The sequence below is a fragment of the Myxine glutinosa genome, chromosome 8 (genome assembly GCF_964187855.1).
Source record: "Myxine glutinosa chromosome 8, kmMyxGlut1.1, whole genome shotgun sequence".
Taxonomy (NCBI): Eukaryota; Metazoa; Chordata; class Myxini; order Myxiniformes; family Myxinidae; genus Myxine; species Myxine glutinosa.
The window spans coordinates 162,279,564-162,423,742 of record NC_136268.1 but is presented as its reverse complement, the minus strand read 5'-3'; positions in this window follow the sequence as shown (position 1 = coordinate 162,423,742).

Sequence of the window (144,179 nt, the reverse complement as noted above, 5' to 3'; positions counted from 1 at the left end):
GGTAGCGCGGGGGCTCGGGGTCCAGCTGCACCGAACCACGGCCTACCACCCCCAGGCCAACGGCCTGTGCGAGCGATTCCACCGCTCGTTGAAGGCCGTGCTCCGGGCCACCCTCCGCGACGGCGGCTGGGTCGACAGGCTCCCCTGGGTCCTGCTGGGCCTCCGGACGGCGTCCAAGGAGGACCTGCGCGCATCCGCGGCAGAGTTGGTCTTTGGACAACCGCTGCGGGTGCCGGGCGAGTTCCTCCCCGACCCCACGGCACCTTGGTCCGCGGCGCAGTAGCATTCTGCGCTGCAGGAGACCGCCCGGAGGTTCGCCCCGGTGCCGACGGCGCACCATGGGCACCCTCCTACACACGTCGCCCCGGAGCTTCGCACCGCGGAGTACGTCTTCATCCGGCACGACGCCCACCGGACACCACTGCGGCCCCCCTACGACGGGCCTTTCCGCGTGCTGTAGACCGGGGTGAAACATTTCACCCTGGACATCGGCGGCACGCCTGACCGGTCTCCATAGACCGCCTCAAGCCGGCCCACCTCGACGTGGACCACCCACCGCCGGTGGCTCGGCGTCAGGGCCGCCCCCCTGCGGGCGGACCCCCGGCACCGCCCAGCACCGCAGGCATGCCGCCCCCCGGTCCGATACCCATCGCGGGTACAGCCGGGGGCATCCCGCCTGGCATCCTTGCACCCCGGACGCCGCCGGTCGCCAGAGGGCGCTTCGGCCGGGTCATCCATTTGCCCTGCAAACTGGCCCTCCAGGTGCGCGGGAATTCTGGGGGGGCGCGTGTGGCATACACGAAAGCCCACTGGCGTGGTGACATCATTCCGCGCACCAAGTGGGCGGCGGCCACGCCCGAGGGGTAGGCGTGGCCTCAGGATATACACCGGGTGTGCCTCCCGGAGCGCGCCAGTGCTACAGTGACCTCTTTGGAATAAAGAACTATAAACTTACCGCGTTGTCCGCTTCCTCCTTGGTAGCAAGTCGCGCGCGGAACACCGCGTGCTTCAATACATGCTCAGCCTTTCGGCCGACCGGCCACGCCCGGGGGCAAGGCGTGGCCTCGGGACATATATGCGGGCTCGAAAGTCGAGCCCGCCCAGTGCTTACGTGCGAGCTGTTAATAAAGTGTTTCAGTTTGTACAACGCGTTGTGGCCTACCTTCTTGGCAAACGAATTGTGTGTGCACAGCACCACAACTACTTGTATTACTACCACTACTACTACTACAACTATTACAACCACTACTACGGTTTTAACGACTATTACTATTATAACTACTACTACTAACACTACTATTACTACTACTAATACTACTACCTAGGACTACTACTAATACTACTACTACTACTACTACTACTACTTTAACGGCCCGACATTTTTTCATCTTCATGTGTGTGTTGATACCGGATCATATGCCAGCTTCCTGTTGTTGTAATTGTTGTTGTAATCTTTCCTACTCGCGCGAGATTCAATAAAACGGGAGTGAGACTTGCCACGATCATGGCGTCGGGTCACTGAATACGATCGCAACATGGTGTCAGAAGTTCAGAAGCCACGTACTGTATGAACTCGGCAAAATGAATATGTTTAAACCACCGGAAACTTTCTCCTTTACGTTACGGGAATGTGGTAGAGAATTTGAGGCGCTTTTTCGGACATTTCATGCTGCTGCAGAGCTTGTCCAAAAGTCAAGGAAAACGCAAGTCGCCATTTTTCTTCACTGTGCTGGCGCAGAAGCGGAGGATATTCAAAAGAACTTCATATTTTCGGAAGAGGAAGATCCCGATGATTGGGAAGCGGTTCTCCGGAAGTTTCATACATACTGTGAGCCCCGACGGAACGAGGTATTTGAAAGATACAAGTTCTGGCAACGTGGTCAGTGCGACGGGGAGACTGTTGACAACTGGGTCAAGGATTTGCGAACACAGCTGGACAGCTGTGAGTACGAGGACCAGAGAGAGAAAAATCTCAGAGATAGGATCGTGTTTGGGGTGTCTGATGAACGAGTGAAGGAGAGACTCTTGAGGGAAGAGAACCTTAGCCTACAGAAGACTCTGAATATTTGTCATGCAGTGGAGGCGAGCAAAACTCAGCTTCGAGCTATGTCCTCTAGTCAGCAATCTGCACAGGTACATGCGGTGTATTGGCACAAAGCAAAAAATGGAAGGAATCAGGAAGTAGACAGAACTAGGAGTCAGGGACATAAAAGGTGATAAGTGATAGCCATAAGCAAGGGGGTAACTGTGGAAAATGTGGTATGCAACACCCAGCACAAAACTGCCCAGCTTGTGGCAAACTTTGTCGAATCTGTAACAAGCCAAATCGCTTTCAGGCACAGTGTCGCTCTTAGAGGAGAGTGAAGGAAAAAGGATCTGTCCATGTGGTTGAGCAGGAGTCGTATGACAATGACACAGATCTGTTCATTGGGACAGTAACATCAGCACTAGCTAAGACAGCTGTGTCTCACTCAGAAGGACAAAGTGACTGGATCGTGCCGGTAGTGATAAACGGATGCCAGGTACGCTTCAAGCTTGATACTGGAGCTGACACCACTATTATAAGTAATAGGGACTATCGTAATAGGGACTATAATAGGGACTATCAAGCTTCAAGATTGATACTGGAGCTGACACCACTATTATAAGTAATAGGGACTATCAGCGTCTGCAGCCCAAGCCATGTCTGAGGCGGAGCCCAATGACTCTGAAAGCATACAATGGCAAACCCATACCTAGTCTAGGTATATGCCACGTGCAGCTTGAACGCAAGAGGCAGTCATTCATTACCAACGTGGAAGTTGTTCCTGATGGCCAGCCTGCACTACTAGGGCACCAGGATTGTCTCAGACTGGGTCTTGTGAAAAGGGTGTAGGGCAAAGGGGGGCATTAAGCTCCAGGGGACATTAGGCTCCACTACATTGTAAATGCATTTTATAATAACTTCCTGTACAACAAAACTCATTCTGATTGGTTCTTGAGTCACTTGAGAACATGGCTGGTGTATCATGAATAAAATATAATCCAATTACAATGTAGTGGAGCCTAATGCCCCCTGGAGCTTAATGCCCCCCTTTGCCCTACACAGTAGCCACAGACTCCTTATGCTCACAGTCAAGACCAACTACACTCAGGGAGCAGGTGCAACAGACGCACCCATTACTGTTACTGGAAGAGGATACCTTCCGGGTGTGCACTCGATTCAACTGCGTGAGGATGCAAAACCAGTTGTCCATGCACCAAGGCGTGTGCCTTTTGCCCACCGGAAGAAGCACTGAGCAGAGCTTGACAGACAAGAGCAAGAAGGATTTATCAAGAAGGTTAGTGAGCCTACAGAGTGGGTAAACTCACTTGTCATAAAAGAAAAGGCGAATGGGAAAATAAGATTGTGCATTGATCCCAAAGCCTTGAATAAAGAGATTCAAAGAGAGCACTTCCAGCTGCCACCAAAGAGGAAATCTTGAGCGAGCTTGCGGGAGTTCAGTTCTTCATGAACATGGATGCAGCAGCATCATTCCATCAAATCAAATTAGATGAGCACTCATCCAAATTGACAACCTTCAATACTCCATGTGGGCGATATCGTTATCTTAGCATGCATATGGGTATCTCGTCTGCTCCAGAAGTGTTTCACAAGAAACTTTGCCAGCTACTGGAAGATTTGCCAGGTTGTCGAGTGTTCATAGATGATTTGATTGTGTGGGGACTCACAGCTGAGGAACATGATGCACGGTTGGTGGCATTACTCGATCGCTTGGTGGAGGTGGGACTTCGCCTCAACCTGGATAAGTGTTATTTCAGGCAGACTGAGATTATGTATCTTGGAGATCGAATAACATTGCAGGGAGTGCAACCGGATCCAGCTAAGGTGGAGGCGATCACCAAGATACCTACACCCTCTGACAGAGATGCATTGCGAAGAGCGCTTCGGATGGTGACATACGTCGGTAAGTTCTTGCCTAACCTGTCAGCCCACGCCACCACTCTTAGATCGTTGTTGGAACAAGATACAGATTGGCAGTGGAACCACGAGCATGCCAAGGAGTGGCAGGACATTAAACAGCTATTGACAAAGGAGCCTGTGCTACAGTACTATGATCCACAAAGGCCAATCAAGGTGTCGACGGATGCCAGCAAGAATGGGTTAGGAGCGGTACTTCTGCAGGAGAAAGAGGGACATTGGCTACCTGTTGCCTATACTTCCAGGTCAATGACTGTGGCAGAGACTAATTACGCACAGATTGAAAAAGAAATGCTAGGTGTTGTGTATGGTTGTGAACTATTCCATGCATACATTTGTGGCCAGAAATTCATCACAGAAACAGATCATAAGCCTCTCATTGCAATAGCAGGCAAACCTCTTGGGGGAGCGCCGCCTCGCCTTAAAAGACTTCTCCTACGTCTGCAAAAGTATGAACTGCAGTGACAATATACACCGGGAAAACACTTGGTTGTTGCAGATGCACTGAGTCATGCCTGCTCTCACAGAGGCAGTGAGCAGGAAGAATGAAACAGATGTAGAAGTTCATGTCTGCATTGTCCGAGAGAATCTTCCAGTTTCTGGGGCTAAGTAGGCTGAGCTAGCAGCAGTAACTGCAGAGGATGCCATCTTGCAACAGGTGATCAGCTACATCAAAGACCCGAGTATGCAGTGTCCGAAGCCTTTCATCACATTTCAGGACGAACTGAGTGAAGTTGATGAAGTTCTTCTAAAAGGCAAGCGGATCATTATTCCTTTCGGCATGTACAGTGGTATGCTTGGCAGGATTCACGAGGGTCACCTGGGTAAGGAAAAGTGTAAACGACTGGCACGGTAGGCCATTTATTGGCCAGGCATGAATGGTCAGATTGATAAACTATGTTAGCCGCTGTGATGTGTGTTTGAAACACCGCAATGCTCAGTGTGCAGAACCATAGCAGCCGCATGAAAGGCCGAATATAGCCTGGGTCAAGGTGCGGTGTGACATATTTTACTATGCCAGTAAGCCATATCTGCTGGTGATGGACTATTTCTCTAACTACCCGGAGATAGCCTTGCTGACGTCAGAGACTATCAGGGAGGTCATCATCCACCTTAAGTCTATATTTGGACGTCAAGGGACCCCAAGCCAAGTGGTGAGTGATGGAGGACCACAATTTGCCAGTGCTGAATTCAAGAGAGAGAGAAGGGAGAGAATAGAGAGAGAATAGAGAGATGGTAGAGAGAGGGTAGAGAGAGAATAGAGAGAAGGTAGAAAGAGAGAGAGAGGACAGAGAGAGAGAGGACAGAGAGAGAGAATAGAGAGAGAGAATAGAGAGAGAATAGAGAGAGAGACTAGAGAGAAAGAGAATAGAGAGAAAGAGAATAGAGAGAGAGAACAGATAGAGAGAACAGAGAGAGAGAACAGAGAGAGAGAACACAGAGAGAGAGAACACAGAGAGAGAACAGAGAGAGAGAACAGATAGAGAGAACAGAGAGAGAGAACAGAGAGAGAGAGAACAGAGAGAGAGAACAGAGAGAGAGAACAGAGAGAGAGAACAGAGAGAGAGAACAGAGAGAGAGAGAGAATAGAGAGAGAGAATAGAGAGAGGATAGAGCGATGGTAGAGAGAGAATAGAGAGAGGATAGAGCGATGGTAGAGAGAGGATCGAGAGAGGGTAGAGAGAGGGTAGAGAGAGGATAGAGAGAGGGTAGAGAGAGGATAGAGAGAGGATAGAGAGAGGGCAGAGAGAGGGCAGAGAGAAGGTAGAGAGAAGGTAGAGAGAAGGTAGAGAGAAGGTAGAGAGAAGGTAGAGAGAGAGGGTAGAGAGAAGGTAGAGAGAGGGTAGAGAGATGGTAGAGAGAGGACAGAGAGAGGACAGAGAGAGGACAGAGAGAGGACAGAGAGAGGGTAGAGAGAGGGTAGAACAGTGGTTCCTAACCTTTTTAAAGGCGCCGAACCCTAACGAAACCCACCGAACACTCGCAGAACCCCTCAAATTTGACCAAAAAATTAAGAAGAATTGCATCTTAATGCGTTTTCTGTTCTTCTTTTCGGGAGGCGATCTGGGAAATGCATGCTTTTGTTTTAGCAAGGGCCACCCTCAAATCATTTTCGCATGCAAGCCTGCTCCTTTTCTTTGTTTCAATGTCCACCTGTTTCAAAAACGCATGCTCGCAGAGATACGTGGTAACGAACGGCGTGAGGATCTCAAGGGCAATTTTAGTGATGTGAGGATACCCTTCCATTTGGCGGCACCAAAACGTTGAGAGCGTTGTTGTGCCGAAGAGTTGTTGTTGAGTCAGTCTGGCTCTGCTGAAGTTCTATGAGGTCGTCGAGGTATTGGTCGTTGACATCTGCCATTGCAACGTCGAAAGTAAACGGCTGCCGCACCCATGCTGGGTATTGATCTTGGTTGGGGAAGTAGGCGTCGAATGATTTTCCCAGCTCATCCAAGTGCGTGGCAATCGCTTGCTTTAGCTCCCCTGGTACAGCAGTGCCTCCAACTTCAGACTCATCTTCGATCCCGCTCACGCACTCGTCCAATAGCGAAAAGTTCGTGAAGTTGTCGTTCTCTGTTCGCCGCCTCCACTACGGTAACTTCTTTCAGAAAGCGCTCATCTTTTCTTCAGATTCGATGACATTCATTCCACCAACCCTGCATCTGGCAATTGAGATGATTGAGTACGTCGAAGATGTCAGCCAAGTACGCCAAGGCGAGGATGAACTCTGACTCTTGGAAGTGCGTTGCATGGCAATGCTGGTGTTCTCGCAAAAACAGGGCTAATTCTACACGCAAGGCAAAAAGACGGCTCACTACCTTCCCTCGTGATAACTATCAAACGTTAGAGTGGTAGTGAAGGACTTCGAATTCAGAGCCGATTTCATTGCACAGCTCTTTGAAAATGCGATGATTCAGAGCACGACTTCGCACGTAATTCACAGTTTCAACGACGATTTTCAGAACATTGGCCAGTTTTGTAGGCAGGGTTTTTGATGCCAGCACATGTCTGTGCAGGACGCAGTGCGTGACGATGATGTGTGGTGCATCGGCCTTCACCAGCGCTCCAAAACCGGAGTTGCATCCCAGCATGGCTGGAGCTCCGTCCGAGCAAACTGCAGACACCATGTTCCACGAGAGGCCGTTGCTTCTGAAGAAGTCGTCCACAAGCTTCTTCACGTCAGCTGCCTTCGTCGTTGTTGTGAGAGGCTTGCAGAACAGAAAGTCTTCCTTGATCTCGTCCCCTTTGACATAACGCACAAATAAGATGAGCTGGCTCAAATTAGAAACGTCGGTGGTCTCGTCGAGTTGAAGGCTGAATTTCGTCGGGCTCGCGACTAAATCTGCAACTACCTGGGCAAGGATGTCGTCGCTCATGTCGTCGATTCTGCATCTGATGGTGTCATTTGAGAGTGGAACGAGAGACAACTTGTTTTCGGCAGCTTTTCCCAGCATGATGTTGGCCATCTTCAACGCGGCCGGTTTGATGAGTGTCTCGCCAACGTTGTGTGGTTTGTCCTGATTTGTGATCAGGTATGCAACTTCATACGACGTGGTGAGGATCGGTTTGTCAATTGGAACGAAGCCGATTGTGGGCAAGGTAGCACTTGCGTCAAATCGGACTCTCTTCAATTTGAATTCATCCAGCGTTGGGTCTTTGTACTGCCCCTCGCCGTGCAGTTTTTGAAGTGTTCCCTTAGTTTTGCTGGTGCTAGGCTGGAGTTGCTCAACTTGACATTGCAAAGCATGCATTGAGGACGCTGACTTCCGTCCCGTTCCGTCAAACACGTGAACCCCTGCCGCACGTAATCCTCCGACCACTTCCTTTTTTTGCTCGACATACTGCAAAAAAAAGTAACAAACTGATCTTAATTGAGTTCGGGCAAATAATTATATGACAAAAATTAAAAAAGGAACATGCTTAAATATAATCAGTACCCCTCTGAAAACTGAGAAATTTTAACAAAGAAAACATAACTTATAGTTACGATGACGGGATTCATTATCTACTCAACTCTATGTCACCTCAAATCCCATTATAATATTACATCGACAACTGCAAATTGTTAGTTTTGAATTGCGACCAAAGGAGTTATATCACCTCCACCTAATTTTCTGAGTAATTCAATCATATTTTATAATCACCATCCACTTTTGACTTTAATATAGCTCTGAACCCGCCCTGCATATCCACAAACATTTCCAACTTACTTTTCAATTAATCAGTAACTCCAAAGTAAGGCGCGACCAATGATGCACGGCACACGGCAAGCTAATCGAGGCTATTCACTGGAATTTCCGAACACCTGCAAAGTCCAAAATCCAGGAAGTAAGTAAGCAAGTAAGCACCATCAACAGAATAATTAGCAAGTTATTCATTGATTCAACTTACTGCAGTCAGTGTGAAACAACTTATCTTAAACACAGACCAGAGAAACCATGAATGGGATGGGAATACAATTACAAATAACATTTCCATTCCTTCGTAACATACATAGCAAAATAATAATAATATTAATAATAAGCGTAATTACACATAGATTCAAAATTGATACATACAAAACGAAAAAAACCCCAAAAAAACAAATTGCAATGCGTTTTGGAGGACCTCCGCCGAACCCCTGAGACTGGCTCACTGAACCCCTGGGGTTTGGTAGAACCCAGGTTAAGAACCACGGGGGTAGAGAGAGGGTAGAGAGAGAATAGAGAGAGAATAGAGAGAGAATAGAGAGAGGGTAGAGAGAGAATAGAGAGATGATAGAAAGATGATAGAGAGAGAATAGTGAGAGAGAATAGTGAGAGAGAATAGTGAGAGAGAATAGTGAGAGAGAATAGTGAGAGAGAATAGTGAGAGAGAATAGTGAGAGAGAATAGAGAGAGAATAGAGAGAGAGAATAGAGAGAGAATAGTGAGAGAGAATAGTGAGAGAGAATAGTGAGAGAGAATAGTGAGAGAGAATAGTGAGAGAGAATAGAGAGAGAATAGTGAGAGAGAATAGTGAGAGAGAATAGTGAGAGAGAATAGAGAGAGAATAGAGAGAGAGAATAGTGAGAGAGAATAGTGAGAGAGAATAGAGAGAGAATAGTGAGAGAGAATAGTGAGAGAGAATAGTGAGAGAGAATAGTGAGAGAGAATAGTGAGAGAGAATAGTGAGAGAGAATAGTGAGAGAGAATAGTGAGAGAGAATAGTGAGAGAGAATAGAGAGAGAATAGAGAGAGAGAATAGAGAGAGAGAATAGAGAGAGAGAATAGAGAGAGAGAATAGTGAGAGAGAATAGTGAGAGAGAATAGAGAGAGAGAATAGAGAGAGAGAATAGAGAGAGAGAATAGAGAGAGAGAATAGAGAGAGAGAATAGAGAGAGAATAGTGAGAGAGAATAGAGAGAGAGAATAGAGAGAGAGAATAGAGAGAGAGAATAGAGAGAGAGAATAGAGAGAGAGAATAGAGAGAGAGAATAGAGAGAGAGAATAGAGAGAGAGAATAGAGAGAGAGAATAGAGAGAGAGAATAGAGAGAGAGAATAGAGAGAGAGAATAGAGAGAGAGAATAGAGAGAGAGAATAGTGAGAGAGAATAGTGAGAGAGAATAGTGAGAGAGAATAGAGAGAGAATAGTGAGAGAGAATAGTGAGAGAGAATAGTGAGAGAGAATAGTGAGAGAGAATAGAGAGAGAATAGAGAGAGAGAATAGAGAGAGAGAATAGAGAGAGAGAATAGAGAGAGATGATAGAGAGATAATAGGGAGAGAATCGAGAGAGAGAATAGAGAGAGAGAATAGAGAGAGAATAGTGAGAGAGAATAGTGAGAGAGAATAGAGAGAGAATAGAGAGAGAATAGAGAGAGAGAATAGAGAGAGAATAGTGAGAGAGAATAGTGAGAGAGAATAGAGAGAGAATAGTGAGAGAGAATAGTGAGAGAGAATCGAGAGAGAGAATAGAGAGAGAGAATAGAGAGAGAGAATAGAGAGAGAATAGTGAGAGAGAATAGTGAGAGAGAATAGAGAGAGAATAGAGAGAGAATAGAGAGAGAGAATAGAGAGAGAGAATAGAGAGAGAGAATAGAGAGAGATAATAGGGAGAGAATCGAGAGAGAATAGTGAGAGAGAATAGTGAGAGAGAATAGTGAGAGAGAATAGAGAGAGAGAATAGAGAGAGAGAATAGAGAGAGAATAGAGAGAGAGAATAGAGAGAGAATAGAGAGAGAGAATAGAGAGAGAGAATAGTGAGAGAGAATAGTGAGAGAGAATAGTGAGAGAGAATAGAGAGAGAGAATAGAGAGAGAGAATAGAGAGAGAATAGAGAGAGAGAATAGAGAGAGAATAGAGAGAGAGAATAGAGAGAGAGAATAGAGAGAGAGAATAGAGAGAGAGAATAGAGAGAGAATAGAGAGAGAGAATAGAGAGAGAGAATAGAGAGATAATAGGGAGAGAATCGAGAGAGAATAGTGAGAGAGAATAGTGAGAGAGAATAGTGAGAGAGAATAGTGAGAGAGAATAGAGAGAGAATAGAGAGAGAGAATAGAGAGAGAATAGAGAGAGAGAATAGAGAGAGAATAGAGAGAGAGAATAGAGAGAGAGAATAGAGAGAGAGAATAGAGAGAGAATAGAGAGAGAGAATAGAGAGAGAGAATAGAGAGATAATAGGGAGAGAGAATAGAGAGAGAATAGAGAGAGAATAGAGAGAGAGAATAGAGAGAGAATAGAGAGAGAGAATAGAGAGAGAATAGAGAGAGAGAATAGAGAGAGAATAGAGAGAGAGAATAGAGAGAGAGAATAGAGAGAGAATAGAGAGAGAGAATAGAGAGAGAGAATAGAGAGAGAGAATAGAGAGAGAGAATAGAGAGAGAATAGAGAGAGAGAATAGAGAGAGATGATAGAGAGATAATAGGGAGAGAATAGAGAGAGAGAGAATAGAGAGAGAGAATAGAGAGAGAATAGAGAGAGAGAATAGAGAGAGAATAGAGAGAGATAATAGGGAGAGAATCGAGAGAGAGAATAGAGAGAGAGAATAGTGAGAGAGAATAGAGAGAGAATCGAGAGAGAGAATAGAGAGAGAGAATAGAGAGAGAGAATAGAGAGAGAATAGGGAGATAATAGGGAGAGAATCGAGAGAGAGAATAGAGAGAGAGAATAGAGAGAGAGAATAGAGAGAGAGAATAGAGAGAGAGAATAGAGAGAGAGAATAGAGAGAGAGAATAGAGAGAGAATAGAGAGAGATAATAGGGAGAGAATAGAGAGAGAGAATAGAGAGAGAGAATAGAGAGAGAGAATAGAGAGAGAATAGAGAGAGAGAATAGAGAGAGAGAATAGAGAGAGAGAATAGAGAGAGAATAGAGAGAGAGAATAGAGAGAGAATAGAGAGAGATAATAGGGAGAGAATCGAGAGAGAATAGAGAGAGAGAATAGAGAGAGAGAATAGAGAGAGAATAGAGAGAGAGAATAGAGAGAGAATAGAGAGAGAGAATAGAGAGAGAATAGAGAGAGAGAATAGAGAGAGAGAATAGAGAGAGATAATAGGGAGAGAATCGAGAGAGAATAGAGAGAGAATAGAGAGAGAGAATAGAGAGAGAATAGAGAGAGAGAATAGAGAGAGAGAATAGAGAGAGATAATAGGGAGAGAATAGAGAGAGAATAGAGAGAGAATAGTGAGAGAGAATAGAGAGAGAATAGAGAGAGATAATAGGGAGAGAATCGAGAGAGAATCGAGAGAGAATAGTGAGAGAGAATAGAGAGAGAATAGAGAGAGAATAGAGAGAGATAATAGGGAGAGAATCGAGAGAGAGAATAGAGAGAGATAATAGGGAGAGAGAATAGAGAGAGAATAGAGAGAGAATAGAGAGAGATAATAGGGAGAGAATCGAGAGAGAGAATAGAGAGAGATAATAGGGAGAGAATCGAGAGAGAGAATAGAGAGAGATAATAGGGAGAGAGAATAGAGAGAGAATAGAGAGAGAATAGAGAGAGATAATAGGGAGAGAATCGAGAGAGAGAATAGAGAGAGATAATAGGGAGAGAATCGAGAGAGAATAGTGAGAGAGAATAGTGAGAGAGAATAGAGAGAGAATAGAGAGAGAATAGAGAGAGAGAATAGAGAGAGAGAATAGAGAGAGAGAATAGTGAGAGAGAATAGAGAGAGAGAATAGAGAGAGAGAATAGAGAGAGAATAGAGAGAGAATAGAGAGAGAGAATAGAGAGAGAATAGAGAGAGATAATAGGGAGAGAATCGAGAGAGAGAATAGAGAGAGAGAATAGTGAGAGAGAATAGAGAGAGAATCGAGAGAGAGAATAGAGAGAGAGAATAGAGAGAGAGAATAGAGAGAGAATAGGGAGATAATAGGGAGAGAATCGAGAGAGAGAATAGAGAGAGAGAATAGAGAGAGAGAATAGAGAGAGAGAATAGAGAGAGAGAATAGAGAGAGAGAATAGAGAGAGAGAATAGAGAGAGAATAGAGAGAGATAATAGGGAGAGAATAGAGAGAGAGAATAGAGAGAGAGAATAGAGAGAGAGAATAGAGAGAGAATAGAGAGATAATAGGGAGAGAATCGAGAGAGAGAATAGAGAGAGAGAATAGAGAGAGAGAATAGAGAGAGAGAATAGAGAGAGAGAATAGAGAGAGAGAATAGAGAGAGAGAATAGAGAGAGAGAATAGAGAGAGAGAATAGAGAGAGAATAGAGAGAGAATAGAGAGATAATAAGGAGAGAATCGAGAGAGAGAATAGAGAGAGAGAATAGAGAGAGAGAATAGAGAGAGAGAATAGAGAGAGAGAATAGAGAGAGAATAGAGAGATAATAGGGAGAGAATCGAGAGAGAGAATAGAGAGAGAGAATAGAGAGAGAGAATAGAGAGAGAATAGAGAGAGAGAATAGAGAGAGAGAATCGAGAGAGAGAATAGAGAGAGAGAATAGAGAGAGAATAGAGAGAGAGAATAGAGAGAGAGAATAGTGAGAGAGAATAGTGAGAGAGAATAGTGAGAGAGAATAGAGAGAGAGAATAGAGAGAGAGAATAGAGAGAGAATAGAGAGAGAGAATAGAGAGAGAATAGAGAGAGAGAATAGAGAGAGAGAATAGAGAGAGAGAATAGAGAGAGAGAATAGAGAGAGAATAGAGAGAGAGAATAGAGAGAGAGAATAGAGAGATAATAGGGAGAGAATCGAGAGAGAATAGTGAGAGAGAATAGTGAGAGAGAATAGTGAGAGAGAATAGTGAGAGAGAATAGTGAGAGAGAATAGAGAGAGAATAGAGAGAGAATAGAGAGAGAGAATAGAGAGAGAATAGAGAGAGAATAGAGAGAGAGAATAGAGAGAGAGAATAGAGAGAGAGAATAGAGAGAGAGAATAGAGAGAGAATAGAGAGAGAGAATAGAGAGAGATAATAGGGAGAGAGAATAGAGAGAGAATAGAGAGAGAGAATAGAGAGAGAGAATAGAGAGAGAGAATAGAGAGAGAATAGAGAGAGAGAATAGAGAGAGAATAGAGAGAGAGAATAGAGAGAGAATAGAGAGAGAGAATAGAGAGAGAGAATAGAGAGAGAATAGAGAGAGAGAATAGAGAGAGAGAATAGAGAGAGAGAATAGAGAGAGAGAATAGAGAGAGATGATAGAGAGATAATAGGGAGAGAATAGAGAGAGAGAGAATAGAGAGAGAGAATAGAGAGAGAATAGAGAGAGAGAATAGAGAGAGAATAGAGAGAGATAATAGGGAGAGAATCGAGAGAGAGAATAGAGAGAGAGAATAGTGAGAGAGAATAGAGAGAGAATCGAGAGAGAGAATAGAGAGAGAGAATAGAGAGAGAGAATAGAGAGAGAATAGGGAGATAATAGGGAGAGAATCGAGAGAGAGAATAGAGAGAGAGAATAGAGAGAGAGAATAGAGAGAGAGAATAGAGAGAGAGAATAGAGAGAGAGAATAGAGAGAGAGAATAGAGAGAGAGAATAGAGAGAGAGAATAGAGAGAGATAATAGGGAGAGAATAGAGAGAGAGAATAGAGAGAGAGAATAGAGAGAGAGAATAGAGAGAGAGAATAGAGAGAGAGAATAGAGAGAGAGAATAGAGAGAGAGAATAGAGAGAGAGAATAGAGAGAGAGAATAGAGAGAGATAATAGGGAGAGAATAGAGAGAGAGAATAGAGAGAGATAATAGGGAGAGAATAGAGAGAGAGAATAGAGAGAGAGAATAGAGAGAGAGAATAGAGAGAGAGAATAGAGAGAGATAATAGGGAGAGAATAGAGAGAGAGAATAGAGAGAGAGAATAGAGAGAGAGAATAGAGAGAGAGAATAGAGAGAGAGAATAGAGAGAGATAATAGAGAGAGATAATAGGGAGAGAATAGAGAGAGAGAATAGAGAGAGAGAATAGAGAGAGAGAATAGAGAGAGATAATAGGGAGAGAATAGAGAGAGAGAATCGAGAGAGAGAATAGAGAGAGAGAATAGAGAGAGATAATAGGGAGAGAATAGAGAGAGAGAATAGAGAGAGATAATAGGGAGAGAATAGAGAGAGAGAATAGAGAGAGAGAATAGAGAGAGAATAGAGAGAGAGAATAGAGAGAGAGAATAGAGAGAGAATAGAGAGAGAGAATAGAGAGAGAATAGAGAGAGAGAATAGAGAGAGATAATAGGGAGAGAATCGAGAGAGAATAGAGAGAGAGAATAGAGAGAGAGAATAGAGAGAGAATAGAGAGAGAGAATAGAGAGAGAATAGAGAGAGAGAATAGAGAGAGAATAGAGAGAGAGAATAGAGAGAGAGAATAGAGAGAGATAATAGGGAGAGAATCGAGAGAGAATAGAGAGAGAATAGAGAGAGAGAATAGAGAGAGAATAGAGAGAGAGAATAGAGAGAGAGAATAGAGAGAGATAATAGGGAGAGAATAGAGAGAGAATAGAGAGAGAATAGTGAGAGAGAATAGAGAGAGAATAGAGAGAGATAATAGGGAGAGAATCGAGAGAGAATCGAGAGAGAATAGTGAGAGAGAATAGAGAGAGAATAGAGAGAGAATAGAGAGAGATAATAGGGAGAGAATCGAGAGAGAGAATAGAGAGAGATAATAGGGAGAGAGAATAGAGAGAGAATAGAGAGAGAATAGAGAGAGATAATAGGGAGAGAATCGAGAGAGAGAATAGAGAGAGAGAATCGAGAGAGAGAATAGAGAGAGATAATAGGGAGAGAGAATAGAGAGAGAATAGAGAGAGAATAGAGAGAGATAATAGGGAGAGAATCGAGAGAGAGAATAGAGAGAGATAATAGGGAGAGAGAATAGAGAGAGAATAGAGAGAGAATAGAGAGAGATAATAGGGAGAGAATCGAGAGAGAGAATAGAGAGAGATAATAGGGAGAGAATCGAGAGAGAATAGTGAGAGAGAATAGTGAGAGAGAATAGAGAGAGAATAGAGAGAGAATAGAGAGAGAGAATAGAGAGAGAGAATAGAGAGAGAGAATAGTGAGAGAGAATAGAGAGAGAGAATAGAGAGAGAGAATAGAGAGAGAATAGAGAGAGAATAGAGAGAGAGAATAGAGAGAGAATAGAGAGAGATAATAGGGAGAGAATCGAGAGAGAGAATAGAGAGAGAGAATAGTGAGAGAGAATAGAGAGAGAATCGAGAGAGAGAATAGAGAGAGAGAATAGAGAGAGAGAATAGAGAGAGAATAGGGAGATAATAGGGAGAGAATCGAGAGAGAGAATAGAGAGAGAGAATAGAGAGAGAGAATAGAGAGAGAGAATAGAGAGAGAGAATAGAGAGAGAGAATAGAGAGAGAGAATAGAGAGAGAATAGAGAGAGATAATAGGGAGAGAATAGAGAGAGAGAATAGAGAGAGAGAATAGAGAGAGAGAATAGAGAGAGAGAATAGAGAGAGAATAGAGAGATAATAGGGAGAGAATCGAGAGAGAGAATAGAGAGAGAGAATAGAGAGAGAGAATAGAGAGAGAGAATAGAGAGAGAGAATAGAGAGAGAATAGAGAGAGAGAATAGAGAGAGAGAATAGAGAGAGAGAATAGAGAGAGAGAATAGAGAGAGAATAGAGAGAGAATAGAGAGATAATAGGGAGAGAATCGAGAGAGAGAATAGAGAGAGAGAATAGAGAGAGAGAATAGAGAGAGAGAATAGAGAGAGAGAATAGAGAGAGAATAGAGAGATAATAGGGAGAGAATCGAGAGAGAGAATAGAGAGAGAGAATAGAGAGAGAGAATAGAGAGAGAATAGAGAGAGAGAATAGAGAGAGAGAATCGAGAGAGAGAATAGAGAGAGAGAATAGAGAGAGAGAATAGAGAGAGAGAATAGAGAGAGAATAGAGAGATAATAGGGAGAGAATCGAGAGAGAGAATAGAGAGAGAGAATAGAGAGAGAGAATAGAGAAAGAATAGAGAGAGAATAGAGAGAGAGAATAGAGAGAGAGAATAGAGAGAGAGAATAGAGAGAGAGAATAGAGAGAGAATAGAGAGAGATAATAGGGAGAGAATCGAGAGAGAGAATAGAGAGAGAGAATAGTGAGAGAGAATAGAGAGAGAATAGAGAGAGAATAGAGAGAGATAATAGGGAGAGAATCGAGAGAGAGAATAGAGAGAGATAATAGGGAGAGAATCGAGAGAGAGAATAGAGAGAGAGAATAGTGAGAGAGAATAGAGAGAGAATAGAGAGAGAATAGAGAGAGATAATAGGGAGAGAATCGAGAGAGAGAATAGAGAGAGATAATAGGGAGAGAATCGAGAGAGAGAATAGAGAGAGATAATAGGGAGAGAATAGAGAGAGAGAATAGAGAGAGAATAGAGAGAGATAATAGGGAGAGAATCGAGAGAGAGAATAGAGAGAGATAATAGGGAGAGAATCGAGAGAGAGAATAGAGAGAGAGAATAGAGAGAGAGAATAGGGAGAGATAATAGAGAGAGAGAATAGAGAGAGAGAATAGAGAGAGAGAATAGGGAGAGAATCGAGAGAGAGAATAGAGAGAGAGAATCGAGAGAGAGAATAGAGAGAGATAATAGGGAGAGAATCGAGAGAGAGAATAGAGAGAGAATAGAGAGAGAATAGAGAGAGAATAGAGAGAGAGAATAGTGAGAGAGAATAGAGAGAGAATAGTGAGAGAGAATAGAGAGAGAATAGAGAGAGAATAGAGAGAGAGAATAGTGAGAGAGAATAGAGAGAGAATAGAGAGAGAGAATAGAGAGAGAGAATAGAGAGAGAGAATAGAGAGAGAGAATAGTGAGAGAGAATAGTGAGAGAGAATAGTGAGAGAGAATAGAGAGAGAATAGAGAGAGAGAAAAGAGAGAGAGAATAGAGAGAGAATAGAGAGAGAGAATAGAGAGAGAGAATAGAGAGAGAGAATAGAGAGAGAGAATAGAGAGAGAATAGAGAGAGAGAAAAGAGAGAGAGAATAGAGAGAGAATAGAGAGAGAGAATAGAGAGAGAGAATAGAGAGAGAGAATAGAGAGAGAGAATAGAGAGAGAATAGAGAGAGAATAGAGAGAGAAAAGAGAGAGAGAATAGAGAGAGAATAGAGAGAGAATAGAGAGAGAGAATAGAGAGAGAGAATAGAGAGAGAGAATAGAGAGAGAGAATAGAGAGAGAATAGAGAGAGAGAATAGAGAGAGAGAAAAGAGAGAGAGAATAGAGAGAGAATAGAGAGAGAATAGAGAGAGAGAATAGAGAGAGAGAATAGAGAGAGAATAGAGAGAGAGAATAGAGAGAGAATAGAGAGAGATGATAGAGAGATAATAGGGAGAGAATCGAGAGAGAATAGACAGAGGGTGGAGAGAGGGTAGCGAGAGGGTAGAGAGAGGGTAGAGAGAGGGTAGAGAGAATAGCGAGAGGGTAGTGAGAGGGTAGAGAGAGGGTAGGGAGAGAATAGCAAGAGAATAGCGAGAGGGTAGCGAGAGGGTAGTGAGAGGGTAGGGAGAGGGTAGAGAAAGGGTAGAGAGAGGGTAGAGAGAGGGTAGAGAGAGGGTAGGGAGAGGGTAGGGAGAGGGTAGAGAAAGGGTAGAGAGAGGGTAGAGAGAGGGTAGAGAGAGGGTAGAGAGAGGGTAGAGAGAGGGTAGAGAGAATAGCGAGAGGGTAGTGAGAGGGTAGAGAGAGGGTAGGGAGAGAATAGCAAGAGAATAGCGAGAGGGTAGCGAGAGGGTAGCGAGAGGGTAGCGAGAGGGTAGAGAAAGGGTAGAGAGAGGGTAGAGAGAGGGTAGAGAGAGGGTAGAGAGAGGGTAGAGAGAGGGTAGAGAGAATAGCGAGAGGGTAGTGAGAGGGTAGAGAGAGGGTAGGGAGAGAATAGCAAGAGAATAGCGAGAGGGTAGCGAGAGGGTAGCGAGAGGGTAGCGAGAGGGTAGAGAAAGGGTAGAGAGAGGGTAGAGAGAGGGTAGAGAGAGGGTAGGGAGAGAATAGCAAGAGAATAGCAAGAGAATAGCGAGAGGGTAGCGAGAGGGTAGAGAGAGGGTAGAGAGAGGGTAGAGAGAGGGTAGAGAGAGAATAGCAAGAGAATAGCGAGAGGATAGAGATATCGACAGTAAAATCACGGCGGAGGAGGCTGCAAGAGTGATGTGCTCCTCATGGTGGGTGGGGTGGTGGGATGGGCAGTGATTCACCTTCTTCAGCATTCTGTGCTGGTCGATTCACCTCGAAATTTATGGCTACCTTTTATCAGAGAAAATAGAGATTTCTACAGGTGTACGTTTGGCATCATATCTACTTTTCCCCTTTCCGCACGACATTACACGCGTTCAATCTGCGCTGACACACAATCAGTATCCAGGCAACAACAGATCAAAACAAGAATATTTTCATGGTCCTTTTTTGTTTTCTTACATTTTATATAATTTTCAGGTTTCAAAAGTCATTATAGTCGAACAGCCTTTCTTTATATCCTACTCGTGTTTTATGTGTAATGTTTGAGAGTAAAAAATGTCACCAAACCATAAATGTAGAAAACAATCGATTTCTTTCCTCGACAGGAGATTATGACGTGTCACACACATTTGAACGTTTCCTTCCTCTTTAACACTCTATTTTCTACTGATATAACTTTGTACATTCATGATGTGTTCGACTTGTATCAATTTCAGGGCTTTCAGATTTCGACATTTCTGTAATATTTGCTTATGTAATAAGTAGATGCCCTATTCATTTTCTTGCATATTACAATGTTTTAAACGGATGTCGATTGAAGAGGTTGGTAAAGAGCATCATCTCCCTTTAAACACAATGTCAGTTTGTGTGTTTGTACAGATGTCTGTCCTAGGTTTTAAAGATCGATCTTTTAACACGAATGTGTGTTCACTACGGTCTATTTTTGAAGATGTACAGAAAGGTTTTTTTTTTTTTAAATAACAATAAATACAAGGCGCAGGGAGGAGCACGTGATGTGAAATGCGTGTAGAGTAAACCGAGTGTTCATTTACATCCATAGGATGCCTAATATTTAAAGATATAAGCACACCTGACACAAGGCCGAGGCTTCAGACTTTGGCACGCTCACGAGGCTGCACCGGCGAATAAACTTTTCCAACCGGTCACATTTGACGGGATGTTTTACTAGTTTTAATTTACCTGCTGGTTCCAACCTCCTGACCCCCTCCATCCGGACCAAATTCAGATCCTGGGGGGACAGGGCCTTCTCCATCGCTGCTCCCACCCTCTGGAACTCACTACCTCACACCATCAGAGACTCCTCCTCACTCACCACATTCAAAACATCACTAAAGACCCACCTGTTCAACACTGCATTCAACATTCAACCCACAGCATCTAACCCCTGACTATCTCTTCTCCTTCTCCCTCCTTTTGCTTTAAATATTTCCCTATTGATTCTTGTCTTTTTGCAATTGTTGTTTTCATGTATTGTTATGCATTATGTTTTGCACTCTGTCAAAGCGCCTTTGGGCTTCATGAAAAGCGCTATACAAAATAAATGAATTATTATTATTATTATTATTAATATATTCGTACAATCCAAGAGGTTCTACTGTGGGGTCAGTAATAAGGTATTGATTTGGGTTGTTGGCATTTGACCATCTCTGTCGCTATTGGTCATTCACAATGTATCCCATGTTTATTGAGAGCTTTGGTTGTGCCTCATAAAGGCTTTCATGATTTAAGGCAAGAATTTGGTAAGATTTGTACATCTTCATGGATGAGAACATTTGTATTGGCTAGAAGACAATCATATTCATTGAGAGACCCTCATGCCTCTAGAATTGTGCCAGGTGTTGGTTTAACGGTTAAGGTGGCTGGCTTAAGATCACAAGGTCCTCATTTGAAGCCCCTTTCATATCCGTTTAATTAACACTGGTGGGTTGACTCAGCCTGTCATTCCTTCTTTTTTTTCTTCTTTTTTTTGTATACTGAATCGAGGCTCGTGAAAGAGCTAACATTTACTTCACAAACAAATCAACCAGACAAACAAAACACACAAAAAGAGGGAGCGGAAAACAAGATGGGGAGAGAAGGGGAAGCACACAAACACAACATTTGAGAGCAGGGAGATGTGTGGAAGGGAGAGGGCTTGGGGGGAGGAGGCGTGGGGAGGGGGGGGGGTGGAGAGAGAAGTATAAAACACAAGGACACCAAGGACTTCCAGGACAGAAGTTGGTATTTCAAAAAAGTGGAATTGGGGTGAAATTAGCGGGGGTAGAAAAGATCAAGGTTTTGGATGGGGGAAGATAAGAGATGGTGGTGAACAGCCGTTTTAAAGACGTGGAGGGAGGAGTGGGATTGAAGAGAGTGAGGGAGTTTGTTCCAGAGGCGGGACAAAAGAGGAATGAAGGAGTGAAGGTGAGCAGAGAGTCTTGATTTTGGCAGTTTGACCATAAGAGGGTTGCAGGCAGATCTTGTGCGACCTGTAGGAATATTTGCGGGACAGAGCCCAGAGAGAGCTGGGGGGGCAAGGCCAGAGAGGAGTCGGTAGAAGATGGAAAGACCACCAACCTGCCTGCGGTGAGTGAGTGAGAGGCCCTTGGAGTTAGCTTCATCGCGGGAGATTCCAATGATTCTGAATGCTTTGGTTTCAACAGCGTGAAGACGAGCTAGGTGTGAGGCAGGAGCGGAGCACCAGCCCAGAGGGGAGAGCAGTATTCCATTGAGCTGCGGATGAAAGCCTTGTATGTGGTGAGGAGCTCAGGTGTGCCAAGGAAGGACTTTGCACGACGGAGGATGCCCAGTCGGCGACTGGCTTTGGAGGCCAGATTTGAAATGTGGTTTTCCCAGGAAAGATCATGGCAGATAGTGAGACCCAAAAGCTTGAGTGACCGTTTCTGAGGTTGGAAAAATGTGTACCAGTTTACTGGGATGAATGAGCCATTCGAGTATCCTGCATTGGAGTGGCGACCCGTCCAGGATTGTGCCCAATAGTCAAGAAACTGCTTCGGCACCCCCAATGCATCTGAAGATGCAAAAAGGTGAGGCCATCATCATCATGCCTACATAATTAGGGTGGAGGAATGTTTGGAAGAATGTGTTGCCAAGCAAATTGCAAACTTTCCCTTAATGTCAATGCAATTGGCTTCCGCTTCTTCTGTCACACGCAGCACAAGGCTGTGGGCTCGCATCATTGGCTCAGGGTCTGGCTGCACCTCGTTGGTAAATGACCTCTGCGAGTTATAGCAGGAATTTGTAATTTGTTCGGGGTGCCGGCGATAGCTCGTGTACGCTTCGCAAACGACATCGTGGATCGCTAACGTCCACCAACTATTACTGGCAGACGGGACAACCATTTTAACATCCATCTGAATGACGACACACACTGATGAACCACCCTGCTTAATGTGTCACCAACGACACCTCACAGCAAGTGGAGACTATGGCTGGACAGCTTGATGATGTTGACTCCTGCAGAAAGTCAGGGAAGATTCTGCATGATGCATACGGATTGTTGTCCATTTGCATCAGTCCACATGATAACCATGTCAGGGTTGTATTTTCTGTTCCATATTGGCAGAACTATTCCTCAACATCTAGAAAAAACAAAGGTCATGGCCACAGCAAATGTACAATAGTTCCAGGTTGATGGAGAGGGCATCGATTCATGAGAAAACTTCATTTTCCTCGGGTCAAAGATCACTGCAGCTGGAGACTGCTCTGCAGAAGGTTAGCACTTTGAAGAACAACAATGGATACCTTTCAGAAAGCATGGAATGACAGGGATATCTTTGTTGGAACAAAGATCTGACTTGTTTGCGCATTCATCTTCCCTGTCATGATCTATTCCACTGAAACATGGACCACCACAAAAAGAGACGATGAGAATGCAGGCTTTTGACATGCGGAGTTGGCCATGGATGCTTTGGATTCCCTGGATTTCAAGGATATCGAACAATTCTATCTGCCAGACCCTCGAGCGTCCAATTCCATTTGATTATATCATCCTCCGCCAGAATCTGGTCTTCTTTGGTCACATTACGAGGTCCGACACCAACTCCAGAAATCGCTGATAACAGCAATGGTCAGTGGAACTCAAGCAGAGGGAGACCTAGCTCAAGATGGCTGGATCAAGTGAAGTCAGCAATGGCGATGCCAATCAATGACCTGAAGGAGGCAGCGAAGGACAGGCGTAGCTGGGCAGGCGCTGCCCTGGAGGGTTGTGAGGAGTCGGCCACAACTCGGCGACACAAGGTGGTGGTGATAGTGGAATGAAAATGAACATCATATTTTGTGGCTTAAATTCATTAATTTGTTAAAGATTGTCCATGAAGCGTCTTCAATGTGGAATTGTTTGAGTGCATGAACATCGACGTTGTGTTCAAGAAAAATCCTCAAAGAGTTTGCGAAACACACTCGATATCAATTTGAGAATTGCGGAAGCTCAGATCTATTGCTTTAAGGTGAAATTCACAGAATTCTATGAAATTCGTTTGTGGAAACTATTTGTTCCACTTAAAGACGGACTGCATGAAGGATGTCAACACCGACCCTCTCCATGGCGAGTAATATTAAATACTTTTAGCCATTTCCAAAAGAGACAATATGTTGGTATTCTGAGTTCTATTTTGTCTAAGAAAGAACAGTCTGCACTTTGAGCCTCTCATCATATTTTGTGTTTAAACAGCTTCACGAGACAATTTTCTGATTTGTTACCTTGAAACTGTTTTGTTATATGATTATTTTATTGGGTACTAGCAGAAGTACCCGGCATTGCCGGGCGGGGGAGGGGAGGGAAGGGGGAAGGGGAGGGGAGGGGAACAGGGGGGAGGGGAGGAGAGGGGGGGAGGGGAGAGGGAGGGGGGGAGTGGGGAGGGGGGGAGAGGAGGGAGGGGAGGGGGAGGGATGTGAGGGGGAGAGGAGTGGCAGGGTGGGGGGAGGGAGGAGGGGGAGGTGGAGGGGGAGGGGGGAGGGAGAGGGAGAGGGGGAGGGAGAGGGGGAGGGGAGGTAGAGGGGAGGGGGAGGGGGTGGGGGGGAGGGGAGGTAGAGGGGAGGGGGAGGGGGTGGGGGGAGGGAGGTAGAGGGAGGGGGAGGGGGTGGGGGGGAGGGGAGGGGAGGGGGAGGGGGGTGGGGGGGGAGGGGAAGGGGTAGGACAGAAAGGAAGGGGTAGGAGGGAAAGGGAGGAGCATGGGGAAAGGGAGGGGGATGGGGAAGGGGTAGGGCAGAAAGGAAGGGGTAGGGGGGAAAGGGAGGGGCATGGGGGAAAGGGAGGGGGAGGGAAGGGGGAAAGGGGAGGGGGGAAGGGGAGAGGGTAGGGTGGAAGGGGAAGGGTAGTGGGAGGGGGAGGGGGGAAAGGGAAGGGAAGGGGAGGGATATAGATGGTTACTGGCAATTGATCACATCCAGAAATGATGTAATCCACACAATTTATGTACTTCACATAACGTTAATAGGAATACATGGCCGTGTAGATGGGAAATACAGTTTGTTTGAAATAAATCACAAATATCAGATGAAAGTGACCAAAAACCTATGTGGTGTGAAATGGCAATGTTCCTCGCTGAAATGTGGAAAAACTGAATTACGTGCGAACGCATAACTGTGAGATTATGGCGGCAAAGTTGGAACATCACGTGATCCTAGCAGAAGTACCCGGCATTGCCGGGTGTGGGAGGGAAGACCCGTACATTCCCAACCCGTATATTCGCCCTCTCGACTCAAGCTCGTATTTGATTCGTATTCGAAATCGAAAGGGGAAATCCTTCGTATTCGAATTCGTAAACACGAAATATGAATTACAATTTAATTCATATCGCACAAAATCGACACAAAACACGGTCGCATAAAGGTGAAAACCCGTAATCGCTTTTCGCCCTGAATTACGTGCAAACGTGTGACGTGTGACGGGATGGAACATCACGTGATCGCTCTGAGCGAATCAGCGAGCTCTGGCGCCGGCTGAGATTAGCGGGTACTTCGCTGAAATGCGCTGACGTAAATATGAATAAAAAATATGGATCTCGTCAAATATGGTCTCAGCCATGTTCGTCCCAGGCTCAATGGCCATGTCTATGCCAAATATCAAGCACGTGAGCCTCTCCGTTTCGGAGTCTATCGGTAACATTACACACACACACACACACACACACACACACACACACAAACTGTGTTTTATATATATAGATTATTTGGTAACGAGTAAAAAATCCCCTCAAATAGGACGGGTTTGAACAGTTTACTCGACGGTGCAGCCTCGTGATCGTGCCAAAGTCTGAAGCCTCGGCCTAGTCACGTGTGCTTATATCTTCTTTATTTATTAGACATCCTATAGACGTAAATGAACACTCGTTTTACTTGTATGTGTTACACATCATGTGCATATAATTTCTCCTCCCTGCGTCTTGTATTTATTGTTATTAAAAAAAAAAAAAAACCTTCTGTACACCGCCCTTGAGGCTCGGTTTGCAAACCACCGTCTACAATTCCAATAGAAGAGACATAATTTCTCTTTTATGGAAAATGTTTTTCGAGTTTGTTTAATCTTCAAAAATAGTTTGTAGTGAACACACATTCGTGTTAAAAGTTTGGTCTTTAAAACCTGCACTTATGAAGAGGGACAGACATCTGTACAAACACACAAAGTGATATTGTGTTATATATGGTAGATTGTTGTTCCCAAGGAAAGGATGATTTTGTCATCAGGGCCCAGTAAGAGCAATGTCGCTTCTCTGGAAACAATCAATGATACTTGCCATTCATGGAACGTGACATGACAAATTATTGTGCTGTGTGTGAGGGATGTTTGATATTGAATGGTGGGAAACATGTAAAGGCCACCATTGGATCTGTTGTGAAGATTCCATTAGAAATAGTTGCTTTGAAATACAACGCCGGTGTTGTGGAGAGTCGAGATGGAGATGGTTCTCATAATACTGTAAGTGGAACCAAGATTCTAGATGCAAGACGGTTAGTTAAGAACATATGCCCAAAGTGTGAGTTGGTCACACAAGAAGCCATGGAGGCTTTTCCTGAAGAGGTTGCTCATGAGGAAGGCATGTGAATGTGGAAGGTGGGCGGGATCCTGCGGGAAAGACTCAAAGATCCAGTGGAGAATTTGTGTTGGGGTCTGGTCACTAAATATTGCAGTGAGTCTTGTGGTGCTTTAGACACAGAAAGCGGTAACAAAAATGCTGTAATGGATACAACAGAGTAAGAGAAAGAGAGAGACACCCTGAGGAACTCCTCCAGCCATCCAGCAGAGCAGCCCTCAGGATATGGCCAGGCAGTTACACGTATGAAGTAGTCATGTTGTCATGTTGTTGTAGTTTATATTTTATTTCTGCACTGCACTTCCCCAAATGGGGGCCAAAAACTTGTTTGGTGTCAGGCCCACAAGAGGTTAATCCGAGCATGTTGGAAGAGTTTTCTCTGATGAGATATTGTCTTGTAGTAATATATAAAGGGAACTGATCTTTCAGCTTTTATTAAATCATAATTTCTCAAGCAATATTTCATTTTAATAACTGTTGCCCTGAGCCATTAGCATGTAAACCCTTTCAGTGTGTTTGCAATTTAGTGGTTCATATACTCGTAATTTCTCTATCACATTGATATGAATTTCTTTATTTCACTTGCATGAACCTTTTGGGACATATATATATATATATACAGGGTGAGTCAAAAGTAGTGCCCGATTTCTGTTTTTTCGGCTGTCAGATTCTTTCTGGGATGTCATGTTGTTAATAATAATTATGAAATTGAATTGAATGAAAGGTAATTCATGGTTCAATTTGGTGCAAATTCAGTAACTTTCCAAACTCTCAGCAATAACCTGCAAAAAAAAAAAAAAAATTAAGAAAATTAATAATCTGCAAGACAATTATTGTCTTGCAGATTATTAATTTTTTTTTTCTTTTTTTGCAGGTTATTGCTGAGAGTTTGTAAAGTTACTGAATTTGCACCAAATTGAACCATGAATTACCTTTCAAAGAATCGACGCATTGCGGCCGTGAAACATTTCTACAAATGTAATGAACAACCAACGATGGCGGCACGCCCTTTGGCACAGGAATTCGATATTAACCCACCCCGGGGAAGAAACATACGATTGATTGTCGAGAAATTTGAAGCAACAGGGCCGGTAGCCACTGCAAAGAAGTCCGGTCGTCCGAAAACGGCAACGAATGTAGCTGAGGGTTTCCCCCGTAATAATTTTCCGTAATAATTTTCCCCCGAATAAATGGTTAGATAAACATGTCATTCATTTATTTCTACCTTCTTGTACACTGTAATACAAATGGCAAACAAACAATCAACTGACAGAAATATATATATTGTTACAGACGTGGCTTGGATGTTATTTCCCGAGCGGTTTTATGGTATGACCACGTCTGCACAAGTTACCCGATTGTGCCCGAACGTTGACTAATAGCGCTATGCTAGACCAATGAAGGAAAAAGAAGACACACGGCTGGAATTAATACGACACGACACCAGGGATACGGTTCTCAAAGGTTGTTATTACAATAATGCGGAAGGTTTAGATTACAGGGACAAGAGGGAAACATAGGAAGGTGGGCACTTAAACACGCTTATATTAACCCCAACAGACGACAAATAAACGGGACAAGGCTCACTCACACGGGGGTTTGATTGCAACGAAAGCGGGTAGCGATCGCTCCAGGTGCACCTAGGCTCAGGGCAGGATCACGTACGGTCCAGTTCGGTCCAAAGATGCGGGGAGGTATCGTCGCGCTGGGGGTGGCGGTGGCTTCTCTCTCCAAGCTGAGGCGCATCTGACGTCACGTCCGGCAAGCGGCTGCGTATATCCGGCGGGGAGTGACACGCCCTCGGCTCGTTAGCTCCGCCTCGTGGAATCGACACGTTGCTTCTCATTGGGTGCGTGCGGGGGGGGGTTACTGGCTCCGCCCCTGACGAGGAGCTGACAGCCAGCCCCTTCGGGGTAACCCCGTGGAGCGCATGGTCTGGAGCTAATCGAGCCGGTGTGAGGACGCATCCTCCCCCGCTCCGCCGCCATCTCCTCTGTTGTTGTTGTAATTGTTGTTGTAGTTGTTGTTATTGTTGTTGTTTGGGGAAGAAGATGGGAGGAGGTATGGGAAGGTCCTAAACTCACTACTGGTGCCATATAATCACATTCTGGTGCAACGAAGAGTCATAATTAATGGAAACGAGGCCTTAACTGACATAGATTAAGAATAACTAGGAAGATGTCCGAAAGTTGTCTACGTGTGGTGCGGTGGACCTGGGCACGACATTTAATGGGGGAATAAGGGGAAGGTCGGCTCTACTGATTGTTATTTACATGCAATGGGACTAGGGAATGGGGGACTGGGGAAAGTTGGGGAGTATTGGAAAAAATAGGGGAATATTTACAAGCGGATATGGAGGCCAAATTCCATATTCGCAACATTGCACCCTTCTCTACCCTCGGGGCGTCCCGACCCGATAAATTTTTACCTACTTTAGTGTGGCACGCAATGTAGTTCCCTCTACTATTAACTCTACCCTGAGTGCGACAGTTTTACAGATATTCACAAATGAGTAAATATGTCCCCCTGCGACGTTGCACCCTTCTCCTCTCAGAAACACACCCACAGGATAACCGAATCCGGAAAGAATTCGCAAACTACACATACAGCCGGTAGGGAGCATTATTTACAAGACTACGCTGCTATTTACACTACGATCCAGGACCTGTTTTTGGAGGAACACATGCAGATGTTATGCATAGAGAGAGCGCGCTTGCCAACATCGATACACCAACCCACGAGTGCTCTGTGGCCGACGGCCTTTAATAACGTGCAGAGCACCCTTCCCGAGCATCAAAAGCACCACCCCACCACCAATCGGTGCAGTCACCATTGTTCATTGGAATAAAAATAAATTCGACAACCCCTAACCCTGCAGGTGTCTCTTGCTCTTCTTGTGGTGCACTTGGTGTTAATTAACAGTGGTTCACCTGTATGGCATAGGTGCCACGTTGACCCATAGGTCCATCCCCGGGTGGTGCTTGGCCGCAAACGAACTGCGGTCCATTGTGGGTGGCCACAAACATTGCGGTCCATATGGTGTATCGATCCAGGCAGCGAACAGCGAAAGTGCAGGCCCACAACTGCGTAGCCAGCACCTCTCTCTCCTCTCTCTCTACCCCAAAGCCAGATCCTCGGAGGTGGGAGACAAAAGAAGAAACAAGTGAGTAAGGTGGTAAGGGCGCAAAAGTGCACGCAATATAAGGTAATGCACACTGGGGGCACATGGGAACCAGGTGAGACAGGTACGTTCCTATCGTACGCCCCCCCCCCACCAGGTAACCTACATGGCCCCTCCCTTACCCCTTACTGTATCCACAAAACACAACACTACCCATAAACATCTACTTTACAAATCAACAAACATCCCTACTGTCTTCCCCGTTCCTCCCATAAACCAAATTCGTCTTCTCTCCCTCCTAACCAATCAAATTTGCCATTTTCAACTCTCATCAAAATTTGCCATCTCCAACTGCACATCAAAATTTGCCATCACCAATTCATCATCAGTCCCTCCTAAGGAGGGAGAGATGGAATCACCCCAATGTCTCATCCACGTCGTGATGCGTCTCACAAATCCACAGCAATCTCATTTCCTGCACACAGAACAAAGAAAACACAGGTGTGGAGTCATCATCATCACCACAGGTAAGTGGCTGCGTATGGTGCGACAGGTTCTTCAATCCTAACTATTTCCTAAATGACTTTAACAACTTTACACCACCCGGGGTCTTCCTCCGGCCAAACCATTGGCCCTCTTACACTATGGGTTCTAAAAACCAATTCCCATTGGCCAAACTGTGGTGCTCTTCAATTTGGGGTCTCACTCCCCCGATTCATCTCCCGGTGCCCTCGTACAATTTCTGGGCTGTGGCGTGTACCTCTCCCAGTGGGTCTACCCACCTGCACCCCTCCACCACTGCAGTTGCCTCCGAGCTTACCTGCTCCTTACCCTAACCTATCTACCTGGGGAAGGCCCTCTGGCGCTCTCCCCACTCCGTGCCCTCTCTGGCACTGGGCTGCCCGATCCACACCCGGGATCCTCAGGCACCCACTCACAACTACCGGCTCCCAGAGCCCACCTGCGGCCTCACCTGGCCGACATCCTCACAGTGGTGGAGTGCCCAACCAACTACACACACTAACAGGCTACACGCCCAGCCATTTCCACAACACTAATGCACCCATCCACAACACCATTCTGCCACCGCACCACAAATGCCAATATCCAACCACAATTTACCTGCACCCTCTACCTAACACTTACACTACCCGCCCCGGGTACTCGTGAAAGGGGTCCACTCTTCCCCCATCCACACCTTCGCACCACGCACACCACTCCATACCACTTACTCCAACTCTCTCCACACACCTGTACTTGCACACCTGTGCTCTCACACCTGGTGCCACCTGCACCCTTCTCTCCCCAAGCGCATTCGCGCTGATCCACACACTCACTACTCATACACTGCTCCACACACCTGTCCAGTTGCACACCTGTGCAATCACACCTGTTCAATTCTCACACACACAGCATCATCTCAGCTAACTACTCCCTTCTGAAACTTGCGCTTCCCAGTCGTCCCTTTAAACTATTGCGCTCCCACGTCATTATCATCCATACTAATCTACCTGCGTCCCCACTACAGGTATCAGTCACTAACTAAACTTAACGTCACCTAATGTCAATCTTCGCTAGATCCCTACACACCATATCCTAACCCACCCGGGCTAGTTTTCACTGCCATACACCCCATAATCTAGTGCTCCTTTGCCCCCCCTGTGAGGGATGGTGGATTTGCCATCCCACCACATCGGGGGTCTCTCACTATCAATTTTGCACGTCAAATTTCAACAAATCAAAAATTCGCCAATCACTACCCATCATCTGCCAATCACTACTGCCAATCCCTTGCCAATCATCAAATTTTGTTTTTCTCTGATTTTGGGTCCAAAACACTAACCTCATCACCCAGTCGACTCACTAATACCTCTCGGTGCGCCAATCCCTGTCCAAAGCCCGGCTTCGTAAAGCCAAGCAATGGATGCTGGTTGTTTTGTGCCAGCGGCTGGATACATCCGGCACTCGGTGCAGGGAAGGAGGTTTACCCGGCCCGAGATCCCACACACCACCTCGGCGTGGAACCATCCAATGCCCCGATCTAGACCTGCCGGCACGTCTCACCAAAAAGTGGTCGCCATGACGACCCTTTCTATCGGGCTGCCAGCTCCGCCTAGTGGAGCACGGACGCGGCCGTTCAAAGCGAGGCCCAGCACGCACCGAGGGCCCGATTCGGCTATAAGTCGTTCTAAACTCTATCCCGTCTAACGTCGATGCTTCACCTGCATGCTTACACCCCGCAGCCCGTTCCTTGCTCACACATCCAGCTGTGCCCATGCTCCTCGTACCCTTCCTTACACACCCAGGTACACCCATTCCACTCACAGCCTTGGACACACACCTGACCACCGAACACTTTGGCACACATTCGTTGCTCGCACACCTCACCAATACACCTCTTCGCGCCCCCTCCTCGGTCACCTCCTCTGTGACAATCACAGGTGTGCTCTCATTCGCACACCCAACCACGTGCCTCACCACCAACTCCAGCGTGCATTCCCACTCACGCTCTACCATTCCAGGTGTGCATCCTTCCATCCCAGGTGTACATCCTCGCTCACCTGTCACAACTAACTCACGCTCCATGTCACTCTCACTACTTTCACCTCCATTCCTGACAGAGCACTCACCCTTACTCTTGACAGTGCACTCTTTCCTCATGCACCTGTCCGTCACACACCTTTCTCGCGCACACTCTCCCGTTACACCCTCTGTAACACTCACCACAGGTGGACACTCTTCCTTACTTCTGACAGCGCACTCTTTCCTCATGCACCTGTCCGTCACACACCTTTCTCGCGCACACTCCTGCGCACACTCTCCCGTCACACCCTCTGTAACACTCACCACACCACGCTTCCATGTGCTCCCTCGCACACGCGCTACGACCGACTCACTCTCGCCAGCACACTCACTCCTTGGCACGCACTTTTTCCTCACACACCCCAGAGTCGGACTTTCTCGCACACCTCCTCTTTCGCACACCAGACCTGTCGCACACTTCACCAACGGCCTCTCACGAACACCCGGGTCTATCTCGACCCCCAAGCCTCTTAAATCACCTGGCGCATCATACGCACGACCATATTGGTCACCACTTACACCGGGTCCTCTTCCTCTTCGCTTCTCCTCCATCACCTGCGAATCCCTCATCCGGTTAATGAGCACATCATCACGATCCAAACACAGACTTTGGACCAATTCTTTTATCTCCTCTTTTATCTCTTTCTTATCCCCTCTCCGTCTCTTCTTAATTTCGCTCACCCCTTCTTCCACTTCTTCTAATTTGTGCCTCACCTCTTTTATTCCCCGGTACGTCTCCTCAAGCTCGTCCTCCAAGGCTACCTTGACCGTTTCCATGTGCGTCCTCACCTGCCGGTCCTTCGTCTCCATTACCTCTATCACCTCGTCCAACGTCGTTGTCAGTCCCTCACGTACCATCTGACATTCCCTCTTTGTCGCTATCAAGTCGTTTTTTAGTTCTTTCTGTGTCACTTTTAACCCTCCTAATACCGCAGTGTTCCTTTGAACCTGCTCCACTAGTTCTTTTTGTCCCTCCGTCAGCTGTTCCACCTCCTGCGTCAGGTCCTCTATGCCCCCTTGTAACTTTACAGTCCCCTTTCTCACCTCCTTTTCCATGTGCTCCTCACAGTGCCTCACCTCCTCGCGCACTCCTCCGACCTCCTCACTCACTCCTCTTCTGATCTCTTCTCCCATCACTTGCATCTCCTGCCCAGATGCCACCCTCATCTGCTCCATTTCCTCCCTGTGAGCATCCAGTTTGGTTTCTACCCCCATTCTGACCCCCTCTATCTGCTGCCCCATTTGGTTAACTTCCCTTTCCGCTTGGTCCCTCATGTCCCTCAATTTGCCTTCCATACTGTTTTCTAACCCCTCTAACCCTTTTTGCATCCCTTCCATTTGATTCTCTTGAGCGGCCATTCTGTTTTCTACCCCCGTTAACCCATTCTTTACTTCTTTTATCCCGTTGTCTAACTCCTCAAAATTATTGTCTAACTTCCCAATTTTCTTGTCTAACTCCTCAAAATTATTGTCTAACTTCTCACTGGTACCCCTCGCTTCGTCCCTCATTACCCCCATTTGGTTTCCCATTACCCCCATTTGGTTTTCCAATCGCTCACTATTCTTTTCCATAAGGGCCGTCATTTGTATAAAAAAAAGTTCCAATCTTCCCAGCGGCGCTACTTCGGTCGCGGGCACGGTGACCAGCGAGGCGCCATTTTGCGCGCCCGCTTCTTCGTGCGTGACGGCGCTATTTTGCGAACCTGCCGCCCTCACTGCTTCGCTCTCCTCCTGTCCCTCATTTTGGTCCTGGATCGACCCTACCTCACTCTCCTTTACCGGACCCCAGCTGTCTTGATCCGCCATAGCGCGACTTTCAAAATTCGGTTTTTATTTTTTTATTTTCGTAAAACAAATTGAAATTTCGCCGTTATAATTTCGCGCGGGAAACGCGCTCCGAATCGATTTTCCCTCCCAAAATTTGGGCCTAACTAATTTAGTCCCGGGTTCGAATTCCACTCCTCGACACCAATTGTTACAGACGTGGCTTGGATGTTATTTCCCGAGCGGTTTTATGGTATGACCACGTCTGCACAAGTTACCCGATTGTGCCCGAACGTTGACTAATAGCGCTATGCTAGACCAATGAAGGAAAAAGAAGACACACGGCTGGAATTAATACGACACGACACCAGGGATACGGTTCTCAAAGGTTGTTATTACAATAATGCGGAAGGTTTAGATTACAGGGACAAGAGGGAAACATAGGAAGGTGGGCACTTAAACACGCTTATATTAACCCCAACAGACGACAAATAAACGGGACAAGGCTCACTCACACGGGGGTTTGATTGCAACGAAAGCGGGTAGCGATCGCTCCAGGTGCACCTAGGCTCAGGGCAGGATCACGTACGGTCCAGTTCGGTCCAAAGATGCGGGGAGGTATCGTCGCGCTGGGGGTGGCGGTGGCTTCTCTCTCCAAGCTGAGGCGCATCTGACTGACGTCACGTCCGGCAAGCGGCTGCGTATATCCGGCGGGGAGTGACACGCCCTCGGCTCGTTAGCTCCGCCTCGTGGAATCGGCACGTTGCTTCTCATTGGGTGCGTGCGGGGGGGGGTTACTGGCTCCGCCCCTGACGAGGAGCTGACAGCCAGCCCCTTCGGGGTAACCCCGTGGAGCGCATGGTCTGGAGCTAATCGAGCCGGTGTGAGGACGCATCCTCCCCCGCTCCGCCGCCATCTCCTCTGTTGTTGTTGTAATTGTTGTTGTAGTTGTTGTTATTGTTGTTGTTTGGGGAAGAAGATGGGAGGAGGTATGGGAAGGTCCTAAACTCACTACTGGTGCCATATAATCACATTCTGGTGCAACGAAGAGTCATAATTAATGGAAACGAGGCCTTAACTGACATAGATTAAGAATAACTAGGAAGATGTCCGAAAGTTGTCTACGTGTGGTGCGGTGGACCTGGGCACGACATTTAATGGGGGAATAAGGGGAAGGTCGGCTCTACTGATTGTTATTTACATGCAATGGGACTAGGGAATGGGGGACTGGGGAAAGTTGGGGAGTATTGGAAAAAATAGGGGAATATTTACAAGCGGATATGGAGGCCAAATTCCATATTCGCAACAATATATATATATAAACAGAAATCGGGCGCTACTTTTATATCTTACTATAATTCACCAAATGTCTGTCTGTCCGTCTGTTCCCAGGTATCGCAAAAACGGCTGAACCAATCGCAACGAAATTTTGGGTGAGTAATCCTGGGACCCCCTAGAGTAAAATGGGAAATTGGAGTAAATTGTTTTTCCAATTTTTCAAATTTTCCAACTTTCCAGTTTTTCCAAACACGATGAAATAATAATTACCAATATGAACAGTGATGTGGCTTTTAATGAAATTCTACAAATACTGTTTAGATTTTTATGATTTGCATGTGATATGATTTAACGGATGTTTATATAAATCGTTTAAAATATTTTTTAAAAGCCTTCAATTTCTGATATTTTGCCTTTCCATTTGGGCCTCCGAATTGAAGCCCCGCCCATAGGGTTGCTAGTTCCTATAATTCGTGTAATTTGTCCAATAATGAATCATGTTTTTATCATTCTTAGTTGTTCTTGGTGTTTATATGTTTTGCTGTTTTTTGTGATAATCGTTAATTAAAGCTATAATTATTTAATGCATGCAATTTCACAATTTGGGGGAAAGCATTCATCAATATTTTTGGAAGAATAAAAAATGTGAATCTTTTGTTCGTTTTGCTCCTTCAAAATAGAAAATCAAGATAATCCTGTGACTGTAATTTAACAAGATTTCTTATTTTATACTAACAAATGAAAGATGTTTATATGAAGAACCATACTGATTGAGTCTCTTAATGGGCTCAACACAATTATATATTATTCGTCATTCTTTGAGAATGTAAGTTCGGAAATTCTTGATATTGAACAGGTATGAGTATTGTAGTTAGAATAATGTACACACATAGTTTCCTTGGTCCGGGTTTCTAATCAGAGTTTGATTTCCGCCACGGACATGAAGTCTGCCAGATGTGTAACAGTAGTCGAGTATTCTTAAGCTATCGATAGTAGATCCAGAGTGTGTGCAAGGATTTTTTTGTAAATAAGAAATGATATCGAATTTGAAATGCGGCCAAAGACTGCAGTGTGGGAAGAAGTACCCGATGTTTGCTCAAATGGAGGACATAATTTTTCCATAAATTCGAGAGTCCTTGTCGTGTCTAGCTTGGCAATTATGATTGGATGACAAACAATGCTAAAAGCTTGGGAAAACATCCAAATGGAGCTCTTTACCAAACTTACTTATTGCGTATTGGCCAAGATCCGCCTTAAGGCTTTTTTCGCTTTCAGCACATTCCACTAATGTAGACTTCCACCAGAAGGAATCTGTTCAAAATAAGTCTCGTCTGGGATCGTAGAATGCAGGTTTAGAATTTGGGGGCTTTTCTGAGTGTCATAAATGTATTGTGTGACCACGTGGTGTTTTAGTATATGGTGGTCGCATGTAGGTGATCGTGTTGTTTATACAAGATCTAAGCTCGATGGAGGGTGGGCTGATGGAGGGGCAGTGAGGACATAATTAAACAAGACAAGCAAATGAATGAATGGAGAGACGCAGACGTGACAGACGCGACGAGATGTGGAGAGGCAACCAGTGGAGAGAGGTGGAGGGGCACAGTAACCTACAAGTTTGGAGGTTACGTTAAATAGGGTTAATGGGGCTAGAAAAGATAGTGAGTAGGGATGGTAATTCTCTAATTTAGTAAAATGTTTAAAATTGTGAAAATTTCATGAACATTGCTTGTTCTTTACCTCCACCAACAAAGGTGGATGGAGGTTATGTTTTCACCCTTGTCTGTCTGTTTGTCCGTCGGTCCTTTTGTGAACAAAATATCTCAAAAAGTTGTGGACGGATTTGGACGAGACTCGGTGGACCGGTTTGGTGTGTGACAAGGACGATTCGATTTTGATGAAGATCTGAATATGGATTCGGATATGAGAATTATTTAATTCTCCAAGTGATTCTTCACCATTGGGAGACGGGGCTAAAAACGAGACACAGCGGGATATCTCAGAAAGTTATGGACGGATTTGAACGAAACTTGCTGGACAGGTTGGGTGTTTGAAAAGGAAGAATCGATTCAACTTCGGTGAAGGACTGGATCCGGATCCAGCCAGTAGAATTTTTTTTAGTGGTTCTTCACCATTTAGTGATATGACCAACCAGGTGGGGGTATGCTCTCTACTGAGTGCCGTTCTAGTTCGTGTATGTTTTGCTTATTCAACAGTGAGAATGATAAGGGAGAGTGAGATTGTGTATCACTGTGAAGTTGAATTTTACAAATTTTTTGCCCTCTTTTCTTCTTTTCTCTAAAAAGGAACAATGAACATTTCTAAACCTCTTACACCTGAAAATTAGTGTCAGAAAGTCCAATTGGAATTCGTGCTATTGGAAAAGGTTACGTTGAAGTTCAGTTTTTCCATTGTAGCAATACTTGCACAGACACATAAATAGACACACATGCAAACAGATGTACAGTCACGTGAAAAAGTAAGTACACCCCATGTAAAGTTTTGACTTTTTCAACATATTTCAACATACAGCTATTTGATCTTCATTTCAACAATATTGATAGATAAAGGTGATATAATATAACAAATATCATGAAACATTTACATTTTGTAGTCCATTGTATAATTTAAATAAACATAAATGCAAATTTCGCATGTGGAAAAAGTAAGTACACCCTTGGCTCTAATAGGTGGTATTGCCCCCTTTGGCAGAAACAACCTCAAGTAGGCGTTTCTTATAACTATCCACCAGTCTCTGACATCGACTGGGAGAAATTTTTGCCCACTCCTCCATGCAGAATTCTTTCAGCTGTGCGGTGTTTGAGGGGTTTCTTGCACGCACAGCTCGTTTCAAATGCCCCCCACAACATCTCGATGGATTTAGATCCGGGCTTTGACTTGGCCATTCCAGAACCCTCCATTTCTTTCTTTTCAGCCATTCCTTGGTGGATTTACTGGTATGTTTAGGGTCATTGTCATGTTTCAAGGTCCACCTTCAGTTGAGCTTCAACTTTCCGACAGATGGCCTCACATTATCCTCAAGCACCCTCTGGTACAAAGAAGAATTCATCGTGGATTCTATGATGGTGAGCTGCCCAGGCCCTGATGCAGCAAAGCTGCCCCAGACCATAATATTTCCACCACCATGCTTTACAGTTGGTATCGGGTTCTTGTGGTCAAATGCTGTCTTTGGTTTTCACCAAACATGTCTTCTGGTACTGTGGCCAAATAGCTCTACCTTTGACTCATCTGTCCAGAGCACATTGTTCCAGAAGTGCTGGTCTTTGCCTCAGTGTTCATTGGCAAACTTTAGTGGTTGCCCTGATGTTCTTTCTGGACAGCAAAGGTTTCCTCCTGGCACACCTCCCATGTAGATCAAATTTGTGCAGCCTCTTTCTAATGGTGGACTCGTGCACTTTGACATCAACAGTGGCAAGAGCTACCTGTAGCTCCCGTGATGACATTCTGGGGTTCTTGGAGTCTTCTTTCAGCATCTTGACGTCTGCTCTCGGGTTGAATTTGCTGGGGCGGCCTGGCCTGAACAAGTTGGCAGTTGTTTGGAATCTTCTCCACTTGTAGATGATCTTCCGGACAGTCGAATGATTGATTTCAAATTGTTTGGAGATCTTTTAAAATCCCTTCCCAGACTCGTAGGCATCTATAACCTTCTTTCTGAAGGCCTCAGAGAGCTCTTTTGATCTAGGCATGGTGACGCCACACACTTCAACAACAAAGAGCAAACCAAACTGAATGTCTGAGGTTTAAATAAGACAGGTTCCTCCAAGATCCTCTCAAACGATGTTCTAAGCATTTGCACCTGAGCTGGTGCACCTGATTCTAATTTTAGGTGTTTGAAGTAGCGATAAATGTAGGGGTGTACTTACTTTTTCCACATGCGAAATTTGCATTTATGTTTGTTTAAAATATACAATGGACTACAAAATGTAAATGTTTCATGATATTTGTTATATTATATCACCTTTATCTATCAATATTGTTGAAATGAAGATCAAATAGCTGTTTGTTGAAATATGTTGAAAAAGTCAAAAATGTACATGGGGTGTACTTACTTTTTCACGTAACTGTACATACATATTGTGGTGGATTAAACCGGCCCATGGGGGAACGAACATCCATGACCTGTGGAGCCCCATAGTCAATTATATCGTTAATATTTGTGCCCAAATAGGCCCCCACCGGTTGTCAAAAGGGAAACAGGGCAGACGTGTTGTTGGGGAATTACATTGGTCTTCTTCCTCCTCTTCAATCGTCCTCCTGTTCTGACTCTATTCTCCTTTCAAATCCTCTTTTAGTCATCATTTAACATTCATAGAGTCCAGATTGGGTATAAACTCGTTATTCATAACGACTTCCCTTCCTACTTTAAGAACTCTCATACAGCACCACACACAACCACATTATAAGACACAGCACCACACACAACCACATTTCAGAAGACAGTGGTGACAACAACGTCCCTACTTTTCAAAAGCGCTGGGCGAGAAAGACTTCTGAGCAGAAAAACCCGTTGAGGCCGAAGTATAGTCGACTCGGAGGAAGACTCAGACTCTCAGATGACTTTTTTTTTGCATGCAAAGTCGAGGCCCGTGTAAAAGCTAACACATAAAACACAAAAACATAAACAGAGACACATTAAAAACATATAAAAAAAGGAGCGGGAGACAAGAGAGTGAGAAAGAGGGAAGCACACAAGCAACAGTAGAGAACAGGGACATCGGTAGATCTGTGGAAGGGAGAGGGCTCGGGGAGGGTGGTGGGAGTTGTACACGGTATAAAACAAATAGACACGACTCAAAATTTCAGGAAAGCAGTCGGAATTTGAAAAAGGTGCATTTGGGTGAATTAACGGGGGTAGAAGAGATCAAGGTTTTGTATGGGGGAAGACAAGAGATGGTGGTGAACAGCTGTTTTGAAGACCTGGAGAGAGGAGAGGGATTGAAGAGAGTGAGGGAGTTTGTTCCAGAGGCGGGAGAAAAGAGGAATGAAAGAGTGAAGGTGAGCAGAGAGTCTTGATTTTGGCAGTTTCACCAGAAGAGGGTTGCAGGCAGATCTTGTGCAACCTGTAGCAATATTTGGGGGACAAAGCACAGACAGAGCAGGGGGAGCAAGGCCGGAGAGGAGTCTGTAGAAGACAGAAAGACCACCAACCTGCCTGCGGTGAGCGAGTGAAAAGCCCTCAGAATCAGCTCCTTTGCGGGAAATACCAATGATTCTGAACGCTTTGGTTTCAACAGCGTGAAGCCGAGCTAGGTGTGAAGCAGGAGGATCAGCCCAGAGGGGAGAGCATCAAGAAAATTCCATCAAGTTGTGGATGAAAGCCTTTTATGTGGCGAGGAGCTCAGGTGTGCCAAGAAAGGACTTCGCATGATGGAGGATGCTCAGTCGGCGGCTGACTTTGGACGCCAGCTTGGAAATGTGGTTTTCCCATGAAAGATCATGGCAGATAGTGATTGACTGTAAAGGAGGCATTGGTTGGTGCGCACACCAATGAAGACGTGTGGTGGTGTGCCAAACCGCTCCTGGGAACTCCACCTCCTACAAACTTTGATCCCCCGAGTCCCCCGCCATACTCAAGCAGCTTAAAAGGCAGAATGACAGACCATTCTACACTGAGGAAACGTGCTGAGGACCTTGAGACAACCTGCAAGCCTGTTTGTGCCAAGAGAGTAATGACCGTCGTTGCCATCTGTGCTAAAGCCATGACGAGTTACGCTGGAGCCAAGACGAGCTGCACCAGATAGGGCCAAGCACAAGGCAGAGGCGCTAGAGCGAACACGTCAAAAGGTCCCTAGCGCGCTGGGAAATAGCTCCACTACTGACCTACATTTCTATCTCTTCCTTTCCCCATCATAATTCTTAATTTGTCTACATAGCCTCAGAAAGAGCATCACGATTACAAATAACTTTTGATGGTTTGCCTCTTGACAGTTCTGGTTGAGGTTTTACGTTCTCACTTCACATGTTTCCTCTAACACCAACATAGCCCATGTTGTCTCATTCACACTCACACCCTTCTGCTTTCCTTATCCCTCCTTCTTCCTCATTTGCTTCCCATTTCGGGATTGGCACATGTCCGACGACATATGTCAGGTTTAGTCAAAGGCCAACCAAACCCCTTGTTCTATTTCTTTATCGTCTTCCCTTCCTATATTTACAGGTTTCCTCAGTATGTTTCTACTGGCGCCATGTTCTGTGTTTAGTTACTTAAGTAAGACGGCAGAAGGGAAATAAGTGCTGAGGGTTAGAATCTTCTCTGCTGTGCCTTTCTTGATTGTTTGCTGTGCTTTGTAAATACGTCTTTGATTTCATTTGGTAAACGGTTTTCCATCCTGCCAATTTCATCTCATTTTATCTATTCACTTGATTTAGTGTGTAAAATTCGATAGAAGGGAAATTCTCCCCCACTGATTGGCTCCGTAATTATCCAGTGCGTTCTCAACGGCTCCGCTCGGCCGTACATACCAAATAGACGGGTGCACACTGAGGGTACATACCTCATTTGACATCGCCAACCCACCGGAAAGGTAATGCGTTTTCAAAAGTGTGAGGATCCTGCCAGGTTTTGAAATATCAATCACGGGCGTCTGTAGTTGATTGACAAACCCAACGGGCCGCGGACTTATCAGTGGTGCAGCAGCCTGGAGGACCGGCGTAGGTGAAGATTCTGAGAAGTCCCTCTCGTGGTGAAATCCGAACCCCAGTTCCATAATAATATATATTGTACATACAGTGCCTCTGTGCTTCGACACAATCCTGTCTCTGAGCTTTGCAGGTAGTTCCTTCGACCTCATGGCTTGGTTTTTGCTCTGATATGCATTGTCAGCTGTGAAACCTTATATAGACAGGTGTGTGCCTTTCCAAATCATGTCCAATCAATTGAATTTACCACAGGTGGACTCCAATCAAGGTGTAGAAACATCTCAAAGATGATCAAGAGAAATGGGAGGCACCTGAGCTAAATTTCAAGTGTCATAACAAAGGGTCTGAATACTTATGTCAATGTGATATTTCAGTTTTTAAAAAAAAAAAAATTTGCAAAACTTTCTAAAATCCTGTTTTCTCTTTGTCATTTTGGGGTATTGAGTGTAGATTGATGAGGGAAAAAATGAATTTAAACGATTTCAGCATAAGGCTGCAACATAACAAAATGTGAAAAAAGTGAAGGGGTCTGAATACTTTCTGAATGCACTGTACAAAGCACTTGGAGATTTTGCTATTGAACGAGATTAACTACATCCTGAGATTGAGATTAATTTTTGGGATGGGTTAAGGATATGATGGACTTTACGGTGCAAAAGAGATGACAATGAGATCTCAGTGAGCCTATAACACCCAATGATTAAATACTATTATTGTGGGATTCTGTCAGTGGTACTATCTGGGTCTGCAAGGAAAAAACCTTTATTTGGGAAGACTTCAAAGGCCCTGCTGAAGTGGTACGGATTTCTCACATAGAGGAAAAATCTTCAAGAGAATTTGATGGTGGACAGAATATTCTCTCCGCTTGGCCTCAGAGGTCCAACTTGGTGTCCTTAAGGAATGTGCCGCAGCCACCATGGTCAAAGACCTTCTCCCTGTGATCCAATCACAAGGATTAGTCAAGCACAAGTCCTTGCAATGTGACCATAAATGTAGTCTATGAAAGCTGGACCACTCACCATGGATACATACATTAAAAAGAATGGAGCTAGTATATTTATATAAAAAAAACCAATTATTTAATTACTCCACAAACATTTACAACGATTCCCATTCTCCATCCAAAGTTATATCTCATTAAAGTGACCTTTTGACACCCAGCATGAATACTATGGTGACACAGGCTAGCACAGATTATAAAGTCTTAATCACAGTAATGTAGGCCGAACTAATCCCAAAGAGAATGTAAGTCCTTCATTCCAATAAATAATTCATCATGAAGAGAACTTAGCATTACTTGATGTCTCTGCACAGAGGAGTCTGAATATAAATACACAGGTCGACGACACACAAGGTATAGCAGTGGGAGCCCCTGTCAGCAATCAATTCTTTCTAACCTGGCTGTCTGTGAGATTTTGTAGCAGCACATTAGTCCTGGGCTAATGTAAGGAAAGCGTGAGAAATGGCTCACAGATTCTCTGGTGAAACAAAATGGAGATTTAATTGCAAGTCACACAAGTTGGCTTTTCACCCGCTGTGCTCCAGGAGCTGCATTAACAATCTCCCAGGTTTTTGTCCATGTACATCCTGGGTACAGCTCCCTCTGGGTGGTAAACCACAGCCCCTGTCCAAATGTAACCACATGTGGCCTTGGCTCTGCTCCACAAACCGACATCCTCCAAGCTAAGCTCTCCCCGAGTCTTCTGCTGTACACTTCTACTCTTCAATTAGACATTCATGACCAAACTATCCAGTCACAGGAGGGTGTGGTCCCCAAGCTCTCCCCCAATCACCGTGCAGACCATTTGACCCCTTCCCCCCTGGGAATGGGCCTGTGGTGGGGGCATGAGATATTCATCCAACTGCATTGAAACAATCATTAACTCCTAGGCGTTGGACATGATGATCAACACTTGATAATTTTCATTCAACACAACAAACAAACACCTGAATTACCAACGACAACATAATTTTATTCCCCCATATTTTAAATAGAACTAAGTTTTATGGCCTGGCTGCATAAACCACTCTTAACTCTAAGATGCAGGCGTCAAAAATCCTACATAAACGCAGCCAATGGGCCCCGGAGGCCCAATGGATGTATTCGTGTAATGTTTTATTTTATTAATTTTTTTATTGATTTTTTTCTTTCATATCATTTTTCAATCCAAGTCGGTGCTCATGGATGTGTGTTTGCTCAGAAAATGTGAATTATTGATCCTATTAGTTGGAAGAATCCCATACAAGTAATAAATCTTTATATTTATTTTTGGCAAAAAAAATTTGGTTCTTGGTTTTTCAACTTTTTTTCTCTAAAAGGTTGAGGCTCATGGAGAAGTATTTGCTCAAAAAATATGATTTACTAATCCTTTTATTTAGAATGTATATATCCACAACTGTCAAAAATCCTACATAAACGCAGCCATTGGGCCTCGGAGGCCCCACGAATGTATTCGTGTAAAGTTTTTTAATTTTCATATTTTTGTCACTGAATTATTTGTAACCAAGTTATAGGGGCATATAATGAGGCTCATATCAAGAAAATAATGATATAACATAGTAGTACAACAACATTTATGCTGGGCCTCGAAGGCCCCAGGCCTGCATTTGTGTCGGATTTTCGGGTTATAAGTGAAGAATGAAGATTTTCCCACGAGCCTGAATGAATTTTTTTTTTATGTCACTGAATTTTGTGTAACAACATTAAAGTCGGTGAAAATGAGGCTCATTCAAAAAAACAAAACTGTACAGCATAGTTTTTGCAACAAAAAAAACCTTGTGGGCCTCTGAGGCCCAATCACTATATCCAAGGGTTAAGGAAATATTTCCTTAACTATTCCCTTATCTGTAGCCCATAAAGTGCTGGATTACTTGTTAGTAGGCCAGAAAGGCTTTTTTTGTCATCGGCTTTTCTCCACCAATTACAATCAACCTTTCATACTTTACCGGGGCATTACACACTATAAGAAAGGTCATGATTGGTTGTTTGGGTTAACGTCAGTTTAAACTCATTTGCACACATGTATTGACCATGATCGTGGCCCAAAGCGCGCTTTATGGGTTAAGGAAATATTTACCTTAAAGTACATGTTTTTTCCTTAGCTAAGGATTTCTATAAGGTTAAAGAAATCCTTAGGAACCATTGCTATGCCAGGTCACCAATCAGATTAGTGATAGAAAGAGACGTCCAGAAGCAGGAACTCGTAATGAACACGTGATTCTAAATGATACTTGTTATTTGCTGCATGGGGAACACGTGCTCGCGGATGAAGGAGGAATGATTTGATTCTTGTGTAAAATTCATTCGATTCTCATTCACAATTTTATGGTAAATGTGTGAAAGTGTGCGGTAAGTGTTTGGAAATTTCTGAGTGGTGAAAGTGTGGGATTATAAAAGTGAAATACGAGTGCGAAACAACAAGCAAAATATTCTATATTTCATGGAAAAGTATTCTGTATTTCATAGACTTGGTTATGACAAACTTCCCTGCAAATGTCTGCTGCTCTTCTTCTGCTCCAATCGGTTCTTATGATCATGTGCTTGCTAGAGTGGACATCTCTCTGGCCATTCTCAGAGAGCCTCCTCAGCGCCGACGAGTCTGGCATCAGATACAACTGACGAGCTGACGAGTCTCAGGCCAACTGGCACGGTCTGCAAACAGCCATCAATCAACTGGACTGGTCTCCCATCTCCACTGCCTCTGACATCAATTCTTCCTGGGAATTCTTCCAAAGCAAACTGCTCTCTCTCATGCACAGATTTATCCCATCTCGTCTTCAGTTGTCTTACCCTTCCTCCCGTCCATGGTACACTGAATCTTGTGGTGAAGCAGTTTCCCTGAAACAACTTGCGTTTGCGTCTTGGAAGGCAAATCCAACTGAAGGCAATCTTAGTTCCTTCCACCAAGCTCGGAACAAGTGTGTGTCTACCCTCAGGAGTGCCAGGAAGCACTCTCCACACTCAAGAAAGACTCTCTCAAACCTCTCTCTCCTGGTGACTCTCTCTCCACACTCTCAAACCTGTCTCCTTCCTCCAAATCCTGGTGGCGTTTGGTCAAATCCGTTTCTGGTGTTTGTCCCTCCTCCATCCCCTTCCTCACCTCAAATGGCTACACAGTTGACACCGCATGTGACAAAGCCGAATGCCTCAACTCTGTGTTTGCCTCAAAATCTTGTGTCCCAAACCCATCTCTCTCTGTTCCCACCTTACCCAGCTGAACCCAACAGCTCCTGGACTCTGTGTCCTTCTCTACTGACAAGGTGGAGAAGTTTTTGTCAAACCTCGACACTGATTCTGCAACTGGACCAGATGGCATCAGCCCACGGGTCCTAAAATCCTACTCTGCCCCTCTATCTCACCCTCTCTCTGTCCTTTTCACCCTCTCTTTTGCTCAAGGTCATCTTCCAGCATCTTGTAAATCAGCAAACATTACCGCTTTACACAAAAAAGGTGCAAAAACAAATCCTTGCATCTACAGACCAATCAGCCTGCTCCCAATTATCAGCAAAGTCATGGAATCCATCATTGCTTCGGATATCAAATCCTTCCTCTTCTCCAATGGCTTGATCTCTGATCATCAATTTGGATTCAGACCAGGTCATTCTACTCTGGACATGTTGCTTCTGCTGTCTCAACAATGGATGGAGGTCCTAAATACCAAACAGGAAATCAGAGCTGTCTCCCTTGACATATCACGTGGATTCGATACGGTCTGGCACCCAGCTCTGCTCACCAAGCTCTCCTCCTATGGTATCCATGGAAATCTCCACTCATGGCTTGCGGATTTCCTCTCTGGTCATAGTCAACGTGTGGCCCTGAATGGATTTCTCTCATCGCCCCTTCCTTTTCTGGCTGGAGTTCCCCAAGGTAGTGTTCTGGGCCCTGTGCTTTTTCTGGTCTTCATCAATGATCTCTCCGACTCTCTGGAAAATCCTCTCTATCTCTTTTCTGATGACTCCACTCTCTGCCGCTCCATTCCTCATCCATCAGATCGGCAGTCTGCAGCCTCCGCACTCTCTGCAGACCTGGACAAAATCACAGACTGGTCAAACAAGTGGAACATGTCTTTCAATCCTGACAAATCTCACACTCTTACTATGTCTCTCAGAAAAGACTGATTGGAAAACCCTCCCATCCACTTTGTCAACAATCCTCTCCAAGAAGTTCTGTCGCTCAAGCTTTTGGGTCTCACTATCTGCCATGATCTTTCTTGGGAAAACCACATTTCCAAGCTGGCCTCCAAAGCCAGTCACCGACTGGGCATCCCCCGTCGTGTGAAGTCCTTCCTTGGCACACCTGAGCTCCTCACCACATACAAGGCTTTCATCTGCAGCTCAATGGAATACTGTTCCCCCCTCTGGGCCGGTGCTCCTGCCTCACACCTAGCTCGATTTCACGCTGTTGAAACCAAAGCTTTCAGAGTCATTGGAATCTCCTGCGATGAAGCTAATTCCGAGCGCCTTTCACTCACTCACTGCAGGCAGGTTGGTGGTCTTTCTGTCTTCTACCGACTCCTCTCTGGCCTTGCTCCCCCAGCTCTCTCTGTGCTCTGTCCCCCAAATATTCCTACAGGTCGCACAAGATCTGCCAGCAACCCTCTTACGGTTAAACTGCCAAAATCTAGGCTCTCTGCTCACCTTCACGCTTTTATTCCCCTTTTTTCCTGCCTCTGGAACAAACTACCCCACTCCCTTCAATCCCACTCCTCCCTCCAGGTCTTTAAAACAGCTGTTCACCACCATCTCTCTTTTCTACCCCCGCTAATTCACCCCAGATACACTTTTTCGAAATTCCAACTTCTTTCCTGGAAGTCCTTGCAGAGTCCATATGTTTTATACCTCTCCCACCTCCCCCCAAGCCCTCTACCTCCCACAGTTCTCTCGGTGTCCCTGCTCTCAAATGTTGTGTTTGTGTCCTTCCCCCTCTCTCCCCATCTTGTCTACCGATCCCCTTATTTTGTGTTTTATGTGCTGGTTTGACTTGTTGTGTGATTAATATTAGCTCTTTCACGAGCCTCGATCTTGTATACAAAAAAAAGAAAAAAAAGAAAAGAAAAAAAAGTGAAAATTGCAGAGGTTTTGTAATATCAGTCTCTGACGTCACCCTGCGATATTCGTCCTCTTTGTGACAAATTTCCATGAAGATCACCATGTGGAAACTCAGAAGTTCGTGTTTATGGATGGGAGGGTTGGAGGGAGGAGGCTCCCTTAACTCTAAAGAAGGTTTTAAGGAAAAACTTAAGAACCACCTTTGGAGGCCATTTTTCCCCGCAGAGCAGAGGTTGGTCCTTTTTTGGGCATCGTGGTCCCCTTTTTGAAGCAATGCTTTACGGCCGGATGGTCTTCCTGCTGCCAACCCTGTTGGTCACCTCTTGCAACACACAGGGAATTGCCAGTGAGCTGGTACCCAAGCACCCATTTGCCGACCTCGGAAGGATGACAGGCTGAGTCAACCCCCCTGGCATTAATTCAACGATCGACCAGGATTCGAACGCAGGACCCACGGATCCCAAGCCGGCACCCTAACCGCTAAGCCAACACCAGGTTAAGGACACCCCAGGTTTTCTTTAAGGAAAAACTTAAGGATTAATTATATATGCAACCATCCTTAACTTAAGGATGTCTTCAGGAAATACGGTGTCTCAAAATAGATGGAACCCATTGACATGATAATAATTTATTACTCAGACAAGAAACTCCAAAAAAGATTACATTTGCTGGAAGCTGATATGATAACAATAAAAAAACTGAAGATTTGAGGTCTCCAGCTCATAGGATACATTTATTAGAGCACATGTTCCAAATGACCGCCATTGCGCCTTAGACACACTTGAAGCCGACGAGCGAAGTTGTCATTCACCCTGACACACTCTTCCTTCCTGATGGCACGAATCTTCTGGGTGATGGCCACTTTCAGTTCAGAAATGGATTGAGGACGATTCTCATACACGTGGTCCTTCAAGAACCCCCAGAGATAAAAATCTGGGGGGTTCAGATCGGGTGAATGCGGAGACCACTCGGTTTCGCGGCGCCTGCTGATCAGACGATCAGGGAATCGGTGGTCCAGCCACTCCATCGTGATGCTGGCTGTATGTGGAGTTGCCCCATCTTGTTGGAACCATTGCACATCTCGATTCACGCCATGACGTCTCCCAAGTCCCCTCCAGAACTTGTTGAGCACCACAATGTAACGCTCCTTTGTGACAGTGACTGCCTCCTCATCTGCGTCTTCAAACCAAAACGGTCCGATTATGCCATGTTTGAGATGGCCACCCAGGCCGTGCATTTCACAGAGTGCAAGGGCCTCTGAAGCACCTCGTCTGGGGCTTGTGTGCCCCAGAACACATTGTTCTTGCTATTGACATGCCCATTGCCCACAGAGCAAGAAGTGTGCTTCGTCGCTGAACCAAACATCATCAAGAATGTCAGGATCCTCTTCGATCTTGTTCTCGAACCACCGGCACATCACAACACGTTTTGCCATGTCAGCTGGTGTGAGTTTATGCTTGATCTGGATCTTGTATGGGTACAGCTGAAGATCCTTGATCAAGATTCTTTGCACTGACGCACGTGAAAGACCCAGCTCTTGGCTACGTCTTCGGATGGACTTTTTCGGGCTCCTTCCGACAGAATGTCTCACCGCATTCACATTGTCAGGAGATCTTGCAGTCAGCTTCCTGCCAGAACTGGGTGTTTCTGCCTTCTTGTTGAGGTTGTTTACTGATCCAGTGGCTTGAAATTTGTGTGCCCAACGATAAATTTGGTTTTTCTGGGGATAGTTGTTGAAGTTGAACTTCCTGCGAAATTTTGCTCGCACCGTTTTGAATGATTTCGTCTCCAAATAAGTAGTGACGCAAAATATTTTTTCCTCCTTTGTCCAAGGCATTTTGATTGATAATTATTAGTTGTTATGGTCTCCTCTCTTCAAATCTGAAAGAAAAAGAACAAGAACATTAATATTGGCAGAATTATTAGCAGTGACATGGGTTCCATGTATTTTGAGACACCCTTATTTAAGGAAATCGTCAAGTTTTTCCTTAAGGATGTTTTATGCAACCGGGCCATAACATCCGCCCGCCTTCAGTGGTGGAAATAATAAAATAAACAAAGAGAATGAAATGAAATTTACTCAAGAATCACTTTATTCCTCCTTCATCCGGAAACACGTATTCCCCATGCAACATATAACAAGTGTCAGTTAAAATCACGTGTTAATTACGTGTTCTTGCTTTTGGACGCCTCTTACTATCCCTAATATGATTGGTTGCCTGGCATAGCAACGGCTCCGAAGGGTTTCCTCAACTTTAAGGAAGCCCTTCCCTGAGGATTTTCTAATGGTTGATGCAACAGTCCTTAAGGAAATCCTTAGGTAAGGAATTACAGCGTATGTTTAGGGAAATCTTTCCTTAAGGGGAGTTTTATGTAACTGGGCAAATTATCCAGATCTAAGCCCCCCCCCCCCCCCCCTACCTTCTGCCCCGAGGTAATACCAACAGGTATCCCTCGTGACATGATGGATGTAATTGCTATTTGAGCTCATGAGGTACATTCATTCAACCGAAGTTACAATCTGATATCCGTGGGCATTGAGTTTGGACTTTGGAGTGAGTTTCCCTCATCAATAATTACACTTTTTTGTCCATTCTTGATACTATTTGAGAATATTTTATGGGATAAGTAACAACAGCATCAATAACATGTATGTTGTCCAGGTTGCAGGAGCAGACAGCAGCGTATCTATCTGTCTTTCTCAGTGAGTTGCTCTAAAATGATGAAAGATAACGGGGGTAACTCGGTGGTTCATGTTGGGGTTATAAATATTCAAGATTGGAAATTCATGTGCTCAGTCATCTTTAATCTCAGGGAAACATGTCAAGGAAGTTGAGTTGTGACTCCATTCCGAGTCGAATTGAGTTACAGATGGACTCAAGTCCAGCAACATTCATTGTATTTTAGACATATGGACCATTGTACATATTGATAAACATTCACTTTGTATAACAACTGAATCTCTAATTGGATTATTTATTTTTCTGCAGACTGTGCCTGGACTCGGTGGCCTCTAAACGGTGGTTTAGACTGTGCCTGGACCATGGAGATGAGCTTTCTTTTGAGAGCAATAGATAGTTGTTTTTCCGTCTGATTTACTCTCATTTCTATGGAGCAATGTTTTTATTTTGAAATGCAGCTATTTTTATAAAGTGCTGTTTTTGGATTAAACGTTTTATTTGTGTCGCACTGTGACCATGATAATTATAATGGAGGGGATGGGTATTCTAGGAGGATGCGCTGCGATGTTACGGATCGAGATGGATGCCTTCCGGTGTTTCCATCTATTGTTAAGGAATTCCATTAAACATTTATATCAAATGGCGCACAGATGATCTCACATTAACTTCCTTCACATTGGCTCTATAGTTTCATCCAAATCAGGGCACAGGAGTTTCTACATTTAGGGCAGCCAACATTTAAACCCTTTTTCCTTCTCATAGGAAATCAAATCTAATGCAACCCAGTAGTTTTATAGTTTCCCTTTTAAACCGACTACAGAGTACCCGACACCACAGTTATTCTCCGAACATCCTTCTCCAGCGAGAACGCCCGCAACATCCCACTATTGGCAAACGTTGCGATGGTCTCGAGAGGATTTCCAACGTTGAACCAACGGCATCCACACGGCTTGTCACTTGTAAAATACATGATGGGACACAGACACGCCAAGTTTGGTCACATTCGGTCGATAAATGGCCGAGATCTGAGGGGGGGGGGGCAAATTAGTCCCCCTCCCCGGGCTATGCAGTTTCAAAATGATATTTCTGAATATTAATTAATGAATTTTTAGATGAATACTGATGTAAATTAAATATTTCTGTTTTACTTTTTAATCGTTTTATAAAGTTGCTAAAAAAAAGAATTCCACTTTGACATAATAAGTTGTTATGTGTCGATCAGTGACAAAAAAAAAATTCAAACCATGAGAAATTCAAGCTGGAACACAACAAAATACAAAACAAAGTTCAAGGGGTGTGAATACTTTCAGAACGCACTGTGTATGTATGATGATGACCATTCGTTTTTGCACTGTGACGATGCATAGGGCTGCCAAGGCAGCTTACTTGGCTATTAGGCACAATCCTGGACGGGTCGCCACTCTGACGCAGGATACCCGAATGGCTCATTCATGCCAGCAAGCCGGTACTCAATTTGCCGACCTTGGAAGGAAGACAGGCTAAGTCAACCCTCTGGCATTCATTCAATGACCAAACGGGATTTGAACTCAGGATCCTAAGATCCCAAACCAGGACCCTAACCGTTAAGCCAACACCAGGCGTGTGTGTGTGTGTGTGTGTGTGTGTGTGTGTGTGTGTGTGTGTGTGTGTGTGTGTGTGTGTGTGTGTGTGTGTGTGTGTGTGTGCGTATGTTGTATGAAATTAGCAGTAAAATTAGCATTCGATTTATTTTGAAAGTATTTCTATTTTATTATATTTCTATTATATTTCTATTATATATATTTATTTTGAAAGTATTTCTATTTTATTATATTTCTATTATATTTCTATTATATTTCTATTATATTTTTATTATATGTATTTATTTTGAAAGTATTTCTATTTTATTATATTTCTATTATATTTCTATTATATTTCTATTATATATATTTATTTTGAAAGTATTTCTATTTCATTATATTTCTATTATATTTCTATTATATTTCTATTATATTTTTATTATATGTATTTATTTTGAAAGTATTTCTATTGTATTATATTTCTATTATATTTCTATTATATTTCTATTATACATATTTATTTCGAAAGTATTTCTATTATATTATATTTCTGTGTGTGTGTGTGTGTGTGTGTGTGTGTGTGTGTGTGTGTGTGTGTGTTGTGTGTGTGGCTTTGTGCACCAGGCTATATATATATATATATATATATATATATATATATATATATATATATATATATCTCACGTGAAAAAGTAAGTACACCCCACGTAAAGTTTTGACTTTTTCAACATACAGCTATTTGATCTTCATTTCAACAATATTGATACATGAAGGTGATATAATATAACAAGTATCATGAAACATTTACATTTTGAAGTCCATTGTATAAATTAAACAAAAATAAATGCAAATTTCGCATGTGGAAAAAGTAAGTACACCCCTACATTTATCACTACTTCAAATACCTAAAATTAGAATCAGGTGCACCAGCTCAGGTGCAAATTATTAGAAAATCGTTAGAGAGGATCTTGGAGGAACCTGTCTTATTTAAACCTCAGACATTTAGTTTGGTTTGCTCTTTGCTGTTGAAGTGTGCGGCGTCACCATGCCTAGATCAAAAGAGCTCTGTGAGGCCTTCAGAAAGAAAGTTATAGATGCCTTCGAGTCTGGGAAGGGATTTAAAAAGATCTCCAAACAATTTGAAATCAATCATTCGATTGTCCGGAAGATCATCTACAAGTGGAGAAAATCCAAACAACTGCCAACTTGTTCAGGCCAGGCCGCCCCAGCAAGTTCAGCCCGAGAGCAGACCGCAAGATGCTGAAAGAAGTCTCTAAGAACCCCAGAATGTCATCACGGGACCTACAGGTAGCTCTTGCCACTGTTGATGTCAAAGTGCATGAGTCTACCATTAGAAAGAGGCTGCACAAATTTGATCTACATGGGAGGTGTGCCAGGAGGAAACCTTTGCTGTCCAGAAAGAACATCAGGGCAAGACTAAAGTTTGTCAATGAATACCAAGGCAAAGACCAGCACTTCTGGAGCAATGTGCTCTGGACAGATGAGTCAACGGTAGAGCTATTTGGCCACAGTACCAGAAGACATGTTTGGCGAAAACCAAAGACAGCATTTGACCACGAGAACCTGATACCAACTGTAAAGCATGGTGGTGGAAACATTATGGTTTGGGGCAGCTTTGCTGCATCAGGGCCTGGGCAGCTCACCATCATAGAATCCACTATGAATTCTTCATTGTACCAGAGGGTGCTTGAGGATAATGTGAGGCCATCTGTCGGAAAGTTGAAGCTCAACCGAAGGTGGACCTTGCAACATGACAATGACCCTAAACATACCAGTAAATCCACCAAGGAATGGCTGAAAAGAAAGAAATGGAGGGTTCTGGAATGGCCAAGTCAAAGCCCGGATCTAAATCCCATCGAGATGTTGTGGGGGGATTTGAAACGAGCTGTGCATGCAAGAAACCCCTCAAACATCGCATATCTGAAAGAATTCTTCATGGAGGAGTGGGCAAAAATTTCTTCCAGTAGATGTCAGAGACTGGTTGACAGTTATAAGAAATGCCTACTTGAGGTTGTTTCTGCCAAAGGGGGAAATAGCACCTATTAGCCAAGGGTGTACTTACTTTTTCCACATGCGAAATTTGCATTTATGTTTATTTAAATTATACAATGGACTACAAAATGTAAAAGTTTCATGATATTTGTTATATTATATCATCTTTATCTGTCAATATTGTTGAAACGAAGATCAAATAGCTGCATGTTGAAATATGTTATAAAAGTCAAAACTTTACATGGGGTGTATTTACTTTTTCACGTGACTATGTATATATATATATATATATATATATATATATATATATATATATATATATATATATATATATATATATATATATATATATATATATATATGTATATTGTAACGGATTTGGGAAACCGTGCACTTTGTGTAATTGATTGTAACTACTACTGTGTTCAAAAAGTATCCGACCTTTGTTTTTCGTGCGTAAAAGAAAAAAGAAGCTAGGGAGGCGTTGATTGGTGCACGTATGTAGGCGATCCTAATGCACACGCGTGAATTTTTTCCCACCTGCAGAAGCTGTCATTCGACGGCAGACCGCCGATGAGTGAGGACATGTAAGTGAGCGCCGTCGGATTTTCGTTTTTGACAAAATGACGGAAAAACCTGAACAATGCTACTGCATCAAATTTTGTGTAAAGCTTGGCGATTCCCAAGTGGAAACGATCCGCAAGATTCAACACCATTCATTCCATTATGAAGGAGTATTTGGGCTTCAGGAGAATCTCAGCGAAGTTCGTACCAAAGCTGCTAACGATTGAGCAGAAGCAACTCCGTTTGGAGATCGCACAGGACATGCTGGAGACTGTGAACAGCGATCCCAGCTTCCTCAACACAGTGATCACTGGCGATGAGTCCTGGGTTTATGGGTACGACCCAGAAACCAAGTTGCAGTCATCACAATGGAAGCATCCAACATCCCCGAGGCCTAAAAACACAAAATTTGATGCAGTAGCGTTGTTCAAGTTTTTCCGTCATTTTGTCAAAAACGAAAATCCGACGGCGCTCACTTACATGTCCTCACTCATCGGCGGTCTGCCGTCGAATGACAGCTTCTGCAGGTGGGAAAAAATTCACGCGTGTGCATTAGGATCGCCTACATACGTGCACCAATCAACGCCTCCCTAGCTTCTTTTTTTTTACGCACGAAAAATAACGGTCGGATACTTTTTGAACACACTACGTATACCCCCTTGTAAATAATGTAATGATTCTTTGTAAATACCTCCATTTGTGTAAAGGTCAAAGGTCGTCCTTTAGTTAGTCCATCGCACACACATAGAAAACCATAGAACCTCTCTATAGTTATTTCTTTATTTTGTGTATCAGTTAAGTCTGTGTCTCCACTAGTTGACCTTGCGCTGCACCAAATGAAATAAGATAGAGCCCCTTTTCCATAGCGTTTGCCTCCATTACCAACTGCATTCGCCTACATTACCAACTGCATTCGCCCTCCATTAAGCACGTGGTCAGCTCGGAGAAAAAGGGCGTCGCCCGCCCCTCGTCATCGTGGGCGGAGCCAGGGAGAGCCCGTGCCCACCAATCGGCACTGCGGAGAGCGACCCGGTAGGCGTGCCCTCTTAGCCCGCGGCTTGATCTCGGGAAAAGCAATAAAAGGGTGGCGGAGGGACTGCTTATGCAGATGAGTGATGGGGCCAGATGAGCGAGGGGGCCAGATGAGCGAGGCGGCCAGATGAGCGAGGGGGCCAGATGAGCGAGGGGCCGGATGAGCGAGCGACCGCAGATGAGTGAGGGAGCCCGAATCGAGAGTTCTGTGGAGGGAGGCGCATGAGCAAGGGACACAAGTGGGGAGGATTGTTCATTGATTTGTTTGGCGTGAACGTCCTGCAGCGAAAGAGAATCGGCACGCCCTGCTCGCGATACCAACCGGCACTGACAGAAACTGCCGGAACCAACCTCCAAAGGAACAAGTGCATGCACGCGAACCCCGACGTCGTGCCGCTATCCTCGGACCTCCCTGGCACCCGTTCTGTGGACCACCTGAACCTTCTCATCCCTCCATTCATTCTTGCCTGCAATTCCCTATTCATGTGAGTCTGTTTGTGTTGTCCTGTGGGAATAGGTTAAGCCTGTATAAGTTAAGCTTGCACTGTGTCCTTCTGTAAATGACCTTCGTTTCTGCTCTTCCTTTGGGTTTTGTACATAAATAATATTAAATATCTGTTCCTCCTTACCTTTGGCTTCTTCTTTCTCATCCGATCGCTTTAGTGATTTCTCCATTGAGTTCCTGTGGTGCGATTTCGGCCAACGCTTATGAATCGGGTTAGTCTTTGTTAACGGCTCGAACTCCGGGTTGCTAAAACCGCTCGGCAACTAGTCCATCTAAAACCGTGGTTCGAGCAGAAGTTATTCCCTTGTTGCCGGCTGGTGGTAGTAATTAGGTACGTAGTGAACCCCTAGGCCTAACAAACCCTACCTACCATCGGTCCGGGAAGGACGTTGTAGCTTCGTGGACTCATGTTGGTCAGTGACAGACAAGGGGATCAACCACCCTTGGTAAGGGGAAAATGAGATCCGTAACAATTGGTGTCGGGGAGTGAGATTTGAGACCCGAACCAAATTTTTAACATCAAAAAAAATTGGTCAAAATTTACGAGCGGCCGAAATTTTGTTATTAACATCCAAAATAAAGTCGCGCCATGGATAATCAAGGCGATTGGGTGCCGGTAGGGGAGTTAGAAGAAGGGTTAGAGTCAACCCAGGATCCCGGGGAGGAATTGGAGGAGGAAAGCGATGAGAATGCGGTAGGGGGTTTTCAGGCACACGAAATGGCGGCCTCCCCGTACGTGACGGCGATAGCTGGACCCGCAGTGCCAATGGACTTTGGCCTTTTTATGATGCATTTCATTGCATCTATGAAGGGGGACAGTAAGGGATTGGATGCAATGATGGCTACCCAGGGGATAGACATGGAAAAAAGGAGGAACGAAGCAAGGGCCAACCCGGAGCGATATCGGGAGCAAATAAACGCCAACATAAAAAAAATAGGGGAGACCATAGACCGTATGGTGGACGGGAGAGGCACATCAGTGCACGACGAGGTAACGCGAGTTGAGAAGCGCGGGTTGAGCGAGTGTGAGCAAAGCACAGCCGGGTGGATCGGGATAGAAATCGCGACCAGGGGGGTGGGGCAGCCGGCGACCGCTGAAGAAGAGAAAATTTTAATAAAGCCAGCCGTCATCAAGGAGAAAGAAATTAACGAATTAATCATAGGGGAAATCGAAATTGGGAAGACGACGGAGGTATCCCAGGAATCGGAGAAAGTGATGGATAATGTGCAAAGTCCGTGCTCACATCATGATGTCGTGCTGCATAATCCTTATAAAGATTTGCAGGTGCGTGTGGAGCGAGGAAGAAGAACCCCGAAGGTGAGACGGGCTGTGTCTGGTGCGAAAAGGTTTTTCGGATAAGTGTTTGGCGCGAAAAGAATTTTCGCGCGCTTGGGATCCCAGCGTACCGCGGGTGTTTGTGGGAGGTCCGTTGGGCGCTGTGTGAGAGGAAATGGCGCGCATGTAAGAAAAGAGTGCATCGGAGAGTGAGTGTGTTACAAAGTGTGGGAGTGATGCCGAGTGTGAGAGCGAATGCACGTCGGAGGGTCTGTGTGAAACAGAGTGTACGGAGTGTGACACGGAGAGTGAGTTGGTGGTGGAGCGGGTGCGAGAATGCACGCTTGGAATGGTTGAGAGTGTGCGAGAACGCACACCTGAGTTGGATGTGGCGCGTGTGCGAGAATGCACATTGGAGCGTGTGAGTGGGTGGATGCAAGAGTGCACCCCCATGAGTGGTACGGAGTACGTACCGAGGGAGAGTGTGCAAGACGGTGCGTCGGAGGTGTGTTAAGGAAGTGTGCGAATGACGAGTGTGCACAAGAAGGTGCACGAGAGGTGTGGTGTGTAACCGGGAGTGCGGTGGTGGAATGGACGGAGTGTGTGGAATGCATGGGAGGCGCCGAGATGCCGGGTTTCGCGAGTGTGAAAGGGGTCGCGTATGCGTGTGAGCCTGCAAGTGAAGCATCGACGTTAGACGGGATAGCGGTTAGACCAAAGGTTAGCCGACGCGAGCCCCCGGTCCGTGCCGGGCTGTGGGTATTGCGGGACCCGGCGGGGATCGGTGCTGCGTTGCTTCTCTTCGGAGCATCGTGCACGATCCGGGCCTAGCCCCGCCCCGCACGGTCGAGTCCAGGCCTTTCCGGGCAAGGCGACCGGTCCGGTGCGAGGGAAGGTCGGAAGGGTCGGGACGGCGCCCCCTTGTGGTTGCGGCATTCCCGCCGGGCGAGATTGAGCCTTCGGGCCGGAGACCGCAACGTTCCGCGCCGAGATGGTGCGTGGAATCTCGGCACAAGCAAACCGTCTCTCTTGAAACGAATGCCGGACGGACTCAACCCACGGTAGACGAACCACCCGCATTCGTTGCTCGGCTTTGCAAAGCCGAGTTTTAATGATGTCATGACGTACCGAGAGGCTCAGATATAGCGGACTGTGATGATGATAGTGTTTTGATTCGAAATTGGGAATAGGGAATATGATTGGCAAAATATGATTGGCAAATTTGATGGGCAAGAATTATTGGCATTGATTGGAAGAAAAATTGGATGGGCAAAATTAATAGTGGGAGATGCCCGATGTGCAAGGATGGTAAATCCACCATCCCTCACATCCCCCGGGCACATGAGCACTAGTTATGGGGTTTTGGCAGTGTAAGCTCGCCGAGGGAGGGTTTGAATAATGTACAGGGATCTAGAAAAATGACAATAGGTAACGGTAGAGGTAAGTAGCGAGATTGTACACTGTACAGGTAGTCGGGGACGTAGAGAGGTTAGAATGGTTGTTAATGACGTGGTATGTGCTTAGTTTAAAGGGAAGACGGGGAGCACCAAGTTAGAAGGAAACCAGGTAGATCAGATGATGCAGTGTGTTTGTGATTTTTATTGAATGAGGCATTGCGTGTGCGAAGCTTTGTGTTGAGAGGCAATGCTCATGAATGGTGCCGTGTGTGTGCAGAAGGTGTATGGAGCAGTGCATGAGTGAGTAATGGTGATTGGGCATAGTATTGAGCAAATGGTCCCGGAGGAAGGAGGGTGCAGGTGGCACCAGGTGTGATTGCACAGGTGTGCCAATACAGGTGTATGGAGAATGGTTGTGTGAAATAGCTAGTGTGGAATGGAGTATGGAATGGATGGTGTGGAGTGAGTATGGTGGAAACTGTGGAGTGGAGTGGTTGGTGCGAAGGGAGTGTATGGGGAGGATGGACCCCTATCACGAATACCCGGGGAGGGTAGTTTAAGAGTTAGGTAGAGGGTATAGGTAAATTGTGGTTGGATATTGGCAACTGTGGTGCGTGTGGATGAATGGTGTTTGGATGGGTGCATTAGTGACGTCGAAATGGCTGGGCGTGTGGCCTGTTAGTGTGTGTCGTTGAATGGGCACTCCGCCACTTTGAGGATGTCGGCCAGGTGAGGCCGCAGGTGGGCTCTGGGAGCCGGTAGAGTTGTTGTGGATGGGGCCCTGAGGATCCGGAGGACGGACCCGGGTAGCCCAGTGCCAGAGAGGGCACCGAGGGGGTAAGTGCCAGGGAGGGCCTTCCCCAGTTAGATAGGTTAGGTAAAGGAGCAGGTAAGTTCGGAGGCAACTGCAGTGGCGGAGGTGTGCAGGTGAGTCGACCTGTTGGGAGAGCCACACGACTCAGTCCCGAAATTGTGCAAAGGCACAGGGAGTTGAATCGGGCGAGTGAGACCCCATATTGATGAGCACCACAGTTTGTTCAATGGGAGTTTGGCTCTTAAAACCGCATAGAGTGTAAGATGGCCAATGGTTTGGCAGGGAAAGACCCCGGGTAGTGTAAAGTGTGTTAAAGTCATTTAGAAGGAAGATAGGATTGAAATCTCCTCGCACCATCTGCATCCACTCGCCTGAGGTGACGACGGTGCTCCACACCATGCCATGGTTGTTATTGTTTTTTTTTGTGCAAATGTTTTGGATTGTGAGACGCATCATGACGTGGGTGAGACATTGTGCTTGATGTTCCATCTCTTCCTCCTTAAGAGGGATTGATGATGAATTGGTGATGGCAAATTTAGACATTGGGATTGCAACGAATTTGGTATTAGGGGAGATATGGGGGAGACGTGACGGTAGTGACGAATTTGTAAATTGTTGTGTAAATACGGGGTAAGGGCCAAGGGTAGTGTAGGTAACAGGGGGGCGGGGGGGGGGGGCGAACGTTAGGGACGAACTTTCTCAGCTCGCTCCCATGCTCACCTCACCTTGCGTTACCTTTATTGATGTGTACCCTTGTGACCTTACCCCTCGCTAACGCTGCCACTTTGTCTTCCTTCCCCACCCATGGACCGTGCTCTCTGGGCACTGAGGGGGAGCGTGCGGGAGCTTGCATCTGTGTGCCCGAATCCCCGCAACCAGCTGCCTGCATCGATACACCACTTTATGGACCACGTTGTTGTGGCCGAGCACCACTTATGGACCACACGTTGTGTGGCATGGCCCCTCTGCTGGGACCGGCCAGGTTGGCCAGAGAAAGATCTTGCTTGCAGACCTCGGTGAGGTGTCACCAAGCCATACAGGTGGACCACCATAGTCGGCCCCTGTTGGCCATAAATAAAAAACAATGGACACGGTTGTGTTTTTTTATTGTGATTACTGCCACCAAATAGGCCGCAAGCCGAGAAGACCAAGAGTTGACAACATCAAGAACGACATCGGCCAGCAGAGGGAGCAGAAGACCAAGACCATCAGTGTGTTTCTTTTGTTTATTATGTGATGAGTGTGCACTGGATGGTGCTGACTGCTCTTTGATTGGTGCTCTTTATTGGTGTTTATTGGTGCTGGTGCGTCGATGCAGTGCATGCTGTCTCCTCCCTCCCACAGGGTTTTCTCTTTTTGTTTCCCTCAAAAGAAAAATAACAGGTCCTGGGTTGCGTTTTGTAAATAGTCAAAATAATGTCACCTGTAAATAATGCTCCCCACCGTCAATGTTTAGTTTGAAAATAAATTCCGCAATTCGGTTATTCTGTGGGTGTGAATCTGTTAGGTAGGGTGCAACGCAACAGGGGGACATATTTATTGTGTTTTAAAATTGTCGCACTCAGGGTCAGATTAATAGTAGAGGGTTACCACACCTGAGTGCCACATTAAGTTAAAGTTTTATCGGCCCGGGACGTGCCTGGAGGAGGAAGGGGGCAGCTTAACGGATTTGGGAAACCGTGCACTTTGTGTGAATCGTGCACTTTGATTGTAAATATACCCCCTTGTAAATAATGTAATGATTCTTTGTAAATACCTCCATTTGTGTAAAGGTCAAAGGTCGTCCTTTAGTTAGTCCATCGCACACACGTAGAAAACCATAGAACCTCTCTATAGTTATTTCTTTATTATGTGTATCAGTTAAGGCTGTGTCTCCACTAGTTGACCTTGCGCAGCACGAAATGAAATAAGATAGAACCCCTTTTCCATAGCGTTTGCCTCCATTACCAACTGCATTCGCCTACATTACCAACTGCATTCGCCCTCCATTAAGCTAAGCACGTGGTCAGCTCGGAGAAGAATGGCGTCGCCCGCCCCTCGTCATCGTGGGCGGAGCCAGGGAGAGCCCATGCCCACCAATCGGCAATGCTGAGAGCGACCCGGTAGGCGTGCCCTCTTAGCCCGCGGCTTGATCTCAGGAAAAGCAATAAAAGGGTGGCGGAGGGACTGCTTATGCAGATGAGCGAGGGGGCCAGATGAGCGAGGAGCCGGATGAGCGAGGGACCGCAGATGAGTGAGGGACCGCAGATGAGTGAGGGAGCCCGAATCGAGAGTTCTGTGGAGAGAGGCATATGAGCAAGGGACACAAGTGGGGAGGATTGTTCATTGATTTGTTTGGCGCGAACGTCCTGCGGCGAAAGAGAATCGGCACGCCCTGCTCGCGATACCAACCGGCACTGACGGCAACTGCCGGAACCAACCTCCAAAGGAACAAGTGCGTGCACACGAACCCTGACGTCGTGCCGCTATCCTCGGACCTTCCTGGCGCCCGTTCTGTGGACCACCTGAACCTTCTCATCCCTCCATTCATTCCTGCCTGCAATTCCCTATTCGTGTGAGTCTGTTTGTGTTGTCCTGTGGGAATAAGTTAAGCTTGCACTGTGTCCTTCTGTAAATGACCTTCGTTTCTGCTCTTCCTTTGGGTTTTGTACATAATTAATATTAAATATCTGTTCCTCCTTACCTTTGGCTTCTTCTTTCTCATCCGATCGCTTTAGTGATTTCTCCATTGAGTTCCTGTGGTGCGATTTCGGCCAACGCTTATGAATCGGGTTAGTATTTGTTAACGGCTCGAACTCCGGGTTGCTAAAACCGCTCGGCAACTATTCCATCTAAAACCGTGGTTCGAGCAGAAATTATTACCTCGTTCCCGGCTGGCGGTAGTAATTAGGTACGTAGCGAACCCCTAGGCCTAACAAACCCTACCTACCGTCGGTCTGGGAAGGACGTTGTAGCTTCGAGGACTCACATCGGTCAGTGACAGACAAGGGGATCAACCCCCCTTGGTAAGGGGAAAAGGCTGACGTTGAGATCCGTAACAATATATATATATATATATATATATATATATATATATATATATATATATATATATGTATGTATGTATATATGTATATATATATATATATATATACACATACGGTTTATAATATATATATATATATATATATATATATATATATATATATATATATATATGTAAATATATATATATATATGTGTATATATATATATACACGACATGACCAAAAGTATGTGGACACCCAACCATTACACATCTTATTCCAAAATCATGGGCGTTAATATGGAGTTGGTCCCCGCTTTGCTGCGACAACAGCCTCAACTCTTCTGGAAAGGCTTTCCACTAGATGTTGGAACATTGCTGTGGAGATTTTTAATTTTTTAATTTTTTATTTTTGATTACAGAATCGAGGCTCGTGAAAGATCTAACATTTATCACACAAACAAATCAAACAGACAAACAAAATATATAAAAAGAGGGAGCGGTAGACAAGATGGGGAGAGAAGGGGAAGCACACAAACACAACATTTGAGAGCAGGGAGATGTGTGGAAGGGAGAGGGCTTGGGGGGAGGAGGCGTGGGAAGGGATGGGGGTGGGAGAAGTGTAAAACACAAGGACACCAAGGACTTCCAGGAAAGCAGTTGGTATTTCAAAAAAGTGGATTTGGGGTGAAATTAGCAGGGGTAGAAAAGATGAAGGTTTTGGATGGGGGAAGATTAAAGATGGTGGTGAACGGCTGTTTTAAAGACCTGGAGGGAGGAGTGGGATTGAAGAGAGTGAGGGAGTTTGTTCCAGAGGCCGGAGAAAAGAGGAATGAAGGAGTGAAGGTGAGCAGAGAGTCTTGATTTTGGCAGTTTAACCATAAGAGGGTTGCAGACAAATCTTGTGCGACCTGTAGGAATATTTGGGGGACAGAGCCCAGAGAGAGCTGGGGGGGGCAAGGCCGGAGAGGAGTCGGCAGAAGACGGAAAGACCACCAACCTGCCTGCGGTGAGTGAGTGAAAGGCCCTCGGAGTTAGCTTCATCGCGGGAGATTCCAATGATTCTGAACGATTTGGTTTCAACAGAGTGAAGACGAGCTAGGGGAGAGCAGTATTCCATTTAGCTGCGGATGAAAGCCTTGTATGTGGTGCGGAGCTCAGGTGTGCCAAGGAATGACTTCGCACGATGGAGGATGCCCAGTCGGCGACTGGATTTGGAGGCCATATTTGAAATGTGGTTTTCCCAGGAAAGATCATGGCAGATAGTGAGACCCAAAAGCTTGAGTGACAGAACTTCTTGGAGAGGAGATGCAGATTCAGAAAGTGGATGGGAGGGTTATCCAGTCGGTCTTTTCGGAGAGACATCGTAAGAGTGTGAGATTTGTCAGGATTGAAAGACATGTTCCACTTGTTTGCCCAGTCTTTGATTTTGTCCAGGTCTGCAGAGAGTGAGGAGGCTGCAGACTGCCGATCTGAGGGATGAGGAATGGAGCGGCAGAGAGTAGAGTCATCAGCAAAGAGATAGAGAGGATTTTCAAGAGATTCAGAGAGATCATTGATGAAGACCAGAAAAAGCACAGGGCCCAGAACACTGCCTTGGGGAACTCCAGCCTGAACAGGAAGAGGAGCTGAGAGAAACCCATTCAGGGCCACTCGTTGACTGCGACTCGAGAGGAAGTCCGCCAGCCATACGTCGAGATTTCCATGGATACCAAAGGAGAAGGGTTTGGTGAGCAGAGCGGGGTGCCAGACCGTATCGAAGGTACGTGATATGTCAAGGGAGGCAGCTCTAATTTACTGTTTGGCATTGAGGACCTCCATCCATTGTTGAGAAAGCAGAAGCAGCATGTCCAGAGAATAGTGACCTGGTCTGAAACCAAATTGATGATCAGAGATCAAGCCATTGGAGAAGAGGAAAGATTTCATATCTGAAGCAATGATGGATTCCATGACTTTGCTGATAATTGGGAGAAGGCTGATTGGTCTGTAGTTGCTGGGATCTGTTTTTGCACCTTTTTGTGCAAAGCGTTGATGTTGGCTGATTTCCAAGCAGATGGCAGATGACCTTGAGCAAAAGAGAGGGTGAAGAGAACAGAGAGAGGGAGTGAAAGAGCGGAAGGGCAGGATTTTGGGACCTGTGGGCTGATGCCGTCAGGTCCAGTTGCAGAATCAGAGTCGAGGGTTGACAGAAACTTTTCCACCTTGTCAGGAGGAAAGGACACAGAGTCCAGGAGCAGCTGGGTACGACTGGGTACGGTGGGTACAGAGAGGGATGGGTTTGGGACACAAGATTTAGAGGCAAACACAGAGTTGAGGCATTCAGCTTTTACACGTGCGGAGTCAGCTGTGTAGCCGTTTGAGGTGAGGGAGGGGATGGAGGGGGAACAAACACCAGAAACAGATTTGACCAGACGCCACCAGGATTTGGAAGATGGAGACAGATAAGAGAGTTCGGTCTTGAGAATGGAGAGATATTGTTTCCTGGCTCTCCTGAGGGTGGACGCACACTTGTTTCGGGCTTTGTGAAAGGAACTGAGATTTCCTTCCGTTGGATTTGGTTTCCAGGAGATGAAGGCAAGTTGTTTCTGGGCAACAGCCTCACCACAAGATTCTGTGTACCATGGATGGGAGGAAGGGTATGACAACTGAAGGCGTGATGGGATAAATCTGTGCATGTGAGAGAGCAATTTACTTTGGAAGAATTCCCATGAAGAGTTGATGTCAGAGGCAGTAGAGATGGGTGACCATTCCAGATGATTGATGGCTGCTTGAAGACCGTGCCAGTTGGCCTGAGTGAAATGCCAGACTCGTCGACGCTGAGGAGGCTCTCTGAGAATGGTCAGAGAGATGTCCACTTTAACAAACACATGATCAGATGAGCCGATTGGAGCAGAAGAAGAGCAGCAGACATTTTCAGGGAAGTTAGTCATAACCAAGTCCAGAAGAGAAGATGCTCCATTGACTGAAATCCGGTCGGGAAATTGACAGATTGTGTCAGTCCCAGTGAGTCACAGAAGTCCTTTGCTGAGGAGCCATGGCTGGTGAGAGAGGTACCCACACCCAGCCAACTGGCATGGTGACAATTGAAATCACCACATATGAGGAAGAGAGAGTTGGGATGGGTAGATAGAAGTTGGTCCATATTATCAGACAGCGAGATGTGGATGGAGTCATCACTGTTTGGTGGATCGTACAACACACATATGAACAAAAGGTGGGAGCGAAGGGGAAGCCGTAGCCAGAGGTATTCCTGTGGGTGAGGTGGAGAGAGGGCAGTGCAGGGCGAGTGAGGAAGAGAGTTTTTGATAAAGATAACAACCCCAACTCCAGGACGAGGCTCAGGTCTATCATACATACCGGAGGAGGGAGTAACCTGGGAGAGATACCAAGGAATCAGAGACATCATGAAGGAGGAAAGTTTCCGTTGAGCAGATCACGTTTGCTTTGTCAGAAGCAACCTGTATGGAGAGATCAGTCAAGTTTGAGCGAAGGCCCCAGATGTTTGAGGTCCATACCGTTAATGAAGAGAAAGGGGGAGCATCGGGTCCAGAACAGGGGGGGGGGGAGGGGTAGGGTAAGATGTGGAAGAGGAGGAAGAGGTAGGGAGAGCTGGTAAAGTGTGTCAGAGATTTCAGAATAGCTTGGAAAAAGGGAAGGATGGGGCGGACAAAAGGTTTGATGGTGATTGGGTGAGGCACAGTGAGGTTTTATTTGAGGAGGGGGAAGAGCGAGGCAGAAGGTTGGGGGAGATGAAGGTGAGAGTTGGAAGGGGGAAGAAGTGCTCTTTCACGAGGAAGCTCGTGAAATGAGGAAGCTTTTCGAGGAAGCTTTTCGCTCTTTCACGAGCCTCGATCTTGTATACAAAAAAAAAAAAAAAAAGTGGGGTGGACGCTTTGAGGAGGAGGGGTGAGAGGGGAGTCTGGGAGGGGCGAGGGAGAGTCTATGAGGGGAGGGTGTGGGGGGATTTTAGGAGGGAAGGAGAAAGGGGGAAGACTTGAAAGGGATGGGTGATGGGAAGGATTTGGACGGGAGGGGCAAGGGGGAAGATTTGAAAGATATGGGTGATGGGGAAGATTTGGAGGGGAGGGGTGAGATTGGATTTTTGAAAGTGTACGATTCATGGAAAACGAACATTTATTGCAAAATGAGTTTCTTGTGACCTTCGAGTCAAAAATACGATTGAGGACGCTGGAGGAGGGGTGGATTGCAGGAGAGATTCGGGAATGTATGAAAGAGGAACTGTAAGAGATGGAATTTTTTTTTGGAATGAATAGATTTGGTGAGCAAGTCGAAAGCATCCTTTTAAAGAAGAAGAAGAAAAAGGTGTTATAATATACGACAGAATACAGCACTTCAGGGGAAAGTTTAAACATTTTAAAATTGAGCAGTGAAAACTATCTGGGGATTAGAAATGGAAAATGGAAATGGGGGTGAAACATGTGATCGAAGAACGAACGAACAAACGAATAAGAACAACGAATAAGAACAGAGAAGGGGAAAAAACTTTTTTTTTTTTTTTTTTTTTTTTTGAGTTGAGATTTTAAACAAGGAAGTATGGGGTGAAAGACTGCGACAAAGACAGAGAACGAAAGTAATTGTAGCACAATCGATGGACTGCTAGGAGAAAAACAAAGCCTCAAGGTAGGACACGGTAGCATACAAGGCCTCAAAAGACGCAACATGAATTAACCGACGATTTTGTATACAGGTATGAAAAATTAACACCGAGAATCTTCCTAAGGACACACTATAGGTACACACACCGAAAGATAAATACAGTTTCGACAAAAACACAATTTTGAACAATTACTTAACTTCGAAAGCGTGAGCGCATGGACAGCTTCGAAAAGACGTGATCTTGCTGACGAAGCTCTTCATAGACTTCCAATTCCATTTTGCTTCCATTCTGCCACAAAAGCATTCGTGAGGTCTGGCACTGATGTTGGGCGATTAGGCCTGGCCAAAACTACGCCGATTTACAGCGTTTCAATCCATTCCAAAGGTGTTCAATGGGGTTGCGGTCAGGGCTCTGGGCAGGCCAATTAAGTTCTTCCACACCGATCTCGACAATCCATTTCAATATGGACTTTGCTTTGTGCAGGGGGACATTGTCATGCTGAAACAGGAAAGGGCCTTTCCCAAACTGCCACAAAGTTGGAAGGACAAAATCGTCTAGAATGTAATTGTATGCTGTGGCATTAAAATTCCCCTTCAATGGAACTAAGGGGCAAGCCTGAACCATGAAAAACAGCCCCAGACCATTATTCCTCCTCCACCAAACTTTTCAGTTGGCACTATGCATTCAGGCAGGTAGCATTCTCCTGGCATCTGCCAAACCCAGATTCGTCCATTGGACTGCCAGATGGTGAAGCGTGATTTATCACTCCAGAGAACGCATTTCCACTTCTCCACTGTCCAATGGTGGCGAGCCTTACACCACTCCAGCCGACGCTTGGCATTGAACATGGTGATCTTCGGCATGTGTGCGGCTGCTCAGCCATGGAAACCCATTTCATGAAGCTTCCGATGAACATTTGTTGTGCTGACGTTGCTTCCAGAGGCAATTTGGAACTCGGAAGTAAGTGTTTCTACCGAGGACAGACTATTTTTACAAGCTTCAGCACTCGGTGGTTCCTTTTGTGAGCTTGTGTGGCCAACCACTTCGTGGTTGAGCTGTCGTTGCTCCTAGATGTTTCCACTTCACAATAATAGCACTTACAGTTGACCGGGGCAGATTTAGCAGGGCAGAAATTTGAGGACCGACTTATTGGAAAGGTGGCATCCTCTGACGATGCCACATTGAAAGTCACTGAGCTCTTCAGTACAGCCCATTCTACTGCCAATGTTTGTCTATGGAGATTGCATGGCTGTGTGCTTGATTATATATACCTGTCAGCAATGGGTGTGGCTGAAATAGCCGAATCCACCAATTCGAAGGGGTGTCCGCATACTTTTGGTCATGTCGTGCATATATATATATATATATATATATATATATATATATATATATAGTTACGGGACCGCGGATAAGATGTTGTTTGCCGAGCGGAGGCCCCGCGGCCCTAACAGTTACCCCGACTAACCCGATTCCTGGACGTTGGCCGAAATCGCGCCACAGATATTCAATTTGGAAACCTCTAAAGCGACCGAAAGTAAAGAGGAAGAAGAAGAAGACGTACGGAGGAATAACAGGATTTATTAATTATTTTCACAAGCCAAAGCAAAGAGAGCAGTTGGTTATATACAGAAAATGGAATGAGCAGAAACACAGTGAAATCATTAGCTTACCTATACAAGCTTAATTAATAAACCCCAGGACAACGTGAAAGACAGACGGACGATCACACTTACACGGGGAAATGCAGGCCGGAAGGAATGGCTTGGAGATGGGTGGCTTTTAGAGGCAAGGAAGATTCAGCGGGTACTGGGCACGGTCGGGCCAGAAGGCACTGCCGTCAAGAAGCCGAGCTTTGGTCCCAAACTGCGCGGGCGAAGTTCCTTTCTCCGTACTGCTGCCTCGTGCGCTCCTTGCGTTGCCCCGGTCCGCTTTTCCTGCTGCGCGGCACGTCTCACGGCGGCTCGGTCACACCTGCTCGTCTCCAGCGCATCTCCTGGACCCATCTCTGTAAAAGCTCATCTCCTGGACTCATCTCCTTGGGGAGCGTCCCGCGGCGGGTTATATAGGCCCCGCCCTTCACCCTTTGTGAACCTCCCCCAAGCGTTCTCTCTCCGCCCTCTCAAGCCAAACCCCTCGTTCTGGGTTGGATGAGCGGGGCCGACTTACTCCTCCCCTCTATGACAAGGTGGAGACCCGCCTTTCTTCTTCGTCGTTACCTCGTGCGTAATGGAGTCAAATGCTGCAAAGTGGACGGCAGATGAAAATGCAGCAAAGTGCCTAAAGCGTCAATTGCAACAAAGTGGCAAACCTGGCACTTGGAAGCTGCCATGGGGCGTCGGAGGGCCTACTCTTATTTAATTCGGTGCAATGAAGAGTCAAACTAGTGGGAAACACATCCTTAGCCTACAGAGAATAAGGGACTAACTATTTAAAAGGATATATCGTGTCCTGTGTGTAGGTTTATGAAATTAACTAAGAGGATGAGCTTCGACCATTCTTTACATTACGAGGGTCAGTTACACACAACAAAACCATACTTTTCACATTCGTTACACTTTCTCAAAATTGTTACACTTCTCAAATTCGTTACACTTCTCAAATCCGTTACAATATATATATATATTGTTACGGTCCGCGGATTAGGATGTTATTTTTACCGAGCGGAGGTATAACCGCGGCCGAACTGTTCTTCCCCGATTCACCGGATTTACCCAAACGTTGGCCGTATCGCGCCACCGCTATTCAATCGGGAAAAGACTAAGACGACACGGATGTGAAGAAAAGGAAGACGAAGGCAAAGAAAAAGGTTTGAAATACAATTACTATTTATTACTATTTACAGGCTCAAAGTAACCAAGGAGAAGGAAAGATAATAAAAAAATATACAGAAGCTTTTAGAGACACAGGGAAAATACTAGCTTATCTAACAGGCTTACTTACTACCCAGGACAGAACAAACGTAGACACAGACTCACGCGGGGAATTGCAGAGTGGATTGGCTGGAAGGAGGTGTGTGGCTGGAGGGGGGAGGACGGCACGGAGCTGGCTGGAGCTTGATCCCGCACGGGACATCGGGCTGGACCTCGACGGCCGCTGATGCCACCGAGCCTGTCGTGTGCGCGGGATCACGGGTCGGAGCTGCTTGGTGGAGCCGACGCGCTGGTGGGGGGTCTGGCGTGACGGGTTCTCTCCTCTCTCTTTCTTGGTCCAACCACTCTTTCTCCACCGACAACTCAACGCAACCACTCAACGCAACCACTGACCACCCCTGACGACCAACTCAGCTCTTGTCATGGACCTCTCTACGCCGCTCAGCTCTGACGACCCAGCTCTTTCCTTCCACTCATCTCTTGGACTCATCTCTCGGACTCCTCTCTTGGGGGCATCTCTCATGGGTTATATATAGCCCCACCCTTGAACCTTTGCGAACCTCCCCGATCGCTCTTCCTCCGCCCTCTCAAACCAAACCCCTCGTGCTTGGTTGGTTGTTCGGGGTCGGGCCACTCCTCCCCTCTCTGACGAGGTGGGGACCCGCCTTTCTCCCCCAACCCTGCCTTGTGGCCAATGGTGGTTGAAGAAAACCGCCCAAAATGCAGTTGGCCATTGAAATGAAATGAAAGGGGATCTACTCTTATTTCACTTGGTGCAATGGAGTATTTAAATTAATGGGAGACACAGCCTTACCCTAAGACACATAATAAGATATAAGCTACTGAACAAGGGTTTTATCGTGTCCTGCAATGTGGTGTTTATGGAATAAATACCGAGACGCCCTTTGACCTTCACACTACGGAGGTATTTACAAGGAATCATTACATTTTACAGAGGGTGATATTTACAACAATTTACTATACAATACAACACAATAAAAAAAACACAATCCTCATATCCGCAACAATATATATATATACATATATAATAAATATATATATATATATATATATATATATATATATAAATAATAAGGAAGTGCCTAAAGTTGTTCATGTTGTGAATACTAGATCCTTCAGTATTCAGGCAAAGAACAATGCGATGCTGCCACCCCTTCGTCCAGCTCAATGGTTCGGCCAATACTCCATTGAGCTTTCACCAAAGCTTTATAAGCTGTAAATAGTTCTGCTTTATGAAGGAATTACCTGAAATGACAGAATCCAGTCGGCTATGGAGGCCAGCTTTGCTATGCTATTAACTCAGTAGAAATGATGGCTGATTGGGGAGGCTAAGCATTCAAAGGTATTGAACTCCTACCAGTGGCTGACCATGAAGGTGGATAGATGGGTTCATTTGACAATCCTTCCCGTGTGACAGTGGTGGACTGAGATTTTCCAACATAGAAAGACATGTTCAATTTATCGGATCAGTATCAATTCAATTACAGATCGGTAAAGAGTTATGTAGCTGCTGCCTGCTTGTTTTGGGGAGCAGGATGGAGTACTGTATGAAATGAAATGCCTGTATGGGGGAGCAGGACGAAAGAATGTGGAGTCATCTGCAACAAGGAAGAAAAGGTAAACAGGGCATCAAGGTGATCATTGATGGAGATAAGGAACTAGACTGGGCCAAAAGAAAATGTATTGTGTCATTCCAGCCTCCCGTGGGAGGGAAGAGAAGAGGGCTCCATTGATAGCAGTGCTTTTACTGTGCAAGTGGAGGAAGTCAGAAATCCAGGTAGGAAAGTGTCTTGTTTGCCACAAGTAACAAATTTGGCAAGCAGAGCAGGTTTCCACCTTGTTGAATACCTGACATAAATCCATATAGGCTTTACTAGTCCCTTGTTTGAGATTTAGTTCCTCCAACTATTGTTGAGACAGGAAGCATGAGTGACCCGGATGGACTCCAACACAAGATGGCTAAATTAAATTACAAAATCCAAAACGACAAACCAGGACAAATTTATAAACACATGGGGTAGCATATGATTAGCTCAACATAGATTAGACACCATAGATTATTTTACTGTGGTTGTAGACTTTTTTCTTACTATCATAAGGTCATGGAGAAGGATTTCCACACAATATAATACAAGGAATTTACATCAAATAACATCAGAGTACTGTTACACAATCTATAAATTAACATATTGGGTTTGAAATGTGACTTTTAGCCAGGGTCAAACAAAAGGGGACAAAGACAAAATAAAAATCGACCTTTTTTTTAAGACATAAAGTATCTTTTACAATTATTTTCAAGGCGACTTATTCACTGATAGAGAAGGTGAAACAACAACCAAATATAGGTTTCGCCGTCAGTACTATAAAGTATTGCAAATGGTTCAATTAAATATTTTAAAGGATCAATACAATTCTATTCACTTTCAAAGGTGCTTTTACAAATGCTGCTGAGCTTGCATGAACTCTAATGGAATTGCAGAGGAAATACAGCAATAAACGTTTGGCTTGTATTGCCTTATATCACATAACAAACACCCCAAGATTCTCATATATATATATATATACACACAGTAGTGGCCAAAAATATTGGCACCCTTGCACTTCTTTCAAATGCACCATTTCTTCCAGAAAATTGTTTAAATATTTAAAATCTTAAATGGTATCCACATATGTATTTCTTTGGTTTGCAGTGGAACAAAATAAAAAAGCTGAAAAAATTACTAAATCTGAGCTTATTCCATAAATAAATCCTAAAATGGCCCAGACAATATTATTGGCACCTTTTCGAAGTTGTTTGAAATAATTAGATTTCAAGCAGGTGCTTCTCCTTTACTTTGTAATTAAACTCACCGGTGGAGAGTTGCAGGTGCCTGCAATATAAAAATCAGTCATTCAACCAGTTTGAAAAGAGAAAAGGAGTCATTCTGCTGTTTTGTGTCACTGTGTGTACCGCAATGAGCATGGAGAAAAGAAAGAAAACCAGAGAATTGTCTGAGGTCAGAGACACGATTGTCGCCAAGAATGGACAATCTCAAGGCTACAAGTCCATCTCCAGAGACGTTGATGTTCCTGTGTCCACCATACACAATGTTATCAGGAGGTTTAAGGCCTATGGCACTGTATCCAACCTCCCTGGACATGGTAGCAAGACAAAACTTGCTCGAAGATTTGCAGCGAAGGATTGTTCGAATGGTGGAGAAAGCACCTTGATCACCTGCCAAACAGATTCAATCTGACCTTCAGAAACAAGGTAGGACAGGTTCAACTTGCACCATCCATTGCCAACTCAATAAAAGGGGGTTCTATCGTAGGAGACCCAGGATGGACCCCACTGCTGAGAAAGCCCGACTGGAGTATGCTAAAATACATCTCAACAAGCTAAAATCCTTCTGGGAGAATGTCCTGTGGACAGATGAGACCAAATTAGAGCTTTTTGGTGAAGAACATCATCTCTATGTTTACAGAAAACAAAATGAAGCTTTGAAAGAAAAGAACACCAACCCCTGCAGTCAAACATGGAGGAGGTTCAGTGATGTTTTGGGGTTGCTGTGCTGCCTCTGGCACTGAGTACCTTGAATGTGTGCATGGCATCAGGAGATTTCCAAGGCATTTTGGAGCGCAATGTTCAACCCAGTTTCAGAAAGTTGGGTCTCTGTTGAAGGTCATGGGTCTTGCAGCAGGACAATGACCCAAACACACTTCAAAAAGCACCCAGGAATGTTTCAAGAGAAACGCTGGACTGTTCTGAAGTGTCCAGCAATGAGTCCAGATCTAAATCCCATTGAACACCTGTGGGGAGATCTGAAAACAGCAGTTGGGAGAAGGCATTCATGGCGATAGGAAGCGCTTGACTGCAGTTATTTTATCCAAAGGCCGTGCTACCAAATATGAAGTCAAGGGAGTCAATAGTTTTGTCAATGCCATTTATTTTTATTTTCTAATTTAAAAGGACATATTAAGTTCTGAATCAAAAACAAAGGTTCTGTACTATTAACAGTGAAACAAATAGTTGTGGAGACAAAATACTTTTGTCAATTTCAACTTATTGTTAGAGAAAATTGTGAGTTATTTGGAAAAAGTGCAATGGTGCCAATATGTTTTGCCACGACTGTATATATATTATTGCGGATCCCCCGAAGCCTGTTCCCGTTACAAAGGGGGGTTTAAACCCCTTTTTTCCCCCTGGGTCTTCGGGTCCGCGAGACTGAATCGCCACTTCCGGGCAAACGTGAAAAAGGGTTTCGGGACAAATTTGCACGTACCTTTGGTACCCACGCTGCCACGAAAGCGGGGATCAAGCCTCGCACGAGCCATGCTGAAACGAGTACGCCCGAGCGGAATGCGTATCACGTGACTCGTGCTGTTACTTTTATTGGAACCCGATTCGAGCGGTTTTATTCGTACCATGCGAAGCCAATGGTGTGAAATGACGTGCACGGTCAAATGGAAGGAAGAACACAGGTTTATTTACAATTATACAGTGATCAGGGTAAAGGAAAGGGACACAGAGCAGAACTTAATCAGTCTTACTTATCCTCAGACAAATGGGCTCACTCACATACACGGGGAGATGGAGGAAAAGAAGTTCACGCGCCAAGCGCGCTTCGCCGTCAGTCGCCCCGCTCGCCCGGCGTGGCTCTCCGATGTTCATGGCACGTATCCAAGCGAAGGCAGGCAGGAGGAAAATCGCACGTCTGTGGCCCGGCACGGGTCGTCCTCTCGAGCGCGCGATTAATACAGCGCAGAGCACGGGGAACGGGGGAAAGTTCGTGTACAATAGGCAGTTCAATTCCTCATTCTGCAGCTCCACTCGCATTCTCGTCTGCCTTCTGCTTAATGCGTTCTGACTCACGCGCGTCCTGCTGCTGTTCTCATGCCTTCTCGTGCGCTCCCCTCCTGATCCTCATCTAGTTAATGGGCTCGGGGCGACGGGGCATGACCTTATATGGCACCTCCCTGATCTTACCCGAATGTTCCAAGCCCCGCCTCCTGCCGCAGTGGTAAGCCACTCCCCCTGCAGCTCGTCCCTTCGGCCTCGGTAGACTTTCCCAGGCCTGCCGCGTGGCATCCCAGCGCCAAACCAAAAACACCAAAGCAAAACACCAAAAGGACACCTAATCTCACTGGCCTACTCAACACAAAACTAAACACAGGAAAGGACTACGCTTACATTTACTAAGAAATAACTGAACTATCGCGAGGCTTCATGTTGTGGTGTAACTAACTAAGAGGGGGAATTAACCTTTATTTCAAAACTGCAACAATATATATATATATATGTATATATATATATATATATATATATATATATATATATACATATATATATATATACTTACTACTTACTGCGTCGAGCTTGCTCGGCATATATATATATATATATATATGTATGTATATATATATATATATATATATATATATATATATATATATATATACAGTATATATATATATATATATATATATATATATATATATATATATATATATATATATATATGTACATATATATACAGTCACGTGAAAAAGTAAGTACACCCCATGTAGGGTTTTGACTTTTTCAACCTATTTCAACATACAGCTATTTGATCTTCATTTCAACAATATTGATAGATAAAGGTGATATAGTATAACAAATATCATGAAACATTTATATTTTGTAGTCCATTGTACAATTTAAATAAACATAAATGCAAGTTTTACATGTGGAAAAAGTAAGCACACCCCTACATTTATCACTACTTCAAATACCTAAAATTTGAATCAGGTGCACCAGCTCAGGTGCAAAAGATTAGAACATCGTTGGAGAGGATCTTGGAGGAACCTGTCTTATTTAAACCTCAGACATTTAGTTTGGTTTGCTCTCTGTTGTTGAAGTGTGCGGCGTCACTATGCCTAGATCAAAAGAGCTCTGTGAGGCCTTCAGAAAGAAGGTTATAGATGCCTACGAGTCTGGGAAGGGATTTTTAAAAGATCTCCAAACAATTTGAAATCAATCATTCGACTGTCCGGAAGATCATCTACAAGTGGAGAAGATTCCAAACAACTGCCAACTTGTTCAGGCCAGGCCGCCCCAGCAAGTTCAGCCAGAGAGCAGACCGCAAGATGCTGAAAGAAGTCTCTAAGAACCCCAGAATGTCATCACGGGACCGACAGGTAGCTCTTGCCACTGTTGATGTCAAAGTGCATGAGTCTACCATTAGAAAGAGGCTGCACAAATTTGATCGACATGGGAGGTGTGCCAGGAGGAAACCTTTGCTGTCCAGAAAGAACATCAGGGCAAGACTAAAGTTTGCCACCTTGGCAAAGACCAGCACTTCTGGAACAATGTGCTCTGGACAGATGAGTCAAAGGTAGAGCTATTTGGCCACAGTACCAGAAGACATGTTTGGCAAAAACCAAAGACAGCATTTGACCACAAGAACCTGATACCAACTGTAAAGCATGGTGGTGGAAATATTATGGTTTGGGGCAGCTTTGCTGCATCAGGGCCTGGGCAGCTTACCATCATAGAATCCACGATGAATTCTTCATTGTACCAGAGGGTGCTTGAGGATAATGTGAGGCCATCTGTCGGAAAGTTGAAGCTCAACCGAAGGTGGACCTTGAAACATGTCAATGACCCTAAACATACCAGTAAATCCACCAAGGAATGGCTGAAAAGGAAGAAATGGAGGGTTCTGGAATGGCCAAGTCAAAGCCCGGACCTAAATCCCATCGAGATGTTGTGGGGGGATTTGAAACGAGCTGTGCATGCAAGAAACCCCTCAAGCATCGCACAGCTGAAAGAATTCTGCATGGAGGAGTGGGCAAAAATTTCTCCCAGTCGATGTCAGAGACTGGTAGACAGTCGTAACAAACGCCTACTTGAGGTTGTTTCTGCCAAAGGAGGAAATAGCACCTATTAGCCAAGGGTGTACTCAGGGCCGGCGCTACCATTAGGCCAACTAGGCAGCCGCCTAGGGCGCAGACATCAGAGGGGCGCATTACTGAACCTTAAAAGGTCACAGTTTTATACAAATTATTTTATACAGTATCAGTGGCAAGTGGTGAACGTAGTTTCTCAAAGCTCAAAGTTATAAAAACTTACATACGCTCTACAATGTTGTAAAAGAGACCAGTTGGCTTGGCACCTATATCAATTGAACATGCCCAGGCATCAGCACTTGATCTGGTTGAATTTGTGACAAAATTTGCAAAGGAAAAGGCACGCAAAGTGAGATGTTGATGTGTCTGAAATTAAAACTTTTATGAGACATTTTTAACTCTGTTTGTCTGTTTTTTTGTTTGTTTCTCTGTCTGACTAAGCGAAATATTGTGGTAACATGATGGGTTGGTTACGCCAAGTATCCTTAAATGGTATATATACTTAAAGGTGTGTGAAGTAAAAGGTTTGAATGTTGTGTTGCCAATGGCTCAGGTATGCATTGTACCGAGTGCCCTTTAGTTCAAAATGATCTGTGTGCCAAAATATTTTCTTTTGTATTTGCGAAAGATAATCATCGATCGATTATTTAAAATTTTGATTTTGCATGTCTAAAACTTATTGCTCAAACCAAAAACTGTTTTGTTCATCTGTAATTTCCATTCACACACTCAAAGGGATCACTTTCTTTATTTTGCATGGCAAACCACATGTAGTGTCATATTTTTTTAAGTGAAAGCCCATTTTAAGTGAAAAGCCCAACCCTAACAGGGCCACTGCCATATTCATGGTATTGCGCCTTTAATATTGGTGCTGTTGGCATCTTACGGTACTTATTCTTGCAATTTAATTTTTTTTTAACAGTTTCAAGTTTTCTGCTTTTTATTTTTTCTACAAAACATCTGTTTTTAATAATCGAAGTTGGCAAAAAAAAAATTTGCGGGCAGGGGGGGGGGGGGGGGATGCAAGTAGCTGGCCTTGCCTAGGGCGCAAAATAGTCTGGCGCCGGCCCTGGGTGTACTTACTTTTTCCACATGCGAAATTTGCATTTATGTTTATTTAAATTATACAATGGACTACAAAATGTAAATGTTTCATGATATTTGTTATCATGTTATCATAGTCGGATCCCGCTATTTACTGAGGATTTTAACCAGTATGGTGATCTTTTTTAACAGGTAATAACAAAATTCTTTTTTAACAAGTATGGTGATCACTGGTTTGTGTTTGTGTGTGTTTGTTTGTCTGTCCACTCACTTATATTTGCCTACAGGTCACTTTTTCAAACCAAACTACACGAAACTTCACCAAACGATGTAGTTTGTGGTCCAACAAAATCCTTTTTATTTTTAAAGCCAAAAGGTCAAAAGGTCAACCACTTTTTCCACATTTGTAAAATCCTCAATTTTCATCCGATTCACTTGAAATTTGAATACGATTTACATATCTGCTAACTGAATTCATTCACCAAGTATTTTGAGATCAACATTGGCCAAAAGGTCAACATTGGCCAAAAGGTCAACATTGGCGAAAAGGTCAACATAGGCCAAAAGGTCAACAACATTTTCAAATTCTAAAATCCTCAATTTTCATCCGATTGACTTGAAATTTGAAAGTGATTTACATTTCAGCAAACTGAATTCAACCACCAACTAATTTTGAGATCAGCATCGGCCGAAAGGTCAACATAGGCCATAGGTCTACAACCATTTCAAATTTTAAAAATCCTCAATTTTCATCCAACTGACTTGAAATTTGAATAGGATTTTCATATCAGTGAACTGATATCAACCAACAACTATTTCTGAGATCAATGTCGGCCAAAAGGTCACCATAGGCCTAAGGTCAACCACTTTTTCCAAATTAGTAAAATCCTCAATTTTCATCTGATTCACTTGAAATTTGAATACGATTTACATATCAGCTTACTGAATTCATCCACCAAGTATTTTTGAGATCAACATTGGCCAAAAGGTCAACATAGGCCAAAAGGTCAACAACTTTTTCAAATTCCAAAATCCTCAATTTTCATCCGATTGACTTGAAATTTGAAAACGATTTACATTTTAGCTAACTGAATTCAATCACCAACTATTTTTGAGAACAGCATAGGCCAAAACGTCAACATAGGCCATAGGTCTACAACCATTTCAAATTTCTAAAATCCTCAATTTTCATACAACTGACTTGAAATTTGAAAACGATTTTCATTTCAGAGAACTGAATTCAATCCCCGACTATTTTTGAGATCAGCAGAGGCCAAAATGTCAACTTAGGCCTAAAGGTCAACAATCTTTTCAAGTTTCTAAAATCCTCAATTTTCATCCAATTGACTTGAAATTTGAATACGATTATCATATCAGTTAACTGAATTAAACCAACTATGTTTAGGTTAAGATAGGGCACAAGGTCAACATAGGCCAAATGTCAACCACATTTTTCAGATTTCTAAAATCCTCAATTTTCATCCGATTGACTTGAAATTTTAATAGGATTTTCATATCGGCGAATTGAATGCAACCACCAACTATTTTTGAGATCAACATTGGCCAAAAGATCAACATAGACCAAAAGGTCAACAATCTTTTCAAATTTCTAAAATCCTCAATTTTCATTCGATTGACTTGAAATTTGAATATGATTTTCATATCAGTTAACTGAATTCAACCACCAACTAGTTTTTAGATCAACACATGTCACAAGGTCAACATAGGCCAAAGGTCAACAACTTTTCACAAATTTCTAAAATCCTTAATTTTCAACCGATTGACTTGAAATTTGAATAGGATTTTCATATCAGCGAATTGAATTCAACCACGAACTATTTTTGAGATCAACATAGTCCAAAAGGTCAACACAGGCCTAAGGTCAACCACTTTTTTCAAATTTCTAAAATCTTCAAGTTTCATCCGATTCACTTGAAATTTGAAGACGATTTGCATATCAGGTCACATTATTCAACCACCAATTCTTTTTGAGGTTAAAAGGATGCTCTACTGAGTGCCATTATACTTTGTTCTCTTTTGCCAAGTGCCACTCTTTGAGTGATTTTTCATCTCTTTGTTTGTCTGTGAACAGGATATCTCAGAACGTTGTGGACAGATTCAGTCGAAATTTGTGGAGAGGTTGGGTGTGTGACAAGAACGAAATGATTAGATTTTGGTGAAGATCTGGTTATGGATTCAGATACTAGAATATTTAAAGTGATTCTTGACCATTGAGAGATATGGCCAAAACCGATATATAGCAGGATATCTCAAAAAACTATGAATGGATATGGGCTAAACTTGGCGGACAGGTTGGGAGTATGACAAGGACAAATTGATTCAATTTTGGTGAAGATTCGTAAACGAATCCAGATACGAGAGTTTAAAGTTTTTAAAGTAATTCTTCACCATTGCGAGATAGGACCAAAAGCAATAGGCTATATAGCACGATATTTCAAAAAGTTGATAACGAATTATGACAAAACTAGGTGGATGGGTTGGTTATGAGGTTTTGTCGTAACTGTTCCATAACTTCTTGAGATATCGTGTTAGTATATCGTTTTTGGCCCCATCTCTCAAAGGCAAAGAATCACTTAAAATTCTCGTAATGTATCTGGATCCAGACCCGGATCTTCACCAAAATCGAATCATTTCATCCATGTCACATACCCAGCCCATCCACCAGGTTTGGGACGAATCCATGCACAACTTTTTGAGGCATCCTATTCACAATCAAACAGACAGACAAACAGACGGGTGAAAACATACCCTCTGTCCACCTTCGGTGGTGGATGTAAATACTCTGATTGAAAGATCCTCGATACCCTTGTAAAAGTCTCCTTTCTAATGTATAAAATCCTGTATCATTCAGCTGTTCCTCATCACTTCACCTAGCTTGGCCTCAAATCAATCCTAGCCTGATTTAACCAAATACCCTCACTAGTGTGTTTAGTTTGGGTGTTAGTTATCTTCGAGTAAATTTTCACCTTTTAACTTTCAGTGCAAAAAGCAATCACAGCATCTGGATGACCAATCACTGCATCCTTTGGGACAAGGATTTTCGATGTGCATCACAAGTCTGTGTTACCCTATATAATTTTGTGCCTTCAGACAAATAGGCCAAAAAACATTCGTATCCAAAAGGGATGTCAGACCCCAGCATTGAGAAGGTCGTTTCCGTTAACCAGCGCACACCGGAAATCAATGTTTTATTCATTTGAAGTTTGCATATTGCTTCGGTGGCTACCTGCAATCATTACTCTTTCTGAAACAGCAAATCTGTGGCTCAGCAAAGTAAAACTAATTGATCCTTCTCTGTCGGTCGGCTCACCACAAGCAGGTCGCGGTAGGCCAATAAAGTGCGCAAAGAAATTCCAAGTGCCAGGAAAATCCACAAAGTGGTAGAAGAAAGATTAATGATCGTGTGAGTTTTTCTTCATCACTCCCTTTGGAGTCATGGCGTCATTACCTGCGTTCTGTTTGCACTTAACATGCATTACATGTCATCTCACATTCCTTCACATCATTACATGTCATCTCACATTCCTTCACATCAAAAGGGCACTATTCTTCTTGCTTTGCATATTGTCATTTGTTTTTAACCAAAGGACTATCAATGGTAGTATTCATTTGGGTTGGGGTACTTTAACCAAGCAATGCGAGCATTTTCTTGGAGATGCTGAAACCTTGAGATGAGTGGAACATTAACAATTAAGTCATTCGATCCTGTTAACAGGAGGATGCTGCTCTCACACCGCTCCTCACTAATTGCAAAGCGAGACAAATGCACCAACTTCTTTGTCGTTTTGCATTTGTTTAGCGGAATGGAGTAAAATAACGACTTGCTATTTACTGCACGTATTTGAAGGTGCATGTCTAACTGCTACGTTTAGGTGTTGCAAACAATATTATAACAAACAAAACTTGGCGTTTGAAGGGAAATTAAAAATTTCAAAAGTACAAAAAAAAAATCCTGAATTTTTCCAGACCCAGAAAAGTAAATTATTAATGTTTATTTATTTATTATTTATTTGTTTGTTTATCTATTTGTTATTCATAAGCAAGGTGATTATTGTTTCTTATTGTTACACTTCTACCTATGTTTATGATGCCTTAAACGTCATAGTATATTTTCTTATCTGCCATGTTAACATAATGTGCGTTTGTGTGTTTGTACAGATGTCTGTCCCCCTTCATAAGAGTAGGTTTTGAAGACCAAACTTTTAATACGAATGTGTGTTCACTACGAACTATTTTTGAGGGTAAAACAAACTCGAAAAACATTTTCCATAAAGGAGTAATTATGTCTCTTCTATTGGAATTGTAGACGGTGGCTTGCAAACCGAGCCTCAAGGGCGGTGTACAGAAGCGTTTTTTTTAACTAACAATAAATACAAGGTGCAGGGGGTGGGGGGTGAAATTTGCTGCAAGTAATGTGCAACATGCGCAGAGTAAACCGAGTGTTCATTTACGTCCGTAGGATGTCTCATAAATAAAGAGGATATAAGTGTTGTAAAAATCTGAGTTGCAACATTGGCTCAGATCATGAGTTTAATCTCAATCGATCCCTTGTAGCGGTTACCGCTGGATGTACATAATCGCCTTGCACCGGCCAGAACACGGCCAGACGCGCCTCTCCCGGGCATGCCCGGACTCACTGTTCCCGGGCACGCCCGAACCTCCCGGGCATGCCCGGTCTCGTCTTTCCCGGGCATGCCCGCTCTCGCCTTTCCAGGGCTCGCCCAGAGCGTCCAGGCATGCCCGCTATCGCCTTTCCAGGGCTCGCCCAGATCGTCCGGGCATGCCCGCTATCGCCTTTCCAGTGCTCGCCCAGAGCGCCCGGGCACGCCCAGCCTCGACTTGCCAGGCCGCAGCCAAACACGCCCGGGCAGGTCCAGACTCGCCTTTCCAAGGCTCGCCCTTGATACCCGGGCATGCCCGGTATAGCTTTTGCCGGGCAAACTTCCCGACATAAATGTGTATATATATTGCTGCCCGATAAACGGGCTTGTGAGAATACCTGAGCTGTTTTGTTTCAATAAAGCAACTCGGACGAATGCCGTCTTTGGTCGCGTCAATTCTTTCGACTCGCGTTGGAGCGCAGTTCCTTCATTGGTGACCCCGACGTGATACGGCAGTGACGCTTAAACTGCCTACCTTCTGGGAGGCTCACGCGGCTGTTTGGTTCGCCCAGGCGGACTCCCAGTTCGCCCTGCGAGGCATCACCGCGGACGACACCCGCTTCCACCATGTTGTGGCGGCGCTCGGTTCCGCCACCGCAGCCCGCGCCTTGAGCCTCCTCCAGCACCCGCCGGCTGCTGACAAATACGACGCGCTGAAGACGCTCCTCCTCGGCGCTTTCGCCCTCTCACCGGCAGCACACGCACGGCGCCTGCTTGACCTGCCCGAGCTCGGCGACACGCGCCCGTCCGAGCGCATGGACTATATGCTCTCGTTGCTCGGCGAGCACTCTCCGGCATTCCTGTTCCGGGAGCTGTTCCTCCGTCAGCTGCCTAACCCGGTACGCCTCGCCCTGGCTGGCACGTTGATCACGGATTCCCGCGCCCTCGCCAGGGAAGCCGATAAGATCTCCTCGGCGGGCCAGCACATCGGCGCGGTTACCTGGAGCCCGCCGCCGTCCGAGGCGACGCCCACGACGCCCGAGCGCCCTGCGCGGTTGGAGGCCGAACTGCCGGTGCAACTGGCGGCCGCCACGCCGCACCGCCCGTTTCCGACACGACGGCCGGGGCCTCCACCTGACCGGGCGTGGTGTTATTACCACGCCAGGTTCGGACACAAGGCTCGGACGTGCCGGCCCCCGTGCACTTTCGGCAGGTCGGGAAACGGCCGGGCCGGCGTTCATTCCCAGCCATGAGCGCCGGCCACTCGGGCAACTTGCTGTTTATTCGGGACAAAGCGTCTGGACGGCGTTTCCTGTGCGACACCGGCGCCCAACTGAGCGTCATACCTGCCTCCGAGCAGGACAGGCTGGACGCAGTTTGCGGCCCCTCTTTGGTCGCTGCTAATGGCTCGGCCATACGCACTTTCGGCCGCCGTGGGTCCTTTTGGGCCTTCGCACGGCCCCCAAGGAAGACCTCCAGGCGTCCGCCGCCGAGCTCGTCTACGGCCAGCCACTCCGCGTCCTGGGCGAATTCGTGCCTGACGCTACCAGTCCCTGGTCCGCCACTCGCCAGCGCTCGGACCTCCAGGAGGCCGCCCAACGATTTGCCCCCGTGCCGACGTCCCGCCATGGTGGCCCCCAGTCCTACGTCCCCCCGGCGCTTCGCACAGCGGAGTACGTCTTTGTGCGTCATGACGCGCACCGGGGGCCACTCCGGCCGCCGTACGACGGGCCCTTCCGGGTCCTGCGACGGGGCGACAAGTCTTTCATTGTCGACTTCGGCGGCCGGCCGGACCGGATTTCTGTGGACCGCCTCAAACCGGCGCACATGGACGTCGACCGACCACCACGGTTGGCCCTTCCTCCGCGGCGAGGCCGCCCCCCGTCCACAGTTCCCCCCGCTCGACCACCCACCACCACGTCAGACCCCTCCCCATGACCCTCCAGGGGTCGCTTCGGCCGGGTCATCCGGACCCCCCTTAAATTGACCCTGCCGGTGCAGGTCGATTCTGGAGGGGCGTGTGTAGCGGTTACCGCTGGATGTACATAATCGCCTTGCACCGGCCAGAACACGGCCAGACGCGCCTCTCCCGGGCATGCCCGGACTCACTGTTCCCGGGCACGCCCGAACCTCCCGGGCACGCCCGGTCTCGTCTTTCCCGGGCATGCCCGCTCTCGCCTTTCCAGGGCTCGCCCAGAGCATCCGGGCATGCCCGCTATCGCCTTTCCAGGGCTCGCCCAGAGCGTCCGGGCATGCCCGCTATCGCCTTTCCAGGGCTCGCCCAGAGCGTCCGGGCATGCCCGCTATCGCCTTTCCAGTGCTCGCCCAGAGCGCCCGGGCACGCCCAGCCTCGACTTGCCAGGCCGCAGCCAAACACGCCCGGGCAGGTCCAGACTCGCCTTTCCAAGGCTCGCCCTTGATACCCGGGCATGCCCGGTATAGCTTTTGCCGGGCAAACTTCCCGACATAAATGTGTATATATATTGCTGCCCGATAAACGGGCTTGTGAGAATACCTGAGCTGTTTTGTTTCAATAAAGCAACTCGGACGAATTCCGTCTTTGGTCGCGTCAATTCTTTCGACTCGCGTTGGAGCGCAGTTCCTTCACCCTAACAATACCTGTAAAGAGAACCAGCGAACATCATATCAATATTCAGCATACATCTGAACTTGTAATGAGTTTACAGATGAGCACAAGCAAGCCGTAACAAAGTGGCGGTACGTACCATCTATTTATGCACCAGCATAGCATACAGTAAATGTCTCAGTTATGATCATAGCGCTGAATGACCGAGTTCCTATAACGGCCGCGTAGCGGACAAAAGACGCATGACACCTGGGTTCAGACGTTAGACAGAATTTCATGACAATAAGCACACCTGGTACTCGGCCGAGGCTTCAGACTTTGGCACACTCACGAGGCTGCACCGTCAAATAAACTTTCATAATAAACCTATCATATTTGAGGGGATTTTTACTAATTGTTAAATACATCACATTATGTATATACACTACCGGTCAAACTTTTTTAGAACACCTCAATTTTTTCAGTTTTTATTGAAATTTACGCAGTTTCATGTCTCAATAAAATAAATAAAAAAACCACCTTCAGACGCCATTTTCCCCCCGCAAAGCGGGGGTTGGCCTTTTTCGGGGACCGTGGTTGTTGTTGTTTTTTTTGGTCCCCTTTTTGAAGCAATAGTTTTACGGCCGGATGCCCTTCCTGCCGCCAACCCTTTTTGTCGCCTTTTACAACAAACAGGGATTTACCAGTGAACTGGTACTCAATTAGCCGACCTCGGAAGGATGACAGGCTGAATCAACCCCCCTGGCGTTAATTCAGCGATCGACCGGGATTCAAACCCAGGATCCTAGGATCCTAAGCTGGCACCCTGGCGGCTAGCCCAACATGTACTCTGAAATTAAACATAGAACAAATAAACAATTGGAGATAAAAAAAGAAATCATAGAATCATTGTGTTTAACAAAATTTTATTTAAATTTTTGACTCAGCAAAGTAGCCACCTTTTGCAGATATAACCGCCGAACACACTAGTGTAGCGGCTACCGCTGGGTTTACACAATCGCCTTGCACCTACCAAGGACGCGGAGCGATCACCATGCCGGGCTCGTCCAGGACGCCCGGGCAGGCCCGCGCTCAACTTGCCAGGCCTCGGCCGTGACGCCCGGGCATGCCCGGCCACGCCCAGCCACGCCCGCCCTCGACTTGCCAGGCCGCGGCCAGGACGCCCGGCCACGCCCCCTCTCGCCTTTCCTGGGCAAATGCTCCGGGATAATGTGTGTATATATATTGCTGCCCGATAAACGAGCTTTTCAGAGTACCCGAGTTGTTTTGTGACAACAAAGAAACTCGGATGAATTCCAGCTTTTTGTCGCGTCCATTCTTCCGACTACGTGGGAGCACAGCTCCTTCATTGGTGACCTACCGACATGGACACGGCAGTTGCCCTTAAACTGCCTACCTTCTGGGAGGCTCACGCGGCGGTTTGGTTCGCCCAGGCGGACTCCCTGTTCGCCCTGCGAGGCATCACGGCCGACGACACCCGCTTCCACCATGTGGTAGCAGCGCTCGGTTCAGCCACCGCGGCCCGCGCCCTGAGCCTCCTCGAGAGCCCGCCAGCCGCTGACAAATACGGTGCGATTAAAAAGCTCCTCCTCGACGCTTTCGCCCTCCCATCGGCGGAACGCGCACGGCACCTGCTCGACCTGCCCGAGCTCGGCGACACGCGCCCGTCCGAGCGAATGGACTACATGCTTTCGCTGCTCGGCGAGCACTCTCCGGCATTCCTGTTCCTCCGTCAGCTGCCTAGCCCAGTACGCCTCGCCCTGGCGAGCACGACGATCACGGATCCCCGCGCCCTCGCCAGGGAAGCCGACAAGATCTCCGCGGCAGGCCAACGCATTGCAGCAGCGACCTGGGGCCCACCGCCGTCCGACGCAATGCCCATGGCGCCCGAGCACCCGGCACGGTCAACGACCGAACTGCCGACGCAATTGGCGGCCGCAACGCCGAGCCGACCACCTCCAGCACGACGACCGGGGCCTCCACCTGATCAAGCATGGTGTTACTATCATGCCAGGTTCGGACAGAAGGCCCGGACATGCTGACCCCTGTGCACCTTTGGCAGGCCGGGAAACGGCCGGGCCGGCGTTCATTACCAGCCATGAGCGCCGGCCACACGGGCAATTTACTTTTCATCACGGACAAAGCGTCCGGACGGCGCTTCCTGTGCGACACCGGCGCCCAACTGAGCGTCATACCCACCTCCAATCAGGACAGGCAGTCCGCGGTTTGCGGCCCCTCCTTGGTTGCGGCCAACGGATCGGCCATTCGCACCTTCGGCCCGCGCAACGTCACCCTCTGCTTCGGCGGCCAACGCTTTGCTTGGACTTTTGTAACCGCCAGCGTGCCCATGGCTCTGCTAGGCGCCGACTTCCTCTGCGCACACGGACTGCTGGTGGACGTCCAACGGCGTCGCCTCATCAACGCCGAGACCTTCAGCTCCTGGTATGCACATTGAGCAGCTCCGCTCCGACCGAGCTGGCATGCGCCCTCCCGGCGGCGAACGAGTTTGCTCGCCTGCTCACGGAGTTCCCGGCCCTCATGCGGCCGACGTTTTCGGCCGTCGCAGTACGACATGGGATCGAGCACCACATACCAACCACGGGCCCGCCGGTCTACGCCAGAGCCCGCCGCCTCGACCCAGCCAAGCTCGCCGTGGCCAAAGCCGAGTTCGACGCTTTGGAACACCTCGGCATCGTGCGGCGCTCCGATAGCGCGTGGGCTTCGCCACTACACATCGTCCCAAAACCAGGGGGCGGCTGGCGCCCATGTGGCGACTACCGCCGCCTTAACGACGCTACCACCCCCGACAGGTATCCGATCCCGCACATCCAAGACTTCTCCGCCCGTCTGGCAGGACGGGTCATTTTTTCAAAAATCGATCTCATATGGGGATATCACCAGGTACCTGTCAGGGCGGCCGACGTCCCTAAAACGGCCGTCATCACGCCGTTCGGCTTATTCGAATTCCTACGGATGCCGTTTGGCCTCAAGAACGTGGCTCAGGCGTTCCAGCGCTTGATGGACGGCGTGCTGCGTGACCTGCCGTTCCTCTTCGTCTACCTGGACGACATCCTCGTCGCCAGCACGTCCCGGGCCGGGCACCTCCCCCACTTCCGAACACTGTTCCGGTGCCTCAGCGAGCACGGCCTCATCGTCAACCCGGCCAAATGCCACTTCGGCGCGACGGCCGTTGATTTTTTGGGCCACCACATCACCAAGAACGGGGCCGTGCCGCTGCCAACCAAGGTCGAGGCCATCACCACGTTTCCGCGTCCCCGCTCCATAAAGGCCCTGCAGGAATTCCTGGGAATGGTGAATTTCTATCACCGCTTCATGCCCCGCGCTGCTCAACTCATGCGGCCCCTCTACGAAGCCCTCTGGGGCAAGCCGGCCAAGCACGACATCGTCTGGTCCGCAGCAATGGACGCGGCCTTCCAAAGCTCAAAGCGGGCCCTCGCCGACGCAACACTGCTCGCTCACCCGGTGCTCAACGCTCCCATCGCCCTCACCACGGATGCCTCCGACTACGCGGTGGGCGCCGTACATGAGCAATGGGTGAACGGGGTTTGGCAGCCACTCGCTTTTTTCAGCCGGCAGCTCCGGCCAAACGAGCTCAAATATAGCACGTTTGACCGTGAGCTCCTCGGTCTACACCTGGCCGTTCGCCATTTCCGCCACCTCCTGGAGGGCCGACCCTTCACGGCGTTCGTCGACCACAAGCCGTTGGTTTATGCAATGGCCAAGGTCACGGAGCCGTGGTCGGCCCGCCAACAGAGCCACCTCTCCGCCGTGTCGGAGTTTACCACGGACATCCGGCACGTCGCCGGCAAAAACAACGCCGTGGCCGACTGTCGTTCTCGGGCCAGCGCGAACGCGGTCCACCTCGGCGTGGACTTCGCGCTTATGGCGGCGGACCAAACCACCGACACCACGGTGCAAGCCCTCCGGGTGGCGGACACGGGCCTCCGCCTGGCCGACATCCCCTTCGCGGACACTGTCCTGCTCTGCGACGTCTCCCAAGGCCAGCCTCGCCCCATCGTGCCGTTACCTGTCAACGCCGCATCTTCGCCTCCCTCCACGGCCTTTCCCACCCGGGCCGGAAAGCTTCCCAGAAGCTGGTGTCGGCGCGATTCGTCTGGCACGGCCTTCGACGGGACGTCCGCGATTGGACCAGCACCTGCACAGCCTGCCAACAGGCCAAGGTCCACTGACACACCCAGGCCCCGCTGGCACCTTTCACCGTGCCCGAACGACGTTTCGACCACGTCAACGTGGATCTGGTGGGCCACCTCCCCCCATCACGGGGGTTCACACACCTGCTCACCATGGTGGACAGGACCACCAGGTGGCCGGAGGCCGTTCCCCTCGTCTCCACCACCGCCGCCGACGTGGCGCAGGCTTTCATCGCCACCTGGGTCGCCCGCTTCGGCGCACCAGCGGACATCTCGTCGGACCGCGGACCGCAGTTCACCTCCGAGCTGTGGGGCGCAGTCGCCCGCAACCTGGGGGTCAAGCTCCACCGTACTACGGCCTACCACCCCCAAGCCAACGGGTTGTGCGAGCGATTCCACCGCTCCATGAAGGCCGCGCTCATGGCTGGCCTTCAAGACGGCGGTTGGGCCGACCGGCTGCCGTGGGTCCTTTTGGGCCTCCGCACGGCCCCCAAGGAGGACCTCCGGGCATCCACCGCCGAGCTTGTCTACGGCCAGGCGCTACGCGTCCCGGGCGAATTCGTGCCCGACGCTACCAGTCCCTGGTCCGCAGCTCACCAGCGCTCGGACCTCCAGGAGGCCGCCCGACGGTTTGCCCCCGTGCCAACATCCCACCACGGTGACCCCCAGTCCTACGTCCCCCCAGCGCTTCGCACAGCGGAGTACGTTTTTGTGCATCATGACGCACATCGGGGGCCACTCCGGCCGCCGTACGACGGGCCCTTCCGGGTCCTGCGACGGGACGACAAGTCGTTCGTCATCGACATCGGCGGCAGGTCGGACCGGATTGCGGTGGACCGCCTCAAGCCGGCGCACGTGGATATCGACCAACCGCCACGGTTGGCCCTTCCACCGCGTCGAGGCTGCCCCCCATCCACGGTGCCCCCCACTCGACTGCCCACCACCACACCGGACCCCCCCCCCCCCCCATGACCCGCCAGGGGTCGCTTCGGCCGGGTCATCAGGACCCCCCTCAATTTTACCCTGCCGGTGCAAGTCGATTCTGGGGGGACGTGTGTAGCGGCTACCGCTGGGTTTACACAATCGCCTTGCACCTACCAAGGACGCGGAGCGATCACCATGCCGGGCTCGTCCACGACGCCCGGGCAGGCCCGCGCTCAACTTGCCAGGCCGCGTCCGGGACGCCGGGGCATGCCCGGGCATGCCCGCCCTCGACTTGCCAGGCCGCGGCCAGGACGCCCGGCCACGCCCCCTCTCGCCTTTCCTGGGCAAACGCTCCGGGATAATGTGTGTATATATATTGCTGCCCGATAAACGGGCTTTTCAGAGTACCCGAGTTGTTTTGTGACAATAAATAAACTCGGACAAATTCCAGCTTTTTGGCGCGTCCATTCTTCCGACTACGTGGGAGCACAGCTCCTTCACTAGTGGCATTCTTTCTACAATGGAAATCAAATATTGTTCGGGAAGTTCTTCCCAACACTGTTGCAGAAGTTCCCACAAATGTGTTGCACTTGTAGGTTGTTTTGCTTTCACCCTTCTGTGCAGTTCATCCCAAACCAGCTCGATGGGGTTTAAGTCTGGAGACTGTGCTGGCCATTCCATGATTTGAAGCCTACCGTATTGTTCTTTTCCTCGAAGGTAGTTTTGACATAGCCTGGAGGTGTGTTTAGGGTCATTATCTTGCTGTAGGATGAACCCCTGACCAACTAGGCATAAACTAGAGGGTATTGCATGGCGCTGCAAAATGCTGTGGTCGCCCTTTTGGTTCAGGGTACCAGTCACTCTGTGCAAGTCGCCGACTCTGGATCCAGCAAAAGAGCCCCAGACCATCACGCTTCCTCCTCCATGTTTGACAGTTGGTGTCACACACTGAGGAACCATCCTTTTGCCTACTCGACGACGTACAAAAACCCTGCATGATGAAACAAAGATTTTCAAATTTTGATTAATCGGTCCATCAGACCTTCTTCCAGTCTTCAGTAGTCCACTGGCGGTGCTTTACGGCCCAGGCAAGCCTCTTTTTCTTTTTTGCCATCTTAGCAATGGCTTTCTTACTGACACTCGATCTGTCAAACCTGCAGCTCGAAGTCTTCTCTTCACAGTTGAAACTGAGACTTGCTTACTTTGACCAGTGTTAAGCTGTGCTTGAAGCTGTTGTCCTGTGAGCCACCTATCACGCAAGCTGTTGACTCTCAGAAACTTGTCTTCTGATTCTGTTGTGACTTTGGGTCTGCCAGACCTCTTCCTGTCAGAGTTTCCTCCAGTTTCCAATATACTACTTCCTGCAGTGCAATATTGTCCAAATAATGCTTCAGAGGGTGTAATAACAGTCTGTTCCAATACTGCTTTTATACAGACAGGGGGTTTGTAATCACGTAATCAGCAGAGGTTGGGACAATGGGACACCTGTAGGAATTGTTTGCATCAACTTTCAAGGCTTAATTTACTTACATTGCTGCAGAACAGCTGTAAGTTTTTAACCCATTACTTGTTTCCTGAAGAAGGCCTTTTTTTACAATATAAGTGTGCAATTTACATTATTTTCCCGTTTTTGCCAACCTAGACGTTTTTTTTAACCTCGAGCAGTTTACTGCTTACCTTTGTACCATTTCAGGTTATTCACTGGACATTAAACTGCGTAAATTTCAATAAAAACTGGAAAAATTGAGGTGTTCTAAAACTTTTGACCGGTAGTGTACTTTATCATTACATTATGCTGATTGCATTTGTATTATAGTATTAGATTCATGTTATTAATTTAAGAAAAATTCTGAACATAGTATTAAATTATTTTTGTACTGTTTAATTTGATGTGTTTATTTAATTACCATTATCTTTCATTCTAAGTGATTCATCAATGTTTGTGGGGCACTGCATCAGCGCTCTCCCAGCAGTGATGCAACCAGCAGATGTTGGTGAAGAATCTGCCGTGATCAAGGCGAGTGCATTCTCACCGAAACGTCGGCTTTTCGAACTAGTAAGTATGAGTCGAGGTTCTTTCAATTGTAAACTTTTACTGTAACAATCATCAATGTTTGTTCCGAAACTGGGAGTCCCGTCTGCAGACATTAGTCGGTCCAACTTAAAGATCCCAGGTATCTTTCACGAAGAGTTGGCAAGTTATCGCTGGCATCCTGAGAAAAAATTAAAATTTCCACCCTGATTGGCTCCTGAGAAGGCAATGGCAAACACCCAGCATCACCTATGCTAAGAAACTGCTTTGGCAGCACCAACACTTTGAGAGGAGGATGGTACACCTCATCTCATATCATCTAATCTTTTTCATTCTTCCAGAACAGAATTTGGTTCTTTCGATATAAATGTGCATGTCCTTCTCTCCCACCTTTATGGTGTGTGTGTGTGTGTGTGTGTGTGTGTGTGTGTGTGTGTGTGTGTGTGTGTGTGTGTGTGTGTGTGTGTGTGTGTGTGTGGTTTTCTGAACCCACTCATACGTCCAACCCCTCCTCACAGTGGTGACCAGGTGTAACAGAATGTACTTCAGACGAGCTAATGGCATTACGAGACAGGCCAGGTGAGGACCAGGCAGTATATATCAAAGTGTTACAGGTCGTCACCCTGCTTCACCTGACTCATCCATTGCAGGCAGAGAACATACAAGCCTCGCAGATATGATGGAAATTTGCAAACAAAACAAAGTAAAGGTTTCCAGGATGTTTCAAGGTTCATTACATGTAGAGAGAGGTAGTGCTGACAGCTGGCAAATCAACACCTGCACCAGGAGAAAGACAGGACAGACAGTTGCCATATACTCACTCATTCACTCACTCAGCTGCATGCAAGACAGGAGAACAAGGAAAGCCCTCATGTTCACGACTGATCAGGGTTGCACTCAAAAAAGGCAGAACGAGATCGGATCTCCTGCACTTGCTATCTTCCTATGCACCAACATATACAGCGAGCAGAGCAGAGACGGAAAAGTACTTTGATGATTTCCAGCAAGCTTTAGATGATGATGATGATTATTATTATTATTATTATTATTATTATTATTATTATTTTTATACAAGATCGAGGCTCGTGTAAGAGTTAACATTGATCACAAAAAGACAAACTGACACATAAAACATAAAACATGATAAAGGGAGCGAGAGAACAAGATGGAGAGCAGGGACATTGGGAGATGTGTGGGAGGGAGAGGGCTTGGGGGGGAGCAGGCATGGGAAAGGGGGTGGGGGAGTGGGAGAGGTAAAAAAAAACACAGGGACACTGCTAGGACTTCCAGGAAAGAAGTTGGTATTTCAAAAAAGTGTATCTGGGGTGAATTTCCGGGGGTGGAAAAGATCAAGGTTTTGGATGGGGGAAGATAGGAGATGGTGGTGAACAACTGTTTTATAGACCTGGAGGGAGGAGTGGGATTGAAGGGAGTGGGGTCGTTTGTTCCAGAGGCGGGAGAAAAGGGGAATGAAAGAGTGAATGTGAGCAGAGAGCCTAGATTTTGGCAGTTTCACCATAAGAGGGTTGCTGGCAGATCTTGTGCGACCTGTCGGAATTATTCTGGAGATGGAGCACAGAGAGAGCTGGGGGAGCAAGGCCGGAGAGGAGTCGGTAGAAGACAGAAAGACCACCAACCGGCCTGCGGTGAGTAAATGAAAGGCTCTCGGAGTTAGTTTCATCCAATGATGATGCAATGATGAATGAGATTCCATTGATGGTTATGTAACTTGTATGTTGATTACGACCAAATACCCCATATGTGATGCCAGTTGACTTTATTTGCTGTGTTAGATCCACAGAGAATAATAACAATAATAATAATAATAATAATAATAAAGGAGTCTTATATAGCCCCATCTAGCAGAGTAAACGACCCTCATGGCGCTTTACATTATCATGCGAACGCACACACACCGCACACACACACACAAACATACACACACACAGACACACCTTCACTCTAGCCCTATTCCTCTCCCTCCCGAGCGGTGGGGCGAGCTGTGGGACGAGCGATGGGACGAGCGATGGGCTGGGCGATGGGACGAGTGGTGGGACGAGCGGTGGGGTGAGCTGTGGGGCGAGCGATGGGGCGAGCGATGGGACGAAAGGTGGGACGAGCGGTGGGGCGAGCGGCGGGACGAGCGATGGGGCGAGCGGTGGGACGAGCGATGGGGCGATCGATGGGACGAGCGATGGGGCGGGCGATGGGACGAGCGGTGGGATGAGCGACGGGGCGAGCGGTGGGATGAGCGGTGGGGCGAGCGGTGGGGCGAGCGGTGGGGCGAGCGATGGGGCGATCGATGGGACGAGCGATGGGGCGGGCGATGGGACGAGCGGTGGGATGAGCGACGGGGCGAGCGGTGGGATGAGCGGTGGGACGAGCGGTGGGGCGAGCGGTGGGACGATCGATGGGACGAGCGATGGGGCGAGCGGTGGGATGAGCGACGGGGCGAGCGGTGGGATGAGCGGTGGGGCGAGCGGTGGGGCGAGTGGTGGGACGAGCGATGGGACGAGCGGTGGGGCGAGCGGTGGGACGAGCGGTGGGGCGAGCGGTGGGGCGAGCGGTGGGACGAGCGATGGGGCGATCGATGGGACGAGCGATGGGGCGGGCGATGGGACGAGCGGTGGGACGAGCGACGGGGCGAGCGGTGGGACGAGCGGTGGGGTGAGCGGTGGGGCGAGCGGTGGGACGAGCGATGGGACGAGCGGTGGGGCGAGCGGTGGGGCGAGCGATGGGGCGAGCGATGGGACGAAAGGTGGGACGAGCGGTGGGGCGAGCGGTGGGACGAGCGATGGGGCGAGCGGTGGGACGAGCGATGGGGCGATCGGTGGGACGAGCGGTGGGGCGGGCGATGGGGTGGGCGGTGGGACGAGCGGTGGGACGAGCGATGGGGCGATCGGTGGGACGAGTGGTGGGGTGGGCGATGGGACGAGCGGTGGGGCGAGCGGTGGGGCGAGCGGTGGGGCGGGCGATGGGGCGGGCGGTGGGACGAGCGGTGGGACGAGCGATGGGACGAGCGGTGGGACGAGCGGTGGGGCGAGCGGTGGGACGAGCGGTGGGGCGAGCGGTGGGACGAGCGGTGGGGCGAGCGGTGGGGCAGGCGATGGGGCAGGCGATGGGACGAGCGGTGGGACGAGCGGTGGGACGAGCGGTGGGACGAGCGGTGGGACGAGCGGTGGGGCGAGCGGTGGGACGAGCGGTGGGACGAGCGGTGGGACGAGCGGTGGGACGAGCGGTGGGACGAGCGGTGGGACGAGCGGTGGGACGAGCGGTGGGGCGAGCGGTGGGGCGAGCGGTGGGACGAGCGGTGGGACGAGCGGTGGGACGAGCGGTGGGGCGAGCGGTGGGACGAGCGATGGGACGAGCGATGGGACGAGCGGTGGGACGAGCGGTGGGGCGAGCGGTGGGACGAGCGATGGGGAGAGCGATGGGGCGAGACGAGGAAAATAACTGTCTTGTTGAGAGGCGCACACCGGGGCTGCGTGAGGCTCAACGAAAAAAACATGGCGGGTACTTACAGTTCGAAATTTTCAACTTGGTGGCGAGGAAAAACCAAAGTACTGCAAATCTCACGGGCAGACACGCCGCCATAAGCCAGGAAACGAAACAGGGATCCATCACAATCATTTACACAAAGCACAACACGACAGCACACGCTAAATCCAACAGAATCGATCAAATACACAGGACGACCGACTGAGCTCAGCCTGCTAGGCGAATGACCCGGAAGTTAATGAAGAATGAGGATGATCCCCCAAGAGCGTGTTCACAGCCCAGCAAGATGAGGGCATGCCAACGATATTCCTCTCTGAATTAAGAGGCGGCAGCTTCTGGCTCCAGAAGAAAACGTTCAAGAAGCAAACCTGGACATATCCAAAATCAGAGAAGTTGTGCTGCATTGACGTTGGTGTCATCAGGCAAAATATCCATGAGAAGGTCCCTGGGTGCTGCTACAAAGTGAAGAGCCAAGCCTAACACTGACCGACCTCTGCTTCACACTAAAGTGAAGATGAAACCTAGGAGAGATGACCTTTCATAGGCCCAAAGGCAGAAGGTCAGGAAAGTTTGATGGACCAAAGTTATACGACAGAAGTGTACACAACAATAAGCAAACCCCAATCAGGGCAATCTTGCAAGATTCATACATTCTTTCATATATTCTGTTGTGTTAATTTATGTCCTTAGTAAAAGCAAACAAGCATGAATGGGAAATGGTGCAGAAGAGAAGTGAACTGTGATTCGATGTTTTCTCACTGAAAACACAGAACAAAACATTTTCATTTGCATGAAACAAAGCACCGAAATATCCTGACTACTTCAGAACAGCACAGAGACAGTCGAAGGCCTTTTCAAACGGAGCAGTAAGTTAGGGTTAGGGTTAGGGTTAGGGTTAGGGTTAGGGTTAGGGTTAGGGTTGTGCACATCGACCGTGCACGAAGCAGCTTAGAAATGGACGTGGGTCATGTTCATACAAACTGGGTAAATTTGCACAGAACAACAGGAACAAATAGGCGACTCCAGTGAGGACAGTTTGGTGCGTGCGGCCTTCCGCAGACATTGGAAATAAAAGAGGATGCAGAACATCACTTAGGAGCACTTGAGAAGTAGCACGACTAGGCCCACTTTCCGTTGTGCATGCGCCATTTCCTTTTGAGCATTAATCTAGGGAGCTTGCACATGAATCACGAATACATTAGGAGACGTAATCGAATTAGTAGACAATTGACAAATACCGGTACGTATGGGATTCAAACCTGGGTTCAGAGATTCATAACCTATTGGTTGAGATGAGAATGCCATTTCTTGGAGGGAAAGTGACAAAAAGAGAAAGAAAACAGCATTTCGATATCGACCAAACATGTCAGTGAGGTCAATGAGCCGCATTGAGGTGCCCGGTGCTCATCATGTAACAGGTGCTTATTTAGCTGTTCGTCTTTTATTATTAGGCCTCATGCTCATCTAGTTTACATCCTTGTCTCCATCCATATCACTCTGCTCTATATCATCGTCCCTTATTTTAAAGCTGTTTTCATGTCTTGTGCACATCCTTGGTGTTGATTGTTGAGGCCTGCATACATCTCAAGTACATATTCATATATTCTGTTATGTTAATTGTTTGTGTTCCATGTGGCCTGCATCCTTCCTCGCACAATCACAATCGCACAATCGCTTCACACAATCCTCCACCTTACTGATTTCCCACTTCACACAATCCTCCACCTTATTGATTTCCCACTTCACACAATCCTCCCATCTAAATTGAGGTCCATGGTCCACCTCTTTTCCTCCAGCCTTGTTCCTTCAACCTTTCCGCTCTCCTTGCTGTTCTCTCTTCCCCCATCCGCACCAAGTGTCCAGCCCATCTCAGCTGCATTTCACCAATCTCCCCATCAAGCTCATCTGCACACCAATCTCCTCTCTCAGGTCATCCATTCTCCTTCCATCCACTCTCTTCACTCCCACAACCTCCTGACCCAGGTTTTCTCACAAACCTGCAGCCTCTGTTGTTGTCCCTCTGTCATTCAAATTCCATGTGCTTCTCTATGCAAATGCTTGTATAGGTGTGTTTATATGTACATGTGTATGTGCATGCATGTATGTATGTATATGTGTGTTTACATATATATATATATATATATATATATATATATATATATATATATATATATATATATATATATAGTGCGTATCAAAAAAAAGGTAATCCGAATTCAAGGGGTTAATATGCAAAGGTTATTTATTTTGACAATTTACATGTGGTTTACTAATTAAGAGGAGATCCTCAGCTTTCCATTGATACCTTCCATGCATCATTGCTGTCACACATGACCGAGTACATGTTCATTGAAAATGACATGTTCAAATCGCATTTTTACAAGTTTGGCTAATCGATGCAAGTCAGGATAATTGGTGCAAAATGAACGTCAGATGTGAAGTTTTCTCAGGAATGATTGGTGTTTATGCACCCACACCTTCAACATGTCCACTTCCCCTTTCAACACAAAGCTCACAGCAGCGGAGCATTCCCTGAACTGCTCGTCTCACCATAGCCGGGTCATTGCGTAAAGCATCCACTTCATGTCGAATATGGCCCTGCAATTCGTCAAGATCGCAGGGAGGAGTTACGAACAGCTTGTTCTTTTAATGTCCCCAAAGGAAATAATCACATGGTGTGAGGTCAGGTGATCTTGGCGGCCATTCCACTGCATGGTTGAGGGCGATGACTCGGTCTCCAAAGAGTTCTCTCAGTCGATCTCGGACAGCTTCGTAAAGCCGAGCAATGAATGCGGGTTGTTTGGTGCCGGCGGCTGGATGCGTCCGGCACTCGGTGCAGGGAAGGACGCTTACCCGGGCCGAGATCCCACGCACCACCTCGGCACGGAGCCATCCAATGGCCCGATCTCGACTTGCCGGAACGCCTCAACAAAAAGGGGTCGCCATGACGACCCTTCCTATCGGGCTGCCCGCTCCGCCTAGTGGAGCACGGACGCGGCCGTTCCAAGCGCGGCCCAGCGTGGATCACGTACGGTGGTCCTTTCGAACCCGCCGTGGTTCGGATCCCCGCTGGTCCTCGCGGCACGCGAAACCCGGCACGCACCGAGGGCCCGATTCGGCTAAATGTCGTTCTAACCGCTAACCCGGTTACCGTCGATGCCTCACCTGCATGTTTGCACCCCGCAGCCCGTTCCTTGCTCATACATCCAGCTGTTCCCATGCTCCTCGTCATTGCACCTTTTCTTACACACCCAGGTACACTCATTCCACTCACAGACTTGGTCACACACCTGACCACCGAACACCTTTGCACACACTCGTCGTTCGCACACCTCACCAACACACCTCTTCGCGCCCCCTCCTCGGTCACCTCCTCTGTGACAATCACAGGTGTGCTCTCACTCGCACACCCAACCACGTGCCTCACTACCAACTCAAGTGTGCATTCCCACACACGCTCTACCATTCCAGGTGTGCATCCCTCCATTCCAGGTGTACATCCTCGCTCACCTGTCACAACCAACTCACGCTCCGTGTCACTCTCACTACTTTCACCACCACTCTTGACAGCGCACTCACCCTTACTCTTGACAGCGCACTCTTTCCTCATGTACCTGTCCGTTACACACCTTTCTCGCGCACACTCTTCCGTTACACCCTCTGTAACACTCACCACAGGTGTGCATTCTCCCTTACTCTTGACAGCGCACTCTTTCCTCATGCACCCGTCCGTTACACACCTTTCTCGCGCATCCTCTCACGCACACTCTCCCGTTACTTCCTCCGTAACACTCACCACAGCCGTACACTTTCTTGTTACATCCTCTGTAACACTCCTCACTACGCGCTTCCATGTGCTGTGCTCCCTCGCACACGCGCTACGACCGACTCACTCTCGACAGCACACTCACTCCTCGGCGCGCACTTTTTCCTCACACACCCCAGAGTCGGACATTCTCACACACCTCCTCCTTCGCACACCGTACCTGTCGTACACTTCACCAACGTCCTTCGTACGAACACCCGGATCCAAATCAACCCCCAAGCCGACTGAAGCTCCCCTCACATCATGTACATTTCCTCGTATATCGCCACTCACCTTGGCACCTCGTCTACGCACCTCCTTCGCCACCTGCAAACTCTTTATTTGGTTAGTGAGCACACCATTATGAGTTAAGCACCGACCTTGTACATATTCCATCACCTCCTCCTGTATTTCTCTCTTAGTTTCTGTCCGTCTCTTCTTAATTTCACTCACCTCTTCTTCCACTTCCTCTAATTTTTGCTTCACCTCTTTTATTTCCCGGTGCGTCTCCTCAAGTTCGTCCTCTAAGGCTATTTTGACCGTCTCTATGTGCGTCCTCACCTCTCGGTCCTTCGTCTCCATTACTTCTGTCACCTCTTCCAACCTCGTTGTCAGTCCCTCACGTACCATCTGACATTGCCTCTGTGTCGCTATTAAGTCATTTTTAATGTCATTTTGTGTCGCTTTTAACCCTCCTAGTACCGCTGTGTTCCTTTGAACCTGCTCCACTAACTCCGTCTGTCCCACCGTCAGCTGTTCCACCTCCTCCGTCAGGTCCTCTATTCCCCCTTGTAACTTTGCCGTCCCATTTCTCACCTCTTTCTCTATACGCTTTTCGCCTCGCTTTACCTCCTCGCGTACCCCCGGGACCTCCTCACTTACACCTCGTCGTATCTCCTCTTTCAACTCCTCCATCTCTTTTGTAGATGCCACCCTCATCTGTCCCAATTCATCCCTCTGAGCATCCAATTTACTTTCTAACCCGATTTTCACCTCCTCTATCTGGTTCCCCATCTGTTTAATTTCTCGGGCGGATTGCTCCCCTATTTCCCGCAATTTGTCGTCCATTGTGTTTTCTAACCCCCTTAACCCATTTTCCACCCCCTCTATCTGATTCTCCTGGGCAGCCATTCTATTTTCCACCCCCGTTAACCCATGTTTCACCCCTTCTATCCCATTGTCTAACCCCTCAAATTTCTTGTCTAACCCCTCAAATTTCTTGTCTAACCCCTCACCGGTACCCCTCGCTTCGTCCCTCATTGCCCCCAATTGCTCACTCTGAGCCCTCGCTCCGTCCCTCATTTGGCCCTCTAATCGCTCTCCCTGAGCATCCATCCGGTTCCCCATTTGTCCCATTTTGGCTTCTAGCCTGTCCATACTGTCGTTCTTTTTCTGTACTTCTGCCATGAAATGGGCCATGAAGGCTCGCATGTACCCTGGTATCTTTGGCTCGGCTGTCGCGACCACGGGCGCGGCTAAATTTGGTGCCGCAATAACCATGTGCGCGAGGACGCCATTTTGTGCGCCTGATACCTCCTCAACCACATTGCCAATGTTCTCTTCCTCCCTTTCCTCCACATACATTTCCCCGAGGTCCTGGGTCGATTCTACCCCGTCTATCTCTCCCACCGACATCCCGTCGCCTTGACCAGCCATGGCGCGATTTCAAAATTCGGGTTTTGCTTTAAAACAACACAAATTTCCAGCAGCTCCAAATTTTGACCAAATTTTTTTTCCTAGATGTTTAAAAAAAAATTTGGTTCGGGCCTCGAATCGCACTCCCAGACACCAATTGTTACGGTTCGCGGTTAAGGATGTTATATTTGCCGAGCGGAGGCCCCGCGACCTAACAGTTTCCCCGATTCACCCAAACGTTGGCCCGATCGCGCCACAGCTATTCAATGTGGAAAACTCTAAAACGACCGAATGTAAAGACGCGCTGGTGGGGGGTCTGGGTACAGTCCCAAAGTCTGGGGTCTGGGTACAGTCCCAAAGTCAAGGGAAGGCCCCTCCTGGCACTGAGAGTTGGCACTGAGAGTTGGCACTGAGGAGTTGGCAGCTGAGAGTTGGCACTGAGAGTTGGCACTGAGGAGTTGGCAGCTGAGACTTGGCACTGAGGAGTTGGCAGCTGGCACTTGGCACTTGGCAGTTGGCTGCCAGCACTCCTTGTCCATAACCATAACTTGTCCATAACCACTTGTCCGTAACCAACACCATCACTCTCACCCTCCGTTCACGGAGGAATAACAGGGTTTATTATACACACAAGCAAAAAGAAATACACGAAGGCCTATGCCCTCCCCAACCAAGAAGCAGGGGTGGTAGCACAGGCCTTCGTGGAAGGATTTGTATGTCGGCACGGGATTCCACAGGAGCTGCACACCGATCAGGGACGAAATTTTGAGAGCCAATTACTAAAAGATGTGTGCAGACTCCTGTCAATTCGGAAAACAAGAACCACGCCCTTGCGGCCACAATCTGACGGGATGGTGGAACGGTTCAACAGAACATTGATACAACAACTAGCATTGTTCACCACCACCCGTCAGGATGACTGGGACGAACATCTCCCGTACTTGTTGATGGCCTACCGAACTAGCCAGCACGGGGCCACCGCATGCAGTCCAGCGTTGCTTATGTATGGGCGGGAGTTACGGGCTCCCGCCGACTTGCTATGCGGTCCCGTGCCAGATACCACGGATACACCGCCGAGGGAGGGTTACGCACGTCACCTGGAGGAAGGCATGGAGAGGGTCCATGCCTTCGCCCGCCGCCAGCTCCATCTGGCGGGGGCCAAGATGAAGCGCAGGTACGACGACCGGAGCCAGGGGAGTCAATACGCTCCGGGGATGAAGATTTGGTTCTTTAATCCCCGGAGACGGAAGGGCAGGTGCCCAAAACTCACCTCCCCCTGGCAAGGCCCGGGAGTCGTCCTGTCGCAAATCTGTGACGTGGTCATTAAGATCAAAATGGGGCCACGGGCCCTCCCTCGGATCGTCCATGCCGACCGGATAAGACCTTATGCCGGCGAGCAGGCGCCCTCATGGATCGCCTCGGCTCTAGAGGCCGAGGCAGGACCCAGTACCTCTTGCGACGGGGGCTCGTAGCGTCAGAGGACTGGGGGGATAGTAGTAAGGGATGCCCCACGTGATGGGATAGCAACTCTGCCATCCCTCACGGGGGGGGGGGGGCAAAGGAGCACTAGATTATGGGGTTGATGGCAGTGAAAACTAGCCCGGGAGGGTTAGGATATATCGTGTGTAGGGATCTAGCGAAGATGACATTAGGTAACGTTAAGGTTAGTTAGTGACTGATACCTGCAGTGGGGACGCAGGTAGTTTAGTGTGGATGATAATGACGTGGGAGCGCAATAGTTTAAAGGGGTGACTGGGAAGCGCAAGTTTCAGAGGGGGGTAGTTAGATGAGATGATGCCGTGTGTTTGAGGATTGAACAGGTGTGATTGCACAGGTGTGCAACTGAACAGGTGGATGGAGCAGTGTATGAGTGAGTGAAGGTGATGTGTATTGTGATGACCAAATGGTCCAGGAAGGAAGGAGGGTGCAGGTGGCACCAGGTGATTGCACAGGTGTGCAACAACAGGTGTATGTGGCTATGTGGAATAAATGGTAGTGTGGAATATCTGGAGTCTTGGAATGGATGGTCGTGGAGTGAGTATGGTGAAAAATTGTGGAGTGGAGTGGATGGTGCGAAGGTGTGAATGGGGGAAGAGTGGACCCCCATCACGAATACCCGGGGCGGGTAGTGTAAGTGTTAGGTAGAGGGTACAGGTAAATTGTGGTTGGATATTGGCATCTGTGGTGCGGGTGGAAGAATGGTATTTGGATGGGTGCATTAGTGTTGTGGAAATGGCTGGGCGTGTAGCCTGTTAATGTGTGTAGTTGGTTTGGGCACTCCACCACTGTGAGGATGTCGGCCAGGTGAGGCCGCAGGTGGGCTCTGGGAGCCGGTAGTTGTGAATGGGGCCCGAGGATCCGGAGGACGGACCCGGGTAGCCCAGTGCCAGAGGGCACCAAGGGGTGACAGAGCCAGGAGGGGCCTTCCCCAGTTAGTTAGGTTAGGGTGAGGAGCTAGGTAAGCTCGGGTGACAACTGCAGTGGTGGAGGTGTGCAGGTGGGTAGACCTGCTGGGAGAGCTACACGTCACAGCCCAGAAATTGTGCAAGGGCACCGGGAGATGAATCGGGGGAGTGAGACCCCAAATTGAGAAGCAACACAGTTTGGTCAATGGGAATTGGTTTTTAGAACCCATAGAGTAAGTTGGCCAATGGATTGGCAGGGAAAGACCCCGGGTAGTGTAAAGTGTGTTAAAGTCATTTAGAGGATAGTTAGGATTGAAGTCTCCTCGCACCATCTACATCCACTCACCTGAGGTGACAGGTACTCCACACCATGCCATGTTTAATTATTTTTGATGCAAATGTTTTGGATTGTGAGACGCATCATGACGTGGGTGTGACATTGTGCTTGATGTTCCATCTCTTCCTCCTTATGAGGATTGATGATGAATTGGGTGATGGCAAATTTTGAAGTAGAGGGATTGGAGACGAATTTGGTGTAGAAGGGAAAGATGGGGAAGCCAAGACGTAGTGACGAATTTGTAAAGGTGTAAATTGTTGTAAATATGGGGTAAGGGCAAGGGTAGTGTAGGTGACAGGGGGGGTGACGTACGGTAGGGACGAGTTTTTCTCACTTCGCTCTCCGTACGCACTTCACCCTGCATTGCCTTTATTGACGTGTACCCTTGTGACCTTACCCCTCGCTCATTTGTCTTCCCCCCTTTTGTCTCCCACTTGAGGACCTGTGCGCCATTGGGCGCCGAGGGGAGCGTGCGTGAGGTGGCCATTGTGCGCACGAGATTCTCAGAACCAGCATGCATTGCGTTGATGTACCACTTTATGGACCGCTGTTCTGCGGCCAAGTACCACTTGATGGACCCCAGGTTCTGGGGCAGGGCACCTCTGTTGGAGACCGGCCATAGTGGCCAGGGAATCTTGCTTGCGGACCTCGGTAAGGTGGCACCTATGCCAAACAGGTGGACCACCCTTAGTTGGCCCCTGAGGCCCTAAATAAAAATGAACACAAGTTGTGCTTTTTATTATTTCCAAGTAGGCCGCATGAAGCCAGAAGACGTCGGGAAGAACATCAGCCCAGCAGAAAAAGAGAAGACCACCACCAGTTGTTTTGTTGTGTTTATTATGAACAGTGGTGACTGTGCACCGAGTGGTGCTTTTGGTGCTTTGTGGTGCTTTTGGTGCTTTGTGGTGCTTTTGGTGCTTTTGGGTGCTTTGGTGGTATTGGTACTGGTGCATCGATGCAATGCGTGCTGTCTCCTCCCTCCCAACAGGAATTTCTTTTTTCTTGTTCCCTAAAAAGGAAAAAAAACACAGGTCCTGGGTTGCGTTGTAAATAAGAAATAACGTCACTGTAAATAATGCTCCCCACCGTAAATGTATAGTTTGAGAACAATTCCGTAATTCGGTTAGCTGTGGGCTTGAGTCTGTTAGACAGGGTGCAATGCAACAGGGGGACATACTTATTTGTGTTTTAAAAACTGTCGCACTCAGGGTCAGGTTAAAAGTAGAGGGAACTACACCTACGTGTCACACTAAATAAAAAGTTGTAGGCCCGGAACGTGCCTAAGAGGAGGAGGGTGCAGTGTTGCGGATATGAGGACTGTATTTTTTTTGATTGTGTTGTATTGTGGTAAATTGGTGATGAATATTGCTTGAGTCTGCGCCTCCTGCCTCCAGAGCTGTGTAAAGGTCAAAAGGGCGTCCCATAATTAGTCCACAAGCATACACGTCAGCCAATAATAGAATACCCCTGTTCGATAGTTATATCTTATTCTGTGTTTTAGGGTAAGGCTGTGTCTCCCATTAATTGAAATACTCCATTGCACCAGTGAAAGAGATAGATTCCCTTCATTCCCACTCCCAAAACTTCATTCCCACTCCCAAAACTTCCATTCCCATTGCCAATTACCTCCCTTCCAATTGCCAACTGCATTTTGGGCGGTTTTCTCTTCAACCACCATTGACCACGAGGCAGGGTTGGAGAAGAAAGGCGTGTCTCCACCTCGTCATAGAGGGGAGGAGTGAGCCAGCCCCACTCGACCAACCATGAGCCAGGGGTTTGGCTAGAGAGGGCGGAGGAAGAGCGATCGGGGAGGTTCGCAAAGGTTGAGGGGCGGGGCCTATATAACCCACGGCAGGGCGTTTCCCGAGCAGATGAGCTTTTACAGAGTCGAGGAGGGAGGAGATCAGAAGACAGGAAGGCCTTGAGTTGGACTAAGCAAGAGAGGAAGTTGTTGGACTGGGTGGGACTAAGAAAGAGAGAGAAAGAGTCCTGAAGCTTGTGAGGGAAGGAGAGAGAACCCGTCACACCAACCCCCCACCAGCCGCATTGGCTCCACCAAGCGTTCACCTCCACCAAGGCTCCACCAAGCTCCGCGTTGGCTCCACCAAGCGCTCACCTCCACCAAGGCTCCACCAAGCTCCGCGTTGGCTCCACCAAGCGTTCAGCTCCACCAAGCTCCGCGTTGGCTCCACCAAGCGTTCACCTCCACCAAAGCTCCACCAAGCTCCGCGTTGGCTCCACCAAGCGTTCACCTCCAGCCATCCACCTCCTGCCATTCCTGTCATTCCCCGCGTGAGTCTGTCTTTTGTTTGTTCTGTCCTGGGTTAATTAAGACTGTAGGTAAGCTAGTATTTGCACTGTGTCACCTGCGTCTTATGTGTTGTAAATAAACTTTGATCGCTCCTTCTTTTTGCTTGTGTGTATAATAAATCCTGTTATTCCTCCGTACTCTGTCTTTTTCTCTCTTCCTTCTCTTTCGGTCGCTTTAGAGGTTTCCCGATTGAATACCTGTGGCGCGATTGGTCAACGTTGGGGGAGTCGGGCTAATCGGGGATCCTGTAACGGTCGCGGTTGACCATCCGCTCAGCCCAAAGTAACATCTTGTCCGCGACCCGTAACAATATATATATATATATATATATATATATATATATATATATATATATATATATATATATATCTATCTATAATTCCAGTAATCTCTGTGTGTGTGTGTGTGTGTGTGTCTGTCTGTGTGTTTGTTTGTCTGTGACCGCTGTTTCTCGACAACCACGGGTCCGATATACTTTTAACTTGCCAGGTATATTGCTGGGGACCCGAGGATGTGCCTTTTCAAGGTTTCATATTAATCGGACAATTACTTACCGAGCGATGTCCAAAAAACGCTTCAACCAATCAGAGAGCAGCGAACTAGCGCGTGTGCCGAACGTGGCGGACACACTCTGCCTCGGATGGCACATTTGAGAGCGTATTCATTTATTTCACGTTTGCAAACTATGTTGGCGCTATGTTGGCGTTAAACGATGTTTTAAAACTAATAAAAACGAATTTGCGATTCATTCGCTTTCCTGCGCGTTTGTGTACGCGATGGCGATTTCTTTACCAAACTCCGGAAGCCGTTCGCTTTGGACCGAACCATTTCATGTAAATAGAGGGGGGGGTTCTGTGGTCGTTGCGAATGGACCAAACCATTCATGTAAATAGAGGGGGGGGATTGTCACTGTACTCGCAAGCCGTTCGCCGTTCGCTTTGGCGTTGCGAATGGACCAAACCATTTCATGTAAATAGAGGGGGGGGATATAATTTTAGATAGATATATAGTACGGGCATATATATAGTACGGGCATGCCCTAGTATCTACAATTCCAGTAATCTCTGTGTGTATGTTTGTATGTTTGTATGTTTGTATGTTTGTATGTTTGTCTGTGACCGCTGTTTCTCGACAACCACGGGTCCGATATACTTTAAACTTGCCAGGTATATTGCTGGGGACCCGAGGATGTGCCTTTTCAAGGTTTCATATTAATCGGAGAAGTAGTTACCGAGCTATGTCCAAAAAACGATTCAACCAATCAGAGAGCAGCGAGCTATCACGTGTGCCGAACGTGGCGAACAGACTCTGCCTCGGACGGCACATTTGAGAGCGTATTCATTTATTTCCCGTCGGCAAACTATGTTGGCGCTATGTTGGCGTTAAACTATGTTTTAAAACTAATTAAAACTAATTTGCGATTCTTTCGCTTTCCTGCGCGTTTGTGCACGCTATGGCGATTTCTTTACCAAACTCCGCAAGCCGTTCGCTTTGGACCAAACCATTTCATGTAAATAGAGGGGGGGGATTGTCACCGTACTCGCAAGCCGTTCGCTTTGGACCAAACCATTTCATGTAAATAGAGGGGGGGGGGGGGGATTGTCACCGTACTCGCAAGCCGTTCGCTTTGGACCAAACCATTTCATGTAAATAGAGGGGGGGGGGTTGTCACCGTACTCGCAAGCCGTTCGCTTTGGCTTTGCGAATGGACCAAACCATTTCATGTAAATAGAGGGGGGGGGGATATAATTTTAGATATATATATAGTACGGGCATGCCCTAGTATATACAAAACCATAACAATATATATATATATATATTGTTACGGTTTTGAGAACCTTCACTAGTAAATTTTAGTAAATGTTTTCCTTATAAATGTTCCCCTGTAAATATCCCCATCAATTGGCTTGTTAAAGATCGCACCCTCGTTAGTCCATGTACAACACGTAGCGAACCATAGGACCTCTCCGTAGTTATTTCATTATTATGTGTTTCAGTTAAGGATCTGTTCCCAATAGTTGAATCTGCGTTGCATTAATCAAATAAGATAGGCCCCAGTACTTCATTTGCCAGCAGCGTTCGCCGCCGTTGCACTGGGCTGTTTACTGGCACCACGCCGCCATAAGCCATGCGGTCTGAAGCCGAGGAAGAAGGGGGCTGGGCCACCAGAACAAGGTGTGGCACGTCGACGCATCAGCAGAGGTGGAGTCAGCGAGCCCTTTGCCGGCCACCCAGTGTCGCGGTAAGCCAACCGGTAGGCGTGTCATCAGAGCCGGCGGCTTGATTCCAACACGAACAATAAAAAGAGTCGGGTGAGAAGGTACGGTTGAGAGTCGAGTTAGAAGGTTCAGAGAGTCGACTTGGGTTTGGAGACGGCGCTTGGTGGGGTCTGGCTGAGAGAGACGAAGCTGCACGGAGCCCTCTGACGAGCTGCTTCGAAAAGCCCCTACCGCGTGAAAGAATACGTGCAACTGCCGCCGGGTTTTGGCCTCGAGCCCAGAGCGTGGACTGGAGCCAAGCTCGACGCTGCGCACCGGCCCGGACCTTCCTACCCTGTCACCTGCATGGACCCTTCTCCTTCTTCCAGTCATTCCTGCCTGCCATCCCCTTTCATGTAAGTCTGTTTGTCTGTCCTGGGCATTGGTAATATAAGACTGTTTAAGGCTGCCCTGTGTATCTTCTTCTTCTTCGTTCTGTATATTACTTTCGTTTCGTCTTCTTTGGTTTTGGTGTACATAATTAATAAATGTGTTATTTCTTACCTTTGGTTTCTTCTTTCCCCCGATCGCTTTCGTCCTGTCTCCAATTGAGTACCTGTGGCACGATTTGGCCAACCGCAATAGTCGGGTTTAGTCATTTGCTAACGGCTCAAATCGCGGATTGCTAAACAGCTCGGCAAATACCATCTTGTCCGTGGTTCGAGCGGTACTTGTCTCCCTGCTTTGCGAAGGGATTGGTAAAGGTATTCGGGAGAACACCTTGACCAATAACCCTGACCAATTTCACCCCACGAAGGAGCGTCATAAGTACCAGGACTGGTGACGGCCAGCTTAACAGGCCAAGGGGATTAACCCCCCCTTGCTAAGGGGAGTGCCGTCTCTGAGATCCGTAACAACGGATCTCAACGTCGCCCTTCCCCTTACCAAGGGGAGATTAATCCCCTTGTCTTTTACTGGCCGACGTGATCCGGAGCTATTACGTTCCTTCCGGTCAGCGCTGAATAGGGTGGTAGGCCGAATTGTTCCTATTACCTAATTACCAGCACCTCCCAGGAAGCAAGGGAATAACCCCGCACAAACCACGGTGTTAGTGGAAACGCCGAGCGATAGCCAGCTGTGATCCGGGCCGTTAACAGGTACTAAACCCGATCTGAGCGGTTGTAATCGTGCCACGCTTACCCAATGGAAGAAATCACTAATACGGTCGGATTAGGAAGAAACAAGGAAGAACAATTGGTTTATTAACACTTTGTACAATGAAGAAGAAGAATCAGAATACACAGTGCAGCCTTAAGAACAGTCTTAACTTATCCCCTGGACAAACGGGCCCGCACACACAAACACACTCACACGGGATGTAGATGGTCAGGGTTGATGGTCCAGGGATGATGTCCACAGCTCATTCTCCGGGTCCCCGACTCGCCGTGAAGAAGATGGTAGGACAGACGGCAGGCGTTCCCCACGTGTCGTTGGCGCGGACCGGACAATTATCGGGGGAAAGTTACGCTAGGCTGGCGGTTACTTCGCGGCTCAGCCGCGTATGTAATAAACGAACCGGCGCTATATGCGCTCCAACAGTTCAAATGGCGAAGCGCCTCTCCCAATCGTCTTCTTTGGTAAAGCGCATATAAACCTTCTGGTCAGTCCTTTCACACGGGAGTCATCTTTACCTTTTGATACCAGCGCTTTTGCATAAGTCCTCTATCATGCCAATGCTTGGCTTCCCTCACGAGTCCTTTTGCAAAGCACGTATATCCTCCAGTCCTCTGTAATGCGCGAATCGTGCCAGTCCTGTGGAAGGGCTTTGTCTGCACGTTTTTATAGTGCCGCCCAGCGAACCCTCTCGAATTTGCCAGCCGCGCTTTGACCACGCCACTCACGCCATTCCACCCAAGCCCTGGTTGGTCGTTGGCTCTTACCGGCTCCGCCCTTGACGTCTGCTTGACGTGGCCACACCCCGACCTCACGCTCCTCCCCCTTTTCAGGCCTACCTCGTGGCATTTTGCTGGTTTGAGCATCCTAATGTGCGGGGCAATAGCAAAAATGGGACGCAGACTGGATGCTGCCCAACGAGGTAGATTTGGAGGGTGGGCCGCAAAATGAATGGGACCTACTCTTATTTCTTTTACACAACGCAAGTATCACTATTGGGAATGGCCTTATTCTACACATATACTATGACATAACTAATGTTCTAAGGTGGCCTACGTGTTGCATGTGGACTAACTATGGGGGCAAACCTTTAACCTTTATTAATCAATATGTACATTCTCAGAACCGCAACAATATATATATATATATATATATATATATATATATATATATATATATATATATAATATTTATGTGTGTGTATGTGTGTGTGTGTGTGTGTTTTTTTTTTATGTGTGAGTGTGTATATTTGCGTGTGTGTGTGTGTGTGTGTGTGTGTGTGTGTGTGTGTGTGTGTGTGTGTGTGTTTATGTATGTATGGATTGTTAATGTTCGGCTTCCTTCTTTTAACTACATTGCAGTAATTGTTCTTTGTTTTGATTCTCAATGTGCTTTGCTGTGCAACTGTAGACATCATGTGATACTCTGTGTAATTGGTGTGGAGTGATTAATTAGGAATGTTATATATACATTTCCACTTCATATTATTCCCATTCCCAACTACTTCCTCCTTCCATCTGCCACACTTGCACTCATGCTACCTTTGTGCTCCTTCCCATTTTTCTTCTGCCCTTCTTGCAAATACCAAAATGGCCACAAGAATGTGCATCATTTGAAAACACAGCACTTTTGCCGTATGGGCCTTTGATACCCTCTCCATTCTTCCATGGTGGCTGCGATGTTTGTGATGGTAACCTATAGGCTTTGTGACAGCTAGTGTAAATCTGTGTCAGTGGACATGCAGGTAGAACAATGGATGAAATTGACGGAATGTTCATTGAGGTATGCTAACCACCATTGGAAGCAAGGACAAGTTGACGTTTCGGACATTAACCCCTCGTCAGAGCAAAATTGGGTGGTGGTCTGACTATAGGAGCTGATTTTTTGTGACGTGTTTTGTTTTGCAACATCCAATCACTCTGCCCACCAATTGCAACACACCTTGATGTATGTATACACAATCATCATTTTTGCTGTGCTGTCTCATTCACACCTGGTTTTGAGAACGTTTTGGGTCACAAATCAATCAGTGGTCTTGTGCATTTGATCATCATTTACCTGGATATTGGGAATAATATTGTTACGGAAACGGAGTATGGCGCTCCCCCTTAGCAGGGGGGGGGGGGGTTAATCCCCCTTCTATTTTCACTGGCCGTCTCCGCTCCTGAAGCTGCCCCGCTCCCTCTATGAGGCAGGTGAGCAACTTCGCTCGAGACCACGGACAAGATGGTATTTTGCCGAGCGGTTTTTAGCAGCCCGCGGCTCGAGCCATTAACAGTACTAAACCGGATCCTAAACGTTGGCCAAATCGTGCCACAGGTACTCAATGATGGAAATCACAAAGATGAACGGATGTGAAGAAAGGAAGGCAAAGGTAGGAAGAACAGGGATTTATTACTAATTACTATTGTACAAAACCAAAGAAACCAAGGAGGAGGAAAGAAAACGAAAGAAATTTACAGAAGAAGAAGACAGTGCAATTCTACTTATACAAGCTTAATTTATTCCCAGGGACAAGACACACAAAACAAACTCACGTACACAAATGGTTGAATGAGGGCAGGAACGAAAGCCTGGAAGGGGAGGAAGGTTCAGCTGGACGCAGGAGAACGGCCGGGCCGGGAGTGAGCAGCCTCTCCACCCACATCGCCGGGATGTTCGCAGCAGCGCGTTGGAGCTTGACGTGGCAAGGCTGGTTGGAAACAGCGTCTCCCTCACTCATACTCCACAGGTTGCACGTCTCTCTTCACCAACTCAAGCGCCTTCCTGACAGAAACTCCCTTCGTGCTCCCTTGCTCATCTGGCTCCCTCAATCGTCTCTGGTGTGGGCGTCGCGGGTTATATATCATGCCCTACCAAGCCATACCTACTGATTTGTGGTTGGTCGTTTGGGGCTCCACCCTTGGTGACGAGGTGCGGGCCACGCCCATAATGTAGCTCCTCTCCCTTCTTCTCCGAGGCTTTACCACGTCGTAATGGTGGCAAATGCAGTTGGAAAGGGAGGCTTTGGGGGAATTTGCAAAAGGGGATCTATCTTATTCGATTCAGTGCAATGCAGTGTCAATTATTGGGAAACAGAGCCTTATACTGACATAGAATAAAGAAATAACTATGGAGAGGTTCTATGGTGGCCTACGTGCTTGTATATGGACTAGCTACGGTGCACTCATTTCAATTAACAGCCAATTAAAAGGGGAAATGTACACAGGAAATTTAATACTAAATTTACAAAGTGAAGGTTCTAAAAACCGTAACAATATATTGATCCTCCAAATAATGTACGATTACGTGGAGAGGAGGTGGGTGGGGGGGGGGGGGGGGGAGCATTCAAAACTAGACCTTTTGTGACACGAGACGCACGAGACGCACGAGACGCTGTTGCAGCTTTGTGCAATGATCTTTGGTTGTTTTCAGTTTGATTTGCATTCCAGGAAGAGAAGGCAAGCTGTTTGAAAGTAACTACCTCACCACAAGATTCAACAATAAGTAACTACCTTTCACCAAGTCACCACAAGATTCAACAAGAAGTAACTACCTTTCACCAAGTCACCACAAGATTCAACAAGTAACTACCTTTCACCAAGTCACCACAAGATTCAACAAGAAGTAACTACCTTTCACCAAGTCACCACAAGATTCAACAAGAAATAAATACCTTTCATCAAGTCACCACAAGATTCAACAAGAAGAAACCACCTTTCACCAAGTCACCACAAGATTCAACAACAAGTAACTACCTTTCATCAAGTCACCACAAGATTCAACAAGAAGTAACTACCTTTCATCAAGTCACCACAAGATTCAACAAGAAGTAACTACCTTTCACCAAGTCACCACAAGATTCAACAAGAAGTAACTCCCTTTCACCAAGTCACCACAAGATTCACCAAGTAACTCCCTTTCACCAAGTCACCACAAGATTCAACAAGAAATAAATACCTTTCATCAAGTCACCACAAGATTCAACAAGAAATAAATACCTTTCATCAAGTCACCACAAGATTCAACAAGAAGTAAATACCTTTCATCAAGTCACCACAAGATTCAACAAGAAGTAAATACCTTTCATCAAGTCACCACAAGATTCAACAAGTAACTACCTTTCACCAAGTCACCACAAGATTCAACAAGAAGTAAATACCTTTCACCAAGTCACCACAAGATTCAACAAGAAGTAAATACCTTTCATCAAGTCACCACAAGATTCAACAAGTAACTACCTTTCACCAAGTCACCACAAGATTCAACAAGAAGTAACTACCTTTCACCAAGTCACCACAAGATTCAACAAGTAACTACCTTTCACCAAGTCACCACAAGATTCAACAAGAAGTAACTACCTTTCACCAAGTCACCACAAGATTCAACAAGTAACTACCTTTCACCAAGTCACCACAAGATTCAACAAGAAGTAACTACCTTTCACCAAGTCACCACAAGATTCAACAAGAAGTAAATACCTTTCATCAAGTCACCACAAGATTCAACAAGTAACTACCTTTCACCAAGTCACCACAAGATTCAACAAGAAGTAAATACCTTTCATCAAGTCACCACAAGATTCAACAAGTAACTACCTTTCACCAAGTCACCACAAGATTCAACAAGAAGTAACTACCTTTCACCAAGTCACCACAAGATTCAACAAGAAGTAACTACCTTTCACCAAGTCACCACAAGATTCAACAAGAAGTAAATACCTTTCATCAAGTCACCACAAGATTCAACAAGTAACTACCTTTCACCAAGTCACCACAAGATTCAACAAGAAGTAACTACCTTTCACCAAGTCACCACAAGATTCAACAAGAAGTAAATACCTTTCATCAAGTCACCACAAGATTCAACAAGAAGAAACCACCTTTCACCAAGTCACCACAAGATTCAACAAGAAGTAACTACCTTTCATCAAGTCACCACAAGATTCAACAAGAAGTAACTACCTTTCACCAAGTCACCACAAGATTCAACAAGAAGTAACTCCCTTTCACCAAGTCACCACAAGATTCACCAAGTAACTCCCTTTCACCAAGTCACCACAAGATTCAACAAGAAGTAACTACCTTTCATCAAGTCACCACAAGATTCAACAACAAGTAACTCCCTTTCACCAAGTCACCACAAGATTCACCAAGTAACTACCTTTCACCAAGTCACCACAAGATTCAACAAGAAATAAATACCTTTCATCAAGTCACCACAAGATTCAACAACAAGTAACTACCTTTCACCAAGTCACCACAAGATTCAACAAGTAACTACCTTTCACCAAGTCACCACAAGATTCACCAAGTAACTCCCTTTCACCAAGTCACCACAAGATTCAACAAGAAATAAATACCTTTCATCAAGTCACCACAAGATTCAACAAGTAACTACCTTTCACCAAGTCACCACAAGATTCAACAAGAAGTAACTACCTTTCATCAAGTCACCACAAGATTCAACAAGTAACTACCTTTCACCAAGTCACCACAAGATTCAACAAGAAGTAACTACCTTTCACCAAGTCACCACAAGATTCAACAAGAAGTAACTACCTTTCACCAAGTCACCACAAGATTCAACAAGAAGTAACTACCTTTCACCAAGTCACCACAAGATTCAACAAGAAGTAACTACCTTTCACCAAGTCACCACAAGATTCAACAAGAAGTAAATACCTTTCATCAAGTCACCACAAGATTCAACAAGTAACTACCTTTCACCAAGTCACCACAAGATTCAACAAGAAGTAACTACCTTTCACCAAGTCACCACAAGATTCAACAAGAAGTAAATACCTTTCATCAAGTCACCACAAGATTCAACAAGAAGAAACCACCTTTCACCAAGTCACCACAAGATTCAACAAGAAGTAACTACCTTTCATCAAGTCACCACAAGATTCAACAAGAAGTAACTACCTTTCACCAAGTCACCACAAGATTCAACAAGAAGTAACTCCCTTTCACCAAGTCACCACAAGATTCAACAAGAAGTAACTACCTTTCACCAAGTCACCACAAGATTCAACAAGAAGTAACTACCTTTCATCAAGTCACCACAAGATTCAACAACAAGTAACTCCCTTTCACCAAGTCACCACAAGATTCACCAAGTAACTACCTTTCACCAAGTCACCACAAGATTCAACAAGAAATAAATACCTTTCATCAAGTCACCACAAGATTCAACAACAAGTAACTACCTTTCACCAAGTCACCACAAGATTCAACAAGAAGTAACTACCTTTCACCAAGTCACCACAAGATTCAACAAGAAGTAACTCCCTTTCACCAAGTCACCACAAGATTCACCAAGTAACTCCCTTTCACCAAGTCACCACAAGATTCAACAAGAAGTAACTCCCTTTCACCAAGTCACCACAAGATTCACCAAGTAACTCCCTTTCACCAAGTCACCACAAGATTCAACAAGAAATAAATACCTTTCATCAAGTCACCACAAGATTCAACAACAAGTAACTACCTTTCACCAAGTCACCACAAGATTCAACAAGAAGTAACTACCTTTCACCAAGTCACCACAAGATTCAACAAGAAGTAACTCCCTTTCACCAAGTCACCACAAGATTCACCAAGTAACTCCCTTTCACCAAGTCACCACAAGATTCAACAAGAAGTAACTACCTTTCATCAAGTCACCACAAGATTCAACAACAAGTAACTCCCTTTCACCAAGTCACCACAAGATTCACCAAGTAACTACCTTTCACCAAGTCACCACAAGATTCAACAAGAAATAAATACCTTTCATCAAGTCACCACAAGATTCAACAACAAGTAACTACCTTTCACCAAGTCACCACAAGATTCAACAAGTAACTACCTTTCACCAAGTCACCACAAGATTCACCAAGTAACTCCCTTTCACCAAGTCACCACAAGATTCAACAAGAAATAAATACCTTTCATCAAGTCACCACAAGATTCAACAAGTAACTACCTTTCACCAAGTCACCACAAGATTCAACAAGAAGTAACTACCTTTCATCAAGTCACCACAAGATTCAACAAGTAACTACCTTTCACCAAGTCACCACAAGATTCAACAAGAAGTAACTACCTTTCACCAAGTCACCACAAGATTCAACAAGAAGTAACTACCTTTCACCAAGTCACCACAAGATTCAACAAGAAGTAACTACCTTTCACCAAGTCACCACAAGATTCAACAACAAGTAACTACCTTTCACCAAGTCACCACAAGATTCAACAACAAGTAACTACCTTTCACCAAGTCACCACAAGATTCACCAAGTAACTCCCTTTCACCAAGTCACCACAAGATTCAACAAGAAATAAATACCTTTCATCAAGTCACCACAAGATTCAACAAGAAATAAATACCTTTCATCAAGTCACCACAAGATTCAACAAGAAGTAACTCCCTTTCACCAAGTCACCACAAGATTCAACAACAAGTAACTACCTTTCACCAAGTCACCACAAGATTCAACAACAAGTAACTACCTTTCACCAAGTCACCACAAGATTCAACAACAAGTAACTACCTTTCACCAAGTCACCACAAGATTCAACAACAAGTAACTACCTTTCACCAAGTCACCACAAGATTCAACAAGAAGTAACTCCCTTTCACCAAGTCACCACAAGATTCAACAAGAAGTAACTACCTTTCACCAAGTCACCACAAGATTCAACAACAAGTAACTACCTTTCACCAAGTCACCACAAGATTCAACAAGAAGTAACTACCTTTCACCAAGTCACCACAAGATTCAACAAGAAGTAACTACCTTTCACCAAGTCACCACAAGATTCAACAAGTAACTACCTTTCACCAAGTCACCACAAGATTCAACAAGAAGTAACTACCTTTCACCAAGTCACCACAAGATTCAACAACAAGTAACTACCTTTCACCAAGTCACCACAAGATTCAACAAGAAGTAACTCCCTTTCACCAAGTCACCACAAGATTCAACAACAAGTAACTACCTTTCACCAAGTCACCACAAGATTCAACAACAAGTAACTACCTTTCACCAAGTCACCACAAGATTCAACAAGAAGTAACTCCCTTTCACCAAGTCACCACAAGATTCAACAAGAAATAAATACCTTTCATCAAGTCACCACAAGATTCAACAACAAGTAACTCCCTTTCACCAAGTCACCACAAGATTCAACAAGTAACTACCTTTCACCAAGTCACCACAAGATTCAACAAGAAGTAACTACCTTTCACCAAGTCACCACAAGATTCAACAAGAAGTAACTACCTTTCACCAAGTCACCACAAGATTCAACAAGAAGTAACTCCCTTTCACCAAGTCACCACAAGATTCACCAAGTAACTCCCTTTCACCAAGTCACCACAAGATTCAACAAGAAGTAACTACCTTTCACCAAGTCACCACAAGATTCAACAAGTAACTCCCTTTCACCAAGTCACCACAAGATTCAACAAGAAGTAACTACCTTTCACCAAGTCACCACAAGATTCAACAAGTAACTACCTTTCACCAAGTCACCACAAGATTCAACAAGAAGTAACTCCCTTTCACCAAGTCACCACAAGATTCAACAAGTAACTACCTTTCACCAAGTCACCACAAGATTCAACAAGTAACTACCTTTCACCAAGTCACCACAAGATTCAACAAGTAACTACCTTTCATCAAGTCACCACAAGATTCAACAAGTAACTACCTTTCACCAAGTCACCACAAGATTCAACAACTAACTACCTTTCATCAAGTCACCACAAGATTCAACAAGTAACTACCTTTCACCAAGTCACCACAAGATTCAACAAGAAGTAACTACCTTTCACCAAGTCACCACAAGATTCAACAACAAGTAACTACCTTTCACCAAGTCACCACAAGATTCAACAAGAAGTAACTACCTTTCACCAAGTCACCACAAGATTCAACAAGAAGTAACTACCTTTCACCAAGTCACCACAAGATTCAACAAGTAACTACCTTTCACCAAGTCACCACAAGATTCAACAAGTAACTACCTTTCATCAAGTCACCACAAGATTCAACAAGAAGTAACTCCCTTTCACCAAGTCACCACAAGATTCAACAACAAGTAACTACCTTTCACCAAGTCACCACAAGATTCAACAACAAGTAACTACCTTTCACCAAGTCACCACAAGATTCAACAAGAAGTAACTCCCTTTCACCAAGTCACCACAAGATTCAACAAGAAGTAACTACCTTTCACCAAGTCACCACAAGATTCAACAACAAGTAACTACCTTTCACCAAGTCACCACAAGATTCAACAAGAAGTAACTCCCTTTCACCAAGTCACCACAAGATTCAACAAGAAGTAACTACCTTTCACCAAGTCACCACAAGATTCAACAAGTAACTACCTTTCACCAAGTCACCACAAGATTCAACAAGTAACTACCTTTCATCAAGTCACCACAAGATTCAACAAGAAGTAACTCCCTTTCACCAAGTCACCACAAGATTCAACAACAAGTAACTACCTTTCACCAAGTCACCACAAGATTCAACAACAAGTAACTACCTTTCACCAAGTCACCACAAGATTCAACAAGAAGTAACTCCCTTTCACCAAGTCACCACAAGATTCAACAAGAAGTAACTACCTTTCACCAAGTCACCACAAGATTCAACAAGAAGTAACTACCTTTCACCAAGTCACCACAAGATTCAACAAGTAACTACCTTTCACCAAGTCACCACAAGATTCAACAAGAAGTAACTACCTTTCACCAAGTCACCACAAGATTCAACAAGTAACTCCATTTCATCAAGTCAGCACAAGATTCAACAAGTAACTACCTTTCATCAAGTCAGCACAAGATTCAACAAGTAACTACCTTTCATCAAGTCACCACAAGATTCAACAAGAAGTAACTCCCTTTCACCAAGTCACCACAAGATTCAACAACAAGTAACTACCTTTCACCAAGTCACCACAAGATTCAACAACAAGTAACTACCTTTCACCAAGTCACCACAAGATTCAACAAGAAGTAACTCCCTTTCACCAAGTCACCACAAGATTCAACAAGAAGTAACTACCTTTCACCAAGTCACCACAAGATTCAACAACAAGTAACTACCTTTCACCAAGTCACCACAAGATTCAACAAGAAGTAACTCCCTTTCACCAAGTCACCACAAGATTCAACAAGAAGTAACTACCTTTCACCAAGTCACCACAAGATTCAACAAGTAACTACCTTTCACCAAGTCACCACAAGATTCAACAAGTAACTACCTTTCATCAAGTCACCACAAGATTCAACAAGAAGTAACTCCCTTTCACCAAGTCACCACAAGATTCAACAACAAGTAACTACCTTTCACCAAGTCACCACAAGATTCAACAACAAGTAACTACCTTTCACCAAGTCACCACAAGATTCAACAAGAAGTAACTCCCTTTCACCAAGTCACCACAAGATTCAACAAGAAGTAACTACCTTTCACCAAGTCACCACAAGATTCAACAAGAAGTAACTACCTTTCACCAAGTCACCACAAGATTCAACAAGTAACTACCTTTCACCAAGTCACCACAAGATTCAACAAGAAGTAACTACCTTTCACCAAGTCACCACAAGATTCAACAAGTAACTCCATTTCATCAAGTCAGCACAAGATTCAACAAGTAACTACCTTTCATCAAGTCACCTGAAGATTCAACAAGAAGTAACTCCCTTTCACCAAGTCACCACAAGATTCAACAAGTAACTACCTTTCACCAAGTCACCACAAGATTCAACAAGTAACTCCCTTTCATCAAGTCACCACAAGATTCAACAAGTAACTACCTTTCATCAAGTCACCTCAAGATTCAACAAGAAGTAACTCCCTTTCACCAAGTCACCACAAGATTCAACAAGTAACTACCTTTAATCAAGTCACCTCAAGATTCAACAAGAAGTAACTCCCTTTCACCAAGTCACCACAAGATTCAACAAGTAACGACCTTTCATCAAGTCACCTCAAGATTCAACAAGAAGTAACTCCCTTTCACCAAGTCACCACAAGATTCAACAAGTAACTCCCTTTCATCAAGTCACCACAAGATTCAACAAGTAACTACCTTTCATCAAGTCACCTCAAGATTCAACAAGAAGTAACTCCCTTTCACCAAGTCACCACAAGATTCAACAAGAAGTAACTACCTTTCACCAAGTCACCACAAGATTCAACAAGTAACTACCTTTCACCAAGTCACCACAAGATTCAACAAGAAGTAACTACCTTTCACCAAGTCACCACAAGATTCAACAAGTAACTACCTTTCATCAAGTCACCTCAAGATTCAACAAGAAGTAACTCCCTTTCACCAAGTCACCACAAGATTCAACAACAAGTAACTACCTTTCACCAAGTCACCACAAGATTCAACAAGTAACTACCTTTCATCAAGTCACCACAAGATTCAACAAGTAACTAACTACCTTTCACCAAGTCACCACAAGATTCAACAAGAAGTAACTCCCTTTCACCAAGTCACCACAAGATTCAACAAGAAGTAACTCCCTTTCACCAAGTCACCACAAGATTCAACAAGTAACTACCTTTCACCAAGTCACCACAAGATTCAACAAGTAACTAACTACCTTTCACCAAGTCACCACAAGATTCAACAAGTAACTAACTACCTTTCACCAAGTCACCACAAGATTCAACAAGAAGTAACCACCTTTTGTGTGGAAGAATTCCCAGCAGCATTAACATCAGTGTTGGTAGAGATAGAATACCAACCTGAAGTGAGACCACTTGCAGTCCTTGACAGTCAGCTTGGGTGAACTTGTAAATGTGGATGAATTGGATAAATTGGTTTATATCCCCCAGACTCTTCAGGGCTGAGGCGGGTTTCTTACAATAGCCAGAGAGATTGAGGTTAGAAAGGTCTCAGTTTGAGTCAGGCCAATGGAGACATACAAGTCCTTTCCCTCAGTGCTGTGGGTGGATTAGACCCTGCCAGGTATATTGTTGCTACATGGGAATGGCTGGCACATACTGTAGTTGATGAAAAATTGAATTATAAGAAAAACTTCATAGACCTTTTTTTTTTTTTTTTTTTTTTTTTTTTAATACAAGATCGAGGCTCGTGAAAGAGCGAACATTAATCACACAGAAAGACAAACCGACACATAAAACATATAACATAGGGAGCGGTAGACAAGATGGGGAGAGAGGGGGAAGGACACAAACACAACATTTGAGAGCAGGGACCGAGAGACATGGAGACATCGAGAGATCTGAGAGAGGGCGAGGGCTTTGGGGGGGGGGGGGGCGTGGGAAGGGGGCAGTGGGAGAGGTATAAAACATATGGACACTGCCAGGACTTCCAGGAAAGAAGTTGGAATTTCAAACAAGGTGGATCTGGGGTGAATTAGCGGGGGTAGAAAAGATCAAGGTTTTGGATGGGGGAAGATAAGAGATGGTGGTGAACAGCTGTTTTAAAGACCTGGAGGGAGGAGTGGGATTGAAGGGAGTGAGGGAGTTTGTTCCAGAGGCGGGAGAAAAGAGGAATGAAAGAGTGAAGGTGAGCGGAGAGCCGAGATTTCGGCAGTTTAACCATCAGAGGGTTGCTGGCAGATCTTGTGCGACCTGTAGGAATATTTGGGGGACAGAGCACAGAGAGAGCTGGGGGTGCAAGGCCGGAGAGGAGTCGGTAGAAGACAGAAAGACCACCTACCTGCCTGCGGTGAGTGAGTGAAAGGCCCTCAGAGATAGCTTCATCGCGGGAGATTCCAATAATTCTGAAAGCTTTGGTTTCAACAGCGTGAAGCCGAGCTAGGTGTGAGGCAGGAGCACCGGCCCATAGGGGAGAACAGTATTCCATTGAGCTGCGGATGAAAGCCTTGTATGTGGTGAGGAGCTCAGGTGTGCCGAGGAAGGACTTCGCACGACGGAGGATGCCCAGTCGGCGACTGGCTTTGGAGGCCAGCTTGGAAATGTGGTTTTCCCAAGAAAGATCATGGCAGATAGTGAGACCCAAAATCTTGAGCGACAGAACTTCTTGGAGAGGATTGTTGAGAAAGTAGATGGGAGGGTTGTCCAGTCGATCTTTTCGGAGAGACATAGTAAGAGTGTGAGATTTGTCAGGATTGAAAGACATGTTCCACTTGTTTGACCAGTCTGTGATTTTGTCCAGGTCTTCAGAGAGTGAGGAGGCAGCAGACTGCCGATCTGAGGGAAGAGGAATGGAGCGGCAGAGAGTGGAGTCATCAGCAAAGAGATAGAGAGGATTTTCGAGAGAGTCAGAGAGATCATTGATGAAGACCAGAAAAAGCACGGGGCCCAGAACACTGCCTTGGGGAACTCCAGCCTGAACAGGAAGAGGAGATGAGAGAAACCCATTCAGGGCCACACGTTGACGACGACTAGAGAGGAAGTCCGCCAGCCATGCGTGGAGATTTCCATGGATACCAAAGGAGGAGAGTTTGGTGAGCAGAGCGGGGTGCCAGACCGTGTCGAAGGCACGTGATATGTCGAGGGAGACAGCTCTAATTTCCTGTTTGGCATTGAGGACCTCCATCCATTGTTGAGACAGCAGAAGCAGCATGTCCAGAGTAGAGTGACCTGGTCTGAAACCAAATTGATGATCAGAGATCAAGCCATTGGAGAAGAGGAAAGATTTCATATCAGAAGCAATGATGGATTCCATGACTTTGCTGATAATTGGGAGAAGGCTGATTGGTCTGTAGTTGCTAGGATCTGTTTTTGCACCTTTTTTGTGCAAAGCGGTGATGTTGGCTGATTTCCAAGCAGATGGCAGTTGACCTTGAGCAAAAGAGAGGGTGAAGAGAACAGAGAGAGGGTGAGATAGAGCAGCAGAGCAGGATTTTAGGACCCGTGGGCTGATGCCGTCGGGTCCAGTTGCAGAATCAGAGTCGAGGGTTGACAGAAACTTTTCCACCTTGTCAGGAGGAAAGGACATGGAGTCCAGGAGCAGCAGGGTACGACTGGGTATGGTGGGTACAGAGAGGGATGGGTTTGGGACACAAGATTTAGAGGCAAACACAGAGTTGAGGCATTCAGCTTTTTCACGTGCGGAGTCAGCTGTGTAGCCGTTTGAGGTAAGGGAGGGGATGGAGGGGGAACAAACACCAGAAACGGATTTGACCAGACGCCACCAGGATTTGGAAGAGGGAGACAGATAAGAGAGTTCGGTCTTGAGAACGGAGAGATATTGTTTCCTGGCTCTCCTGAGGGTGGACACACACTTGTTTCGGGCTTTGTGAAAGGAAATGAGATTTCCTTCCGTTGGATTTGCTTTCCAGGAGACGAAGGCAAGTTGTTTCTGGGCAACAGCCTCACCACAAGATTCCGTGTACCATGGACGGGAGGAAGGGTATGACAACTGAAGACGAGATGGGATAAATCTGTGCATGAGAGAGAGCAATTTACTTTGGAAGAATTCCCAGGATGAGTTGATGTCAGAGGTGGTAGAGATGGGACACTTGTTATAATGGGACCTAAATTATAATGGGACACTTGTTTGTGTTGTGTAGGACTTGTGAAGCTCGATTTCAATAAAGCCTCATATCTGAGAACGGGGTCTTGAATTGCAATTTCATTACATGGGCAGAGGATGATTTCAGGATATCGTTCCTTGTGGTTTTGGTGGTGGAGGAACCACAGGACAACACAGAGGAAAGAGAAGCTCCTGGAATTGTGAGCCTGGTAATTAGTCAGGTTCACTATGTTTTTTCGTTCAAAATCATGGTAGATTAGCAAACCTATACATTTTTGGAAACGTTATTACATGGAAAATCAGAAAATCAATGTTTACATTTGCCAATTCCGACCAATTCGATTCGACCAATTCGACCAATTCGACCAATCGACCAATTCCATTCGACCAATTCGACCATTCGACCAATTGCTTCGATCGACCATTCGACCATTCGACCAATTTGATCGATTTGATTCGATTCATCGAATTCGATTCGATCGACCATTCGACCAATTCGATTTGCCAATCAATTTGACCGACCTTTGCTTGTGTGGAACGGACTGTGAAAACGATGCGGACTATATTGTCGGATACGACACACAGGACAGTGATGACGAACTCTAAATGGCATATTCTGTAATCGTGTATGTTTGATGCCATTGACTGCCTGTGTATATTTTGTCATTGACTGCCTGTGTAGATGTGAAGTTATACTGACTGCATGTGTATGTATGATTTTGCTGACTGCCTGTGTATGTTTGGTGATATGAATTATTGTGACACATTTTGATGTTATTAACTGCCTGTACAAAATGATAACATGTATTTGATTATGCAACTTATCGCGAATATAAAGACAGTATTTTGCAATTCAAAACCTTTGATTCGTGTCTTACCATTCCCCATAGCACTAATTTGATACTTTCATTGGATTCCTTGTCCCTGAAAATATAGGTTTAGTATATTTTTTAAAGTTTTAGGGTAATTAGAGGCAGAAATAGAACAAAATATGTATTTTACAGTGGCCATTTTGAAAATCCAAAATGGCCGCCATACAGGTATCTCTCCAAATGTAAACATTGATTTTTCGTTTCTTTATGCTATAACCTTTCCAAAAATGTATAGGTTTGCTAATCTACCATGATTTTGAACGAAATATAATTTATTGACATAGTGAACCTGACTAGATGGTTAAGTTTTGATTGTGATGACGAAGCTGATTCCCTCAGATATTATTGGCTGGAAGGGATCATTGTTTGGTTGAAATATTGTGGAGGATTTATCATCAAAAAGATCTTCAGCTGTGATGTCGTGTTAAAAAGTGCAACATTGATAGTTTCAGGCTCCTCAACTTGTACACTTACATGTGTAGTGAGAGAATAGTCCGTTGAACTTTCGCCAATACTTCCCAACCTCCAGAGTGCAGATCGGTCCCCATAGACCGGCCTTCTCTCTCTTCTCTTCTCTTCTCTTCTCTTCTCTTCTCTTCTCTTCTCTTCTCTCTTTCTCTCCCTTCTCTCTTTCTCTCCCTTCTCTCTTTCTCTCTCTTCTCTTTTTCTTCTCTCTTTCTCTCTTTCTCTTTTTTTTCTCTCTTTCTCTCTTTCTCTCTCTCTCTCTCTCTCTCTCTCTCTCTCTCTCTCTCTCTCTCTCTCTCTCTCTCTCTCTCTCTCTCTCTTTCTTGGCAGTTGGCCTTGGAACTTGGCTTGTACTTGGCAGAACTCTTGAACTTGGCAGTAGGAACTTGGCAGTCAAGGAAGTGGCACAATTGCTTGCCTACAGAATACCCCTTCCAACCTAACTGGAAAGCCTATTATCACATACTTATTCCAAAGAAAACTGCCGACCTGTCGTGGAGGTTGGCACATTGGGTATTACCCACCAATAAGCTCTTGCATGTTTTTTCTTCTGAAATATCTGAGCATTGTCCCTTCTGTGGTGCTCTTGAGACCGTGTCACATGCTTATGTTGAATGTGCACGCTTGATTCCTTTATTTGGTTTGCTGCATGAAATGTGCATGAAGCTTTCTTTAAACTTTACTTTGAATTCTTTCATTTTTTGCTTTGTCTCAAACACACACCAAATAGAAGTGGCCCTAGCGAACTTTCTCGTTGCCATGGCAAAGAAAGCAATATATCGCACGAGGAAAATGCAAATTGAAAATCCTACAAGATGTACAGATAACCTCCCGGCCTGTTTTACAGGACTTGTTTTTGCCCGGATTAAAACAGAATTTTGTTTCTATACATATATGGATAAAGTATTGATCTTCAAAAGTATATGGGCATTGAATAATGCACTTTGCTCTGTGCAAAATGGTGCGCTGATCACAGATTGATCACTCCTCGAGCATGATATGATTTCTTTGTGAGGAGCAAAACACTTTATTATTTTTTTCCTGTTCCCTTTCTTGATGTACTAATGGTCTTCATGTAAATGTTCCCTTTTAAATGGTTTTGCTTGTTTTTTTACCTCTGATTTGTGAAATGCTTTGTGAAATGGTTGTATTTATACTTTTTACAAAATATACTTTTTGATATTTTTGTAATAAAAGGATGTAAAAGTCAAAGTCTCTCTCTCTCTCTCTCTCTTTCTCTCTTTCTCTCTTTTTCCTCTCTCTCTCTTTTTCCTCTCTCTCTCTCTCTCTCTCTCTCTCTCTCTCTCTCTCTCTCTCTCTCTCTCTCTCTTTCTCTCTTTTTCCTCTCTCTCTCTCTCTCTCTTTCTCTCTTTTTCCTCTCTCTCTCTCTCTCTTTCTCTCTTTCTCTCTTTTCTCTTTCTCTCTTTTTCCTCTCTCTCTCTCTCTCTCTTTCTCTCTTTCTCTCTTTTCTCTTTCTCTCTTTTCCTCTCTCTCTCTCTCTCTCTTTCTCTCTTTCTCTCTTTTTCCTCTCTCTCTCTTTCTCTCTTTCTCTCTTTCTCTCTTTTCTCTTTCTCTCTTTTCCTCTCTCTCTCTCTCTCTCTCTTTCTCTCTTTCTCTCTTTTTCCTCTCTCTCTCTCTCTCTCTTTCTCTCTTTCTCTCTTTTTCCTCTCTCTCTCTTTTTCCTCTCTCTCTCTCTCTCTCTCTCTCTCTCTCTCTCTCTCTCTCTTTCTCTCTTTTTCCTCTCTCTCTCTCTCTCTCTTTCTCTCTTTTTCCTCTCTCTCTCTCTCTCTTTCTCTCTTTCTCTCTTTTCTCTTTCTCTCTTTTTCCTCTCTCTCTCTCTCTCTCTCTTTCTCTCTTTCTCTCTTTTCTCTTTCTCTCTTTTCCTCTCTCTCTCTCTCTCTCTCTTTCTCTCTTTCTCTCTTTTTCCTCTCTCTCTCTTTCTCTCTTTCTCTCTTTCTCTCTTTTCTCTTTCTCTCTTTTTCCTCTCTCTCTTTCTCTCTTTCTCTCTTTTCTCTTTCTCTCTTTTTCCTCTCTCTCTCTCTCTCTCTCTCTCTCTCTCTCTCTCTCGCGCGCCCCCTGCTGGCCTTTCGTGTGTTGGGCGTGGCAAGATGGCGTGCACTGGTGTTCGTGTGCTGTAGCTCCGTGCTTGTGTTGTGTTGTCCCCCCCCCCCCCCCCCCATTCCTTCCATTCCCATCGCGCCTTTGTCGTGTCCCTCTTTACCACCTGTGCCCCTTTCCCTCCCTTGAGACAGAGAGAGTGAGAGAAGAGCCCAAAGGTGAGAGCAGACCCGTTCGGTTCAGTCTACCTGCTCCGTCGGTGCTGTTTACCTTACTCGCGTCGTGTGAACTTTATTATTCATTATTTCATTTCGACTTTATTTATTTTGTGTCCTTTCCGCCTGGTCAAGGTGGAAAGGTGAGACATCGCCGCTATGGCGAGTGTTCGTGCACGGCAGGAAGGGTTTGAAACCCTAACAAGGAAGCATGCTTTCGTGTGTGTCCCTCCCGAAGGTGTTCCTACCGAGGACATTATCCTAGCTGTAGGGAATGTTATCGGCGATGAAAATGTCCGCGCCGCGTCGCGGATGAACCAAAAGTTTGTTGTTTTCGTGTCGGACGAGAAGTTCGTGCATGATGTTGTTAGTACCGGTCTGTCATTGAAAGGTGGGCAGTTCGTCATGGTTTCCCCGATGGACACACCGGCGATTAAAGTTATTATTTCAAATGTCGCTCCGTTTATCACAGATGATAAATTAATGGCTGTTCTGACCCGGTATGGAACTGTTGTTTCCCGAATCTCGATGATTCCCCTGGGATGTCGGGATGAACGAATAAAACATGTTATGAGTTTCCGGAGACAAGTATTCATGGTGCTTCCTGATCGCGGCGACGATACAGGACTAAACATCTCGTTTAAAATTTCGGTAAATGATCGTCAATATCAAATGTACGCTTCGTCAGGCACCTTAACGTGCTTCCTTTGTGGAGCCTTCGGACACGTCAAAAGGTTTTGTCCCAAAGCATCTTGTACGAAGTGCGGCAAATTGGGACACACCAATGTGGGCTGTAAAAAAGAAAACGCCCCGACCGTGCTTCCTCATGCCTCGACCGTGCTTCCTCACGCCTCGACCGTGCTTCCTCACGCCTCGACCGTGCTCCCCGACGCTCAAACCGTGCTCCCCGACGCTCAAACCGTGCTTCCTGGCGCTCAAACCGTGCTACCTGAAGCCCCGACCGTGCTTCCCGACGCCCCGACTGTGCTTCCTGATGTCCCAACTGTGCTTCCCGAGGTCCCGACTACGCTTCCCGAAGCCCCAACCGTGCTACCTGAAGCCCCAACCGTGCTACCCGAAGCCCCAACCGTGCTTCCCGAAGCCCCGACTGTGCTTCCCGACGCCACGACTGTGCTTCCCGACGCCCCGACCGTGCTTCCCGACGCCCCGGTGCTACCCAAACCCAGTGAGATGGCACTTGGTGATGCTAGTACTGCTGACGAACCCATGAATGAAGAACTTGTCATACTGACCAAAAAACGGAAAGCACCACTAACAAATAGCCCCGATGGTGCGATAAAGAAGGCTGTCTTGGGCAGAGACACTGTCTCTGCAAAAGAGGGCAAAACGTTTACAGCAAACGAAAATATCGAACGCCAAAGTGGTAAAGAAGATGTTACTGATTTCCCAAGCTCTGAGAATAAAGCCGACATTGATCCGAACAATGCGGCCATTTTTGAGCCTGAACGCGAAGCCCCACCGGTCCCCCCTCCAGTAGCTGAGCGGACTGGTGACCAAACAAATTACTCTGTCTCACAAACAGAAATCGTAACCCCGGCTACGCAGAGATCTGCAGCCATTTGCCAAAGCACACATAAAGAAAGTAAGCACCAGTCTGCTCGTGAGTGTGCACCAGAGTACCCAACGAAATCTCAGGAGATGCCTCCAGAGGAGCTTGTGAGAGCTGCAAGTAAGGCCCAAGATCCAGGTGGGACATTATCAGACCTGTCAGAGTCTGAGGACGAGGTGGAAGTGACTGAGCTGTCACAGTCATCAGCATCTCAGTCACAGATACCCCCCCAACACATCGTGTCGTTTCTAGCCGAAACGTACAGACAGCGTAACATAGTCATTAAAGACCATTTTGACGATTTGGCTGCATTCATCCACACTGCAAAATCCATAATTAAAACGCCTGAACAATTCGACCTGAATAAGTCACAATACCACAGGTTAAGAAAATTCATCACACGTGCAGGTGTAGAGTGTTCCCAGCCACAGGCTGATTTCATCAATACAGGATGAAAACTATAAAACTCGCAACCTTAAATATTAACGGTGGTGGTGCTAGACACCTCCGCCAGGTCCAAGTAAAAAACATATTTCAACGGAAAAAGGTGGATGTGATCTTACTTCAAGAAACTCACATCACACCAAATGTGGAACATAACTGGCATCAACTTTTTAAGAGCCAATGCTATTTCAGCAATTTATCAGCTTCATCTGCTGGAATCGGCTTCTTGCTGAAGCCAGGCCTCGTGTGTGAGTCATGCCATTTTCAGGAGGTAATAAATGGTCGGCTTAGCTCTCTCAAACTAGTAAGCCATAACTTCCATTACACTATTTTTAATGTGTATGCGCCAAGTGATAGCGTAGAGCGTAAGTCCTTCTTCACCGCAATGATAAATCACTTAAGATCAGTTGATTTTGATCATTGTGTGTGTGTCGGAGGTGATTTCAATTGCACCTTCGACCCATCGGTTGACAGAAATTCTGCCGAACCCCATCCTGAGTCCCATGTACACTTATCCAATTTTTTTAGCACAATGGGCCTCGTTGATGTTTGGCGGTTGCACCACCCAAGCACATCCCAGTACACCTGGTGTCGATGCGCCAATAGTCGAGTATCCTTGGCAAGGCTTGACAGATGGTACATCAACGTACCCTTTAAAAATACTGCGGTTTCTTCAAATATTTTTCCTTCCGTGTTTTCAGACCATCATATGGTAACCCTAAACCTTTCCTTTCCTCAACCCGCAAGTAGGAGCGCTTATTGGAAGTTTAATGTTAGACTTCTAGAAGATGGTATGTTTAAGGAAGCCTTTCGTGTTTTCTGGGCAAGTCTAGTAGCAAAGAAATCTTCCTTTTCTTCATCCAGCATATGGTGGGATAACATGAAATCTCAAATTCGGGTTTTTTGTCAATGTTTCCAATCACACAGCACAAACGACAAGCACATTACAATGGCCCGGTTGGAATTGGATATTCTACATTTGGAGAATAAATTGGCCCATGAAAACAATGACGCCAATTACCGGTTATTGCTTGTAAAGAAAGCTCTTTTAAGGGAGTTAGTTCAAGAGAAAGCAGCCGGAACATTAATTCGACTTAGAATACGGAATGTAAAGTTATCAGACACCCCAAACAAGTCTTTCTTTCATTTAGAATCCTTAAGCAAGCCATCACGGCTAATCTCTTCTGTTTTGGACTCAAGAGGCAACGTTGTTGTCAACGAAGATGATGTTAGAATAAACATTATTGAATTCTTTACAAAACTTTTTGAGGAGCAGACTGTTTGTAATGATACAATGATGGATTTAACCTCTCACCTCCCCTCCCTAACTGAGGCTCAACGGTTGGAGCTTGACCTACCAATCACCCTCCTTGAGCTAACCTGTGCTCTTGCTGCCATGGATTCAGGGAAAGCTCCGGGTATTGACGGTCTACCTCCCGAATTCTTTCTGACATTTTGGGACCTTTTAGGCCCTGAGTTGCTGAATGTTTTGGACACTTCTATACAGACTGGTATAATGCCGCTGTGCCTAAGAAGAGGCCGTAGTGTGCTTGCTCCCGAAAACTGAAGATCCCGACTTTTGGTGAACTGGCGACCGATCTCCCTGCTGTGCACAGACTACAAGCTTTTTCAAAGTACTAGCTAATCGACTAAAAAAGGTTATCGGTGATCTAGTACTGCCAGAACAGAGTTACTGTGTTCCTGGAAGATCCATCATGATAATATTTCTTTAATTAGAGATCTCATTGATGGTAACCGTGTTAAAGAAGACTTTGGAATGATGTCGCTTGATCTTGAAAAGGCATTTGACAGTATCGACCATAAGTTTATTGCATCATGTGTTTACAGGCATGCGGCTCGGAGCAAACTTTCGTTCCTACATTTCCTTGCTATACACGGATGTATTTATTTTAATTAAGATTAATAATGTGCTGGCTCCCCCCATCAAGGTTCGGAGAGGGGTCGGCAAGGGTGCCCCAGTCTCTGGTTTATTGTTTGCTCTTTCTTTAGAGCCTCTTCTCAATCTACTGAGAAAGAAGATTTCTGGAATAGCACTCACTCCATGAGTGCACCGCTAACCCTATGTGCTTATGCGGATGACGTCTGCCATCTTTGTAAAAGATAAGGATGATATCGATATCGTTGTTGAGTGCCTGTCAAAGTTTCACGCTGCTCCTCTTTAAAAATCAATTGGAACAAGAGCAAGACGTTATGGATAGCCCTCCCTTTATCGCAACCTTCTTCGGCCTGTACCACAGCCGCCCCATCCCTCCCGCAGGGTTGCTGTGGGGAAGTGAGGGAATTAAGTACTTGGGCATATTCCTTGGTTCCCCACAGTATGCTCAAAGAAATTGGGACGGGGTAATTGAGCAAGTGGGAGAAGATTGAACGATGGAAAAGGGTTTTACCTCATTTGTCCTTCAAGGGCCGTGTGCTAGTGATCAACAACTTAGTTGCCACAATGTTGTGGCATAAGTTCATCTGCCTGCAACCGCCGGAGGCCCTACTCAAAGCACTCCAGGGCAAACTGGTGGACTTCTTCTGGGGAGGCTACCACTGGCTACGACCCGATGTGATATGTCTATGTCGCCCCTCGGCTGAGGGTGGCCACAACCTCGTCGACATCAAAGCCCGCCTAATGGCCTTCCGGCTGCGGTCCATTCAACGTCTCCTCTACATGGAACATCTGCCAGGCCGGCTCCCTGCACGCCTTGTACTGCAGCGAGCGGGTAGGCTCGGGTACGGGTTTGAACTCTTTCAAATGAACCTCCAGCATGTCGACATATCGGTTCTCCCTGCTTTTTACCAAAGCCTCTTAAATGCCTGGCAGAGCCTTTCTGTGAGTCGTCAGGCGGACACATATGTAACGAAAATGCTGGCACACGAGCCTTTGTTCTATAACCCTCTCTTTCCCGACATTCCAAAGAGTCGAGATTTTTGCCAACACTTTATAGCAGCTGGTATTGTGAAGGTGCGGCATCTCCGACATGACTCAGGGTATGGTTGGAAATCCGTAAGTGAAATCGCCGACCTGACAGGGATTTGGTCCCATAGGATGATTGCAAAAATTTTGAGGAAAATGATTCAGTTGGGACGGCAACTTGGCCTAACTTGGACTCGAGGTACAGAAGAAGATCCAAATGAGCCGACAGTGCCTAAATTAATTGTTGAACCCATTCAAAACGATTTGCCCCCTGTTAGCGATGGGTCAAAGCTTTTCCAGACAATGGACAGCAAGGGCATCTACAAGATGTGCCTCAAGCTGTTAAATGGGAACCCGTCGCTAAATGGAGTTACCCGATGGAAAGGATTGTTACCCGGAGGACCCCCCTCCGAACCTATCTGGGAAGCCATGTACAGTGAGCCCACATCCAAAAGAACAGGTGATCTCCAGTGGCGTTTGGCCCACTGGATTGTTCCCTCCAACATGTTTATTAGACATTTTTCTCCTGTATCTGTTTGTTGTCCCTTCTGTGCAGTCAATGAAGATTTGTTTCATGCATTCATAGACTGTGTACGATTATTTCCTTTGTTTCATTGGTTGAATTATATTGCACACAAAATGCATATTACTTTTTCTTTGAGAAATTTCATCTTTTGTTTTGCCCCTAAACAAGATCCTGTATCTAAACTGTTTAGTTTCCTAATAGCAACTGCGAAACTTGCTGTTTATTTAACAAGAAAAGATAAACTATCTGGCAAACCGACAGAGCACTGCAATATCATGTTGTCTTTTAATGCATTGGTCTCAGCAAGATTGAAACTTGAGTTTACCTTTTCCAACGTGACCGGAAATCTTCAAAACTTTATTGATACTTGGTGTGTCGGTGGTTTTTGTGGAGTTGAAGAAAACGAATTGAAAATACTGTTATGAGATACTGATTATGTTTCTTATTTGATGATCATTTGGTGGTTCTTCTTTTTGTTGGCAGTATTGATTTGATTGTAAAACACGTATATTGTTACTTTTTATATTTTTATAATAAAAAGACTCAAAAGTCTCTCTCTCTCTCTCTCTCTCTCTCTCTCTCTCTCTCTCTCTCTCTCTCTCTCTCTCTCTCTCTCTCTCTCTTTCTCTTTCTTGGCAGTTGGCCTTGGAACTTGGCTTGTACTTGCAGAACTCTTGAACTTGGCAGTAGGAACTTGGCAGTCAAGGAAGTGGCACAATTGCTTGCCTACAGAATACCCCTTCCAACCTAACTGGAAAGCCTATTATCACATACTTATTCCAAAGAAAAATGCCGACCTGTCGTGGAGGTTGGCACATTGGGTATTACCCACCAATAAGCTCTTGCATGTTTTTTCTTCTGAAATATCTGACCATTGTCCCTTCTGTGGTGCTCTTGAGACCGTGTCACATGCTTATGTTGAATGTGCACGCTTGATTCCTTTATTTGGTTTGCTGCATGAAATGTGCACGAAGCTTTCTTTAAACTTTACTTTGAATTCTTTCATTTTTTGCTTTGCCTCAAACACACACCAAATCGAAGTGGCCCTAGCGAACTTTCTCGTTGCCATGGCAAAGAAAGCAATATACCGCACGAGGAAAATGCAAATTGAAAATCCTACAAGATGTACAGATAACCTCCCGGCCTGTTTTACAGGACTTGTTTTTGCCCGGATTAAAACAGAATTTTGTTTCTATACATATATGGATAAAGTATTGATCTTCAAAAGTATATGGGCATTGAATAATGCACTTTGCTCTGTGCAAAATGGTGCGCTGATCACAGATTGATCACTCCTCGAGCATGATATGATTTCTTTGTGAGGAGCAAAACACTTTATTATTTTTTTTCCTGTTCCCTTTCTTGATGGACTAATGGTCTTCATGTAAATGTTCCCTTTAAAATGGTTTTGCTTGTTTTTTTACCTCTGATTTGTGAAATGCTTTGTGAAATGGTTGTATTTATACGTTTTACAAAATATACTTTTTGATATTTTTGTAATAAAAGGATGTAAAAGTCAAAGTCTCTCTCTCTCTCTCTCTTTCTCTCTTTCTCTCTTTTTCCTCTCTCTCTCTTTTTCCTCTCTCTCTCTCTCTCTCTCTTTCTCTCTTTTTCCTCTCTCTCTCTCTCTCTCTCTCTTTCTCTCTTTTTCCTCTCTCTCTCTCTCTCTTTCTCTCTTTCTCTCTTTTCTCTTTCTCTCTTTTTCCTCTCTCTCTCTCTCTCTCTCTTTCTCTCTTTCTCTCTTTTCTCTTTCTCTCTTTTCCTCTCTCTCTCTCTCTCTCTTTCTCTCTTTCTCTCTTTTTCCTCTCTCTCTCTCTTTCTCTCTTTCTCCTCTTTCTCTCTTTCTCTTTCTCTCTTTTTCCTCTCTCTCTTTCTCTCTTTCTCTCTTTTCTCTTTCTCTCTTTTTCCTCTCTCTCTCTCTCTCTCTCTCTCTCTCTCTCTCTCTCTCTCTCTCTCTCTCTCTCGCGCCCCCTGCTGGCCGTTTGTGGTGGGTGTGGCGTCATGGCGGCTGTGAGCAACTGCTCTGTGGTGTAGTGAGTTCTTTGTGAGTTTTTCTCCTCTCCTGCCCTCCCCTGCCCCCCCCCCTCCCTCTCCTTTTCCATCCCGTGTGCTTCGGCATCGTGTTTTCATCCGTTCTGTACCCTTGTCTTCGAGAGAGAGAGGATTGAGAGCGAGCCCATTTTGGGTGCGGCCTACTGGCTTCGACGACGCTTTGTAAGCCTTTTTTGCGCTTATAATGCACGTTTATTACTTACTTTAGTTTGATTATTTTGGTTTGTTACCTTCTTGTCCGGTTCGGACAAGTGGGGGTGTTGAATTCGCTGGTATGGCGAATGCACGCTCTCGGTTAGAGGCGTTCGATAGCCTAACGAGGAAGCATGCATTTGTGTGTGTTCCACCAGAAGGAGTCCTCACTGAGGATGTGGTACTCGCAGTGGGGAAAATAATCGGGTGCGAGCATGTCCGAGCTGCCTCACGAATGAATCAAAAAGTTGTTATCTTCCTGTCCGAAGAAAACTTTGTTCATGACGTCGTGAGTGCAGGTTTAGCCACAGAAGGTGGTGTGTTTATGTTAGCGTCCCCCATGGATACTCCAGCGATGAAAATCGTTGTATCAAACGTACCACCTTTTATACCAAACGACAAACTAATGTCAGTCCTTTCTCGCTATGGAACAGCTGTGTCAAGAATGTCCATGATCCCTCTGAAGAGCCGAGACGAGAGGATAAAACACGTAATGAGTTTCCGTCGCCAAGTTTACATGGTACTTCCCGATCGTGGTGATGATACAGGGTTAAATATTTCATTTAAAGTAAAATCCGACGATCGGGAGTATCAAATGTACGCCTCGTCAGCCTCACTAACGTGTTTTCACTGTGGAGCCTTTGGTCACGTTAAACGCTTTTGTCCCAAGGTTTCGTGTTCAAAGTGTGGGGAAAATGGCCTCGCATACACCGATTGTAAAAAGGATAATACTCGTGTTTCTATTCAACCGATTGGAGTTAATCCTGTGAGTGTGCCGGTTCCTGCTGTTCCCTCCTGCAGTGAGACGAACAATAGCAGCATCGATGCGCATATCCCGAGTCCAAAAAACGATCGCACTTCACTTCCTGTCACGGAAACCGAAGCGACCCCAACTCGCACAACCTTTGCTGCGATTCCCTCATGTAGTGAAGGAATGGAGGAGGACCCTATTATTGGTTCTAAAAAACGAAGGGCGTCGGTTGATAATTTTTCTACCAGTAATCCTAAAAAGGTGGTATTGGAGAAGGCCAGTGTAGCTGAACACACACCTCAATGTGTTCCTCATGCTTCCATCGGGTTTGAAAAAAAGGATGGTGAATCGGGTGCTGCAACTGAGGATAATATGTCTGAAGGTTCGTGTACAAACTCTGTGGATGCAAATTGCTATAGGGGTGAAATAAGTTTCAATGCTGAACACGTTGATAAACCCTCGAACGAACCATTACGATCATTGACATCAGTCACTGTGAACGAGCAGACAGTGACTGACTCATCCCTCTGCAGTGCTGCTCTACCGATGCAGATTCAAAACTGTGTTACCGAGTCGTTCATCGATTCGGTAGATTGTGCTCCACAAGAGGATGAAACTGAGGCTTCAACTTCTGACGAGCACAAATATCACCAGGGCATCGTGGATTGCACAGTGGAGCTCTCCAGCGAATCCCCAGAGATACTGACAATTCCCATAGTGACCACGGAGGCCGACATCCTCGATCCTGGAGGGACCTTGTCAGACTTGTCGGAATCTGATGAGGATGAGGAGGTGCCTGAGTTGTCTCAGTCTCAGTTGAGTCAGCCAATGATATCTCCTCAACTCGTACTCTCCTTTTTGAATGAAACCTATAGACAGCGAAATGTAGTTATCAGGGATACATTTCCCGATTTAGGTTCATTTATTCAATCAGCAAAGGAAATAACAAGAAAGGGCAAGGATTTTCCACTAACAAGGTCACAATTTCACCGACTCAGGAAATTTATTACAAAAGCCAGTCTTGAGATTTCGCAACACCCAATCAAACCCTTTGATAAGGAATGAAGCAAATTACCTTTGGCACCTTGAACATTAATGGTGGAGGTGCAAACCCAAACCGCCAAGCGCAAGTGCAAAGTTTGTTTCGGCGCAAAAACGTCGATGTACTTTTACTGCAGGAAACGCACATCACCCAAAATGTAGAATATGATTGGTGTCGCGTTTTTGGGGGACAGTGCTTTTTTAGCAATCTGTCTTCCCTTTCGGCAGGTGTTGCGTTCGTACTTCGACCAGGGCTAGTACCTGAGTCAATCCTCTTCCAGGAGATCATTAAAGGCCGATTCAGCTCTCTTGAACTGGAGGTTAATAACTTCCATTTCACATTATTCAATGTGTATGCACCAAGTGAGAGCACAGAACGGAAAGCTTTCTTTGCGTCTGTGATTAATCACCTGCAGACAGTTGACCTAAACCAATGTACGTGTATCGGGGGTGATTTTAACTGTACCTTTGAACCTGTAATGGACAGGAACTCGGCAGAACCTCATCCCGAATCATGTATTGATTTATCCCTTTTCCTCTCTCGGGTGGGTTTGCTAGATGTATGGAGGGTACTTTTCCCCAATGAACCTCAGTTCACCTGGAGCCGCATCACCAGAGGAAGAGTGTCCTTCGCGAGACTCGACCGATGGTATATAAACTCACCCTTTAGAAACGCTATAGTCTCTCCAGATTATTTTCCGTCAATATTTTCAGACCATCATCTAGTAACTATGGGGTTTCTTTTTCCTCAGTCAATAAATAAAAGTGCATACTGGAAATTTAATACTAGTCTTCTAGAAGATGGTCTATTTAAAGAAGCCTTCCAAGTTTTCTGGGCTAATCAAATCCAAAGAAAGCCCTCTTTTTCTTCTGTTAATCTTTGGTGGGACAATATGAAAGCCCAGATTCGGGTGTTTTGTCAACAGTTCAGAGCTAACATTACAAATGTGAAGAATATAACAATGACTTGTTTGGAGGTTGACATTGTACAGCTCGAAGGTAAACTGGCTAAAAATAATAATGCAAGGAACTTCCAATTATTACTAGAAAAGAAGACTCAGTTGAGAGAGTTAATCCAGGAGAAAGCAGCAGGGTTGTTGCTCAGACTAAGGGTTAAGAACTTAAAGGTTTTAGATACCCCTAGCAAAGCTTTTTTTCGTCTGGACTCTGTCAGTAAAGCACCCAAGAACATCTTTTCGGTAATTAATCCTGGCGGAACTGTCGTTGTTAATCCCAGAGACAGACGGTTATGTGTTCAGGACTTCTTTTCCAAACTGTTTTCAAAACAGGTCGTTTGTGAGGAAACAATGAGACTTTTAACCGCTCACCTATCCTCGTTAACCGAGTCCCAGCGGCTGGATATGGACTCGCCAATTACGCTCAAGGAGCTAACGCAAGCCCTGGCTGGAATGGACTCGGGAAGAGCCCCTGGAATCGATGGTCTGCCGGCTGAATTTTATGAGGAATTTTGGGAACTATTAGGTCCAGAACTGATGCATGTTCTTGAATCATCACTGACTCATGGAGAATTGCCTTTAAGTATGAGAAGAGCGGTGATGTCCCTTCTTCCAAAGGCTGGTGATCTGCGACAAATGAAGAATTGGAGACCTGTTTCTCTACTATGCACTGATTATAAAATCCTTTCAAAAGTTCTGGCGAATCGAGCTAAAAGGGTAATTGGCGATTTGGTTCACCCTGATCAGAGTTATTGCATTCCAGGTAGATCTATGTATGATAACATATTTTTCATTAGAGATCTCATAGATGGCAACTATGTGCAGAATGATTTTGGTATAATTTTTCTTGATTTGGAAAAGGCGTTTGATAGCATCGATCATGTCTTTTTAAATCATGTGCTTGAAGCCTGTGGATTTGGAGATAATTTCAGAACTTATATTGCTTTATTGTACAACAATATATTCAGCTTAGTTAAGGTGAACAATGAGCTTTGTTCTCCCATACAGGTTCAAAGGGGGGTAAGGCAAGGTTGCCCCGTCTCCGGCTTACTGTTCACCCTTGTAATGGAATCACTTCTCGTGTTACTAAGGAATAACGTTTCTGGAATGAGTATATCTCCTGATCATCCTCCAGTTGTCGTATCGGCGTATGCTGATGATGTTGCAATCATTGTTAAAAACAATAACGACATTGCAGCGCTGGCTAAGTGCCTACATTTGTTTGGTTTAGCTTCCTCGTTGAAGTGCAACTGGGAAAAGAGCAAAGCGCTATGGGTTCCCTCTGTCAGGGACAGCGCATCTGGAATGGCGCAAGACCCGCCAATACACCTTCCTGCAAGTTTAAAGTGGGTGGATGGAGGTGTTCGCTATCTGGGAGTGTTCCTTGGATCCCCACAGTACAGCCAGAAAAACTGGGAAGGTGTCGCTGAACGCGTAAAGAAGAGATTGAGTAGATGGAGGAGAGCCCTGCCTCACCTTTCGTACAAGGGCCGAGTTTTGGTAGTCAAGAACCTCGTCGCCTCCTTCCTGTGGCACAGATTCATCTGCCTGCAACCACCAGAAGGCTTGGTGAAGGAAGTGCAAAGACAACTGTTGGAGTTCTTTTGGGGAGGGCATCACTGGTTACGGCCAAACGTTGTATGCCGTCCATTGGCCGAAGGTGGCCAGAGTATGGTCGACATCAGGAGCCGCATAATGGCCTTTCGGCTATGCACTGTGCAAAAACTTTTGGCGAAGGAACAACTACCAAACCATGTTTTGGCCACCCACATTTTGCGGCAAGCTGGTGGGCTGGGATATGGCCGCGAATGTTTCTTGGTCCAGCTTCAACAAGTTGACACATCTCCTCTTCCTGTTTTTTATCAGAGTGTGTTGAACGCGTGGCAGAACCTCACTGTGTGCCGTCAAGAAGACATCTACGATATTCATATGTTTGCACAAGAGCCTCTGTTCTGCAATCGGCTTTTCCCAAACATACCCAAAAGTAGGGACCTCTGCCAGCATTTCATAACTGCCGGCATCACAAAAGTATGGCACCTCCGGCAAGTTGCAGGTTGCGGGTGGAAATCAGCTCGAGAAGTAGCCGAGCTAGCAGGAATTCGGTCCGAAAGAGTGACTGCAAAAGTGGTGAGAGAGGTGATACGAATAGGGGTACGGCTGAGAGTATGCTGGTCCCACGAGCTCGAACCATTGCACGATGAGTGGATTTTTCCTGGGTTACTGGTGCACTTCAAGTTGGAAGACTTACCCCCGGTTAGCATGGGGATAAGCCCCTTTCAAGAAACCAGCAGTAAAGAGCTATACAAATCGTGTGTCAAGTTACTGCTGGGGGATACGCCGCTAAATGGAGTAATCCGGTGGAAGAAAATGTTGCCTGTGGGACCCCCCCTCTGAACCTGTATGGAACTCTATGTATAGCAAGCTCATAAGTAAAAGATCTGGTGATCTCCAATGGAGACTGATCCACTGGATAGTCCCCTCCAATAAGTTAATCAACCATTTCTCTCCTACATCCACATGTTGCCCATTCTGCATATGCACGGAGGACGTGTTCCACGCCTTCATTAATTGTGTGAGATTGGTTCCTTTGTTTCGGTGGTTTAATCTTGTGGCACACAGAATGAAGGTTGTTTTCTCGTTGCGTTCTTTTATTTTCGGCTTTAATGCCAAGTCAAGCAAGGAAAATATGTTAATGAGGTTTCTTGTCGCAACAGCCAAGCTGGCAATATATCTCTCAAGAAGGGAGAAATTGAACGGTAAACCTGCCGGGGAATGCAATGTAATGGTGTTTTTCAATGCCCTCGTGTCAGCAAGACTTAAACTAGAGTTTTGTTTCTATAAAGATGCAAACAATCTTGATGAATTCGCCAATACTTGGTGTCATGAAGGGTTGTGCGAGGTTCGTGAGAACCAACTGGTAATGTTTTTGTAGGTTGCATAAAGTGAATGGTTTATTTGGCAAATTGTGTGCCGTGATACCTCTGTTACCTTTTCATTTTATTGCTTTTTCTTGCATTTTTGATTGGTGTAAAGATATAAATACATTTTTGTACTATTTTGATAATAAAAGGACTTCAAAAGTCAAAAGTCTCTCTCTCCCCTCCCACTTTGCACAGCTGCCGCTCGCTTAGCACGCACGTGCGATTGCCAGGTCTGTTGCTCAGTCACTGGCGGTACGTGCTGTGTCTCGTGTTGCTTTTTTCCTTTCTTCCTACCTTTTGGTCCTTTCTGCTGTCCGAGTGTCGGTGTCCCTTTCTATCGTCTTGTCGACTGAGCGAGAGAGGGAGAGACAGCGCGGTTAGAGTTATCCGCTTTAGGTGGTTAACGGGATTTATTTATTTATTTCCCAGTTATTGTTGTTGTTGTTTATGTTTTTGCATTTATTTAGGCTTTATAAACCTTTGTACCATTTATTGGTTATTTTTTTTCGTTTAGTTACTTCAAATGGCTAGCAAGAATAGTCGAAGTAATGCCGGTCGTGACGCCGATGAGGGGTTAACAGATGAACACGGCATGTGTTTTGTCCCACCGGAAGATGTCTCGCTGGAGGAGACGCTCCTCGCAATCGGAGGATTGATCGGTTGTGAGAACATACGGGCAGCGTCCCGAATGCACCACAAGGTGGTTGTCTTCGTTTCACGTGTCCGTTTCGCGCGCATCGTCGTGCAGAACGGCCTCACCTTGGGCAATGACCAGTTTGTTCCGGTTTCGCCATGGAACACTCCGGCCTCGAAGGTAATACTATCAAACGTTCTACCGACGCTGTCTAATGAGGAGATTCTTCAGAAGCTCGGTCAGTACGGTACTGTGGTGTCGAGAATTATCCAAGCCTCCATTCGCACCACAGACGGGAAGCTTAAGCATATCGAAACGTTTAGACGGTTTTGTTATGTTGTTTTGAAGGATGGTTTGACGCAATTGAATGTCTCTCTCGTTTTTAAGTCGTCAAAACGTGAGCACAGGATTTTTGCGGCAACGGAGAGGTTGATTTGTTACGGGTGTGGTGTACATGGACACACTCGGCAGTATTGTCCTGATGGGGAGAAAACGTATGCCACAGCAGCCGGACCACCTCCCCCCGTGACCACTACGGATGATTCTATAGATGTTTCGCCTTCAGTGCGGGAATCTACATCGGACCATCAAGGTACGGCTAAGAGTGGTGCTGATGAGACCCATACGGATGTGCTTCGTGTAAGCGATGTCATCCAGTACAGCTGGCCATCGTACAAACGATGAGTCAGCAAATGTAAGGGAGAAGCCTCTACCTGTAGAGGGAATGTTTTGTGAGGAGCAGCAGATTGTAGATGCGGCGTCTCGGAAAAATTTGAAACGGTCACTTGTAAGTGCGAGGAATGAGGACAAAGGTGTTAAAGTGTTGGTGGTGCAGACAGGAAGCAGTTTAAACGATTCAGACAGTCCTTCACATGAAGATCAGCAAGGTGGTGAAACTATGGCTGACATGATACCACCTGCTCAGGATGAAGGGGAACTTTTTCCTGAAGGTTGTAAATCAACCTGCGAAACCGAACAGCCTACTGATGACCATATCAATTCTAATGGGGAATGCAAAATACCCATTACTACTAATAACGACTCCTCCCCCCCCATTGCAATGATGCATGAGGATGAAGAACCTAAGGTAGATGGGGATGGAACAGGTGTGTCTGTACAGGTTCAGGAGGAACTCGTTACTAGCGTCACGGAGGGAATTCTAACTACAGAGACACTGATCGGCCATGAGGAACCAGTGGCAGTGGTTGACAGGGCTCCCCCCCCTCAGGAGGAAGAGCAGCCTTTGGAGATCTCAAAAGAAAATATTGTCAGATTTTTGAAGGAAACTTTCAGACAAAGGCATGTACGAATTAAGGATCATTTTCCTAATATCCAGGCCTTCCTTGCAGCCGCAAAACCTTTGCTGCAAAGGAGTGAGCATGTGGAAATCTCCGAACCTGAATTTCAGCGGCTGAGGAAATCCATCACGAAGGCAAACAAGGAATTAATTGAGGAAGAGGACTTCACCCCCTAGAAGAATCAACCATGGAACTAAATGTTGTATCCTTAAATATAAATGGGGGTCGTGCCCCCTTACGGAGGGTGCAAACCATTCAAGCGGTTGTAAAAGAAAAGGCTGACATTATTCTCTTACAAGAGACCCACGCTACTAGTGCTCAAGTAGCCGATTGGGGGAAACTTTTTAAAGGGCAATGGTGGCTAAGTGGGTTCCCTACACCTCGGGCCGGTGTTGCCATTTGCCTAAGTCACAAGATTTGTGCTCAACAGGTTTCATTTAAAGAAATCTATAAAGGGCATTTGATCTCCGTAGATTTTCTTTATAATACCCAAAAGATTATCGTAGTGAATGTTTATGCACCGTGTGACCCAATGGAGAGGAAAATTTTCTTTTCCACTCTGCGGGATTTTGTAAAAACTCTGGACCCAACAGCCTTTATCTGTATCGCGGGAGATTTTAATTGCACAATTTGTCCGTCAATTGATAGGAATGGTCATGAGCCTCATGTTGCCTCTACGAAAGCTCTAGAGGACACCATCAACATCTTTTGGTTTAAGGATGTGTGGAGATCACAACACCCACTCTCACGCTGTTATACATGGTGTAGATGCAATGATGGTATTATGTCAATGGCAAGGCTGGACAGATTCTATGTGAACAAGCCAATGTTGAATGTGGTGTCTGTCTCCAAAATTTTACCAACTGGATTCACAGACCAGTTTAATCTCAATGTCCTTTAAGTTACCCTTTCCACCCGGTGGTAGTGCTTACTGGTCTTTGAATACTCGTCTCTTACATGACAAGAAATTTAATGAGGCCTTTCACGTCGTGTGGGAGAAAATTCGCTCCTCCAGACCTGAGTATGATAGTCTCCGGCTGTGGTGGGACATTGCAAAATCCCAAATTAAGAATTTCTGTCAACAATATAGTGCATACACCACCAAAATCCAATCAATATCAATAGATCAGTTAAAATCTGAAATTATATCGTTAGAACAGAATGTTGACGAGGTTGGGAGAGGTGCACGTGACCAACTAATATGGGCAAAGAAAGCAGTGCTGGAGGAAGCGGTACGGCAACGGGCGTTGGGTGCCTTGGTCCGAATGCGAATGAGCTATTTAACTCTGGACATGCCAAACAAAGAGTTCTTTAAGTTAGAGTCTTCCCTCAAAAGGTCACAACAAATTCATACTTTACTCACTCCCAATGGGTCGCTGGTGACCTCTCAGCAGGCGATCAGGTGTACTCTGAAAGGGTTCTATTCTAACTTGTATTCTCCTCAGAACGTGGACAATGAGGTGATACGAGAGTTAACTGCTGGGCTTCCGAGTGTCGAGGAGGATGAGCGATGCATGCTCGATTCCCCAATTTCGGCTGTTGAACTTGAAGCAGCTGTGCGGAGCCTGAAAGATGGGAAAGCTTCTGGAATAGATGGCCTGCCCACAGAATTCTACAAGACCTTCTGGGCCCTTGTGGGACCTGACTTACTCGATGTACTCGATGAAAGCATACGTGTCGGAGAACTTCCAATGTCTTGTAGACGAGTAGTCGTTTGTTTGCTACCAAAAGCTGGGAATCTTCAACTGGTTGATAACTGGCGACCTGTCTCCTTATTGTGTGTTGATTACAAGATTTTCTCTAAAGTACTTGCTAATCGTATGAAGACTGTGATCAGTTCAGTTATACACCCGGACCAGACCTACTGTGTGCCTGGAAAATCTATTTATGATAATATTTTTTTGGTAAGAGATATTATTTCATGCAATAAGTTCCTGCGTGACGATTTTGGGTTGCTGTTTCTTGATCAAACTAAGGCCTTCGATCGTGTTGACCACAAGTACCTTTTTCTGTCCTGAAAGGAATGGGGTTTGGTGAAACTTTCACC